Source organism: Triturus cristatus, chromosome 1_1, assembly GCF_964204655.1.
Source record: "Triturus cristatus chromosome 1_1, aTriCri1.1, whole genome shotgun sequence".
NCBI classification, from domain to species: Eukaryota; Metazoa; Chordata; class Amphibia; order Caudata; family Salamandridae; genus Triturus; species Triturus cristatus.
Window position 1 is genome coordinate 60965960 of NC_140579.1, and position 144179 is coordinate 61110138.

General features: G+C 47.9%; 1 protein-coding gene across 1 annotated transcript; it reads right to left on the reverse strand.

Moving 5' to 3' along the window:
• Window positions 1-9868: 9868 nt before the first annotated feature.
• Window positions 9869-87592, reverse strand: LOC146869402 (uncharacterized). The gene is made up of 4 exons (XM_085599740.1): window positions 86248-87592; window positions 55149-59675; window positions 12487-12572; window positions 9869-11605 (listed from the first exon to the last, which is right to left on the reverse strand). The coding sequence occupies exons 1-4, from the start codon at window positions 86336-86338 to the stop codon at window positions 11501-11503; spliced, it is 4809 nt and encodes a 1602-aa protein (XP_085455866.1). The 5' UTR covers window positions 86339-87592; the 3' UTR covers window positions 9869-11500.
• Between the last annotated feature and the right edge of the window lie 56587 nt (window positions 87593-144179).

The window sequence follows — 144179 nt, forward strand, 5'->3', positions numbered from 1 at the left end:
GGCGGAGCATCCACAAAGCTTCCACACTATAGTGTATACTGCATGCCTCGCAAAGCGATGGAAGCGCATTCGTGCTGCAACGCTAGGCGAGACCTAAAAATGAATAGGTCAGCATAGTGTGATGAAGATTCCCCTATCCTTGTCCAATCACATTTCGTATTTTACTAATATTTGCAACTATTGAGGGTGGGTCATGTTAAAATAAAGACTAACTGGGGAACTTGGAGAGACATGTAGAGTGTGCGAAGCAAGAGATTTTCAAAAGACGGCTGCTGGGTAGAGAGAGCGATTCGAGAGCAGAGAGAAGAGAACCGAGACAGCGCTGTTGCTGCTGGGTCGAGAGGGGGGAAAAAGAGAGCAGTCTGGGAAGATTCAGATCCTAATGACAGCCTGATTAGATTTGAAGATTGCGCAAGAACATCAAGGAGGGAGAGAGTGTAAGAGAGGGATGCGCACTGGTGCGTCAGGTTTGTAGAGAAGAATAGTAAGTATCTGCCCTGTTCTGATCCTGTCCTATAGTCTTTGTCTCCTGATTCTAACTCAGGGAAGCCCCACCAGTCCTTTGGCCAGAGGGTTGGTTTTCGCTATTTCTAATAGGTAAATAGTATTCTATTTCAAAGTTTGCATATTCTTTGCAAATGTATTTTTGATTTGTATCTTTTGTCTTTTCATCTATTCACTGTCCTTGCATTTGATTTGTTGAGTGAATTTGTGTCAATGAATTTATTTGCTAAATGAATTTTTTCTCTCCCATATGAAGAATGATGGCGTTTGCACTGTCAATCTGTATTAATGAGCGTTCAATTTATGACTGAAAATCTTAGAGAAAACTTTTGAATCTTACCCAGGGTCCGTGGTTATTTCACTGAGACCTATAAAATTAGTTAGATAGCATGTTAATATCACCATTAACTAACTCAACTAATGGTCCATCGACCAGAGGAAAGTGTGTTGATTTGTGAAAGATTAGTTAAGCATTTCATTCGTAATGGTCTGTGGTTACAGGGAATTAACTAATCTGAATTTAAGTGAATTACAAAATTTAACCCCCCCAGCGGATTGTCGAGGGAGTGTGTGTGAACATTTGGGTAAATGTGTATGTGTTTTGTGAAGTGCTCATCCCTGGGGTTCAGCTGAATCACTACCTTTTACCTACAATGCACCCTGCCATAGGGCTAGCTAGGGCCTTCCTTAGAGGTGACTGACATGCAGTAAAAGAGGGGTCACAGACGTGGCACTCACTTTGTGCCACGTCACAGCGGCAGTACACTACGTGCCCAGGCCCTTCAATGGCAGAGGCCTGAGACAGGTTTGAAAGGCTACTTTGGTGGGTGGCGCAATTGGCGCTGGAAGCCCACCAGTAGCATTTAATTTACTGGCCTTGGGTATCTGAGATACCACTTTACAAGGGACTGATGGGTAAATTAAATACGCCAAACAGATTTATACCAAACTTACCATGTTTACCACAGAGAGCACACACACTTTACACTGGACAGCAGTGCTAAAGTGCCCAGAGTCCTAAACCCACCAACACCAGGTCAGAAAGAATACCTGGAGGAAGGCAAAAAAAGTTCAGGGATGACCCTGCAAAACGGGCCAAGTCCAACAGGACTTATCTTCAGGGTAAAGTGACACTTAACGCTGCCATTATGTCTTAGATTTTTGGGTGTTCGATTTTATGCATAATATTGCAACACCATTATTCTTGAGTTAGGTTTTCGCACACACTCACCCACTGAAGGGAGCGGTTTTGCCATACTTTTGGGCTCTACAGTACAGCTTCATACGACAGAGTAATTGATGTAGGGACCCCTCACAACCTCGGACAACAGTACAGCCGCCTGCTTGCATTAAAATAGTTTTTTGAATAATGGACACTTTAGCAGCTTCTCTTTGTGCGTGTAACTAAAAAAATCAGATAGCTAAACGAGCGTGAAACAAAAACACACTACCTATAATGGGTCTAGCGTTGGCTGCTTCGCATTGCCCATCACGGAAAGAGAAAGAGGACCGAGTCAGAGAGGCAAAGAAAGAAAGGAGGAATCCGAGGGGAGGAGATGGAAAGAGCTGCCGACAACAATAACCGTTATTACCCTGAGTCGGACGTCGGGAACAGACACAGTTGAGCTACTTGCGCGAAGAAATCCAAGTACACTTGATTATCGTAAAGGCTCCAAGGAGGTTACTGACCACCCCTTTCGGATGGATGCCATTCTAACTCTACCCATCCCCAGAACAGGAGGCCTCACCGCCCACCACAATTTCATTTTTGTTCCAACATCATGTTAATGAGAGCCTAAAGGCCCTCCAATCCTTTATCTGCAGCCAGATTATTCTTGCTGCTAGCCATCAGTGCTTTTCCTCCCCCTAGTCCTAATCTTTTGTCCTGATGAAGACCAAAGGATAAGGATCTAATTACCTACATGACATATATTTTTATTTTATTTGAAAGGTTTTATATAGCGCTAGCTACACCCGAGGGTATCAGAGTGCTTTACAATGACAAATAAACTTGGACACAACAATAGCAATAGTTAAAGCAATTAAACACAATGTTCTATAAAAATAAAGGAAAAAATAATATTACATATTTGGTAGATTGCGTAAATTGTAAACAGAAAACGAAATGAGAGGACCAGAATGAAGTTATAAGTAGTGATATAACAGTATGCCAGGGGGGGGACTTATTGCACATAGTAAGGAGGGAGGGTATGGTGAGCGGAGATCAGGGGAGTGATTACCCCAATAATTTATTGAGAAGGTGAATTTTAAGGTTTCTTTTGCAGCTGTCGTAGGAGGGGTTGCAGCGGAGGTCTTTGGGAAGGGGGTTCCAAATGGTTGGGGCCTTGCCGGAGAAGGAGCGGGATTTCGAGGCTTTTTTTTTTTTTTTTTTTTTTAGAAGAGGGGGGTATGAGCAGAAGAGTGTTGGAGCTTCTCAGCGTACGGGCACTGCCAGCTCTTTTGAGTTTGGTTGAGAGGTATTCTGGTAGAGGGCTTTGTGCGCGACACATGCAATTTTGTAGGAGGATCTGCCTTCCATGGGGAGCCATTTGAAGGCCTTGAGGGCAGGGAAGATGCGGTCGAGGCGGTCACAGTTGGTTGTCAGTCTTATTGCAAGGTTGAGGACGGCTTTGATGGGGGCAAGGTGGATTTGGGGAGTACCGGAGAGAAGGGCATTCCCGTAATCAATTTTGGATAGGACCAGAGATTGGACAATTAGTTTGAAGTCATCAGCTGGTATGAAGGGTTTGATTTTTTTGAGATGTCGGAGTGTGAAAAGTGCACTTTTTGCTGAGTTCTTTATATGGGAGTGGAGTGTGAGTTTATTGGTGATGGTGATGCAGTGATTTGACAGATTCGGCAAGGGAGAAAGAACAGTTAAGGGCATTCAGGTCAGGGATCCATGTTTGGCTGGGGAGAGGGTTGTTTTTGAGGGAGAAGAGGATGATCTCAGTTTTGTTAGGATTTAGTTTAAGATGGTTATTATGGAACCAGGATTGGATCTTGGTAAGTGTAGTGTTAAGGTGAAGGATATCGGCATGGGACTTTATTTTATAGTACAGTTGTGTGTCGTCAGCGTATAGGTGATAGTTGATATTTGCTTGTTTGAGTATGATGGTCAGGGGTTCCATAAAGAGGTTGAAAAGGGCGGGGGAGAGGATGGATCCTTGAGGAACACCTAGGGAGACAGGGGTTGGCCTGGAGAGGCTGTTTTGAATTTTGATTTGTTGGGTTCTATGTTGGAAGTAGGATGTGAACCAGGAAAGGACCGTGCTATTAATGCCGAAATGTTCTTTGAGTGCATTGAGTAGGGTTGGGTGGTAGACTGTGTCAAATGCCGCGGTGAGGTCAAGGAGGATGAGTAGGTAGCTCTCGCCCTTGTCCAGGGCTAAGTGAATATCGTCAACTATGTTGAGCTGTGCTGTTTCAGTGCTGCAACCTTTGCGGAAGCCCGATTGAAAGGGGTCGAGGAGGTTAAATGTGTCAATGTGTTTGTTCAGTTGGTGGAGGGCGCACTTTGCGAGGGCTTTGGAGAGGAGGGGGGGAGGTTGTAGATGGGGCGGAGATTGGTAGGGTCATTGGGGTCAGCTTTGGGATTTTTGGGGATGGGGGTGATTTGTCCGAGTTGTAGGGAAATGGGGATATTTCCTGTAGAGAAGGACGTGTTAATGATGTTGGTCCAGTAGGGAACGATGACGTGTTTGAGATCTTGGACGAGTGCGGAGGGGAGAGGGTCTTTAGTGTGGGAGGAGGGTTTGAGTTTTGGTAGGATGTTGAAGACTTCCTGTTCAGAGACGGGGTGGAAGTTATGCCATGTGGCGTTATTTTTGAGCGGTAGGATATTGGGCAGGATTTCAGGAGGGATGTCCGATGAGATGAGGAGTGAGTGAGGGAGTCAATGGTGGGTTTAAGGGGAGAGGTGAATAGGGTATAGTATCCAGGGGGTGTTGAGGGGTGGGCGAGGGTTGGGGGTGGAGGAAAGCACAGTCAATTTTAGCGATTTTTTCGCTGAAAAAGTTCGCGATTTCTTCACATTTGTTAGTGGAGGCCATAGGGTTAGGGAGTGCAGGTGAGGTTTGACTTCTAATAATATTGAACAGTTTTCGAGGTCTGTTTTTGGCACGGGAGAGTTGACAACGAAAGAAAGATGCTTTTTCCGAAAAGATGTGTTTTTTGTAGGAGGATCTTGCATTTCTGAGGAGAGCAAGATGGGATGGGGAAGGGTGTTGTCTCCATGTTCTTTCAGATAGTCTCAGTGAGCGTCTTTCTTTATTAAGGTCAAGGGTGAACCATGATTTAGAGGGGAAATTTTTTGCGTTTTCGTTTTCAGGGTGGCAAGTTGGTCTAGAACCTCAGTGACAGTTTTGTTAAAGTGCTCAGTGAGTTCGTTAGCATTAGAGGAGGGGGCAGTGAGACCGAGTTGGGATTGGAGTTTAAATTCCAGAGTGCCGAGGGGTATTTGCCTAAGATTTCTGGTCACAGTTGTAGTCTTATTTTTTTGTATCGGGCCGGAGGGAAGATCTAGAACAAGATAAGATGGTGGTCAGACCAATCGATGGGGATGATGTTGGATAAGGGTGTCAGATCAGGGTTGGAGATGATGGCGTCAAACGTAGCTCCTTTGGCGTGGGTGGGGGAGTGGCAGAACTGTTTGAGGTCGCTGATCACAAGGAGGTTGTTGAGAAGGACAATTGCAGGGTCGTCGGGCTCATTCCAGTGGAGGTTAAGATCTCCAAGGAACAGACCATTGGAGTTGGAGAGTAGCGATTTAGTAAGAAGGTTGGATAGTTCTTCGGCAAATGGAAGGGATTCACCAGGAGGGTGGTATATGTTATGGAGTTGGATTGGGGGGGGGCAGGAGGGGGGGGTTTAATTTTAAGTTTGGCTCCTAGGTATTCAAAGGTTGTGTAGTCAGTGTTAGAAATAGAGGAGAGTTGAAGTTCTTCTTTATAAATAATTGCTAAAGCTCCCCCTATTTTTTCAGTTCTGCCTTTTCTGAGAATAGAGTAGCCAGGGAGGGCCAGGAGGTCAAGGATGGGTATGGAGTGGTCACTGAGCCAGGTTTCAGTAAAAAAGGCAATGTCAGCATCCTCGTTGAGGATGGTTTGAGATTTCAGACGCATGTCGGACAGCCGAGCGGGACTAGGGGCGCTCGGAGCCTCAGGGATTCTGCTAGTCCCCAGGATAACTGGGATCTTGGAGGGAGGGGTCAATAGGAGGGAGATGGATAAGGTAGGCATTGCAGAGGGCAGAGATGTCGTGGGCGGAGTAGGGATTCAAGGTTCGAAGGGGCCTGTCAGAGCGGGTGAGGAGAGGCGATGGTATCCAATGTTTAGGATATGGGTGTTTTCTGTGGCTAGTGTTATGGGCAGAGGGCCAAGAGGGGCGGGATATGGGTTTGTGGGAGTTGATCCCATTGAGATCCTTTCTGAGAAGGGTGAGTTCAGCAGTTAGGGTAGAGAGATTGTGGTTTAAATTACGAAGTGACTGACAGAGGTCGGGTAGGAAGGAAGTGGAGGTGACTGGGTTGGAGGAGGGGTTAGGGATGTGGTTAGGAGTAGGGAGGGGTTGTTGGCAGTTTGGAGCGGTCGTATTGCTAGGGGGCGATACAGCAGGTGGTTTCGTGCTAGGAGGGGGGTTGGGAAAGGTTAGGGGAAAGGAGGAGTGTATGTGCCGGTGTTGACATGGAGGGCTGGGAATTACATGTGATGTCTTGGCGGGGGTGGCGGGGGAGAGGGGGGGAGAGTATGGGGGCGAGAGGGGATGCAGTAGCGGTAAAAAGGGTGGAAGTGAAGTTTGTGCGGGAAGGGGTGATCTGAGGAGTTACGGTTGTCAAGGGAGTGGAAAGAGGGGTACAGGGGAGGTTGCAGGGTGTTAGAGTTGGTCGGTCATTGGGAGGCAAGGGGATTGGGGGAGTGTATTGTGGGGGTGAGAGGGGGTTGGATCCAGAGAGGAGGGTAGGATAGGAGTTAGTGTGAGGGCTGTGTTATTAAGGTTGGGAGTAGCATGGGGGTGGGGGGGGTTGGTCTCAGGGGGGGCGGAGGGGAGTTGAGTGGGGGTGTGGAAGGGGGTTGGTGAGGTGATGGGGGATCGGATAGTGACGGGGATGGTTCAAGAGAGGGTGACTGAATAGGAGTTGTTGAACAAGGACTGTCATTGGGGAGAGGGTTGTGAGTAGGGGCGGTTTGGGGGGTATGTAGTAACAGCTGGTCGGTAAGAGTGTTAAAGAGGAGTTCAAAAATTGCGAGGTGCTGTTCGGAGGCTTGAATCAGGATGTTTCCAGTTTTGTAGATGGAAATGGTTAGTTCACCAGGGAAAAGAGAGGTTGGGTAAGTGGTGAGTTTGTGACCATGGGGGATTTTAAATCGAGCTAGATACTGGGAGGTGTTGTACAAAGGTGCTCTTCCATTTGGAGGGACGTTTGGTGTAGAAAATATAGTTGGTTTTAATGGGGGAAGTGAGGCTGTGGTAGTTGTCTTCAATAAGGGTTTCAGGATTTCGGATTAGGAGTTTATGTTTGAGGTCCTTTTTGGCATTGTTTGATAGGTTGGTAGGGTATGGAATTGTCCAAGAGTTGGGGCCATGTTTGGAGAGTGCAGGGAGCTTGTCAGTTGGAGCTTGAGAAGGGCGTGGTGGAGAGGTTTGGCTAGGGGGGGGGGGGGGAAGTGGCGGTGGACAAAGAGAGGCAGGCAATGATGGGGGGAAGAATGGGGGAAGGGTATTTGTGTAAGAGCGATGAGGGTGTGGGAGGGGCGGGCGGGGGTTCGATTTTTTTTTGTGACCCTGCTGCCGATACGGGGGGGGGGGGGAGAAGATGTAGGTGGGTGGGGTTGATGGGGGGGTAATGAGGAAAAATTGTGCAAGTTAGCGGAGGGCAGGGGGGAGATTAAGATTAGGAAGGTTGCCAAAGAGGGCAGAAAGAGGTCTAGGTTGGTGACCGAGCAGGGGTTCAGTGCTCATAAGGTAGGGGGGTAGCAGATTGGGGTAAGGGTTGGGATGAGGTAAGCAGTAGGGTAGGGGAGAGGTAAGAATCTGAGTTCGGGCGGGCAGTGGTGATTCTCCTAGGGTGAGGAGGGGGAAGACTTTGTATAGCAGAGAGGGGAATAGAATGGATAGGGAGGTAAGTGGCAATACAGTAGAGAGAAACAACAGTAATGATGAATATAGGTATGAAATATGCAGTAAGTGGCACAAACAACAACGGTAATGACACATATAGTTTATGGAATAAGCAGTGAATGGTTCAACAACAACAGTAATGAAAAAGTAAATGATAAAGTAATGATAGTAATGACAGTGAGATGAGAGTATATTTTAAGTTACAGGATTAATACAATCAATTTAAAGTGCATGTTGATATTGATAAAATAAGTGATGGGGGTATAAGGAGGGTAGGGGCAGAAGAGGAGAAAAAGTTTAGAGCAGGTAGTCAGGGTGCGTGACAGATAGGAGGGGTGGAGGCTTAGAGTGAAAAAGAGAGATAAGAGGAAAAAGGAAGGGCAAGCGCGTAAAACAATGAGAAGTCGTCAAAGTATTGACAGGCCTGTCTGGTGGGGGAAGGTTAAAAGAAAGTTCCGGATTCTTGGGAGAAAGCGTATGGTTGATGGCCCAGGGATCAGGTCCAAGGAATAGGGCACGGTCTTCTGTCGTTGCGGGGGGTGAGGCAGGAGGAGTACTGGGCATGTCAGAGCATGGAGACGGTCTTCGGGTGATCGTCTGGACAGAGAAAGTAGGGGAGAATGTGGAATGTTAGCTCATGGGGAGCACCCCATGTAAGGATGCAGTTAAGTGAGAGTTGATGGAAAGGTTTTCTAGGACGGACCAATGACAAGGCAGCGTTGGGCTTTCATGTGCGGTTCAAAATGGTGGCAGCGAAACGCAATCAGACTCTAAAATGGTAGCAGTGAGCCAGAGTTTCATCAGAGGTTGCGAGTAAAAGAGCCACAAGGCAGATCAGGCTCAAAGAATCTCTGGGGCCGTCCTTACCGGGTACCTTTGTTCAGGTGTCGGTTGGGGGATTTTTCCTCCTTTTTTCTCCTAAAAACAAAGGCCCAGACCAAGTGAGCAACGGGGGGGGGGGGGGGGGGGGCAGCAACCCCAGCCAATTCACTTTAATGAAATTAAAGTAAGGTAAAGTAAAGGACCCCCCATAGAACACAGTGTGCTCACTTTAAGCGAAAGCGCGCCAAGACCGCAGTGCTCCGACACTGATTGGGGAATCACTCAGCTCCAGCGAATCACTCAGCTCCAGCGTTGGCTTCACAACGTCGGCTCCAATGAATCCAACGTGCTGTCCACACTCACGAAGAGCGTCCTCCGTCCATCTTGCGGTGGTTCAGTGTGCCTGCAAATGGCCCCTGGTGAGCAGCGGGAAGCTGGGGCCGAGCCGCAAGGTCTGATCGGGTGTTCGCATCAAGGGCAGGCTCCGGGCACCGTCCGTTAAGGCAAACAGCGTGTGCAAGTTAAGGCATCGGGACACTGGGTCTGTTCTTCTGACCGGGCAGAGGTCGGGTCAGGATTCGAGCAGCGGGCGCCCACAACGCAGGCCTACGACGAGGGGGGGGGGCTCTCGTGGATCGCAGTGGTCTAAATCCTCGGCGTCGGTTCCCAGGATACCACAGGGCAGTCACCTCCGAGGAACAGCAGCGATTCAGCCGGGGCCGCACCACAAGGTCTGATCGGGTGTTTGCATCAAGCGGCAGGCTCCGGGCGGCGTCCGTAAGGGCCAACAGCGAGTGCAGGTAACATCGGGTCTGCTCTTCTGACCGGGCAGAGGTCGGGTCAGGACCGGAGCAGCGGGCGCCCACAACGCAGGCCTCCAACGAGTGCCACGGAGGTCGGGCGATGAGTGGAACCGCTGGGGCAAACCAGAGAGCCAGGACGCTGCCCAGGGAGCGAAGAAGTCCGGGCAAGTCAGCGTTGAGTCCTGGGGTAAGACGATAATCTAATTTGCTTTCACTCCCTAAATTTCAATGGTAGCAGTTTCAATGGTAGAGATGCAGCATTCGGATTCAGGTAAACCGGGGATAAATACAGATTTCGTATTCCCCTACCCTGGAGCTCTGCGGAGGAGCTCCTATTCGGCGGCCATCTTCCTCCTCCTCAATCCTCCTCATATAGGGGTCGAAACAGTGACGGTCTTTCTCCCCACATTTCAAGCATTGACGACAGAGATCAATTCACTGAGCACACAATTTGCTATGTTTTGTTTGTATTACTTTGACATCTTTATGCTGGATAGGTTGTAGCTATATCTGATGTATAAATTGCACATAGCACAAACATCCTCTTGAGCACTTCTAAATGTACAGACAATCATGCTGCCTATAAATAATCATGTGATAATGAATAGAATAAAATCGCATTGATTTGCCAATATCATGGTGATGTTTGAATAACTTTATTATAATTTTTGTACCACACTGATGTGACTTCCACTGTGACCATTTCCTTCTGAACTGACAACAACAACAAGTACTCATCGGCTGCACTCCCAGGTCAGCACTGCACATAGATGCAGCGTGCACATTGCTGCTCGCTCCCACCACAATTCTCCATGGGAGTAAAATTTTTAGAAAAGGTGGGGCATGCACTCACCATTAGCCATTTGCAGGCTGCCATTTTGAAATGACAGTCACGAAAGCTAATCCAAAGCGTGGGAGGAGTCAGGCCCCACAAAGTACAGACAACAGATCGCCCAAGAGCGCAAGCGCTGTCTAGGCTAGACCTTACATGGCTTTGTAAATATGGGAAGGCACACTGTGCCACTGGTGCGTCCCAAAATGTTACACACGGGTGGCGCAATGGACTTGTAAATAAGCCCCTGAGACCATAGTGTCACCTACAAACAGGTCAGCCAGTCGGATCAGGAAGGATCTGAAGACCTGGCACACCCCACCCCTCCACCTCAGTTCAGGAAGGATCTGAAGACCTGGAACACCCCGCCCCTCCACCTCAGTTCAGGAAGGATCTGAAGACCTGGCACACCCTGCCCCTCCACCTCAGTTCAGGAAGGATCTGAAGACCTGGCACCCCCGCCCCTCCACCTCATTTAAGGAAGGATCTGAAGACCTGGAACGCCCCGCCCCTCCACCTCATTTAAGGAAGGATCTGAAGACCTGGAACGCCCCGCCCCTCCACCTCAGTTAAGGAAGGATCTGAAGACCTGGAACGCCCCGCCCTCTCCACCTCAGTTCAGGAAGGATCTGAAGACCTGGAACACCCCGCCCCTCCACCTCAGTGGGCCCTATTTAGGTTCAGGTGGTCAGGATCCATGCAGATTTCAAGCGATCCACTGACGTCACTAATGTCCTTCATTTAGATTCACTCCACGTACATTTATTTCTGTAGATATCCTGAAAATCTTGAATGGATCCGCATGGACCTATTACAAAATTGCATTTCCATTAAAGCCCATTTACATTTTTGTTAAATATGCTAAAATACTCTTAGAAAGTGTTCTCCTCTGCAGCTTTCATTTTATTCCCATAGCTCTTTCAAACATATCATTTTGTCCAAGTTCCTCTGAATCTGCATGAACCCTACCAGCATGGAGGCCAACCCTTGACTGCATGGAGGCCAACCCTTGACTGCATGGAGGCCAACCCTTGACTGCATGGAGGCCAACCCTTGACTGCATGGAGGCCAACCCTTGACTGCATGTCCTTCTGTCTTATAACACTAGTCATCTCCATTTTCGCGCAGAGAGTTTAACATGACCCACATTGAGGGAATGGATTGAACTTCGCACATCGTAGGACCAAATTCCTTCTTCAAGAAGAAATTTCGTTCACAGTGATCCGAACAATTAGAAAGGATATGGCAGGTTCGTGGCACCGGGTGGAGCATTGGTGGAGTTGTTATCTGGCCTGCTTGTATGATAGAAGTGATGATGGCTAGCGGTTTCATCTCCAAGCCGCACACGGCTGTGTTCAACGGTCATTGGGATGTCTTCAAGGACTCTCTAAGAGGCTGGTGGTACAATAGATCCCATGAGTTACGGGGACCCCACCACGGTCCTACAGTCCAGGCTGGCCCGAGATTGTTTCATGTACAACTGAACACCGGACGATGGAAACCTGTTCTCCAGAATGTTGCAGACCTGCAGAGGGAGAAAACAAACTTACTGCATCTAAAGCCAAGAAGGATTAAGTGACTACCTAAAACAAGCACGAAAATAAACCACATGAATTCTCTCTAAGAGAGGGCATACATTGGACATCATTTTGCGGTTGACTGGGGTCTCTATTGCGACTCCTGGCTTGCCCCTTGTGAACCATGGCATTACCAATGTGACCACTGCCCTCAGAGGTGGCAAAAGTAGTGCTAAGAACGGAAAGCAACCAGTGTCCTGATGAGCAATCAGTGTCTGCAACTCCCACTAAGAGGTTACATTTCTAGTTAAAAAGAAATGCATTTAGAAGTGCAAAGGTCACGTTCTAGAATACTGAATATATTTAAAGTGCTACGTTCTTAGTTCATTATATCCTTTATACCTGTCAAACTACTTCTGGGAGTCCCTGAAAGACTGGAACCCAGGACGTGGGGACTTGTGTGACTTGAGTGCTTGAAAGAGGGGGCGATCGCCATGGTAACAGGTCTGTTACCAGACATAAACCACACAGGCAGAGGTGTATCGTACCATCTGCTGGGGGGGGGGGGGGGCATTCAAGAGTCCATTTAAGATGCTTTAAGTACAAGGAAGGGGAAAGGAAAGAGGGGTTTAAAACATGCACTTTACAAATATAAGCAAAGCAGCTTGAGAGAGTGATGGCTGGTGAAAAAGTAATGTGTGCAGAGCACATCCCCCCCTCACGCCACCCATGCTGAGGATTGGTAAGAAGAGTAAGGCAGGAGTCTGTGTCTTCACACAGTCTTCCAGTCCATCTGCTGGGGGCCTAGATAGAGGTCTGTTGAGTAAGCCTTCACCCCCCCCCCCACCCCCCTGCTTGCTGCAGCTGTGGTGTAAAGCACTGCACGTACCTCCTGCAGCAGCGCCCGGCCATTCAGCTGGTTGTTGAGGTCGATGGGTCCGAAGCTCCGGAAAGTGACCCTCGCCATTGCCCTCCCTGTTGAGAGAAAGAGAGATACAGGGTGAGAGAGGGAGTGGGGGGGGAGGGGGAAGAGAGAAAGAGAAAATGCAGTGGGTTTGACCTTACACTGATGTTTACAATCCCTTGGGACACTGTGAACCCCCTGAGGTGGACCCTGCAGCGGGGCACTGGCACTGAAGTAAATAGATATGAGACAAAAATATGCAGACAATAGGTGGTCCCCACTTACCTGCCCTGCCTCAGCACTATGAGTCTCCCCCAAATTAGCGCATCCCTGACAATCTGTGTCCTACCCCACTTCACAAAGTGCTCTGGTCACACAGACTGCAGTGCTCCGGTCACACAGACTGCAGTGCCCGGTCACACAGACTGCAGTGCCCGGTCACACAGACTGCAGTGCCCCGGTCACACAGACTGCAGTGCCCCGGTCACACAGACTGCAGTGCTCCGGTCACACAGACTGCAGTGCTCCGGTCACACAGACTGCAGTGCTCCGGTCACACAGACTGCAGTGCTCCATTCTATCAGCCCTCACTTCCTTTGGCTGCAGAAGTGAGCCACGCAGCTTTACCTGAAAGCAGCACATGATGGCGCTCTAGGACTACTTACCCACCGAGGGTTCAGAACCAACATGAATCACATGGCCTATCACAAAGCCACTTTTCACATGACCTATCATCAAGGCACCTATCTTAGGATTCCGCACCTACACACCTTTCACAGGACTCCTCAGCAGCACACCTTTCACATGTCTCATCGACTAGACACATTTCATCCAAGGACTCCTCGCCAAGACCCCTTTCACATGACCTGTCAGAGAGACACCTCCGATAGGACTCCTCACCTGCACCCCTTTCACTATAGCACATGTAACACTTACAAGTACATGTCCAGCTTTTTAAATACACTGCACCCCGCCCTATGGGCTGTTCAGGGTCTACCCCAGGGGTGACATCAGTATTTAAAGGGACGATTTAGGCGTGGCAAAAGATGTATTTTGCCAGGTCGAAATGGCAGTCTAAAACTGCACCCCCAGGCTGCAATGGCAGGCCTGAGTCATATTTAAAGGGCTACTTAAGTGGGCGACACAATGAGTGCTGCAGGCCCAATAGTAGCATAACTAAGGCTTCTGGTTTTCCGTTTTTACAGATAAATACAGGCAGAAACCAATGCTTTTCCTATCTGCATTAATTTTTAAAAGTGAAAAAATACTGAAAATGATACTTCTGCTGAGAGACTCTCCATTCTGACTTCATAAGTTCCAGGCAACAGCTGAGCAGATAGACAGCGTGGCGAGTTAAAAAAACAGAATGAGATTATATTAAATACAGGCATATGTTAACATATATTTGTAGTATAATGATAATATATACTTGTGAGTGTAATGTTTTCTTACATGTGGCTGCTTAATTTGCTAAAACATGACAGGCCTTGATATACGAGTGCATGTCTAAGAGTTACATAGCCATATGCATTTACATCAGTATAGCCACTAGGCTGCACTTAGAATTTTGAGGTCTGATTGCAGCTAAGAGCTTGCCATACCTGTAGCCAAGCTCCTGGGAGCCATGTGGATACTTTGCGGAAAAAACACCCCCCCCTTAACTCACTGTGATTCTCGGATTTTATCTTGTTCATATTAAATTGTAGTGCAACAACTTTGTTGTTATTTTTAGTATTTAATCTTATTTATGCAGGCCGATAACTGAACCCATCATGGCACTTTTGGCGTTTTTTGTAACATTTGATTGGCTTACGTCAGACTGTACTGTACAGTATTGTTTTTTTTATTATACACTGTAGTACTTGCACTTTTGATAGCCCAGGAGGCCGAAATAAAGCTATTTGAATAGAATACAATAGCGTTAAATAAAAGAAATATACCATTTTACAGTTCCATTTATTCTCAACACACAAAACAAATATGGATGAATACAGACGGAAATGTAAAAACAAGTTGACCCCTGTAGCCAAAGTCACCGCACATTGACCGTGGACCGAAGAGTAAGCCCAGGAAAACACCCGTCAGCGGATAGGCAAGATAACTGTCTGGCCAAGTCTTTTTGGCCCCTGTGAATCGCCCCCTGCTGGAGTTGGTCACCCAGATTGGGCCCGAGTAGCCGTACTCAGCTTTACAAAGGTTTTCAAAGTAAACACGAACCGCGGTAATTACCAATGTTTCTTTGCAATTTGAATGAAAACCAGTGACTTATTATCTGCTTAGTAATTTAAATTTTCGGAACATTCAGGTGGATTTTGTTCATTTTAATGTTCAACTATTCATAAAAATAAGAGTTTTTTTTTTTTAATAAACTGGTGTTGCATTTCTTTCTTATTTAACTATATTGGTGCTTTTAAATGCTTTGCACTTGTTCCTTCCTCTGTTAAAGCCTGACTACCCGAAACCACAGCTGCCTACTGTTTGCATAAGAGCCTGACAGGACCCAAGATGGATTAGTGAGTGTATTACAAGGTGAGATTGCACGCCACCATATAGTACACCGCTTTACTCACAAGATGTGCTGGCCTACTATCAACACCCAGGAAACAGCCACCACCATGCATAGCACCTCTTGGGAGCCCCCTTGCATCCATGTCTCCATTTCATCATCCTCATAGGACTCAACCCAATCTGCCCCATCCACATGCCAATCCTCAATGACTCTTTCACGACCGTCACCTTCCTGGATGCATGGAAAACGCCTCCTAAACATATCATCTTACTCCTCCTAAACAAGACTTCAGCGGAGCCGAAGGCTTTGGTGATGTACAGCGCCATCTCCCTCATCCCCTACATGGAAAGAGTCTTTAAAGAAGTCAACAAGCTACTGGCTCACCACATCAATACCAACCACCTTCGGGGACCCTCGCAATCAGATTTCAGACAGAACCACAGCAACAAGACCACCCTCATTGCCTCCACGGATTACATCTGTCTCATCATAGACTAGGAGGACACAACGCCACTCATCATATTCGACCTCTCAGACTCTTTTGACAAGGCTTCCCATCCCATCTTCATCCAACGCCTCTACAACACCAGAATATGAGAACCCGCCATCCTCTGGATCAGCTTCTTATGGACAGATCACAACCAATCTGTAAACCGGACCCTATTCTCGTCCTCTGCCTTCAACCTGATCCATGGTGTCCCTCGAGGCTCCTTGCTCAGTCCAGTGTTCTTCAGTGTCTACAAGGCCCCACTCACCAGAATCATCTAATTCTACACTCAACAGCATTTCCTACACCAATGAAACCCAGCTCACCCTCTTCCTCCCCGACAACACCTCCAATACCAGATGAAGGTCACCAGCTGCATGACTGAGGTATCAACTGGATGTGGACTACTGTCTGAAGCTCAACTCCAACAAGGCGGTAGTGGTCCTCTTTAGGAAAGACTCCACAGCCTGGTGGACCTCCAAATTAGGACCGACACCCCCATACCCTTCAAGAAACCCAGGTATCGTGATTGACAATCATATCTCGATGTATCAGCAAGTCAGCATAGTTACCTCCATTTGCTTCCACCACCTCAAACTCCTCACGAAAGTCTATAGATGTCTCACACTAAGCACCTGGAGAACCACCACTCAAGCACTGATCACCAGATGACTGGATTATGATAACACCTTTTACGTTGGAATCACCTTGCAACGCACCCACAGACTCTAGGATATCCAGAACGCAGCAGCCAGACTCACTCTGAATCTGCCACTCCACACAAACATAGCTAGACACCTTCGTGACGCCACTGGTTCCTCATACACAAACTTGCCATCTCCTCACTTACAAATACAGAGCATTACATAAGCAAGGCCCCAAATACCTTAACACTTGCATCAAATGCCACACCCTGACCAGACACCTCCGCTCTGTTGGCCCCCTACTTGCCCAAATGCCCGCATTCTTCGAGCCAGAGCCTGATCTTGCGCATTTTCTTTTCTGCATCCCAAAGCAAATCTTTCCTAAAATTGGCTGGCTCTTACAATACATTTCTGGTCAGGGCAGCTCCCCTCCATAGCTAGCAGGATACCCTATGGGTGATATGCACACCCTACAAATCTTCTTAATATGACATATTTCTCTTTCTGCCACTTTCTCTCGCACTCTCACTGTCTTTTTATCTCCCATCTTTCTCGCCCTCATTTCTCGTGTCTCCATCTCTAACTGTATGCCCCACCTCCTCTATCCCTCTTCTCTCTCAACCTTCCGCCTCCCGGTCACTGTGGTTGTGTACGGTCTAAACTCCTTCTCACGCTCTCTCTCTCTCTCCTTCAGTACCACTCCACTCTCTTGCTCTCACATATTTTTGCTTTTCGTTCTGCTCACTGCCCTGTCATGTTCCTTTCTGCTCCTCCTTCATTGTGTCCTCTTTGTCTCTTCCTCCGCCCTGTCCCTCCGTCTCTTTCACCCCTTCTCCCTCTACCTCCCAGCTTTCTCTCTCTCTACATGGTGCCCTTTAACATGAACTTTCATGTAACTCCAAGGGGCAGATTACCAAGAAATGGCAATAACTATTGCTAACCTAGGTTAGCGCTAGTTTTCCTATCGCCGTCGATCCCTGCAAGTTATCGCCCTGTTAGCAACATTTTGCTAACAGGCGATAGCTTCAGAGATCAGCGGCAAAAACCCCCGCTAACATTAGTGCGATGGCGTTAATGAAACCGGTGATAGCGGGTGGAATCCAGCGATAAGCTCTTCAGGGATAGAAAAAGGCACGCTAAACCACAAGTTTGGACTATGCCTATCTATCCACCTCCAATATAAAAGATGCACACCAAAAAAGGAAAAATGCAGGGCATAGTGCAGCACACATCAACAACCCCTTCAAGCCACCCAACATCCTGGTTGACCAGGATGAGATCCTGGTTCCCACGGAGGACATGCGTCTGGTTCCTGGATCCCTCGCTGGACCGGCGTCTGGTTCCTGGATCCCTCGCTGGACCTGGGTATGGTTATTGGATCCCTCGCTGGACCTGCGCCTGGTTCCTGGATCCCTTGCTGGACCTGCGCCTGGTTCCTGGATCCCTTGCTGGACCTGCGCCTGGCACCCTCGCTGGACCTGCGCCTGGCTCCTGGAACCCTCACTGGACCTGCGTCTATGGACTGGAGTGGGATGTGGAGTAGGTGTGGAGTCGATGAGCAGTGGCGGGAGACATTGATGTGCGACGATTGCCCGTATTGGTTGGGAAAGTCTGGCAGGTCGCATTTAGACACATAGCTGACCTGTGTGAGAAGCCCGCCTTGCGCACCTTGGTGCAGTCAACGGTAGAGGTGATCCTGCGCACCGACGTGGTGAGGTCCGCTTCGTATACTATGATCCACCACTACACCGGGGTGCACGGAGGGGATTACTAACGGTGGGTGCCGTCTCCCTGCATCACAGGACGGATGATGTTGGGCTGGCTGGACGCTCTGGAGGGTGAGGCCCCTGTCCTATGCCGAACTTGTGTGGTCTGAGCGCTGCAACTACACGCCTAAGGGAGCCCTGCTGCATCAACTGTATTGGGTGGTCCACCAGCGGACTACGCGGTGACTGCTGTACCCAGCCCAGTGAAAGCACACCTGGCTCAGGCTCCTGCTGGCTGAGTCACAGATTTGGAGAGCGTGCAGTGGATTGCGCCACAGGGTCAATGTCCAGGTAAAGAGATGGTGGGACACGTAGCGCAGGAGGGCCGGGGGTAGAGTCGCTTGTGCCTATCACACGTAGATGATGCACCCCCAGTGGCGGCTCTACCTCTATGTTGGAAGAGCTTTGCCCCACCACCTCAAGCAGTGCAGAAGAGGAACAATCATTACATGATGATAACTCAATCAATCAATCACTCAGGGTAATTGTAAGCGTGCCACTCACCCGTGAGGGTCTCAAGGTACTGAGGGGTGGGGGGGCCGCAGGTCTGTTAGCCGAAGAGCTAGGTCTTGAGGGTCTTTCTGAAGGTGTTCAGGGAGGGGGCACCTCTGATGTCTGCCAGTAGCTCTTTCCAGGTTTTGGATGCAATGTGGGAGAAGAATCTTGCGCCTGCTCAGGCTCTGTGGATGCTCTGGGTTTTGGACAGTGCGAGGTTGGAAGATCGGATGTCTCATTTGTGTACGTGGAAGTGGATTCTGTGGTTGAGGTATTAGGTTACGTTGTTGTGTAGGCATTTGTAGACGTGAGTGATCATTTTTAAGGTGACTCTTTACACCACGGGGAGACAGTGGAGTCTACGTAGGTGTTGGCTGATGTGTTAGTGCTAGGGAATACCGAGGACGAGTCTGGTGGCGGTGTACTGTAATGTTGGTAGTTTGCGGAGTAGGGACTTGTAAATGGTGGCATAGAGTCCTTTACCATAGTCCAGTCTGCTGATGAGTGCATGGGTGACTGTCTTCCTTGACTCTGGGGGTATCCATTGGAAGGTCTTGCGGAGGATGCTAAGGGTGTTAAAACAGCTGGTGGTGACAGCGTAGACCTGTCTGTTCATGGAGAGGGAAGGGTCAAGTACGATGCCAAGGTTTCTGGCGTGGTCCAAGGGGGTAGGTGGGCTTCTGAGGGCGAAGGCCAACAGGTGTTGTCCCATGCTGAAGGTGCGGTTCCAGGGACAAGGACTTCTGTCTTCTCGGCATTGAGCTTCAGGCAGCTGTTGGTCATCCAGACTGTAAGGTCTTGCCTTCCTTTCCAGAAATTGAGTCTGGCGGTGGTGGGGTCTTTGGCGAGGATGAGCTGGGTGTCATCAGCGTAGGATACAATGTTGAGGCAGTGTTGTCGGACGATGGCGTTGAGGGTGCCATGTACATGTTGAAAAGGGTCAGGCTCAGAGATGAACCCTCTGGGACTCCGCAGGTGATTTACGTGGGATCAGAGAGGAAGGTTGGCAGTCTGATCCTTTGGCTTCTTCTGGGGAGGAATCGGATCCAGTTGATGGCTGTTCCTTGTATGTCGGCGTTGTGTAGTCTGGGGACTAGTGTGTGGTGGGAGACTGTGTCGAAGGCCGCTGAAAGGTGGAGGATGAGGAGGGCTGCGGTGTGGGCTTGGTCCAGGAGTGTGCGGATGTCATCTGTGGCAGCGAGTAGGACAACCTCGTTGCTGTGGTTGGTTCGTAATCCAGATTGGGACGGGTCAAGGACGGCGTTGTCATCAATGAATCGTGTCAGTTACCGGTTGACTGTTTACTCTGCAACTTTGGCCACGAAGGAGAAGAGCGAGATGGGCCAGTAGTTCTTGAGGTCGGTGGGGTCAGCTGTGGTCTTTTTGAGTAGGGGCCAGACTTTTGCACGCTTTGTCGTCTGGGTAGGTGTCTGTTTTGAAGGTGGTGTTGATGGTGCATTGCAGTTCGTGTGTGATGGCGGCCGTGGCACTGTGGTAGATGTGGGAGGGCATGGGTTGGTGGGGGCCCACGAGTAGATGCCTTTCATGGTTGAGGCGGTGTCTTCGGCTGTGACTGGCATCTAGGTGGAGATGGTAGGCTGGCTGGTGTAAACGGGGCCCGGGGTGTCTGTAGACAAGGGTTCCTCGGAGTGTGGAGTTGTGGCTGGTCTGGATCTGGAAGTGCAGGTTTACGGCAGAGGGGAAGGTTTCGCTGGAGGTGGTGAGGTGGAGGGTGCTCTTGTAGGCAATGGCGAGGCACCCTCCCGGGTGGTTGGTGCGGTCCTTCCTCTGGATCTGGTTTCCATCCGAAATGGCGGTGTTGATGTTGAAGGCAGAGGAGGCGTTGGTCCAGGTGTCCGTGAAGAAGGCAATGTCGGGGAGAGAGAGTCAAGTAGGTTCCAGATTTCCATGGCGTGTTTGTGCACAGAGCGCCCTTTGAGGATGCATCCTCGGGTGTCGCAGGTGCTAGCGTCGGCTGTGTTTAAGTCCAGGGTGGTGGTTAAGCTCTGGAGGCAAGAGAACTGGCCGTGGCTCGTGTTTGCCGAGGCCTGTTGTCAGTCTCTGACTTTCCCGGGGTTGAGTGCGTGGAGGGTGTCTGTGCTGTAGCAGTGAGTGGCCTGTGATCCAGGCTTCCTGGAGCTGGTCGCGGTTGGGTCGCAGATGTGCGCAGACGGGCTGGTCTTGGGCGTGCATTCTGCGTGCCAGCGTTGCATGTCCGCTGCACAATTGCGCAGCGTCTACCATCAAGTAGGGGAGGGTGGAGGAACGATCAGCTGGGAGGCGGGAATGTGCGAGGACGGGGGTGCGGGCCGCAGAGGTAGCAGCATCAGGAAGCGGGAAGTGCGGGCTCAGAGAAGCCAAAGAACAGTTAAAAAAGGAAAAAAACAGGGATAATTAACTGATGTGATCATGCTAGGTCTCCTCAGGGGGTGGGCGGGTGGGTAGGACTGCTCCAAACATGGAGCAGGGATGTGCGGATTGGCATGTACACTCAAGTGCACAATGACTGTTTGGTTGGCCCACTCAGGCCTCCCAATGCAGACATGCGCACTTCTCTGTTTGCTATGCAGGCTGCATTACAGTCTGCATGGAGAACATGCCCACCCCTCCAGCCCCTGGCTGCATGACTTGTCCCATTGCCAATTAACAATCTCACTGCCTCATCGCAGCGTTGTGATTGACTCAGGGGAGGGAGCCTGGCTGCCTACTTTCTTTTCATGGAAGCAGACGCAGGAGAGCAGGAGCTACGAAGATACAGGACACGGCTTAGAGGTAAGACTCTCAATACATTTTTAACACACGCTCACACACACATCCCCGCGTCCACGACCCATCCAGTTTTCTTTACGGGGTTTACAAAATCACAGCTGTCCAGACAACCCCCCGCACTCCTCAATGGTGGCCGCTATGTGCCCATGCACAGCGGACGTACTACTCGTGTGCCAAAGGCACATACGTAGTTGCGATGCATGCCATAACATCGCATTCCAATACATACTAATACTAGGCACATTGCAACAGTAGAATAGGTGTTGCATAGCGGAGACATAAAGATCAGTGTTCCCACTACAGTGAGTGCAACCCAAAAATAACCTTTGCACAACAAACCCAACGTGAACCCTGGAATTCCTTTCTGAATCCCCAAAAGATCACATTGGAGACAAATGCACCCCTACATTTTACTTTATTTTGGCACAAAACAAACCCAAGATTTCAAAATTTGACCCAAAAAATACACCCAAATATGGCAACATTTACCCCCAAAAACACCCCATTTTTCATATTTTACCCGAAAAAACACCCCATTTCTCACATTTTACCCCAATAAAAACCCTATTTTTCATATTTTAGCCCAAAAGACACCCCATTGTTCATATTTTACCCCAGAAAATAGACCATTTTTTATTTTTTCCATCCAAAACCCATACACACCTGAACCTCACAATTTGTTGTAGTCAAATGCAATGTAAAGGCACATGCGTTGCTGGAGTTGCGTAGTTAATGATGTACTGCCAGCGTTGTACTGGACGTCTCCCATGCCAAAGGCAAACCCTAGGCTAGCCAGTCTGCGTCCATCTGCCCCTGGACCACGCTCAGCACCAAGGAGCCTTCCTCTTGGACACTCCACCACTACGACACCAGCACCCTCCTTGCCATCAACCCTGGACGCCACCTCGCATGCCAGGACCAACCTCTGCTCCACTCTGGACGTCGCCATCAGTGATGGATGCAGTATCACCTGCAAGGAGCAGCCTCACCTTCGAGGACAAGGCATTGCCATCACCTACAGAGGCACACTCCGACTGACCACGCACTCTAATGACCCAACGGTGACCATGGACCACCTCAACTCCCAGATCCAGACCAAGCCCAAGCACATCCACTGCGGTACCCTCATGTGCAAGCCCCCCGGCCCTTGGCCCCCCATTGTCATTTACCATTGTTGACCTCATGGCACCCCAGGGTCTCCCATCCATCAGACGCAAGCCGCAATTCACCTCAACAGGCCACATAGCAGGACATACAGTCAAGCACGTCGCCTCCGCCAGTGGGAACTTTGACTTCAACCGCAACACCGGACTCTCCAGGACTGACCATCATTGGTAACATCACGTCTTCACCTTGCCCACCGGACACCGCCATCATTGCACCCCCTCGCAGCTGGATCAAGGCCACCGCAGAACATCTCGTCAACTCCCTCCGCACCAACACTCCACCAATGCTTCCAAACGATGACAACGCAGCACGCAACCACCACCGATGGATCTCCAACAGCGCCAACATTCGGGCACCACTCACGGACAGCACTGCGTCAGTACCTTCCGCCTGCCTGATGGAAGACGTAAGGGTGACGCAGTGCCACAGGGTTAGGCTGGCCCCATGCATTGCTGGAGTTGCGTCATGGTTGTGACACGACTGCAGCAATGTGTGACTCTAGCGCAGGCAAATACGTCAGGATTCCTTATGTATCGGTCATTACTTGCGTCATGGAGCGCTGTCCAGTGATTACAGAGCATCCATGCTGTCGCAAGAAGAGCGTAGTGAGAAGTGTTGCAACGCTGTCTTGTCGCAGCACAGCAACACTTTTCATGACTCTGGCACAGGAATGCGCACTATCTTGTGGATTGTGTGAATTCCTGCACTGTAGTTTTGTTGCAGGGCAGCGCTGCAACATTGTTTGCAGCCCCATTGTTCAGGCCAGCTATTTTCTGGTCTTAAGTTCCTGCAGCTACCGGGCCTTAGCGCGACTTTTTTTAATCCCTTTGCGGGTCCGGGCCATCCTTGCTAATCGTGCGAAGTGCGGTTAGTGGGAGTTTATGAAATTCAGAGAAGGAACGCCTACCTTGCAGGTCATTAGCGATAAATATTGCTGGCATGCACGGGGATAGAAAAACCGGCTGCTATCGCCGGAAAGCTTTTGCTAACACCGGTTAGCGACAGCTTGCTAATATGAAACATCGCCAATTTAGCGACAAAAAAGTGCAGCTAAAGTGGCGATCGGCCCTTGATAATATGCCCCAAGTATGTATTTTACTGCTAGACATGCAAAGTATTTTGTAACATGTGGAGTTAAAGAAACGTTTCTATTTCTGCATGAAATACTACTAGATTCTGTTGAAGTGTAAATTCCAGCTCCTTTGCCTGTATTTCATGGTAAACGTGTCTTTATCATCGCGTACTGTACATGCGACTCATAATAAAAACGTTCCAGTTGAATTGGTGTCGTTTTCTTGGGCTCTTGAGTTTTCCGTTCACGGAATGGAAACCCTGCTTTGATTAAAAAAAAGCATCTTTTCCGATTAGATGTTGATTTCATGTGGACTGTTACTAACTCGTTCAGTGCCACAATGCATGTGCCCTGTCCTGATAACATGAATTACATCAAATGGTTTACTTTTCCCGGAAGGCCATGTTAATTTAGAACATGAAAAGCGGCAGTAGGGTGGGCATGAAATGCTGCATGTGGGCTGCAGTTTGCATTTAATCCACTCAAATGTAGGACTGAGAAGGTATGGGTGGCCCCAGGTCCACTAATGTGGCCAGGCTGACTGAAATTTAAAATCTTGCAGTAACAAGTGGCAAAGCCAATGTCCTTGGCCGTGCAGACAAATCTGCTTTCATTCACTAGATAAGCCATCATGAGCTGGCCCTATAGCCATTGGTTTGGTTCTTAATGCATAAGTGGAATACACTAGATATTAAAGCGAAGTATGCCCTCACTGGGAACAGCTGGCAAATGTTGCATGTCAATGTATAGGTAAAGAACAGCCTTCATTGTTAATAAAAGTCTATTTTTAGAAGATTGGCCAAGAAAATGGTCTGAGCTTGGTACAAAATTAAATTCCTTTTAGTTTAAATGTTTACAAAACTATAGTTCCTTGGTTGAGGTACATTTTTAACCTCCATATTGAATGGTACATTTGAAATATTATTCTTTGTGCGGCCAGTGGCTGCAATAAACTAGTCCTGCTGGCTCCCAGCTCCCTCCAGAGGCAGTAATTACTGTCGTCTAGAGTTGAGAAAAGGTGAACTGCCAGGAAACAAGGTGAACTGCCAGGAAACAAGGTGAACTGCCAGGAAACAAGGTGAACTGCCAGGAAACAAGGTGAACTGCCAGGAAACAAGGTGAACTGCCAGGAAACAAGTTGAACTGCCAGGAAACAAGTTGAACTGCAAGGAAACAAGGTGAACTGCCAGGAAGCAATAAAACAAAACAACATCCAAAAACAGAAAGACTGACTGACTGAATGAAATCCCTCAGTGAACACTGATCTGGGATGAGTCATTTGGGAGTGGCCAGGAGCAGAGGCCTGGATTGTGAAATGCTGATGGAACAAGTAAGCTTGAGTGACAGGACACTTACATACGGGGGCTCCTCTACCATATTGGTTTGCTCTCAGCAGGAGAGAAACCTGTTCCCAGATCAGGAAGAAGAGTTTGTTTGTGAATTCCGTGGGCTGGCTCTGGAGGGGACGAATGCCTTCTCTGTGAAGGTTTACACAAAAAAAGTCAGGAAACGCCAAAATGAGAATGCATTTTAGTGGGAACTGTGCATAGACTGGGCCTATCGCACACAAAGTCGGAAAAATCCTCCTATCTGAGCCAACGAGACCAGGGCTGAGCAGAGTTTACTTACTGAGCTGTGTTGTACTTGTAACCCAATAAGATGCCCACTAGATTCATGTAAATATATGCATAAAATGTAGTTACATTTAGAAGCTAAACAAAATGTGCCAGATGCATTTGTAAAGGGTGATTTGGTGTTCCTGTTGGTGTATTCCAGCAGAAGAGCACAAAAATGCCCCCTTTTCACATCCTTAGGGAAGGAAGGTGACAATTTTGAGCAGTTTCCTGCACACGACCACTTCCTGGTTCATTTTCATGGCTGCCTGGGAGGTATAAACGCCCGGGGAGGCCACATTGAAAGCCAATGCAAGGTCACACCTGAGCCACTGTCTCAAGGTAAGGGGACAGCGTCCTTGCTCTAAATGTAGTGGCGAGACTCCGTTCCCACATCCACCCCGGCATGTGTTCTGCTAGTAAAGATCTGGCAGCGGGAGCCTCGGGGGCAGACTGCTCCGGCTGCTCACTAGTGCCCTGGTGTTCCTCAGACAGGGACTCAAGCACTTGACCCAATTTTACTTAGTGGAAAAATGCTGCTTGGTGAACTCAAGGGAAGGTCAGGCGGGGCTGCGGACCCTTTGTACGGTGGGTGCGGGGCATGGAATGGTTCTCCCGTCCTCCCACCGAGCCCCACTGCCCGAACGCCCTAACTGACCCCACCTGCTGCAGTTCTCTTCCGGTTTCCCAGATGGAAGCACGAAAGGACGCCTCATTCCACACGGAAGAGTGATCAGTGTGGGGATTTTACCATTGCCAAACCAGGCCCACTTGTTATTCCCCATTCCAGAGGGGACATCGACCGGAAACTTCAGTTCTGGCCACCTGGTATCCCCACACTTAAATCCGCGGAACTTGTTAACTGGGCCCAAGCTATGGAAAGAGCTGTGGTGACCCTGCCATGTGCATGACGTTTGCTTTCATGTTTTTAGCTGCTTGAATGAGTGATGCAATATATCTTTTTTAGGTCAAGATCGGGCTGGAACCGAACATAGGCTCGGGCACCTGCAAATACAGGGCACGTATGGGCAAAGCGTGAGGTTTTTGCATAACATTAGTTGGATAGTTTGTGAGGTGGAAGAACTGTGGGAGGGAAGTGAGTACTTAAGGAGGGTGCACATATGGGGCAGCATGACCCAAGATGCACAGCAGAGCCAAGTACACAGCACAACTGGGATGTGCAGTATAACAGCGACGGAATGAGAGTTTTTCCAGCTGGATATCATTACTCACAGCCATACCTGTGGCCTCTTGTAGCGTCCCAAGGGCTAGCAGTCACGTGACATGACAAGAAACCAGGACCAACCAGGAAGGAAGGTCGAGCAGAAGGAACCAGCCCTGAAGGTAGCACCACCCCAAGGACCAGGCCAAGCACAACTGCAAGAGGAGCCCGTCGCGGAACCAACTACACCGGAGCAACCACCGCCCTCCCCCACCCCCCCAAAGGAGGAGGAACAAACAACGGGAGCCCAGCACCCCAATGGAGACCACGAGGAAAGAGCACCAAAAGCCCAACAGATGGATAACCAGAGGGACCAGGACCCTGTGCCAGACGCTGGAGCCGAGGACTCAGGAGCTGCAACGAAAACGTGGGATGGCAGTAAGTCAGATCGCAGAGGCTGAGGCACAAAGGGACGAAGGAGGAAAAGAGACAGATCAGGTCCAGAGGGAAGACAGGGACCGCACCACCACCAGCGTACACCAAAGCCGACCCCGACAACAGCAAAGGAGGAAAGGGACTCCAGCTCCCCCTCTCCCCCCAAGACCTGCAGAAAGAGAGAAAGGATGACTTCTACACCCGGAAGAACATCATCACGGACAAGGAACACAGAGGACGACTACTTCACAGTGGACTCCAGGAAGGAGGACAGTGACATGGAGGAGGATGGAAACACCCCGGAGGACCCCGCAGAAGCTGTACGAGAGGACCTGCGGAGGTTGCACCAGATAGTCTGTAAAGCCCCAAAGATCGGAGCAGAAAAGAATGAGGAGGACAACATCGTGTGGCTAGAAGACGCAGAAGCCACAGTGGAGATCTCCACCGAGAACCAATAAGGGATAGCACGGGCAACAGAGGGCCTGCAGACGGTTCAGTACTCAGCGATATAACAGCCATCCCACAGAAAGGTTCCGAAACCAGAAACCGACTGCTAGAGCTGTTCACCGTAAACGTCAGGAGGGTGAATGATCAGGTTAGGCGGGTCGGCACGTTTCGCTTCCTGGCCGCTCAGAACCGAGATATCTGCTTTCTGCAGGAGTGCAGGATTCCGTACGCCCAGTCGTACAGCCAGCTCGATGTCTCCTTCCCTACTACCACGCGGGTTCTGGAAAACAGAAGAACATCTTTAAAACAGCCCAGGAGCCTCCAGCAGCCCTGGAGGTCACCTAGTGCATGTGTCCCTGGCATACATCACAGAGTCTGGGTGATGCATGAAGTAGGTATCCAGGCCATAAGCTCTGTGCCCAGGGCCTTCCGCAGGTCTTGTGCGTACGTGCACTCTCAGAAGAGATGGTATGTCGTCTCGTCCACGGTGCACCCACTCAGGCAGGAATGTAGGAATGTATCGGTTGAGTCCTCTTGCGTGCATGAACGCTCTCACGGGAAGTCCTCCTTGGATGGCCATCCAGGCGATGTCCTTGTGATGGTTCGTCAGGCGCTTGGATGCGATGTTTACCCACACATGATCACTGTGTAGTATAATACGGTGGTGTATTGCCTATCATTGTATAGTATAGTATGGTATGGTCTGTCATTGTAGGGAGCCCTAATGAAATACAATTATTAAACCAAAGAGGATCTTTGCAAAAGTGTGTGATTTGAGCACAGTGACGGGGTGCAGTTGCGATTACATGTTCATTGCTGGGCTTTCATTCATGTGCTGTGGCTGTTCAGATGAAGAACACTTCATCTGCAAGGAGACTGCCTAAACCCACGCAAGATCCCTTTGGAGAGAGTTGAGAGGTTAGAGAGAATTTTGGAATGATGCCCTGAAATAGCTTGGATTGAATAAGGCAAATTAAGGCCCAGGTGGGAATCTTGGCAACAGAAAAGACAAGCTGCTGGAAACTGGGAACTGAGAGGTGGCCACGTGGATGGCAGATGGGGACCTTGGATGGTGGCAGTCCCTATACGACAGTGCCTCGTGCCACTCATTTTCATCCCGATTCACGCAAATTTTGAGTGATATTTATGTACATTGCAAAGCCTGCTGTTCCTGTCCAAACAAGACATACTGCAATCAGCTTAGAACAGTAGCTGTGAAACCATGCGAGGCAAAGAGGGGAGAGCGGTGGGGCAGTGGGGAGGAGAAATATTACCTCAATCACGTCGGGAACAGCAGAAGGACATTGATTAAGTTTGATTATTCTGTGCTTGGTCCCTGCTCCATGGAGGCAAACGGAACAGACGTTTGGTCTGGGCTGGCCAGATAGGAGACAGCAAAGAAGACTGAAACTGGATTCTACAAATGGTAAGCAATGGGCGGGTACATTGACCATAAAAAGTAACCCAGCGCAAAGATGTCACTTATTTTTAGGACAAAATGAAGAGGCCTTGAATGATGTCTTTCACAGGTTCAAAATAGGTTAATATGTGGTCCGCCAGAATCAGTGGACTGATCTGATTTTTACAGGATGAGCATGTATTGTGACAGCAGCACACTTGAGATACCGTACACAGCCCCCAGCAGAGGGAAAAAGAATCACTGGCTACTCACACTAACCTCTGCAGCACACTGGATACCGTACACAGCCCCCGGCAGAGGGAAAAGAATCACTGGCTACTCACACTAACCTCTGCAGCACACTGGATACCGTACACAGCCCCCAGCAGAGGGAAAAAGAATCACTGGCTACTCACACTAACCTCTGAGGTGACTATGCTCTTCACTTTTTGTTAACTATAAACTTTTCTGTGATGTAATAGTTTTTTGCTAAAGTGCAATTAAGTGAAATTGTTTAACATTTTATTAATAAGGCACTAATGCTTTATATCAGAAGTACAAAAAAAACACCTGGGTTTCATTTCAGTACACAAAGACCCTTACTTGGAGCACGTCGGAAGAGTTGACAATTGTGAGAACACAGTCCTGGGCACACGTAATGAGGATATGACAATGGTATTAGTGTCTCGTATAGTTCAAAATTTCTGTGATCGACACCAGTGTATTGATCAAAAGTATTGCGTACAAAAGGACCTCTTGAAGGTACTCCCACGTCTTTGGTGTCACATGTAGATGCGTGGGTAGAGGCGAGGCAATAGGAGACTCCTTGGGGGAAGTGATCTTGTGTGTCCAGTGTCTGGAGGAGGCAGATAGGCAGGTATGCCGTACTACGGGGGGATGTCAGAATCCTTGGGGAACAGTAATTTTGTCCGTCCAGTATCTTGGAGGGAACGGGAGGGCAGGTACGCCGACCTACTTAAGTCAGTGTGGGGGAGAAAGGAAGACACTGGTTCAGTCTTGATTTCCGTAATTCCTTTTGTACGCAGGGCCACACCGCCCTTCTCACAACCCCTTCCACAGGGGCCCGCTACTTTGGGCCAGCCACCGAGCAAGAACCTCGACGTGGACCGTTTGGTCCTCTTTGACCTCCTGGCCGGGTTGGAATTATCACCGGCCTTGCGACACCCCCTGTTCTTTTCCAGCGCCACACAGCCCTGAAGAGTCACGGGATAGTTCCCTAATGTGAAAACACGTGTTGGCTGGTTGTTTCTTTGTTGTTGCATCATTAAGTACTTTTGATCAATACACTGGTGTCGACCACAGAAATGTTGAACTATACGAGACACTAATACCATTGACATATCCAGATTACGTGTGCCCAGGACTGTGTTCTCATTACTGGTGTGGGTTCTTTGACTCACACATTTACGGGGGTTACAGGGTATTTCCCCCGACCTGGCAGCACCGTGCACACTCCATGCATAGTAAACTTAACGCATACTAGCCTGAGCACCAAACTTCCGGTTACTAAAAACCCTACATCGAGTTAGAGTTGACAATTGTGTTAAATGCACGGTAAGTTAAAAAAAAAATAACTCAATTAAAGTAAAGGGATATAACTGCTTATCCAGTGCTCCAGTTTGCTCTTATGATTTTACTGCAAGGCAAAGCAGTGTTTGTCAGCACGGGAAAACAACATACTGGTGCTAAAATCGCTGCTCTAAATGCACTAAGCACTTTTTATGTTTTACTCCAATTAACTGAAAATAAGCCCATACATTGTGAGTATTGATTTTGGTAATGGAATTACCAATTCATATTATTACCAGGAAAAAGCCTGTCAACTGCAAAAATACCTTCAAGTCTTTTTATTTCATGGTATATGAAGTGACTCGGATTTCACTTACACTGTATACAGTGCTGGCTGGTGAAATTGTAAAGTGGCGGGGCACTTATTTCTAAGCACTGTAAATATTAGATGTTACCAATACCAAATAAAATTGTACACACCAGATGAGAGCAGTGAATTTTCAACTCACTGAGCCATCGGCGTTACATTTTTCTATCAAAATTAAATGCCTTTTCATACTATGACCAAAAAGATGCACTCCACATGTCAATAACACATATATCTGCTGTATAGCAAGTAGATCTGTAGCAACAATGTGGCTAACAATCATCTCTTCTGCCATCTGCCTCATTAAAATGTTTTTCCTGTAGTATTTCAAACCTATAATTCAAACTCACTGGCAGATGGCATGAGAGCTTCTACCAATAGCTAATGGCAGGATGCAAAGTTACAAGGTTTATTTTTTTAATATTGACATCTTCTTGCTGCTGTTTCTAAGAAAAAGCAAGTAAGTTTTATGCAGTGTCGGGGGACTCCCTTTAGTTAATGACAGGCACTATCTTCTGGAACACACTTTCAATTATTCTCATTTGGTGAACGATGCACCTGAGCAAGTTTCGTGTTTCTCAAGCACACTTCCCAGATGTCCTCATGTTATGTGACAACTTCAACCAGATTTGTATCGTCATCTAAGAGCATGTTGCATTCTGGGGTTTGTAGTTTCACTTTTGAACATTGTAAATATTGGGTTCAGAATTACAGCATGTAAAGTGACATACATGACATGGAGCTCCCGGTCCGCTGTGCGACTGTCTGAATGCATGGATCAGACAAAATGGCCCCTTTATAAAGGATACCATGTTGGGAGCAATGCAGCAACATGCGTCTCAAACTTGGAAAATGGGAAGCGGCAACAACACTAAGATGCTTCACAGATGCAATCGTTAATTCAAAGACCTAAGAAAGATCAGACCAAGATGCCTCTTGCAATGCCACTTTTATGAACCCCGCTTTCCCGCCGGAGCCTGCCGAAAGCCTAACCGACAACAGCACCGTCAGTGTACAACTACATACACCAATAGGGTTGAGATTTATCGAGCAGCCTCACTCGCATGAGGCCCGATATCTTCTCTTATGGTACAAGGCACTCAACTGCTGCAGCAGGTCACACGCAGTAACTGGTGGGCAGACGCCTGCTCGAAGAAAAGTGTCCCACTCTGAAAGGCTAGGCGCAGAGCTCGTGATGTGGGGTCTAACATGCAGGACTTCAACGTGCGACGCCCAAACAGGTTTAGATTTCATCAAACCCATTTACAAAAGAATCAGCACAATGGCCAGCAGCGGTTCCTCACTCTTCAGCGAGGGGAAAAGGAGATAGAGGGGGGGGGGGGGGGGGGAAGAAGAGGGTTAGGAGAAATAGTACCTCGATCATGTCGGGAGTAGCGGACAGGCATGGATTACGTTTGTTTAATCTGTGCTTGGTCCCTGCTCCACCGAAGCAAATGGAACTGACATTTGGGCTGCCCTGGCCAGTTAAGAGGCAGCAAAGAAGACTGAAGCTGGAACCAACAAATGGTAAGCAAGGGCGGGTTTGCAAGTCCTTTACTGAACACAATAGTGTCATAAGCGGGTGCTTGCACTTGCAGGCTCGACCCTAAAAAGGGTCAGTTTTCAGTGGAAAAAAGTGATGTGTTCATGTTGCATTTTTGGCCGTTTCCTGTCGCGGGCACTTAGCCTACCCACACAAGAGAGGTACCATTTTCATCGAGAGACTTCGCGCAAAACAGAATAGTAGAGCAAGTGTTATTACCAAATGTCTCTCTGCATTTGCACCTTCCAAATGTAAGAGTGTGTAAGAAAGACATTATTTTGAGAAATGCTCTATAATTCACATGCTGGTATGGGTGCCCACAAACTCAGATGTGCAAATAACTACTGGTTTTAAACTACACATCTTGCTCCCATTTCAAAGATACATAGGTTTCCTTGATACCCATTTTTCACTCTTTCTATTTTACCAAGTGAATTGCTGTACACCCGGCGCACAATGAAAAACCATCGCAAGGCGCAGCTCAGTTATTGGCTCTGGGCACCTCAGACTTTGGAGAACCTACAAGCCCCATTTATCCCCATAATCAGAAGGGTCAAGTGGACGTAACGATATATTGCTTTTGAAAACCTGCCATAGTTAGAAGAACTTTCAGATGCAAATAGAGACACAGATGGCTGTTTTTTAAAGCAATTTCAATTTTTTTTAAAATTTCAACTGTAACTTTATAGGAAAACCGAAGCATCTACACAAATGACCCCTTGCTGAATTTGAAATTTTGTCTACTTTTCAGAAACCTATAGATTTCCGGGATCCACCGTTGGTTTCACCTCCATTATTACTACTAACTGGAAGGAGGTTGAAAGCACAAAAACTAGGAAAAATGGTCTATGTCCCAGTAAAATGCCAAAACGGTGGTGAAAATGTTGATTTTCTGATTCAAGTCTGCCTGTTCCTGAAAGCTATGAAGATGATGATTTTAGCACCATAAACTCTTCATTGATGCCGTTTGAAGGGTAAAAAAAACAGACTTTCTTCTGCAGCACCTTTTTCCCATTTATTCCCAGAAATCCAAAATGCTGCTGTATTTTGGTCAATTTCTCGGACTGCTCTTGGGGAATCCACAAACCCTGGGTACATTTAAAATCCCCAGGATGTTGTGGAAAAGGGACGCAAATTTGTTGTGGATACCTTATGTGGACAAAAAGTATAGGGGCCTAAGCACGAACTACACCAAGTAGCAATAAAAGGCTTAGTACGGTGGTGGGGTGTGGGGAGGCCTAGCAGCGAAGGGGTTAAACTTGATTATCCTAGCTCCACCTCAATTCATCTCACTCACACTGCACACTCCTACACACCACTACATACACCCTCTCTGTAGGACTTAGTTGAATCCTTAGCCTGGAAAACGTGTGAGAGCTCAGGAGACATGTGAATCTGAGGGGGAGGAAAGGACCCGAGCCTGGACAAGCCGTTTATGAAGTCAGCCGTAGGAGAGTCCTTAGAATTAAGTCTGGGCAAATTGGTTTTTTTGCTTTCATTAAAAGATGGAACCAAGAATAGCCAAACCACTTTTTCCACATCTGTGAAATCTCACTACTTTTACGGCGTTTTGTGGTGGTTCTTGGTATTTCTCTGGTTCACATGGTGTAGGGAGGACAGAAAACTCTAAAAATTGCTTGAAAGGTGTGAACTGCTGTGAAAGTGCTTGAAATCCACCCTTTGGAAAACAAATTAGAAAAAAAGTGGTGAATGTTCACCATATACATAATGTGTCCCACTTCCAGATTGTGCATGTCCTGCATTTCACCGGAATGTTTCTCCCACAGCTACTCCGAGGCAGATTAGGATGTACATGAATATTTCAGGATGCATAATGCATTATATTTCTATTTATAATAATGGTGCTCCTATCTGTGACGTTGCACGTCTTACGCCTGAATTTTGAGTAACACTTTATATACAGGTAGAAACAGTAAGTGATGGTGTGAATCTGAGAGCACGCTAAAAATCACTGAGGGATGGGGCAAATCTAAATATACATTAGGGTGGTTGTCATACCCGGTTTGTGCTCCATGGATAAAGCGGGGGCTACTAGGCCTCAGATATCAGAAATCAATCAACAAATGAATAGGGAGAATGCTCAGCTCAATGCTTCTCTTTTCAAGAAAGAAAATACACTTTGGTACTCAATACTACATACCACTATGCCGAGTTGGTGATGCAGCGCGTGCAAGTTAAATTGTTTTATTTATTTATCTTACTCCATTCCACCGAATGTTGGAGTCCACTACCCCCACACCCTGCCCCGTGCAACACTCCCTCTGCGAGCCACCACGGACTTTAGCACTGGTGGCGCCCTGTGCGACAAGGTCTGTTGGTGCCCCCCTATGACCACCCCTGCCACGGATTCCCTCACTAGCACCCCGTAACAGTGCACCTCAAGTCTCCATAATCACGGTCTCTCAGATTCATTTAGTTTTATAGCACCACTCATACCTGTGTAAGGTGTCAGAGCACTTTGCACCACACAAATTGCACAGAGACAATCATATCTGTGTAAATCAATGTATAGGAAATGTTACATCATCCCGAAGTTTAACAGGTACACTCCCTTGTGATATTCATCATTACTGCCCATACAGGTTAACGATGATATGGCTAAAAATTGGGAAAGTTTGGGTGTAAGAACAATTGAGGATTTTTCTGGGGGAAATAGATTTCCAGTTTTCGGTGCTACAGAGTGCTTTTGAAATTCCTAATAGTCACTATTTTAAATTTATTCAGATCAAAAATATTCTTAGTTTAAAGACCCCCAGGATTACATTTGAAAGGCTTCCATTTCTGGATGCTATAGCGAGGAAATCGACAAGAATTGGGAATTTATACAGCTTGCTTCTTGATCAAACTCCTGACAATTTGGAACCAACAGAGTCATCTTGGGCATTGAAGCTTACTAACCCCATTGTTGACATTGATATGAGTGTTTTTAACATCGAAAATACTTCTAGCCCAATTATATAAGAATATTTTTAATTTATACTTTACCCCTGCTAAGTTGTTTACAGGGGGGAAAAGGATAGATGATTATTGTCCCAGATGCGGACTAGGGCCGGCTACCTTGACTCATATGTTTTAGGATTGTGATAAATTAACCTTACTAAAAAAGGAGCGGTCAAGGTTCTGGGAGGAAGTATTTGGGCATAGAGTAGCTGAATCATCTACACTGCTAATTCTTGGCTACGATAATACATTGGGGCTAAGTTTGGAGGAGGAATCGCGTCTTTTTAGGGACTGCGGTATATTGAATTCTACTGGCAGCTAGATGGAAAGATATGGAACCTCCGACCTTCCAGAAGTGGCTCACCAGGTTTCTGGGAGTTTATAATCAAGAAAAAGCTATCTATTCCACCAGGGGTAGACAGTCAAGAATCCGTGGTCATAAGATCTGGTCACCCATCGCTGCCTGGACTAGAAATGTAAGGGGGTCATAAGTAGACAATAATAATCAGATTACTGTTCAGCATTATTGGGGATAACTTAAGTTTTCCTTTTGTCAATAATCTCTAATGTACTATTGTACTTATGTATTCACTGCTTTATATTATTTATTATATGTATATTCTGGTATTGCTTAATAAAAAGATTTTTTTTTAAAAAGGAAAGGTTACATCAGACAGGACTACAAGGTGTAATGCAGGAGTGACATGTCATCGATACTGGTAGGCAATATAGTTTAAATTCTTATTCTGGAAAAGCACACATTCAGAATTTAAAACGTAACATCATTGTTAGGGGTTCTCTTTCATTATGAGAATTTTTGTCTACCCAAATGAACCCTTTTCACAAGATTAGGATGATGAAAGCCTGGGCAAAAAAACTCTAGCATATATCTTGCAGTTTGCATGCAGCTCTAGGATGACAGTTAATAGCTCAATGTTCTATATTAGGATTTTGACATAAACGACAAGTAACAAAAGGAGCTCTCTTACAGAATCAGTGACCCACTGACCTATTTACTTTAAATGCACTTTGTTATTTGCATGGTACATGTCCTTAGCAGCAGGCATTTTAACCCACAGCACTAACTTTGGATGAGTCCAAACTTCCACTAGACAAACCTCCAGTCTCTTTCCAGGAAGACTATTAATCACCGAAGTTAACCTGACATTTAATTGATGCCTTCAAAAATTCCTGAAGGCCAGGAACGCGGCAGCAGGTGCTTTAAAAAAAAAAAAATGTACATTTTCAAAAATGAACCCCCCACCCAAAGTCAACGCCCGGTGCCGTCGCACCGATCGCACAGCCCTAGAGCCGGCCCTGTTCACACCTTCATCAGTTGTAGCCCCATTGTTAGAAATTGGGTTCCTGGTGGACTTTGATAGATCACCACAATCCTACTGGGGGTAAGTTACAAAACACCCTAAATGTACCGGTGCTCGCCCTCTGGTAGCATGGCACAGAGCAGTTAGTCTTAACTTAACAGGCAATGTGTAAAGTATTTGTGCAACTCTTCAAACAATAAAAAAGTTAAAACATCTCACAAAAATATTCCATACCAAGTTAGAAAAATAGCTCTTAATTTCATAAATAAAACAATACCAAAATAACAAACATTTAAATAAATAGAACGCGAGTTATGTGTTATTAAAGATTAAACTATAAAAAAAATAGCGCTTAGAAGCATTAAATGCCTATTTGGGCTGTCTGGTTCCACCAGACCGGGACAAAGTAAAAATTTCAGGCCGATTGCAATAGAGCGTGGGCCAGATACAGGGACTCTGAAAGGCCGGTTGAACAATAGTACCTTGATCCTGGTTGCGACAATGAAGATGCGAGGTGCTATGAGGTGGACTCGATAGTGGTGATGCCCCAACTCTGAAGACGATGTGCCGTTTCCAAGATGCGATGGTTCAGAATCCATTGTGCTGGGTTTCTCTACGCAGTCGAGGGGATGCGTAGATCGCCTCCCAGCAGTGGCAGCGATGAGGTGGTTCCAATGGCGATGTGCTTTGCTGCAAGTGCGATGCGCCAGTCCGGTACCTGCAACATCGGTGATGGGTTGATTGTGCTCTCGCAGCAGAGGATGCGTCGGTTCTCGTGGAGCAAGCACCTTAGGCCCTCTTCCAATGGTCCAGGAGCAGGGGTGCAAGTCTTTTATGTCCCCGAGACTTCAGATCAGGAGGCTAGTCAGCTAGTCCTTGGAGTCACTCTGGGTTCAAATGATGGAAGTCTAGTCTTTACCCTATCAAAGAGCAGCAGGCAGCAGGGTAACACTGCAAGGCGGCAGTTCTTCCACAGAGGCAGTCTAGCAGAGTGGCAGTCCCTTAGCACAGCAGTTCTTCCTGGCAGAATGGTTTTAGGTCCAGAAGTGTATTGAGTTGGTGGTGTCGGACGTCCAGTACTCACAGCCAATTGTGCCTTTGAAGTGGGGGGGGGGGCTTCAAAGAAGGGTCTTTGAAGTGCACAGAGGTCCTCCTTTCCTGCCCTCGCTCCAGACTCACTACAGGGATGTATGCAGCCCTTTGTGTGTGGACAGGACACAGCCTATTCAGGATTAAGTGTGAAGCTGTGCCCAGCTCCTCCCTCCTAACCTTCCAAGAAGGCTCATCAAATCACACTGAAGTTCCTTTTGTGTGTGGCTAGAGGGAATACACAAAGTTCAGCTGTCACCTCAACCAGCCAGTGATCAGAGACAGGCTGCAGACACCAAATGGCTAAGCAGATCTACTTCCTTTCTATTAGAGATTACAACTTATTAAATGTAATGAGGAATTACCAATGTCATCCTTTGAGAAGGGTACGCGCCTCACAGTAGTGAAAAACAAGTTTGGTTCTTTTTTACCTACCAGGACTGTAAAACTTAAGAGTACATGTCCTGCCATTTGAATACATAGTATCCTGCCATGTAGGATACCGAGGGCCTACCTTAGGGGTGCTGTATATGTAATAAAAGGGGAGTTTAAGGCTTTGCAAGGGGTTTTAATTGCCAAGACAACATGTTTTGGAAATGGCCCTTTTTGCAGGGTTATCTCCAAACTTTTTGCTTCTTCCTCCTATTTTTTTCCTGACCTGCTGTTGTTGGTTTTAGGACTCTGGGCACTATCACTGCTGATCAGTGCTAAAGTGCATATGCTCTCTGTGTAAATTGTGTGATGGATTGGTGTTTCCATGATTGGTATATTTGATTTACTTGTCAGTCCGTAGTAAAGTGCACCGAGTGTGCCATGGCCTGTAAATCAAATGCTACTAGTGGAGAATGTTTGCATTGTCAGCATTCCGTCCATCATTTGGTTGCTGTAACACTTTTCGGCCTAAGTGGGACGGGTATGCCCAGACGTGGGTCCCTTGCTCACTGTTCCACTGGCTGAAGGGTGACATACCCTGAAACCGGTCCCAGGATGCTTGTTTCCGGTCCAGGGAGGATCTGGCCTGGCAGTTCGGTCTGGACTGTTCCCATGGGGCACAGGGTCCAGACCTATTTGCATATGGCTGGGTCCAAACTGGGGTGGCGTAGTGGGCAAAAGAACGATGGATTTAACACAGATCTCTTGACTGGGGGAGAATGTTTGCATTGTCAGCATTCCGTCCATCATTTGTTTGCTGTAACACTCGTGGGCCTGCAGCACTGATTGTGCCACCCATGTGAGTAGCCCTGAAAAGGTAACTCAGATCTGCCACTGCAGAATCTGCGCGCAGTTTGTAGCTGCCATATCGACTTTGCAAGTGCACCCACTTGCCAGGCCCTAACCTTCCCGTTTCTTCCATGTGAGTCACCCCTAAGGTAGGGCCAAGGTACCTCTGTGGATAGGGTGCAGTGTATGTGAAAGGTAGGACGTGCCCTGATGTGTGTGGCATGAACTGATAGTGAAATACTGCCAATTTCGTTTTTCACCATTGTAAGGCTATCTACCCCATTGGAAAGAATGAATTAATTTATAACATCTTTAACATCTTATAAATATAACTTCCCATTGGGACCAGGTAGGAAAATAAAGTTTACTATGCCTGAACTAAGAATCTAAAGATTCATCTTATAGTAAAGGTGATTTTTACATTTTGTGTTTGAAAATACCACTTTTAGGGCCTCATGTAGGTAAATAAAATTTACCGGTTCTTAAATACCGAGCCGTACCGAATCGGTAAATTAGAATCGGTAAGTTATATGTAGGTAAAAATTCGGTAACAGTTACCGATTCGGTAACATTCGGTAATCACGAATCGGAATTCACCGAATCGGTAAATACCGAGGTGGTATTTACCGAATCGAAAAATTCCGAGGTGGTATGTACCGAATCGTAAAATACCGAGGTGGTATTAACCGAATCGGAAAATACCGAATCGGTATGTACGGATTCGGTAAATAAAATCACATGACTTGACGAAACAGCTAATCCAGTGCAACGACAGCCCACCCAACCAGGAACTGCCCACACCCAGGCAGGTGTACATAATTAGCCGAAGTGGCCACACCCAGGCAGGTGTACATAATTAGCCGACCCTGGAGAGGATTGGAGTGCAGAGGAGAGGCAGGGAGCCGTTGCATGTGCGAGCGGGTAAACGAACAGCATGTCCAGCCAGAGAACACAGAAAGACGGAGGGGAAAGGAGGAGGAAGCTGAAATTTAGCCCCAAGGAACTCCAGGTGCTGGTGGAGGAGGTGGTGAAGCAGCACCAGAAGCTGTTCGGAAGGCAATCCCTGCAAGTGCCTGAGGTGGAAAAGCGCAACATATGGCTGGCCATCCAGGCGCAGGTCAATGCTGTGGGAGTGACCCACAGGGACATTGAGGTCCTCAAAAAGCGCTGGTATGACCTCAGGATTGTAACCAAGAGGAAGATGGGCGACATCCAGAAGGAGGCCAGCCAGACCGGAGGTGGAACCAACAGGGCACCTGCCCTCACCGAACTGGAGGAGCTGGTGGCGGCCACAATCGAGCAAGAGAGCGTCGTGGGTCTTGGGGATGCCGACAGCTCTGCCAGAGCCGCCACACAACAAGGTAAGACGAAAGCACAGCAATGTAGCCCCCCCTACCCCTATCCCACATCCCCCAATTGTGAAACGAGAATCACACTGCAGTCCACACGTGTCAGTGCAGACAGGCAATGCATTCCGGGAGATGTAGTCAGGGCAACACTAACCATGACGTAAATGTTACAGGGCAACAAGGCATGTCACGCACTCGAGGCACAAGGAGACAGGGGACATATTGGAATGTGAAATGATTTATTGTGACGCTTGCAATGCAGCCCTTCGGGGACACTGAGCCAATGTTGTATTTCTGTCCACAGATGTGACATCATGCAGGACAGGGCATGCTGCAGGAGAGACGGCACACCGGCCACATAAATCACCTCTAGCCAGCACAAGTTCAGACCAGGGAGCAGGCCCACTGGCAGCCGCACCACCAACACAGCCAGCCTCGCCGCACACAGAGCCAGCATCACCTCACCGAGAGCCAGCATCACCACCACCAGAGCCAGCATCGCCACTCATGTTCGATTCACCGGCCACATCTCCGCTTGCAGGCGTGAGAATGAGGAGGCGTCCAGCAGCCAGGCTACGAGCCTTAGACACCTCGTCAGACGACAGCATGGGCCCAGAAGACCGCACCGGGCCCCAGGAAGGGAGCCATGCCACTGTGCCCCACACCTCACAGGCAGCACAGACGGAAGCAAGAGGGCGCCGCAGGTCGCGTGTCCAGAGTCCACCAGCACCCACTGACGGCCATGGTGTCTTCTTGGGGCTCGAGGGCCAAATGTTGAAACAACAGCGCCTGCAATCAAAGGCAGTCATGTCAGTCCAGAGGCACATGCGGGTGATGAAGACAACATTAGTCAACATGGACACTAACATTAGCGGCATGGCTGCGGGCATTCGGGACATGTCCCAGTCTATCCAGCAGTTGTGCAGCAAATTAGATGCTGACATCGAAGCACGGCGCCGGGAACGCCAGAGAAGGGACACTACCAGCAGGGCACTCAACCGTCTGGCAACTGCCACTTCTCTACTGTGCCGGCGCTCTGTGACGATGCAGGAGGGCCTAACACAGTGCTGCAGCGACCTGTCTCGGGGGATGGTGCAGGTGACAAGTGCACTAGGGGTGCTATTGACTAGTCAGGCGTCGACAACTGCTGCAGGGGATGCTGCGGAGAGCATCGACACCAGCAGCAGCATCACACCCCCCGTCCCAGAAGCACGCAGGAGCAGCAGGCGGCTTGGGGTTGGCTCTAGTGAGGATGCACAGGCCGTGCAATCCACCACTGCAGCGCGTATGCGCAAACATTGATGTAGCCCTGCTTAGCCACTTCCCAATGGGTGACGTAACCCTGGACATACTATAGATGGTATATTGCCAGATTGGCCTGTTCATGTGTGCATGGCGTGGTGCCACATTAAAACTACGTCAGGACTTCTCACAACTCGCTGTGTCCCCTTACTTACTCAGAAATAGTTGGATGTGATCTCTGCCCGTCTCTCTCTCCCATCGATTGCAGTTGGCACTCTAGCTGCGTTGCCCTCTGGCTGGCCTGACTCATCCTCGTTGTCCTCAAAATATGTTAGTTCCACATCTGTACCTTTTTTCGTGGCAAGGTTGTGCAGCATTGCACAAGTGGCAATAATCTTGCAGCAGGTGATGGGTTTGTACTGGCGTGCGCCTCCGCTCTTGTGCAGGCAGCGGAACCTGCTCTTCAGTAGTCCAAACGTGCGCTCCACCACATTGCGTGTTGTTTTGTGTGCCACGTTGTATCGTCTCTCACTCTGGGTTGCTGGGTGTAGGTAGGGAGTGAGGATGAATGACAGGCATGCATATGCACTGTCGCCTGGATGAGTAAAAGGGAACCATCAGTAACATGCCTCATGACACTATGATTTGCAGGTTTCAAGGGGCGTCACTGTTACTTACCTAGCAGGTATCCCTCTCCGAATTCTCCGGCACTCAGTCGTGTGTATATCCCACTATTCTGGAAGATGTAAGTCGTGGGTGCTCCCAGGAAACTTTGCAACAATATCTGTGATGATGTTCCCTGCATCACAGATCACCTGCACATTGATGGAGTGGGTGGACTTCCTGTTCCTGTAGATGTGCTCTGTATCAGCTGGTGGACAGATTGGGATGTGCGTACCATCAATACAGCCGATGACATGGGGGAACTGTGCCATGTGATAAAAGTCAGTTTTTGTTTTCTGCAGTGCAGCCTGTGTGTTCGGGAAGCTGATGTAGTGGTGCATTCTCTGCATCATGGCATCCAGGAACTTCCTGAAGAAACGTGACAGGCAACTCTGGGATACCCCACCCACCGCAGCTATCACCACCTGATAACTGCCGGATGCCAACAGATGTAGGCTGCAGAGCACCTGCACATGTGGGGGTATGGCGTGCGCCCTTCTTATTGGATGGTCCAGGAGTGGGTGTAGGTCCCTGATTAAGTCCATGATGGTTTCGGGGTCTAGCCTGTACCTCTCATGTATCTCTGCATCAGTCAGCTGGAATAGTGTGATGCGCTGTCTGTAGATTTGTTCCTCCCGTCGCCACACCCTCAGTCCTGCTGCCTGTAGACGTAGGCGCCTTGCAATGACGTACATAGCGGCCATGTTGTCCACGCTGTTGCATTTTGGGTTTGCTTTTATCCATTGTTGATGGTTACCACCTGCTTTTAATCCGTGTTAATTACCGACTCTTATTTAACGATTTTACTGGATTTCTTAATTACCGAGTGCTCCTACATGTCATTTTAAATTTTACCACTTCATATTTACCACTTCATGTTTACCGAATCGTTAATTATGTATTCGGTAAATATGAATCGGTATTTTAGAATTCGGTAAATATGATTCGGTATTTACCGCCTCATTTACCGAAAAGTGGTTTTTGGACTCCTACATCTCACTTGTCTGAATACCGGTCGGTAACGGCATTTTTACCGAAAATCGGCCGTTACCGACCGGTATTTGGCTACCTACATGAGGCCCTTAGAAAGTAGGTATTTTCTTGCTTAGTCATCCTGTGTGTCTCTGCTAGGATGTGCATTGACTGTCTGGCTTTGGAGAGACAGGGGTTAGAAGAGGCATTCTCTCAGATGGCCACCAGGGGGCGGGGGTGATGGTTGTCCTGCTATTCCTGAATGAGTCGGGGCTGGGCTGAATAGCCCTGGCCTGCATTCAGAGCAGTGGGAGGAGTTTTCATTAGCACCTGAATAGGCCAAGTCTGTACTTAGAGTGGTGGGAGGATATTTCCTTGCACCTGAATGGGCCCTGTCTGCCTTGGACAATGCGGTCTCCATCCCCTGCTAGGAAGCTGGGCGAAGAGAGGACAGAACTGGTTTGGACTAGGCACAGACATTCTCCGACTGAGAGGACAAAGGATTTTGAGGTATAAATATTGGGGCCCAGACTCCAGAACTTTAAAACTCTTTTGGACCAAGAAGACTGCCAAGAAATAGAGCTAGAGAAGCTGCGAGGAGGAACTACCACTTTGCTAAGTGCTTTGCTGAGTTGTCTTGCAGTGGCTGCTTCGGTCTTGGGCAGTGAAAAGACTGGACTTGAACTTTCTGCAATCTATTTTTGTGAGTTTCTCCAAGAGCTTGCCCACTCTTCAAGAAGTCTCAGGTACAGCAAAGACTTCAAGTTCTGCCCTCAGCTCTGGTGACTGTTTTGTGTTGCAACAGAAGAAAAAGCAACCCAACACCGTCTAAGACGCCGCTGCCGACTTCGTGTCCTGAAGGCACTGCAGAGGGCACCGCCACAATGCTGCACCGCAACCCTGGTCTCACTGATGCCACCTGATGACGACGCCACCGAGCTGCTGCTTGCACCGAGACCTGTGAGTACCGCACTCCGCACCGCCTCGCTTACCACTGCCCTGGTATCCCCGACGATGCAGCTTCATGACAACAAACGCCACTGCTTGCACCGTGGTTCGAGGGCACCGCTTGTAAGTTACATGCCACACTGTCCTCATCCTGCACTCCAGCCTAGGCCTACCGACGCCAGCGCCATCGACTCCAGTTCGTCAGTCGACGACAGCGCTTCAGCAAAGACGACGCTGCTTGCACAGTGACCTGTCAGCCCCACGACGAGCACCGCATCACTTCGCAGTGCAGCCCTGGTCTCACCAATACCGCTGGACGACCATCACCTAGCCGCAGCCTGCACCGCGACCTAAGGGCACAGCATGCTGCACCGCTGCCCTTCAGACCGCAGGACCAGATGCCTGCCAATGCTCCAGACTTCAACCGCGAGGAGTTCGATCTGCAGCATGTGTGACTTCAAGGGCCAGACGACTCCTGCACCAACCTCCAGGACAGACGCCTGTGGACACCGTGCTTTCGGAGCTCAATGAGAGGCCGCTGACGCCCTGCATTTCTAAAGGTACGGTTTTGCGGGTCTTCCCGACACCAAAGCTGGCCCGCGACGCCACGGTCAGCCAGAACTATTTAGATTTGTTGTTCATGACGCCGTGATAGCCCCAGATGAAGCTATGGACTTCAAGGAACTGTTTTACACATTTATTTTGATAACTGAATATTTCTAAGTACTGTATTGTGGATTTTTATCATTTTTGGTCTGGTCTTAAGTATATAACAATATTGGATATTTTTCTAAACTGGTGTGGTGTCCTTTTGTGGTGCTTCCACTGTGTTACTGTTGGTCATGTGCAAATGTTTTACCCACTGCCTCCGAGATCAGCCTGCCTGCTCGTGCCAAGCTACCAAGGGGCTGAGCAGGGGTTATGTTAGGAGTGTAACTCCCTTATCCTGACTAGGAAGAAGGGTCCCTATTTGGACAAAGGTGCGAGCCCTTGCCAACTGGATACCCACATTTCTAACATGTCACTATAAACTGAACACTCAAGCTCTGTAATGGTGTTTAAAGGGTTACTTGAGTGGGTGGCACAATCAGTGCAGCAGACCCACTAGTAGCATTTAATTTACAGGCCCTGGGTACATGAAATGCACTAAAGTAGGAACTTCTAAGTAATTTAAATATTCCAGTTTGGGATACATCAATCAGACCATATTTAAAGGACTGAGCACAAGCACTTTATCACCAGTTAGCAGTGGTAAAGTGCACAGAGGCCTAAGGCCAACAAAATGAATTCAGCAAAAAAATATTTTGCCTGCTTCCCTCCATTTCTTCTGTACCCATGTTTGCTGGCTCTAGGACTCTGCGCACTTTAGCGCCGCTAATCAGTGCTAAATGCTTGAGCTCTCTCCCCTAAAACATGGTAACTTTATAGTGTACTCAATTGGCATATTTCATTTGCTTATAATTCCCTAGGAATGTGCACTACATGTGCCCAGGGCCTGTAAATTAATTGCTACTAGTGGGCCCACAGCACTGATTGTGTCACCCACGCAAGTAGCCCTCTGCCATGGCAGGGTCTGCACTTGCAGTTCCCTGCACTGTGACGTGGAAGGTAAAACTACTTGCCAAGCCCTGAACTCCCCCTTTTATGACATACAAGTCATTCGCAAGGATGGCCATTGGCCGCCCAGGCAACCGAAAGGAAGGAAATAAGATTTGCAGCTTTCCATATAATAGCACTAAATCTCTTACACAAAAAGAACTCTAGATTCACACAGCTCTAGGGCTCATCTTTTGAATGCAGGAATATAACACTCAACAGGAAAAGACTGAACAGTTCATTTTTCAAAATGTATAGAGCAGAGTTGGACTCCAAGTTTAGAATTTGTAGTAACTTTAGCTTATTTTGGAACTAGTACGTGTTTTGTTGAAATCTACGCATTATTCAGGAGTTGCTGGGTGACTGGACAGGTGGAGTAAACCCAGATTTATGCAGAAAATGGGAGAATCTCATAATTACAGCAGCCATGGATATAGGATAGGGAGAGACAAAAAGAAACGAGAGAGAAAGCGCAAGCAGAACTATGGAAGGGAGAAAGAGTTTAGCTAGAGACAAACATCAGAAAATTGGCAGAATGGGAAGGGAGAGACCGTAGATAAAATGGAGGGGCAGTACGAGAACGCAAGCAGAGACGACAGAGAAAGTGAAAGAGAGACATAGTGGCAGGTGAGGGAAGACAGCAGAGAAAAGGGGGACGCAGCAATGATGGCTGAAGCTGCAACAACAGGATTAAAGGAATCAGGAACAGAAAGCGGCAGGCGGGGGTGTGGGAGCACAAAAGGAGAGAGGCAGGAGCTGGAGGCCGCAGAATAGAAGATAAACAAGCATTGGCACAGCCAATAGGTCTCACCTTTGGGACCTTATACGTGTTTAGCCATGCAACAGTTGCATAACTAAATACTTATAAGGTCCCAAAAGCGAGACCTATTGACCATGCCAAGCGGCCGTCCGGCCGCAAAAGTGATCGCAATCAAACATCAAAGCGGCCCTGCGGCCGCGAAAGTGAAAGTAATCGCGGTAAAGCGCGGCGCGCGCGCCCGCGCACTCTAGCTCTAGGCTGGTCTGGTGGCACTTTTTGGAGCCCTCTCAATAAGTCTCACCAGACCAGCGCATGCACTGGGTCAGGCGAGACCTAACAAGGAAAAAAACAGGGGAGACAGGCAGCCGAGATCTCGAAGAGCGAGAAAGGCAGCATAGTCCAGGGAGAGACGAGAAAGTTGGAAGGAGAGTAGAGATAGGGGACCAGAGAACCTGGGCAGCACAGACGGGTGGCTGGGCACAACCGAGGCTGGGCGCAGACTCACAGTGAGGAGGGGTGTGCTACTACAACAGACATCTGAGAAAGAGGGTGACAAAGATTGGGGGGCTGAGACAACAGAAACTAAGTTCCCTGGGAAGAGCAGAGACAGGGGGCCTGAGGTAGAGAACTGGGAGCCGGGGCGGCAGTGACCGGGGCCTCTGGGGACAGCAGCGACCGGGGCCTCTGGGGACAGCAGCGACCGGGGCCTCTGGGGACAGCAGCGACCGGGGTAGAGGGGGGTGCAGGCACAGCATTTGCTGGAGATAGAGGGGAGAAAGGGGAAGCAGGGAAAGTAGAGATCGAACCTGGCTGGCCAGGTACAAGAGGAACAGGGAACGCTGGAGACAGCAGTGACCGGAGGGGGGGGGGGGGGGGGGGGAGACAGTGGACAGCAGTGGCCAGAGGGGAGAGGACAGCATTATCTGTGAGACTGGTGGACAGCAATGACCAGGAGGCCTAGGACGGCAGTGACCAGGGGGCCGGAGACGGCAGTGACCAGGGGGCCGGAGACGGCAGTGACCAGGGGGCCGGAGACGGCAGTGACCAGGGGCTGGGGTCCAAAGACAGAGGCCATGGACTGTAGGGATTGGGAAGGGGGCTGAAGAAATGGGAGACAGGGACTGCTGAGCTAGGGGCCGGAGTAGGGCCGTTTCTACCATTAGGCAAGGCTGGGCGGCAAAAGGGGGAGGGCGGCAAAAACCTAAACATGCATGCATGCGCATAACGCAGTCCCAGGGTACAGAAGGCCCCAACCCTTCAGGACTCAGTGCCACATTTTGTGGGGGGTCAATGAATATCTGTTGTTCGGCAGAGTCAGGGGCCCCTCATCACAATCTGCAGGGAGTAGGGGCTGGGCATCATTCAATGTCACTCCACTGAACGGAGGCCAGAAAGCGAGAACCATGCAGATTCCAGCCATGGGGACCCTTTCTGTTGAACCCGCCTGTGCCCCTGGGCAGTGTGGCTACAGCGGGACACGAGAAAAGTGCTGCATATGTTCTCGCATGCGTTCAGTATGTGCTGTACCATGAGCTGCAGTCTGGGGGTCGGGAAACTGATAATGGGATACACCGTCCCCCCCCCCCCCGTCCCACCGTCACTCACATTCAAAGGGCCTCACTTGGAGCACACATGCATTTTTCCAACCTAGAAGGAACGAGGGCCTAAAAACACCACTAGGCCGCAGCCTTACCGCGCCACAGGACTGCTAGACCAGGCCTGGCTCTTATAAGCCACGTCTCAAGTTTCATGGCACTATATTCCTGTTTCTATTCAGGCCTTCCTTTACAGTCCACTGTTGATGTATCGTGACGGCAGGTGTACCGTGAGTGCTGCCTGCTCTGTGCACCTTTACAGATGTTACACTGCCGGTAGTGCCTGCCACTGTGAGCCTGTATTACTATCTTCTGGCCTCCGTACTCTGATAATGTTCACTACAGCTGTGCTTCCCCCGTTACCGTCACCTGTCCCTGTGTTAACATTACTGTCGCCATGGGGGCCCAACAGCTCTTCGGGATATTTAATGCGGATTGAAAACCATGCAGCAGAAACGTGTACATAATATATTGGCACAAAACTCGAAAAGTGACGTCCCGGTCTGTTTAATTAAAAAAAAAACAGACATCACTTAAAACTACATATCTCACATGTGGGGGCCTTGTGGTGGTCTCCTGCTTGGAACAAGCTTTTGGAGATGGTTACAGAGCAAGAAAAACTGACAAGGAGTTTTTTTCCCATGCTAAGTAAAAATACATTGAGGAGGGTAAAAGGAAGCGCTTGTGTCGTTTGAACCGCACATTAGTATTCTGTCGCACTTTGAACAAGCATTTGCAATGCACGAGGTCTCGCATTTACGAGAGTTTGAGCTTTTGGCATTGTAAAAGACAATGCCTTTTATTTATGTTTTGGTTTTTAAAACCGAAATAAAAGGCATCGTCATTTACAATGCCAATAGCTTAAACTCGCGTAAATGCGAGACCTATTGCATTGCAAATGCTTGAGATCACATGGGGTCTTCCACCTGTTAAGTACCAAGAGTCCTGTGTGCCTGTGTTATTGTACAGCTGGTACCTGGCCCGCCCTGAAAAAGATTATCCTGGCATTGCTTGATATCTTGTCTACGATAAAGCTTGCTCCGTCTCTAGAATCTCGCCCCATAAAGCAGCATACTATGGGATGGTTTGATTCTGTGTGGGTCTGTGTATCTGCCCGTGTTGGGTGGGATTGGAGGTGGTAGAGGCCAGTAGCCCTACTGTTCTCCCAACTCAAGCCCATGATAGCATAACTGAGTTAATAACCCTCAGAACAGGGCAATAACTTACATAGCCGCAACAATTGACACAGATGACTTACTTTAATACGGATTTGACAGTCCAGACGAGATAGAAAGGCACCAAAGCAGGCCTCTATTCCCCAACACCTGGATGACAGGGGGAGAGAGTGATGGTAGTAAAAGGGAGGGGGCAGCATTTTTCAATTCTCTCCTCGGGCAGCAAAACACCTAGAAACGGCCCTGGGCCGGAGCAAAACCTAGACGACAGGAATGGTAGCCGGGCAGTAAACAGACAGGAAGCACAGAGTGAGGTGTACAAGGTGCTGGATACACATAGGTAGAGGAGACATGAGGAGAGAAGCTGAGGTCGTGGAGGTGAAGCAATCAGAGAGGTGGAGGTGGTCTGTGTATGTGTCGATAGAGAGTTCGGACAAAGTGTTGGGGCGGGACAGACACAAGAAGTGCGTGTTCCGTTCTGTTCACAGGAGCACATAGTTCCCTTATCTGCACGTGAGAGTGCACTCCTCAGAGGTCAGAGTGCACTCCTCAGAGGTCAGAGTGCACTTCTCAGGAGGTCAGAGTGCACTTCTCAGGAGGTCAGAGTGCACATCAGAGTGCACTTCTCAGAGGTCAGAGTGCACTTCTCAGGAGGTCAGAGTGCACTTCTCAGGAGGTCAGAGTGCACTTCTCAGGAGGTCAGAGTGCACTTCTCAGGAGGTCAGAGTGCACATCAGAGTGCACTTCTCAGAGGTCAGAGTGCACTCCTCAGAGGTCAGAGTGCACTTCTCAGGAGGTCAGAGTGCACTTCTCAGGAGGTCAGAGTGCACATCAGAGTGCACTTCTCAGAGGTCAGAGTGCACTTCTCAGGAGGTCAGAGTGCACTTCTCAGGAGGTCAGAGTGCACTTCTCAGGAGGTCAGAGTGCACTTCTCAGGAGGTCAGGGCAGGGGCACAAGAGTAAACAGCGCAGACGCCTTTGTGTTCTATTGTATTATAGCAGTTCTATAGCGCTTAATACCGCTATGTGGTATGACTTCAAGCAGGGGCATTTGTCTAAGGGGTCTAGGACACCTAAACAGGTCTATATTGAAAACCTAAAATCTACAAGCTATGCCCTTTGGAGCCCACAAGACAAAGAAAACAAGAACTAAAGAGATAAGTTAGATGCGACTTAAGGTTGTGAATCAAAGTAAGATTTTAAGTTATTCAGTGTACATATGGAGAAGGCTTCAATTAATTTCAGCCACTGGTTGGATCTCAGCCTGGACCGTCCTCTGGTTTGCACAGTGCCAGTCTGGAGTGGCACAGTGAGCATGAAAAGGATGGGAAGAATGTACACCACAGTAATTACCAGTGGATAGATATGCTGCTTGAGATTATGTTTTATGTCTAGCTTGATGCCATGCCACGCCTAACTCTTAAAACACATTTCCCTCCAGGCCCACCCCTGTCTTCCCAGATCCATCCTCTTCCCACCTGTGCCCAGCTAGCAGACAGCTGCTCTTAGGGGAACCTTCTCCTGGGATGGCGTCTGACATTCTAGAGAGGTGTGTAAAACCCTCCGCAGAGCATGGAATGTACCAAGCAGCCTCTGGGCAGGGAGGAGAGGCAGTAGGGGCGAGGGTTTCCAGCACCGACCTTGGGATGCTGTGGAGAGCCAGTTGGGTATGTGAAAGAAGGCAAAGGAAAACATCAGAGGTTTTATGATCCTAAAAGGGGTTTGGGGGCGTCCGCTTGCTTCTGCACTGACCCTGGGAAACTGTGAGACGCAGACTTGCTAAATGATGGCCCCCGCACCGCCTTATTTCTGCACCGGGCATAATGTCCGAGCAGGACATAGATTGTAAAGAGAAAGAGAGAGATTGAAAGCGTGAAGCATGGTGGCAGTAGCGGCTACTCCACTAAGGCGAAGGAGCGTCACCTCACTGCTATGAAGCAGCAAAAGAAAGGAAAAAATAAAATGATAATAAAGTAATGTTATTATCATCTTATTTTGTCCTCCTGCTGCAACAGCTAGCGTGAGGGGGCGGGGTGGGACAGCAGAGCAGGGGAGGAGGGCAATGACTGTTTGGTTGTCCCTCTTGTGCCGCCCAAAACAGTCATGCACACTTCCCCTTTTCTCCATGCAGGCTGCAATACAGCCGGCATGGAGAACATGCCACCCCTACAGCCCCTGGCTGAGCACTGTGTAACGGCGCTCAGACCAATCACAACGCTGCATTGCAGTGTTGTGTTTGGGAGCTGGGAGCATGGGAGCCCTGGTGCTTCCTGCTTTTAACAAGAAGCCAGGAAGAGGACAGCAGGGGACACAGGAGAGGCAGTAAGTGATTTTTGTTTTTACACCGATTTCCCCTCTGCCCCACCACTTTGCCCCCACCTGCCTCACTGCTGCTTCAAGGTAGCAGCCGTGACTTCTGGGTGGGTGGGCCTGCGGTGATCCAGAAGGCACAGCAAGGATTTGGCAAAGTCACACATCCTGTCTCCTCCTCACCAAGGGCCTGCCAACACCTCCTGACAAACCCTGCCCACAAAGGGGCATGCTAAACACAAGTGTGGTTTCGTTGCATAGATTCGGCATAGGGATAAATAAATGACTGCCAAATTAAATTCTCTGTAAATGGAGTATGAGAGGATGTGGCGTAACTGCCAGAGCTGCTGACTTTGGAGCTGGGGAACCAAGTCCGAGTCTCAGTACTGGCTCAACATACTGTGTTACTGGACAAATCACTTAATCTCCCCGTGCCTTCAACTAAATGAAGGTTGTTGATCCCAACGACCCGACTGCCCCGACAACCACCGACACCTCAGACCCCGCGGCCACCACCCACATCGATCCCCTGCTCACCTGGAGCAACATAAACGATGATGACACCATCAAAATCATGAACACCATCCACTCCGGCTCTCCATCAGATCCATGGCCACACCACATCTTCAACAAAGCTAGCGCCACCATCGCTCCCCATCTCCGCAAGACCATCAACATCTCCTTCGAGACCGTGACCTTCCCAGAGAGCTGGAAGCATGCCGAGATCAACGCCTTACTGAAGAAACCCAAGGCGGATCCGAGGGACCTCAAGAACTTCCGACCCATCTCCCTGCTCCTGGCGAAGGTCATCGAGAAGTCCGTCAACAGAGAGCTGACCCGCTACCTTGAGGAGAACATCATCGTGGACCCATCCCAGTTCAGGTTCCGCAGCAACCACAGAACCGAGACTGCCCTCATCGCCGCCACGATGACATCAGGGCCCTACTGGACAACGGCGAAACCGCGGCCCTCATCCTCCTGGACCGGTCAGCCGCCTTCAACACTGTCTGCCACTGCACCCTACGCACACGCCTCCACCTCCACAACGCAGGGATCCGAGACAAGGCTCTGGAATGGACCACCTCCTTCCCCTTTGGCAGAACCCAGAGCGTCCGACTCCCCCCCCCCCCCCTTCCATTCCGAAGCCTCAGAGATCACCTGCGGCATACCCCAAGGATCATCCCTCAGCCCGACATTGTTCAACATCCACATGGCACCGCTCGCCCACGTCGCCCGACGGCACAACTTCAACATCATCTCCTACGCCGACAACACCCAGCTGATCCTCTCCCTCGCCAAGGACCCCCTCCCTGCCAAAACCAACGTCCACGAGGGAATAAAAGCCGTCGCCGAGTGGATGAAGAACAGCCGTCTGAAGCTGAACTCTGACAAGACAGGGGTCCTCATGCTTGGCTCCACCCCCTCAGCCAGGGACGCTCCTAGGGGCCGTCCACACTGGAAGCAGCAACACCACCAACCGACCACGCACGCGACCACTGGCGGCAGATCATACTCCCACCTCGCCGCCAAGACCTGGAACACCCTCCCCATCCTCCTACGGCAGACCCAGGACCTGCTAACCTTCAGGAGGCTCCTCAAGACCTGGCTATTCGAGCAGTAGCAGCACCCCTCCCCCCCCTTAGCACCTTGAGACCCTCACGGGTGAGTAGTGCGCTTTACAAGTGTGTTGATTGATCACGTCAGCTTGAGTTTTGAGACAAATTGTGGCATCATTATCCAAAACCCCCTTTTCCGACCTGAAGAAAAGGTGATATTGTTCCAGCCACCTATAGCGGAAGAGGGTAACCCCTGAGAGATGGTGAGGTGGTAAGGATCTCAGCTGGGAATGCAGTTGGCTCAGGTGTACTTTTAGGGGACAGAATGTCATCTAGGCGCGTCTGCGTGATCATGTTTCATCAGCACGCCTGAGTGCTGGCTAACAGAAACGGGTGATGGCTGCCTGGATCTAAGGCCAGAAGCCCATTATCATTTCTGGTTGTGGTTCCCATGTGTATGTGATGGCATCCAACCAGGAAGGCAGAAGGCCCAACTAAATAACCTGTATGGTTGATTGCAGAGTGCCTTTTAGTCCATCTAGGTTAACTATGTGTTCATGAACCCAAGGCCGGCTTTGGCGCTGGTGTGACCCGGTGGGCCAATGTTTCTTGGTGTCCCCCAACGACCATCTCCGCCACGGATTCCCTCTCTACCACCCTTCAACAGTGCCCCTCAAGACCCCATAACCACACTCTCTCAGATTCATTTAATTCGTTTAATAGCACTGCCACTACTCATAGCAGTGTAGGGTGTCAGAGCTCTTACATCACACACACTGCAGAGACAATCAATCATAGGTGTGTGAATCAGTGTATAGGAAATGTTACACAGGACAGAGGACTACAAGGTGTAGGAGTCACGTCATCCATACTTGTAGGCAGTATGGTTTGAGAGTGCTTAGTCTGGAGAACCACAAACTCAGAATTTCAAACGTATCACCATGGCTGGGGTTGCTCTTCAATAATCAAAATTGATTTCTTTACAAAGGAACCCTTTTTCCAACATTACGATAACGAAAGACTGGGGGAAAAAAGTCATAATGCTTTAATCTATACCTTGCAGTTTGCATGCAGCTCTTTGATGACAGTTAATAGCTCACTGTTCTATGTTAGGATTTTAACTTATAAACGGCAAGTAACAAAGGATCTCTGACAAAAGCAGCAACGCACTGACCTATTTACATTATATGCACTTTGTGGTCTGCATGGTACACGTTCTTTACAGCAGGCATATTAACCCTCTGCGCTAATTTACGAGTCAAAACTTCCACTAGACAAACCCCAACTCTCCAGGAAGAACATTATTCAATGGAGTTAACTTGACATTTTTATGGTTGCCTAAAAATTGCTGAAGGCCAGGAAAGAACGCGGCAGCAGGTGCTTTTAAATGCATAATATACTTAAAACGCAAAGTCAGCGCCCGTGCGGCCGCCCCGGGCGCACCGCCCTAGAGCCAGCCCTGCATGAAGCCTGTGAGTAGCAGGCAGGAACTCGGAGGACAATGGTGTTCAAAGCACATTGTGCATTCCTGGGCTGGGAGTGTGGTATCTGTTCGGTGGGGAAGCCGCTGGGTGATTTAATACCAGTCTGGGAGTGGTCTGGGATGCTGCTTGCAGTTTGCAGCCGGTAGGATCTCTTTATCACATCCAAGGAGGCAGGTGTGGTCAGAGTGGTTTTAAGGCATGGGCTCTGGCCCAGGGCCCCCACCTTTCTAGGGGCCTCATCATTAAGCATTCTGGAACGTACCAGAGAGTGGCATAACCTATAAACGACGGGTCCCCCTGCACAATATGAAAAGGGGCTCCCAGGTCTCCAATATCCCATAAATATTCAAAGGATTTGCACTGAATGGAGGCCTGCTGAAGGACTGGGGACCCTTTAAAGGTTTAGGGGCCAACAAAGAGGGCTGTCATAGATCATAGTGAATGAGATGGAAAGAAATAATACATTGAGTTTATCCGAGCAGGGGGCCCCAAATGATGTTCGGCCTGGGTCCCCCGAAATCCTTAAAATGTCCCAGGGTGTGGCAGCAGCTCAATGTGGGATTAGAGGATGACCCCAGTCACCTAGCTTCAGCCTGCAGCTACCCAAAAAGGGATCACAGAAAGGGATTGAATTAAGAATAAGGGATCAAGGCGGGGTACAGGTGTAAGGGAGGGAGATTACGATAAAAAAGGGATTAAGGATTAAATCTTGAAGTGAGATTAGGGTCAGGGATTAAAACAGGGGTTAGAGATCAGGACAATGGAAGCGTCAGGGCTCTGGTAAAGGTAAAATCAGATTAAAAGTGGCCTTCATATACTCCGCGTATCCGAAATTATGACGGACTTCATGTAATGAAAGTTAAGAACACATCAAAACTCAGCTGTAATTCATTTCAGGCGCCGCATCAATTCGGACGAAATGACATCATTTGTAATGAAAGCAGTGCTGTTTTAACTTGTTCAAAGAATGTGCCACAAGGTTTGGGATATCAGTCTCACCTGTTGCCATAGGGGCGGATGTTGTGAAGGGTAATCCGGTTGCATTCGTAAGAAGAATGGGTGCCAAGGTGGTTTCATTCTGTATTGGTTCAGACGGTTTTGTGCTTATTGTTGTGTTACCTGTTGTGGATTTTTCTGTTGTGATCTGTGTTGTAGGGACTGATGACGTGTTATTCTCTGTGGTGTTTGGTGATGTCGTACCTACTTCAGTGCTTAGTGTGGCAGTCTCTCCTACACTGCTTAGTGTGGTAATCCCTGCTAAGGAGGTTCGGGCAGTAGTCCCGACTTCAGTGCTCGATGGGGTAGTCTCTGCTACAGTGCTTTGTGTGGTAGTCTCTGCTACGGTAGTTCCAGCGGTTGTCCCCACTACAGTGCTTGGTGGGGTAGTTTCTGCTACAGTGCTTTGTGTGGTAGTCCCTGCTACGGTGGTTTGGGCGGTAGTCACTACTTCAATGCTTGGCGGGGAAGTCTCTGCTACAGTGCCCTGTGTGGTGGTCCCTGCTACGGTGTTTCCAGCGGTTGTCCCTACTTCAGTGCTTGGTGGGGTAGTCTCTGCTACAGTGCTTTGTGTGGTAATCCCTGCTAAGGAGGTTCGGGCAGTAGACCCGACTCCAGTGCTCGATGGGGTAGTCTCTGCTACAGTGCTTTGTGTGGTAGTCTCTGCTACGGTAGTTCCAGCGGTTGTCCCCACTACAGTGCTTGGTGGGGTAGTTTCTGCTACGGTGGTTTGGGCGGTAGTCACTACTTCAATGCTTGGCGGGGAAGTCTCTGCTACAGTGATTTGTGTGGTAGTCCCTGTAACGGTGATTTGGGCGGTAGTCCCTACTTCAATGCTTGGTGGGGTAGTCTCTGCTACAATGCCCTGTGTGGTGGTCCCCGCTACGGTGTTTCCGGCGGTTGTCCCTACTTCAGTGCTTGGTGGGGTAGTCTCTGCTACAGTGCTTTGTGTGGTAGTCCCCGCTATGGTGGTTCGGGCGGTTGTCCCTACTTCAGTGCTTGGTGGGGTAGTCTCTGCTACAGTGCTGTGTGTGGTAGTCCCCGCTACGGTGGTTCCGGCGGTTGTTCCTACTTCAGTTCTTGGTGGGGTAGTCTCTGCTACAGTGTTTTGGGTGGTAGTCCCTGCTACACTGGTTCGGGTGGTTGTCCCTACTTCAGTGCTTGGTGGGGTAGTCTCTGCTACAGTGCTTTGTGTGGAAGTCCCTGCTACACTGGTTACGGCAGTTGTCCCTACTTCAGTGCTTGGTGGGGTAGTCTCTGCTACAGTGCTTTGTGTGGTAGTCCCTGCTGCACCGATTCCGGCGGTTGTCCCTACTTCAATGCTTGGTGGGGTAGTCTCTGCTACAGTGCCCTGTGTGGTAGTCCCTGCTACACTGGTTACAGCAGTTGTCCCTACTTCATTGCTTGGTTGGGTAGTCTCTGCTACAGTGCTTTGTGTGGTACTCCCTGCTACACTGGTTCTGGCGGTTGCCCCTACTTCAGTGATTGGTGGGGTAGGCTCTGCTACAGTGCCCTGTATGATAGTCCCTGCTATGGTGGTTCGGGCGATTATCCCCACTTCAGTGATTGGTGGGGTAGTCTCTGCTACAATGCCCTGTGTGGTAGTCCCTGCTACGGTGTTTCCGGCAGTTGTCCCTACTTCAGTGCTTGGTGGGGTAGTCTCTGCTACAGTGCTTTGTGTGGTAGTCCCTGCTATGGTGGTTCCGGCGGTTGTCCCTACTTCAGTGCTTGATGGGGTAGTCTCTGCTACAGTGCTTTGTGTGGTAGTCTCTGCTACGGTAGTTCCAGCGGTTGTCTCTACTTCAGTGCTTGGTGGGGTAGTCTCTGCTACAGTGCTTTGTGTGGTAGTCTCTGCTACGGTAGTTCCAGCGGTTGTCCCCACTACAGTGCTTTGTGTGGTAGTCCCTGCTACGGTGGTTCCGGCAGTTGTCCCTACTTCAGTGCTTGGTGGGGTAGTCTCTGCTACAGTGCTTTGTGTGGTAGTCTCTGCTACGGTAGTTCCAGCGGTTGTCCCCACTACAGTGCTTTGTGTGGTAGTCCCTGCTACGGTGGTTCCGGCGGTTGTCCCTACTTCAGTGCTTGGTGGGGTAGGCTCGGCTACAGTGCTTTGTGTGGTAGTCCCTGATGCACCGATTCCGGCGGTTGTCCCTACTTCAGTGCTTGGTGGGGTAGTCTCTGCTACAGTGATTTGTGTGGTAGTCCCTGCTGCACCGATTCCGGCAGTTGTCCCTACTTCAGTGCTTGGTGGGGTAGTCTCTGCTACAGTTCCCTGTGTGGTGGTCCCTGCTACGGTGTTTCCAGCGGTTGTCCCTACTTCAGTGCTTGGTGGGGTAGTCTTTGCTACAGTGCCCTGTGTGGTAGTCCCTGCTACGGTGGTTCCAGCGGTTGTCCCTACTTCAGTGCTTGGTGGGGTAGTCTCGGCTACAGTGCTTTGTGTGGTAGTCCCTGCTGCACCGATTCCGGCGGTTGTCCCTACTTCAGTGCTTGGTGGGGTAGTCTTTGCTACAGTGCCCTGTGTGGTAGTCCCTGCTACGGTGGTTCCAGCGGTTGTCCCTACTTCAGTGCTTGGTGGGGTAGTCTCGGCTACAGTGCTTTGTGTGGTAGTCCCTGATGCACCGATTCCGGCGGTTGTCCCTACTTCAGTGCCTGGTGGGGTAGTCTCTGCTACAGTGATTTGTGTGGTAGTCCCTGCTGCACCGATTCCGGCGGTTGTCCCTACTTCAGTGCTTGGTGGGGTAGTCTCTGCTACAGTGCCCTGTGTGGTGGTCCCTGCTACGGTGTTTCCAGCGGTTGTCCCTACTTCAGTGCTTGGTGGGGTAGTCTCTGCTACAGTTCCCTGTGTGGTAGTCCCTGCTACGGTGGTTCCGGCGGTTGTCCCTACTTCAGTGCTTGGTGGGGTAGTCTCGGCTACAGTGCTTTGTGTGGTAGTCCATGCTGCACCGATTCCGGCGGTAGTCCCTACTTTAGTGCTTTGTGTGGTAGTCCCTGCTACACTGGTTACGGCAGCTGTCTCTACTTCAGTGATTGGTGGGGTAGTCTCTGCTACAGTGCTTTGTGTGGTAGAGCCTGCTACGATGGTTACTTTGGTAGTCCCTGCTTCAGCGCTTGGGGAAGTAGTCACTACTCTGGTGCTTAGTGTGCTAGTCCCTGCTATGCTGGTGAAGGAGGGAGTCCCTTCTCTGGTGCTTTGTGTGGTAGTGCCTGCTACGGTGTTCCCGGCGGTTGTCCCTACTTCAGTGCTTGGTGGGGTAGTCTCTGCTACAGTGCCCTGTGTGGTAGTCCCTGCTATGGTGGTTCGGGCGATTGTCCCCACTTCAGTGCTTGGTGGGGTAGTCTCTGCTACAGTGTTTTGGGCGGTAGTCCCTGCTACACTGGTTACGGCAGTTGTCCCTACTTCAGTGATTGGTGGGGTAGTCTCTGCTACAGTGCTTTGTGTGGTAGTCCCTGCTGCACCGATTCCAGCAGTTGTCCCTACTTCAATGCTTGGTGGGGTAGTCTCTGCTACAGTGCCCTCAGTGGTAGTCCCTGCTACACTGGTTATGGCAGTTGTCGCAACTTCAGTGCTTGATGAGGTAGTCTCTGCTACAGTGCTTTGTGTGGTAGTGCCTGCTACGGCGTTTCCGGCGGTTGTCCCTACTTCAGTGCTTGGTGGGGTAGTCTCTGCTACAGTGCTGTGTGTGGTAGTCCCTGCTATGGTGGTTCGGGCTATTGTCCCCACTTCAGTTCTTGGTGGGGTAGTCTCTGCTACAGTGTTTTGGGCGGTAGTCCCTGCTACACTGGTTCGGGCGTTTGTCCCTACTTCAGTGCTTGGTGGGGTAGTCTCTGCTACAGTGCTTGGTGTGGTAGTCCCTGCTATGGTGGTTCGGGCAATTGTCCCCACTTCAGTGCTTGGTGGGGTAGTCTCTGCTACAGTGTTTTGGGTAGTAGTCCCTGCTACACTGGTTACGGCAGTTGTCCCTACTTCAGTGCTTGATGAGGTAGTCTCTGCTACAGTGCTTTGTGTGGTAGTGCCTGCTACGATGGTTACTTTGGTAGTCCCTGCTTCAGCGCTTGGGGAGGTAGTCACTACTCTGGTGCTTAGTGTGGTAGTGCCTGCTATGCTGGTGAGGGAGGGAGTTCCTACTCTGGTGCTTAGTGTGCTAGTCCCTGCTATGCTGGTGAGGGAGGAAGTTCCTACTCTGGTGCTTAGTGTGGTAGTCCCTGCTATGCTGGTGAGGGAGGGAGTTCCTACTCTGGTGCTTAGTGTGGTAGTCCCTGCTACGGTGGTTGGGGAGGGAGTCCCTTCTCTGGTGCTTGGTGTGGTAGTCCCTGCTATGATGCTTAGTGTAACATTCTCTGCTGTGGTCGCTCCTTTCAAGGTCTCTTCTGTGGTTCTTGTGGTTGTTCTTTCTGTATTTAGGGCTGTCGTCTCGGCTGTGGCACCATCAGTCTTCCACGCAGGTGATGTGCTGCTTGCTATCACAGTGGTTGCGAGTGAAGTCACAGAGGGTACATCCGCGGGATACTGCGATACCACCATTGACACTAAACCTGTGAGGTATTAAAAAAAAAAATAGGAATTCTTCTCAGAATATTTCTGGCATCATTTTACACCATTAATGCTTTTTTACAGATAGGTATTTCAACTAGAAGAAGAAAAGGACAACATTGTACATTGTGATAGAGAGTACCTGTTTGGGTCCTTCTCAGGAGCATAGCAGTCATGAACACCGCAGGGTCTGTGGCCCTGGGGGAAAGGGATCTGAGGGGCCCGCCACTATGGGTATCTTTTACAACCCAACCACAGAGCACTGGCACCATTTCACTTGCCACACAATGAGTTTAGAAGTTTCATTTATAAGAAGAGTCCCTTGGCTGGGCTAAACGGGATATCAAACAGCTGCTAGGGTTATTTCGAAACAGAACAAGTGTTTGAACATTCAAGAAGCCTGTGTAAAGTCAACTCAACACCAATGGAGTGAAAACAATCATTCCTTCAAGCAGTTTTGTTTTTTTGCCTTGAAGGAGTCTCATACGATCCATGGATCTTTCTCTGGTGGAATCATAGTAATTGTTAGAAACGGCGGTCTCTAGTTGGCAGAGGTATACACTTCTGACAAATAGGGACCTACCAACTCTAGTCAGGGCAAGGGGATTACATACTCAGATAACCCCTGCTACCCCCTTGGTAGCTTGGCAGAGCAGACAGGCTTATCTCAGAGGCAGTGTGTTAAGCATTTATGACCACATACAGTAATAAAGTGAATACACTACAAATGGACACAACACAGGAGTTATTATAAAAATAGTATTTTTATATAAGGCTTAGCACAAGACCAAATAACGACAAAAATATACCACAATCTTAATAAATACTCTTTGGAAGGAAAAATAATAGTTCAGGTAAAGTTTCTTCTTAGGAAATAGTTCTTTTACAACAAAAGTAAGTATTCTTCTGAAACACAGTTCTTGGCAACAATGTCACACGAGTCAGGAGTCACACGACATCGAGTTTACGATATTCCCAAGGTTCGGCGTCGACCGCGAGGAGCGCTACGTCGAGCCTGGAGTTGCAACAGCACCCACAAACACAGTACCTTTGGAAATGAAGAAAACGATGATCCACGGCGTCGAGATGTCGGCGTCTAGGTCGGCGTCGATCGTGCCTCGGATTCGGGTCGATCCGCAGCAGCGTCGAGAGGTGTCGGGCCGGAGCAGCGCTCACGGCGTCGAGAAGGGCGTCGAGTCGATGCGATCAGCAGCGGCGTCGAGACGGGGTCGCTTAGAGCTGGAGCCAATACTCACTACTCAGCGGCGTTGATACTGGCGTCAAGACGGGGTCACTTGGAACTGGAGCCGATACTCACTACTCCTGGCGTCGCTACTGGCGTCGATCGGGCCCGGCGGCCGGCGTCGAAGACTCGGAACACTGGAGCCGTTACTCACGATGTCGAGCTGGATTCGGCGGAGTCGGCGACGTCGAGACTGCAGATTTCCCCTGTGCACTGGAAATAACACTTTCCAGCCACCAGCAATTCAGCAGATGGTGAAGTCCTTTGGCCCTGTGACTTCAACAGGAGGCTGGCACTCTTCCAGCCCTTGGAGATTTTCTAGCAAGCTTTTGAGAGTACACACCAAGTTCCTCTCTCCTTGTTCCTTGGCAAAAATAAAGAAGCAGCTTCAGGTTCCCCCCAGCAAACAGCACACTGGCAGAAGGGGGAGGCCAGTCCTTAGATCAGCAGGCTTCTTGTCCTTGGTAGAGGTTTCCTGGTCAGAAGTGATCTGAGTTCTTGGTTCAGGGGTCCTTCTCTTATACCCCTTTTCTGCTTTGTTCCCTTTGTCCAAGCAGGGAAATACCCCCCATCCTGGGTTTGTTGTGGGTGTTGCCAGGCAGAGGCACCTGGCCTATTCACTGAGCAGGGCAGGGTCCTCAGCCGCCCAGCAGGAGGCGGAGCCAGTATTGGCACTGGCAGGAGCAGGGCTATCGGTCGCCCGTCAGGAGGAGGAGCCAGTATTGTGTCAGGCAGGGCAGGCTATCAGGGACTACTCTTCCCCCACTCTAAGTGTAGATGCCTCATTCACCCCACACTGACTCATTCAGACCTCTGGAGCCACCCAGCCCCTGACACACACACCAAACCAGCAGAGACCGGTGGATAGTTGGACAAGAAAATAGCCACTTTCTAAAAGAGCTATTTTCAAACACAGAATTTCAGAGTTCAGGGATACTAAACTCGATCTGCTACCATGCTCCCTGAGTCAGATAGATTATAATGGAGTTAATAAGCAGTCTGCCCAGTCTGGCCTATTGGAGGCAGGTAGCCCTTCAATAGTGAAAAACGAAAATGGCTGTAATTCACTATTAGGTCATGCCACACACATCAGGGCATGACCTACCTTTTACCCACAACGCACCCAGCCCTAGGGCCTACCATAGAGGTGTCTGAAATGTGGCAAAGTGAAGGTTTTAGAGACTGGCAAGTAGGTTTCCTTGCCAAGTCGACATGGCAGTCAGGGACTGCACACAGGCTCTGCGATGGCAGGCCTGAGACACATTTTACACGCTGCTTCTGTGGGTGGCACAACCAGTGCTGCAAGCCCACCAGCAGCAGTTAACTTACACGCCCTTGGCACACGCAGTGCACTAGACGAGGGTCTGAACAGTAAGTCAACCAAGTCAATCATGGTAACACCAATCAATGTAACAATAATAACATAGGGAGCACTTGCACTGTGGCACTGATCAGCAGTGGCACAGTGCCCAAAGCAATATTCCAGCAAAAACATCGTAAACAGAGGAGGCAAACGGAAAAAAATGGAGGAGAGACTCATGCCAATGATGCCAGGTCTAACACGTGTCCCCTCCAGCTGAAATGGGGGGAGAACTACCCTTCACCCAGGGAGTCCTCATCACTAAGGCGGAAACATCTGGACAGACCATCATTGGCGTGATCTGTACCAGGGCGGTGTTCCACCGTAAAGTCCATCCCCTGTAGGGAAATGGACCACCTCAACAGCTTTGGGTTTTCACCCCTCATCTGCATTAACCATCTGAGGGGCCTGTGGTCTGTCTGTACCCGGAAGTGAGTCCCAAAAAGGTAGGGTCTTAGCTTCTTCAGCGCCCAGACCACAGCAAATGCCTCACGCTCTATCGCACTCCACCTCTGTTCCCTGGGAAGTAACCTCCGGCTGATGAAGGCTACAGGTAAGTCTCGGCCCTCCTCATTCATCTGTGCTAGAACAGCCCCACACCATGCTCTGAAGCGTCTGTCTGGACAATGAACTCTTTGGAAAAGTCGGGTGCCTGGAGGACCGGTGCTGTACACATTGCAGTTTTCAGGGTGTCAAAGGCTTTCTGACAGGCGTCAGTCCAGATCACAAGTCTCGGCTGCTTCCTGGAAGTCAGCGAGGTCAAGGGGTGCACAATGTTGCCATACCCCTTGACAAACCTCCTGTAGTAACCCGTGAGACCCAAGAAGGCTCTCACCTGAGTCTGGGTTTTGGGCGGTTCCCAAGCCAGGATGGTATCTATCTTGGGTTGCAGGGGGGCCACCTTGCCGCTCCCTACTTGGTGCCCCAAGTACACCACTGAACCCTGCCCAATCTGGCACTTACTGGCCTGGATTGTGAGGCCTGCTCTGCGCAGGGCCAACAACACTTCCTGGAGGTGGCGCAAGTGTTCCTCCCGGCTGGCGCTGAACAATGCTATGTCGTCCAGGTAGGCGGCGCTGAAATCCTCCAGTCCAGCCAATACCTGGTTGACCAACCTCTGGAATGTGGCAGGGGCATTCTTCATCCCAAAGGGCATAACCCGGAACTGGTAGTGCCCATCTGGTGTGGAGAATGCAGACCTCTCTTTTGCCCCATCGGTCAAGGCGATCTGCCAGTACCCAGACGTTAGATCAAATGTACTAAGGTACCGGGCAGCCCCTAACCGATCTATGAGCTCATCAGCTCTGGGGATGGGGTGCGCGTCAGTCTTAATAACCGAATTGAGTCCTCGGTAATCCACACAGAACCGAAGTTCAGGTGAAGCACCAGGCGCTGCAGCCTTTGGGACCAAGACCACTGGGCTGGCCCAAGGACTGCTAGAGGACTCAACCACCCCTAAAGCAAACATCTTGGAGACCTCCTCCTTGATATATGCTCTGACCTTGTCAGTCACCCTGTAGGCCTTGTGCCTCACAGGAGTGCTGTCCCCGGTGTCCACATCGTGGACACACCACTGAGTGACACCAGGGATTAAGGAGAACAGATCAGGGAATTGTCCCAACAAATGGCGACAATCTTGCTGCTGCTCAAGGGTCAGTGTGTCAGAGAGGACAACACCATCCACTGACCATCTTGCTCTTTTGCACACAGGAGGTCAGGAAGAGGCTCACTCTCCTCCTCCATTCCAGCATCTGTGGCTAGGAGCATGCCCACTTCGGACCTTTCTAAGTGGGGCTTTAACCGGTTGACATGCAGGACCCGCAAGGGGTTCCTGGGAGACTTCAAGTCCACGAAGTAGGTGACATCGCTCTTTTTCTCCACAACCTCAAATGGTCCAGTCCACCTGTCCTTGAGCGCACAAGGTTCTACAGGGGCCATGACCCAAACTTTCTGACCAGGTTGAAGCTCAACCAGAGTGGCATTCTGGTCGTACCACCGCTTCATCTCTTCCTGGCTGGATCTCTGAAGCGCCGAGTCTGGTTCCTAAAGGCCAGCATGTAACTGTATACATCCTGGGGAGGTTTCCTGGGAGATTGCTCCCAGCCTTCTTTGACCAGACTCAAAGGCCCTCTTACCGGGTGTCCATACAAAAGCTCAAAGGGACTGAACCCAAGAGATTTTTGTGGCACCTCACGGTAAGCAAACAGCAGGCATGGTAAGAGGACGTCCCATTTACGCCTCATTGGTTCTTCAAGACCCATAATCATGCCTTTTAGGGTCCGGTTGAATCTCTCAACCAGCCCATTACCTGGAGGGTGGTAAGGAGTGGTAAACTTGTAGGTTACCCCACACTCCTTCCACAGAGACTTCATATAATTAGAAATGAAGTTGGTGCCCCGGTCTGACACCACCTCTCTGGGGAACCCCATGCGGGAGAAAACACCCATCAGTGCCCGTCCCACCACGGGGGACGTCACTGTGCGGAGGGGGATGGCTTCCGGGTACCGGGTGGCATGGTCCACCAAGACCAGGATAAACCTGTTGCCCATGGCTGTCCTGGGGTCCAGTGGCCCCACAATGTCAATCCCCACTCGCTCAAAGGGGGTACTGACCACGGGAAAAGGTTGGAGGGCAGCCTTCTGCTTCCGCCCACTTTTCCCACTTGCCTGGCAAGTTTGGCAGGTCCTACAATGGATGTCTGAATCCCTTCTCATCTGGGGCCAATAAAAATGGGTGACAAGCCTGTCATAGGTCTTGTCCTGCCCCAGATGTCCAGCTAACGGAACGTCATGAGCCAACCCCAGTAGGAAGGCTCTGAAGCGCTGGGGTACCACCAGCACACGGGCTGACCCAGGCTCAGCAGCCTTAGGCTCGCTATACAGGAGATCGTTCTCCCAGTAAATCCAATGTGACCCTGACTGATCACCTGTCGTTTGGGCTGAGGCCTGCTGCCTCATACCCACAAGAGAAGGGCACACTTTCTGTTCAGCACAAAATTCCTCCCTGGAGGGACCACCATCCTGCTGCCAATGGGTCAGCTCGGGAAGGTCTCCCAGTTCAGCCACTTGTTCCCCTGTAGGTTCCAGGGCATCCCCCTCAGGGTCTGCTCCCTACTGGACCGTGGGAACGATGGGGGATGGTTTCCCACGCCCCCTGCCTCTTCTCTTCATGGTTGGGTCCTGGGCCATACTTTCAGGCTCCGGGACCCCATCAACACCCTTACTAGCTGACATGGACCGCGTGGTCGCACACACCCACTCCGGCAGACCCAACATTTCCAGATGCGCTTTTCGCTCCACCTTAGCCCAAGGGGAGTCCTCCAAATCATTGCCCAGGAGAAAATCAACAGGCATGGCGGGCCTCACAGCAACCTGAAGAGTACCTGAGACCCCCCCCCCCACTCAAAAGGAACTTGAGCTACCTCACACTTACTCTGTGAGTTGTCAGCAGCTACAACGGGGTAGAATGCATGAGGGACCACCTACTCTCTGGACACCAAGTGACACTTGACAGCTGTCACACTTGCTCCGGTGTCTGAGAGCTTCCACCCTATGGCCATTAATGGTCACCCACTGCCTATATTTCTTAGTGTTACTAGGCAGAGGGGTTGGAGGGACCATTTCCACGTCTCCTAAAGAGACCAGGGACATTTCTGCGGGACCCCACCCACCGGGGGCACCCATCTCACTCCCTCCCAGGGCTACATTCACTACCTAACGGGGGGTGCACGCGGCGGTGCATTCGAATCCTTCATGGGACACTGGGGATCATAATAACGGTGTCCCACCTGCTTACAAACGTAGCAGGTCATTGGGCCCCTGGGAACAGGTTTACCTGTCGGGACCTCTGGCTTCTTTACAGGGGGAGGCTGGGAACCCTTCCCTTGGGGATTACTTTGGGGCCCTTTCTGAAACTCCCTCTGTTTACCCCTGTCCCCCCCACTCTTCTGCTGGGGACCCTGCCCACCTTTGGCTGAGTCTCCCACTGGACCCTTGTGGACCCTGGTACTGACCCAGCGGTCCGCCTCCTCAGCAAGTTTTCTAGGGTTAGATATCTTGCTATCAATAAGGTGCTGGCGTAGCTCTGGAAAACAGTTATTAGACAAGTGCTGCCATGCAAACAAATCATAAAGAGCATCATAACTATCCACCTTGCTACCCTTTACCCAACCATCCATGGCTCTGCAAAAGAAGGACACATATTCAACCCACGTAGTACCAGGCAACTTCTTACATTCTCTAAAGGCTTGTCGGTACTTTTCTGGGGTCAAGCCATATCTCAACATTAAAGCATCTTTCATACAAGTATAAGACATCCTATCCTCAGCAGGCATGTCCAACAAGGTATCTCTCCCTTCATTGACAAAGCGACCCCACAACCCCGCTCCCCAATCTTTCTCAGGGACCCAGTGGGCCAACAATACTAACTCATATGCTTTAAACTATTGACCAATATCCTAATTTCTACTGTAATCTTTCATCACATCTTTGGGAAAATAAAACCTACTTTCTGCAGGCACAGATGGAGTGCTGCCACCAGAGGGATTCAACTCTAAAAACTTAGTTTTAAGCTCCATCTCCCTCAACATCTTCTCACATTCAAACGCTAATTTCTCTCTTTCAAAATCTAATCTTTTCCTCTCCATTTCAGCTTCACTTTTGCTTCTTGCATTCTCTAATTCCAACTGCCCTCCTAATTTAAGTTTTGCCATCTCTAACTTGTATTCCCTCTCCTTCTCCCCGTCTTCCAACTCTTCAGGAGAAAGGCTCTTAGAGGACACACTGCTGCCGGGAGATGCCACGTGCCCATTCATGGGCTCTTCCTCTTCCGGTACCACCCCCGGATCAGAGGGATTTCTGGCCTCTAACCAGGCCTTCAGTGCTTTGAGGAAGTCGTCTCTCAATCTGAGACCTGTGGTAGGAACTTTAAACTGCTTGCAATATTGCTGTAGCTTCTTTAACTCGTACTTATTTATCAATTTCTTATCAAATTCCTCCACTACAATAAGAGAAGGGGTAGCAGCTCCGGCATCCTCCACGGTCAAAACTGGCAGTGTTTAAAAAAATAAGCTCCAGGAAAGCGGAGAACAAAAATAGAATATCCTACCAAAACAGATTGTGGCTGCGCTATGGTCTGCTTTCACTATGTAGCGTACACTAATCACTGCACATGAGTCATAAATGCAAAGTTCAATCCTCACCGCTGACCACCAATGTTAGAACCGGCGGTCTCTAGTTGGCAGAGGTATACACTTCTGACAAATAGGGACCTACCAACTCTAGTCAGGGCAAGGGGATTACACACTCAGATAACCCCTGCTACCCCCTTGGTAGCTTGGCAGAGCAGACAGGCTTATCTCAGAGGCAGTGTGTTAAGCATTTATGACCACATACAGTAATAAAGTGAACACACTACAAATGGACACAACACAGGAGTTATTATAAAAATAGTATTTTTATATAAGGCTTAGCACAAGACCAAATAACGACAAAAATATACCACAATCTTAATAAATACTCTTTGGAAGGAAAAATAATAGTTTAGGTAAAGTTTCTTCTTAGGAAATAGTTCTTTAGCAACAAAAGTAAGTATTCTTCTGAAACACAGTTCTTGGCAACAATGTGACCCCCACAGGAGTCACACGACGTCGAGTTTACGATATTCCCAAGGTTCGGCGTCGACCGCGAGGAGCGCTACGTCGAGCCTGGAGTTGCAACAGCACCCACAAACACAGTACCTTTGGAAATGAAGAAAACGATGATCCACGGCGTCGAGATGTCGGCGTCAAGAGGTGTCGGGCCGGAGCAGCGCTCACGGCGTCGAGAAGGGCGTTGAGTCGATGCGATCAGCAGCGGCATCGAGACGGGGTCGCTTAGAGCTGGAGCCGATACTCACTACTCCTGGCGTCGCTACTGGCGTCGATCGGGCCCGGCGGCCGGCGTCGAAGACTCGGAACACTGGAGCCGTTACTCACGATGTCGAGCTGGATTCGGCGGCGTCGGCGACGTCGAGACTGCAGATTTCCCCTGTGCACTGGAAATAACACTTTCCAGCAACCAGCAATTCAGCAGATGGTGAAGTCCTTTGGCCCTGTGACTTCTACAGGAGGCTGGCACTCTTCCAGCCCTTGGAGATTTTCTAGCAAGCTTTTGAGAGTACACACCAAGTTCCTCTCTCCTTGTTCCTTGGCAAAAATAAAGAAGCAGCTTCAGGTTCCCCCCAGCAAACAGCACACTGGCAGAAGGGGGAGGCCAGTCATTAGATCAGCAGGCTTCTTGTCCCTGGTAGAGGTTTCCTGGTCAGAAGTGATCTGAGTTCTTGGTTCAGGGGTCCTTCTCTTATACCCCTTTTCTGCTTTGTTCCCTTTGTCCAAGCAGGGAAATACCCCCCATCCTGGGTTTGTTGTGGGTGTTGCCAGGCAGAGGCACCTGGCCTATTCACTGAGCAGGGCAGGGTCCTCAGCCGCCCAGCAGGAGGCAGAGCCAGTATTATCACTGGCAGGAGCAGGGCTATCAGTCGCCCGGCAGTAGGTGGAGCCAGCATTGTGTCAGGCAGGGCAGGCTATCAGGGACTACTCTTCCCCCACTCTAAGTGTAGATGCCTCATTCACCCCACACTGACTCATTCAGACCTCTGGAGCCACCCAGCCCCTGACACACCAAACCAGCAGAGACCGGTGGATAGTTGGACAAGAAAATAGCCACTTTCTAAAAGGGCTATTTTCAAACACAGAATTTAAAAACCATCCATCCCAACGGGTGTGCTATTAAATTCTGAGTTCAGGGATACTAAACTCGATCTGCTACCATGCTCCCTGAGTCAGATAGATTATAATGGAGTTAATAATCAGTCTGGCCTATTGGAGGTAGGTAGCCCTTCAATAGTGAAAACCGAAAATGGCTGTAATTCACTATTAGGTCATGCCACACACATCAGGGCATGACCTACCTTTTACCCACAACGCACCCAGCCCTAGGGCCTACCATAGAGGTGTCTGAAATGTGGCAAAGTGAAGGTTTTAGAGACTGGCAAGTAGGTTTCCTTGCCAAGTCGACATGGCAGTCAGGGACTGCACACAGGCTCTGCGATGGCAGGCCTGAGACACATTTTACACGCTGCTTCTGTGGGTGGCACAACCAGTGCTGCAAGCCCACCAGCAGCAGTTAACTTACACGCCCTTGGCACACGCAGTGCACTAGACGAGGGTCTGAACAGTAAGTCAACCAAGCCAATCATGGTAACACCAATCAATGTAACAATTTAACATAGGGAGCACTTGCACTGTGGCACTGATCAGCAGTGGCACAGTGCCCAAAGCAATATTCCAGCAAAAACATCGTAAACAGAGGAGGCAAACGGAAAAAAATGGAGGAGAGACTCATGCCAATGATGCCAGGTCTAACAGTAATATACGAGTTTAACCTAACTCCCATCTCCACGAATTTGGCCTATGTTGGCTATCCTTAGATAGTTCGAGGACCAGGAAGAAGCTGGCAGATGGCAGCTACAAGGGACTCCCTTAGTGTTCAAATAATTCTTGATAGGTCTTTAATTAAACACGCAGCACAGGTCCCACATAAAGCCTTAAACTATAGGTTTATCACCAATATCCCTTTCTTATTCCAGACGAGGCCTCAAGCTGCAGAACCAACTTGGAAAAAACAACATCTGGGAAAGTGCCAATCTGGGTTGAAACCCAGCAGAAGCGCCGAAGCAGAACCAGTGCCAAGTTATTGGATAAAAGGGACCTGGCTTTTGATACTGCTGCATTTGCCTACAGCCTTTGACACCCTGAGCATCCTTCTGCTGCCAAGACTGCAGGCGGTGGTCCAGATTCTGAGTCATCTGGTGCGGGGGAATTTCCCTCTCGGACTGCTATGCCCGGGTAAGGCAATGTCACCAGCTTGTGTAGTGGCACCTAGGAGACTGAATGGCTTATGTTTGTCCACTCTTGCATATTAGGCCTCGCTAGAGGCAGCTTCAGCTGTATGCCTGGGTTTAATTCATCAACAAAAAATGAACTGATATACATAAAAGGGCTTGGACCATTTCCTCTTTGAAGGCTGCACTTCTATTTGATTGGGTATTAGATGTATTAATGCACCTACGAAGTCCTTCCAGTGCAATCACTCCAATGCCATTGCACCCGATTCAGTAATGAGATCGGCTGCCTTGCAGAGTGGCGGTCTTCTCTGCCCTTTATTGAAAAAAATGGGCTCCCATTTCGCCCCCTTCCCTGCTCTGTCATCTCTCTGAGGCCTAAGGTAAGGTAATGTGTCTCCTCGGCTTCAATTTTGCCTTCTTCTGGACCATTGGTGTCTGGCCCAAATCAACACTGAGCCATAACAAAAGCAAGAAAAGATAGTAAAAAAATACTAATTGGGGGTTTCATTGGCGCATCACACCCTGGGCCCCTGTAACACTGCATCTGCAGCACAAATGATACCTACTACTCAGCCCACTCTCTCCACTGGCCCATTACTCCTAGACATAAGGCCCAAAGCAGGTTGTCTGCCCCTTTTGTGTAAAGTAAAAAAAAAGAGAAAAAAAAAAAAAGAAAAAAAAAAAAAAAAAAAAGAGGAGTAGAGCCCTCATCTCGCCACCTGTTACTTTGGACCAGCTCCCTGTGGAGCAAGGGTAACCTGAGCACTAATGCCAACAAGGAAAAAGGGGTTCCCACCCACCATTTTGCTAGTAACAGTCTCAATTGGGGTGCACTACCTTAGTGCCACTGCACCTGCTGCACTAATGTTAGTAATGTAATGTAATGTAAAAGGAATTTATAAAGCGCAGCTAACACCAGACGGTTTCTTGGCGCTGGGGACGGAGAGAAAGAAAACCAAACAGTCCAGGGGGCTAAGGAGATTCTAATTATAAGCTATAAGGAACAAATGAGTTTTTAGGAGAGACCTAAAATGGATTAAGGGGGAAGCCAGTCTCAGACTTAATGGAAGGGCCTTCCAAAAGGATGGGGCAAGGAATGAAAACCTTAGTCCTCCATGTTTTTTACGTTTAAAAGTAGGGATTTGAAGTAGGGCGAGGTGAGAAGAACGGAGGTTGCGGGAAGGGACGTATGGGTGCAAAAGTGAAGAAATAAACAAGGGTCCTGTACCAACAAGGGACTTAAAAATAATGCAGCCCAGTTTAAATTTGCACCGCTCAGTGACGGGGAGCCAGTGGAGAGATTTTAGAAGGGGACGTGCGTGCTGGTGTTTGGGTTGGTGGTAAATGAGCCGTGCTGCCTGGTTCTGGACCAGTTGGAGCCTCTTTAATTGGTATACAGGTAGGCCAACAGAGAGAGTTGGCATAATCTAACCTGGAGATGACAAGCACCAGTAGTACCAAGGTGAGGGCCTCAGTGGTCAGGAAGCGGGCAATCTTACGGATTTTTCTCAGTTGAAAGAAGCTAGAGGACACCACCGCACTGATCTGCGATTGCATTGAGAGATCATTACTGATGATAATCCCGAGGCTCTTCACTGAGCTGACGGGATTAGGGGGGGTGCCCAGCCTGGAGGGCCAAAAGGTGGAATTCCAAGGGTTGACTATGCCCCCGACAAGCAGAAGTTCAGTCTTGTCGGGGTTAAGCTTCAGATGGTTCGCCCCCATCCAGTCACTGATATGACAGAGAATGGATTGAAAATTGTCGATGGACTGGCCCGTGGAATTAATGTCATCCGCATAATTAAACGCGGTGACACCACTGCCTTGTAGCGAGCGGATAAGGGGGGTGAGATATAGATTGAAAAGGAGAAGGGATAAGGAGGATCCCTGCAGGACACCACAGGTTAGCTTAACCTCATCCGCAGAGAACTGAGAAAGCCGGACCGCCTGATGGCGGTTGCTCAAGAAGGAGCGGATCCAGGCCAACGCAGGGCCCTGGATGCCGGCCTCCCCAACACGGCCGGCCAGAATGTCATGGTCGACCGTGTCGAAGGCAGCCGACAAATCCAGGAGCACCAGGACCTGACTGGTGTTAGAGTCCGCCCCTCTCCGTAGTTCCTCCATAACAAAGTAAAACAGATTCTGTGGAGTGGTTGGGTCTGAATCCAGCCTGTTGATGGTCGAGGAACTGAGAGTCCTCGATGAAAAGTACTCAGAGTGTTGGTCACATGGGCCTCAAGGACCTTGCTGAGGTAAGGGAGGAGGGAGATGGGACGAAAGTTGCTCATAATTGTAGGGTCTGCTGTGGGTTTTTTGAGAATAGGCGTGACCTCGGCTCGTTTAAATGATCCGGGAACAGTGCCAGAGGAGAGAGAGTTATTCAGCAGTGCCAAAGGGGGAGAAGGGCATGCTGTAAAGGCCTCACGGAGGACTGAGGGGGGGCAGCAGTCAGTAGGGGATCCTGACGCAACCTTCTTAAGGAGGGCTAGAAATTCTGTCTAGGAGATTAGAGGGATCGGAGTCAGCTGCCTGGGATTGAGAGAAGGCAAGGTGGACTCAGGCCCAAGATGGTAAGAGAGGGCTGAGGATAGAATACTGTTCTTAATGTTAGCTATCTTTTCAACAAAGAAAAGGTTTAGAGAGTCGCATAGTGCCTGGGATGGGAGGGGTTTAGGGGTAATCCTGTCTGGGTTTGACAATTCCTCGACAATAGAGAAGATGTCCTTGGTTTTAGTGGCGGGGCTGGCGATCTTATTTGAGAAATACATGGATTTAGTTTGCAGGACTGCTAGTTTATAATCTTTGAGCAGAGTGGCGAAATGTAGTTTCATGTCAGGGGCATAGCCTCGTCGCCACTGTCGCTCAGCCTGCCTAAGGCCCAATTTCAAGGCTTTAAGGTCATCCGTAAACCATTTTTGGGCATCGTGAGGGAGTCTAAGTTTTAATTGTCTGCGGGGAGCCACGATGTCGCTGGCTGACTCCAGCCAGTGTGTAAGAGCAGAGGCTTGGTTGTCAATAGATCCCAGATTGGAGGGAGTGGAGGTTTTAAGTAAGGTGGCAAAGTCATTGAGGTTAGCCCTGTTCCAATTCCGGGCTAAGAGGTTTCCTTCCTTGAGTCTACTAGGACTGGGAATGGCCGTGATAGAGAAGGAAATAATAAAATGGTCTGACCAGATGCAGGGAGAAATGAGGGGGTAGAGATGTCCAGGTTGGATGTCCAAACCTGATCCAATATATGGCCCTTGATGGGAGTAGCTGTCTTTGTGTGTGAAGTACAGTTCATACTAGACAGGAGCTCAGTAAATGATATGGAGCAGGTGTTCTCCTTAGCATGAGAGGGCCAGTAGTTAAAATCACCCAGAACCAAGATTCTGGAGTTGTTAATGATGAGTTGGGATAGCATATCGCCAAACAGCAGAGGAAAATTCTGCATGGGTTGGGGGGGGCGGTAGACTAACACACAGATAAGTGGAGTGGTAGGGGATTCCAGTCTAGCCGTAAGGAATTCAACTGAGGGGATGCCGATTAAGTTCAAAGCGGAGAACTGAATGGAGTTTTTAATAATTGCTGCTACCCCTCCTCCCGGCCTTCCAGAGGCTCTGTTTACATGGAGGATGTAGTAACCAGTAGGGATTGCAGCAAGTAAATCAGGAGCAGAGTCATCGTTCAGCCAAGTCTCTGTTAGCAGAAGTATATCCGGCTGCTCAGAGTCTAACAATGCGAAGATTTCCAGCTGATGCTTTACCAGTGATCGTGTTTTAAGGTAGATCACAGTCAGCTGAATGGGTGGAGTATGGTTATTAGATAGAAAAGAAGTGTTTGAAGGAGGAGTTGGGAGAGGACCTCTCATCTCGGGGAAAATTTCCCTGGTGCAAAGAAGTCCCAGTGACTCACAGTTCGACAGAATAGGGGGGGGGAGAACCTGTATGAATGAAGTTGAATCAAATCTGTGGAGGAGTATTTCCTCACGCCAGCAGGGGGACGTGCCCCGTGCCCCGACCGGCCGCGGACGGGCGCAGACGGGCTTGCCTTAGGCGTGCCTTAGGCACGCCTTTGGCGCGCAGACGGCGTGCCCGCTACGTTCGTCCGCTGCGCGTCCGGCCGAGGCACATCCTTTAATGGCAATTTGGGGGGGGGTGTGGCCTCGTAGTGGTGGGCGTGGCCTCGCTTCAGGCTATGGCTGCGAAGGCAAGGTTTTTCCCGCTACAGCGTAGATCAGCTGTGCGGTAGAATCTAGAACGAGTGTTCCAAAAAGGGAGAGTGCCCAGGGGAGAATACAGCAGTAAGTAGTGCCACAGAGTAAAAGAAAATAATTGTTTTAAAAAAGCGCTAAGCTATCTCCCGGCTTCCGCCTCAGGAGCAGTTTGTTTTAATCTCAAATAGTAATGGCCATTTAAATAAATCTCCACCTTCCTCAGGGAATCTCCCGGAGAGAGCTGTGTCTGTTCACTTGTAAAGAAATACATTTGCCCTCAACCAGCACCCCTTCCTCTGGGCCATCACCTTAAGGTTATTCATGAACAGAGAACTAAAGCATACAGAGGCCTTCTCACCAGAGCACCTACAAACTGAAATAAAGATAAAATGTTTGCTATTGGTTAATCACCAAATGTAAAGGCTGTTAGGAGCCATGTACAGGCTTTAATTTATGAAGTCACTATTCTTTTTGAAAGGTGCTCTGAGGGTGTCCCTAGTTGGAAGTAGTTTGCATCCTATGCAAGTAGGGACACACACTCTAGTCAGGGTAAGTGTAGTACACACTAAGTGTACCATTCTTACCCTCTGGTAGCTTGGCTCAGAGCAGTCAAGCTAAACTAAAGTCTGCGACGAATCTTCCCCCATTTGGGATTTCCACACAAGGTCCAAACTACTATCTCGCTTGTTCTGTCCAAACTCGATTGCGCCAACAGTCTACCACAGATGAGCTTTAACAACCATGAAAAGACGACAACGGATTCAGAACTCGGTTGCACATCAAACTGCGAGACCTGCCTTGAAAGCTCTGCATTGATTACCGGTTGCCAGAAGATCCACGTTCAAGCTGCTTTGCATCACCCACAAAGCCATACATGGAATGGGACCATCATCAGGAATAAAATCACCAAACGCATTCAGCAAAGGAACCTCTGCTCTAGAGTGACACCTCGCCTCAAAATCCCCAGATACAAAATAAAAACCACGGGTGGTACATCCTTCTCTGTTCAAGCAGCCAATCTATGGAACTCTATACCCCCAACATAAGATCCATAGACAACGACCTTATCTTCAGAAAACTACTCAAGCATTGGCTCTTCCCCCACATAAGCACCATACGCAAACAGAACTATACAGCATATCCCTCCGTACATAAGCATTTATTTGTACTATCGATATCTACCTATATATGTGTATTGCTTTGTATAAGCATGTAGAATAATTATGTTTAAAAGGTTTGTGTTTTTCAGTACAACACTTGAAAATTGGAATTCATCCAATGCTTCTTTAATCTACATATACTTACTCCCTTTACGCATCTATATACTTTCCATGTACTTATGGATCTATATATTTATTACTTTCTTCTAATTCAGCATATCCAATGGCCTATCCTATTTCTCACCCTAGGTCTCTCTCAATATATCTTCTACCTCAACAATTTGACTCATCCCAAACCTCTACTTCTCTTTCCAATATACTACACTATTTCTAAACCTATACCTCTATCAATATATCCTCTACATCCACTCGCTCATTCATTTCAAACCCCATACCACTACTATGATCCCCAAAAGAACCCTTTCTAGACTCTTCCCTACTCTACCCCTCCTTCCATCATCTGACACCCCTTTTACTATACCGATCCCTCAAAAGAAGCCTTTCTAAACTCTTCCCTCTGACTCTTCCACTCCACATCCCTTTTTACTCATCCCAAACCTCCTCCTACTGCTAGGACCTAAAACAAAAGTCTAAATTGTTCACTCTTCTATCCCTTCACTATCCTTTTCAATCGAAATAACAGACTAACAAGTCCACTTCTCATATTCCACTATACTAATTCAACACTAATCCTTTATGGTTTCCGGAGTAGCATGCCAATCGCCAAAAAAGCGCTCCAACACCCCATCAGGGGTAACAAGCGCTATATAAATGCAAAACTTTTCCCTCTTCCCTCTTCCATCCCTATGCTATCCTTCTCAATCCAAATAACGGACTAACATATCCACCACTCAAATTACTTTCATATTTCACTATAATAAATTCAACACTAATCCTTTATGGGTTCCGGAGTAGCGTGCTACTCGCCAAAAAGGCGCTTCAACACCTCAGCAGGGGTAGTAAGCGCTATATAAATGCAATACATAGAGTGCGAGGCTTCAATGCGCTGCAATGGAGGCTCGCTGTTTTAGGAGCAGCGGTTACCAGCGAGGACTTCACTACAAGACTGCTTCCCCCACTAGAAGCAAAGCATGATGCGTGACAAACAAGCGCTTACTTGGAGGATCATCTGTAGAAGTATGTAAAAGCACTATAATTCTGGTCAGATCTTTTCCAAAAAAGTAATTTCTTTTTTTTTATGCAAAGGAACACTGCATCAAAAATGCAAACACATACTTGTATTAAATAATAAAGGTCTAACAACAAGTATTATGCTAGGATCACAACTTTCGGACACACCCAAACCACGCTGTGCTGCCTCCACTGTCTGAGCTGTGTGCCTATTAGACCCACTTCCACCATTCTACCACTACACCCACTTGTAAATACCGTGCCTCTCTCTGTCTTTGATGCTAGTGGCAGGATATGCTCGTTTGTGATGTGTGTGTATCTGCCCAATCAGATTCAGACACTGGAGCCACTCTTCAAGGCCTTCCCTGCTACTTCCACCAACCATGGAACAACCTAACACAGTGGCATGAATACCTGTACGATATCCACTAGGCAGCGACATATAAATGCATTAAAGATGAAGTCCCGTTTACAACTACTATTCCCATTTTATCGTTAGTATTGAGGACTCAACGTACATATCATTTTGTGGCAATTTCATGCATTTCTACATTTTTATAAAAAAGGTCAAACTGCTGCTCCATAATTACTCTGAATAAAGCAAATATAATGCATTTTTCTTGTCAGTGGGATGGTTATGACAGTTAATGAGCATTGGTATGTAGGTCACCTCACATAAAAACTTTGTTCCAAGAACATTCTAGGATTAAGAGGACTTTTGTGGCTTCTTTTTATTCTTTGCAAACTTTAGAAAGAAAGCAGGCACTGTGCGTTTTGCATCGGTGTTTGTTTGGGCAGTTTGCACACGCCCCCTGCTCTCCAGGAGGCCATCAAGAGAGTCATTGAAGTTCAACTTAAGACTCCCTCATCCTGAAACAAGGCAAACAGGAAGGTGGATCTACTGAAAAATCAGCAAGAAGTGCTTAGTAAGTTATTCTCTGAACTACATAATTAAAACTCAGCTTTGATTGCCTCAGAACAGGCTAATACTTTGGGAAAAAAAACTTGAAAACCCTCATCTTTGTCCTTTATTTTCCTGAACTCTCTGCAGGCCCTACAGTGGGGCCCAAGTATACTTTCCACCCCTAGCTGGGGCACCACTGCCACCAGGAATGAGACTGGTTTGTATCAGTTCCTGGAGTCTGATGGAAGCACACACATTGACTACAGATCTCCTCCCCATAATTCTGGATCTGCTTTCTGTGCCTTAGGACGGAATTGAGGGGGCGTGGCCTGACACGTTAAGATGGCGGTCGCACTTTAAGAGTGCTCCGGACCCTCCCCAGGAACACCGGCCTGCCTTGACGATTTACTATCTCGTCCTCTTAGGGCCGCTGGGATTGAGCGCTGGGGGGGATCTCCAGGTTGGCTCACAGCTTCTCAGTTGGGAGGCAGTATCTGGTCTTACTGGGGGTACTCTTACTAGGTTTAAATATCATCAGTTATCCAGATGGTGGCTATCTAAGCCCTGGAATCTCAATAACCCTAATCCAAAATTTGATTTAATATATAGGAAAAATAAGTGGAAAAAACAAATTTCATACTGGTATACAGCTATGTTAGAAGCTGAGAACAGCTGCGAATCAGAGATACAAAAGCTATGGAATAATCTACTAGTATTGGAGAATGTGGATTTGGTGGATATTTGGGTTGACTCATTTACTATCTTGCAGGCTGTGGTAAAACCGGCAACATTAAAGCGGAACCATTTATATACCATGTATAGGGCATATATATCCCCAAAGAAACTTATGAAATTCGCCAATCTAGATTATCATTGCCCAAGATGCAGATTCCTGGCCGCAGATGATGTGCATATGTTGGCTGTATGTCAAGAAATAAAAAATTATTGGGATTCGGTACAGGGTTTCTTGGGGGAGGTTCTGCAGACACCAATAGTAATAACAATTAATACTATTCTTTCCGGACTAGGAGTTGCCTACAATATTGAGGATATTAACACAAGGTTCATTTTCTACGTCATACTCCTAGCCAGGCGTGAAATATGCAGAGCCTGGAAAGATCCATTACCTCCATCTTTTTCAAACTGTCTTAAACATGTTATTGTTACCAGTAAGTCAGATATGGCATGTGATCTCACAAGTTTTGATAAAATTTGGAAGCCCTTGGTGGCATGGCAAGATAGGTAAAGGTAAAGGTAATTTGGTGTTCCTATGATTTATCTTGGGCCCTGTCGGTTCCTAAATCTCCCCAGTAACGCAGGGAGTCAGTTTTGGCGTGAAAAGGAGTGGATTGGGAAAGCAGTGGCAACTTGAGGGATTAGGCATGGCTCTGTATGAACTTGGCCGCTTAACATCAGGGCCGGATAGGATCGACCTTTTCAAATTGAGTTGCCTAAGCTCCCTTTAAGAATTCCATAATGGTATATGAGGAAACCAAAAAAAAAAAAAAAAAAAAAAAAAAAGAGTGCTCCGGACCCCTCATCATTTGCGTCAATGAGTGACTGCTGGGGACTGAGCTATCCTGTGACCGGAGGATCGGCCGCTATATTGGGCGGTGGGGACCCCATGGTTCTGGTGACCCCTCCTCCCTCTCCCAATCTGGGCTTGGTTTCTGCCCAGCCCTCCGCCTACCATCTTGACAGGAGGGATCTGATCAATGTACCCTGGAGGCGGGATCGGAATTGGCTGCATTGGGGGGGCGAGAGAGCGGGACCTGCCTGAACCATCCCCCGAGGCTTCCCGGGCCTGGGTGCGTGGGGCCTCTCTGCGGCTGCTGTAGGGATCATCAACTCTGCGCTCCGGATCTCCACCCTTGCAGCCATAATACTGGGTCTGCTCATGGAGGGGATTTGCGCGGTTGTTGGCCGGTTTCCTGCCTCATGACCGGTGGTGGATCCCCAGCCGCTGTCCGGCGCTCCGGAGTGAAGGTGGTGCGTGCTGCATTTGTGGTGGGGGTGCGCAGGGGAATTCCTGGCCCGAGCCCCCTCTCCCCCTGGTCTGGGCCAGAGTTATCACACCCTGCCTCGCCGCCGGCCACTGTGAGGACCTCCCATTGAAGCCTGGCCCACCCTGGCCTGCTCTATCAATCCATCACGCATTGAATACCGCCTGGCCCTTCACACACCCAAGTTGCTCACTGGCCTGAACCAGCAGTCATATCACTCACCCCTCTGCGGTCACCCAGGACTCTTAGGATTTTCCCGTTCCAATTACTGGGGTCACATTGATGGCATGCTCTTGGGATATTACTGTGCACACACCTGGCTGACAAGGGCAAGACCTGAAGAACTGACTCTAAGGGGGTCTCCGTGGTCCCCCATGGTGAGGTGGGGCTGACTTTCCCTATCCGGCCAACGTCGGAACGACGCCCTGAGAACCCGGGTGTGTGCGGAAGGCGACGGCGCAGGCACTGGCGCTGAGCCTAGAGAGTCAGAACCAGGACCTAGGTGTCAACTACACTTTGCAGAGGTCCCACGGAGGGAGGAGGAACTGGCCGCATCCAAAAAGCGGCGAGGGGCCCCCTCCGCCATCCTCCCCTTGGCCTGCCTATTGGCACCCTCACCTGCCTGGGTGAGACATTGTTCTTCTTGGACCAGCCACGACTTCGAGCGGCGGGGAGGGGGTGGGGGGTGGGGAAGAGATGTCCGGACCTGCTTTAACCAGTACCTTGGCATTGGTGGGCTTGTGTGGGGGTGAGTTCAGTGCCCGGGCCTGGGCGCTGGGCCTCTCCCACCAGGGAACGTCTGCCCCATGAGCCTATAACCCCCAGCCAACCAGATATTCGGGTTCCTACACTCACGGCCGAGATGGTTAAAGACCGAGCCCCGAAGACACCCGCTCCACAGACTCAAACTAAAATGGACCAGTACACCACCGCTGAGCGGAACCCAGCGGAAGGGGCATCTGGCAGTTCCTCCCTTGCCGGAAGACCTTTCGACCATCCTGCAAGCTATCGGCACCTCCCAGGCCTCGGTGGAGAGCAAGATAGGCGAAGTCCGGGTGGGCATGGCCCTTAGCAATGCCACAGCGAGAATTTCGGAGGTGGAGTCGCGTCTCTCCACCTGAAGACGAACTTGGGACAGTTGAAAACCCAAGTGGCCCGCCTAGAGAATCAAACCTCGGAACTACACCGTCTGGCAGAAGATGCAGAAAAACACTTGCGGCGAAACAATTTACGCCCAATAGGTTTCCCCAAAGGGGTCGAGCAGGGACAGGCGGACACCTTTGTGGAGACTTGGGTGAAGTCATGGATACCTCTGCGGATCCAGTCTGATTCCCCTCTCACCTTGTCTGATCCTCCACAAACACACTCCTCTCCTCCCAAGCCACAGTGGTGACACACCCGGTCCCGCAGGAAGGGGGTGAAAAATTGGCTGGGGGGTTGAGGGGTAGACGCCGCGGTCGCCGGGCCTCGGGTCCCAGTTGTTTATCTCTTGTGAGGCTCCTCTGGCTCTCAACAACCACAGCAGGGCCAGTTCGCGGTATGATCTGAGCTGTGGTCCGGCCCATGTGGGGGAAGTACGTCCCGCCTTGTCAGACTCCAATCAGTCTAGAAGTCCAAGAGCTCCAAGGATCCGGTGAAGACACAGGAATCCGATTTGTAGAGGCCCACAAGGCTGAACTGAGGCTGAACTCTTGGGATATCTTACGTTAATAAGTAGCTGATGACACTGACATCTGTCACTATGGAGGGGTCCATTATAGCCACGAACTGCCCTGCTAAACGTTTTAGCTTAGCAATTTGTTATTGTTAACTTATTTATTTTTTTCAGTGCGACAGATCATTCAGATCTGGAAGTATAGGGTGGGGGGTTTGTAGGGGGAAGTTTAGGGGGTGGGGGGGGGGGGGGGGATAGGTCTGTTGTCTTCCGAATTGTTTTCACCCTGGCTCCGCTTGAGCCATTGCTTTACTTTTTTAACGACAGCTTGCTAGTTGTACACAACATCACCCTCGACAGACAGCATATCACCTTGCACATGCCACACCTTTCTATCCTAACCGCGATGCTCCGCTCCCCCTGGAACCCGGGTCCTTTGGTCCTCCCCGCCCACATCTCACATACTAGCCAGATGCCCACCCGCAGTAGATCTCTCCACGTTCGGTCACGGAACGTGTATGGCTTGCTGGATTTTAAAAGCTCCCACTGGGAGCGAGCACACGTACTTCCCTGCAAGCTCTCTAGCGGGCAGGGAAACATATCTGTTGCCACCCAAGGGGAGCATTTTAAAAGCTCCCACTGGGAGAGAACACACATGTGCTTCCCTGCTCACTCTCTCACGGGCAGGGAAACTGCTGTGTCCTGGATGTTGTCTCCCTGGAACACAGTGCTTCAGACAGCTCCAGGGGATTTGGCCCACGGGATCTTTCATGGCTGGGGGGGGGGGGGGGTTGGGGTTGAATACCCCCTTTAATTTAAGTTCTGCCCCAGGGATGGGGTCCCGGGCCTATTGAGATTCAGGGAGTGAGGCTGCTCACCCTCCCTCCTCACCTTTATTTTAAATCCGCCTTGGGAAAAGGTGTCCCAGTGGCCATTTCAGGCTTGGGGAGGGGAGCCATGCACCCCCCTTCCCTTTAATAGAATTTTGGTTTCCAGGGGATGGGGTTCCTGGATCCTAATTGAGGCTCAGAAGGCCGACACATGTCAAATATGTTTTGCCCTCTGGTCCCTCCACCCTCCCACAGGATCTGAAAACTTTCTGGGAAAAAAGAAGTCTATTCGAGCGGATGGGGTATCCCTTCACTTATTTGTTTTCCTTTTGTTTAGAACTCAGAAGGAGTCCTGCCTTAAGATGGCTGCTTCTACACAGTTGTTGATGTGGTAGCAGCCAATAGGATCTCAGCTTGAGATCTGTCGGGTCAGCAAATCCCCTGCAGGGTGAATTATAGTTTTTGAGCATTAATTGCTCAAAGACTAATGAATGGATTTATGCCAAATCGACACAACATGCTTTCTGGACCAAGACATAGCTTTCTGCCAAATTTGGTGTAAATCCGTTTAGTGGTTTTTGAGGTATCATTGTTCAATTTTCCTATGGAAAAATGAATGGGGGAAACACGTAATGGGACTGCAGCTTTTTCTCAGCCTGCTTGATGGAAACTTTCCAGGAAGAAACGGAGGCAAATGAGATTATTTTTTACGCAAAGCTTAGTACAGATTCATCAAAAGGAGCCAAAGTTATTAGGAAAACAAAAAATGCTTTTCCTATTGAAACGCAGATCTAACTATAACTACCCAGTGTCAAACCGCACTGATATATAGAGATAGATAGATATATACACACACACAACCTCTGGAGGTCACCCACATCACTCTCTTGCTGTCTCTGTCCGCCTCTCTCTCGCTCCATCTATTTTCCAGTAATTGTCATACTCCACCCTCTGCCTTGCATTCTTATTTTTGTCTCTCACCTCCTTCCTTGTTTTGCCTGTGTTTTAAACATGTTCGCACATGTTTACCTCTCCTTGCTCCAGCCACTCATCTCCAATGCCTCATGGCCGGGTTCACCGCACTCTTTCCCGTGACGGCTCTGTCGTGAGGCATTTCTTTTCTTCTAAAGGAAGTTACATCTCTCTCAGTTTACCTCTTTCATCTTCTTTGTTAAACTAGTTTATTGGCTGAAGTGCTCCCACCCAAGGAGCCTGACATACTTTAGGAACCATCCGTGACTGTTATGACGTTAGAAAAACAAGCATTGGCAAAGCCACTTGGTCTGGCTTTAATGTGGCAACACGTGTGAACACAGGCATGCGGAAATCAGCTCATTAAAAATAGAACTTTTGGGTTTGTCAATGCTGCTTCATATAAATTTGTCATCAACAACAATATATCCTCCCTAAATGTAAGAAAACCACACCAATGTTGTGGAGCAAGGTGAGCCTCAAAGTGTCAGCCATACTTAATGAGGGAGATGCAAAGATGGAGTTTGTTAGATTTTCCATTGGAGCGTTCCTTAAAGAGGGAAGGAAACCCTCCCCTTCTACCAGAGTGTTGCAAAGTCATCCTGTGCCCTGGGCACCCCCCAACTTTTTGCTGACTGGAACTGGTGGTAACTGACTCTGACTGACCCTGGGCTCTGCCTAACCAGGCCCAGGGCCAGTGCCAAGCTGAAAAGGAACACATTAGAATACAGTTAAAACACCCAACATACACTAGGGTACACTATGGTATGGTGGGGTATCCCTGTAATTGGTATGACCTACCCCATAAGCCTCTAGTATCTAATAGGGCAGGGGATTGAAACTACCTAGAAGTCCCCAGTACCCTGGGGTATGGCAGTTTAGAGGCCAGCAGCTTTTTCTGCACTAGCATGTGTGCAGTGCTGAAGCCTGAGGTCAGTTTAAAAGCAGCACTGGGTGCCAGGACTGCTTTGAAACAGTAAATTGCTGGTCAAATTCGACTTTGATACTAGAAACACAGTAAAAGGAGAATCTGCAATATTTCTACAGATTCAGAACCCCTAAAGTCTCCCCTAGTTGCACAGGGGGTGGGGAGTCCTTTAGAAATTAGGGAAATACTTATAAAATATGTTTTTATAAGCCCTGGTGCTAGAAGACTGGCCCAAGTCATTTTCCCCATTGCAAACCCCATGGCCCATAGGTTAACATGGTAGGAATTTAATGATTAATAAATATTGATAGGAGAGGACTAGCCGGACCATTCAAAGACTTCCCAGAATGGTAGTAGTAAATCCAACAATATTATATTGTTGAATTTCTCCTAACGTGTACATACAAGAAGTTATAAGACTTTCTTGTTTGTAGTCCAAATTCAGCCTTCCAGTGGTCTGCCCTGATTGGTCAGAGTTAAGTGGATTAGCCAGGCTGCTTTGAAGAGGTGATAAAGAACCACTCTGCTGGGAGGGCAGTGTGCTGGTCTATAGGAATGCCAGACCAGGAGGTGGAGTCGTAAACTATGCTCTTCAAAGGCAGAGGGGAGGGCTGGGTTTCAGTTTCACTTTGACACTCTTGACCCAGAGTCAGGGCTAGGCTTAAGGAAGGTATGTGCAGATGGTAGGGGGAAGAGTCCATGGAAATAAGCCATCCCAGGGGGTGTGTTTAGCCAGCTCTTACCTCCTTGCTGGAAAATCAGCCATTATGGATTTGGAAGAAAGATGCACTCTGGGACAACATAATGCCACACTCTACGGGATGTAGTCATCACTATGAGGAGTTACCCTTCTTTCATTGGTCAGAGGTGACCTGTGGCTTGACCCAGAGAATTTTGAAATAAGTATCTGAGAGGGGCAGAGCCCTCCAGATCTGCTGCTTGAAACTTACTGAAGCAAGAGGTGCCCTGCTGCGAAGTTCTGCTGTGCAAAGACTTCTAAGGCCTGACCTCTGAAAACTGCGCCATCTGAAAACTGCAGCCCTGTGGATTACCTTGCTACAAAAGGACTAAGAAGTAGACATCCTGCAAGCTACAGGTTAACAGAGCTCACCTGGACATCCCCACAAAGAATCCCCAGCCTGGAGTACCAGTGGATTTGAAAGGGTTTTGTTCAAGTGGATTGCGGAATTGAAGTTTCACACTTTCAAGGACCCTCTTGGAGATTCCAGAACCTTGGACTGTGTGTTGAATACTTTGGGACCCGCAAGCAGAACTTCAGGAAGGACTTCTAACTGGACCCGCCTGCTGGAGAAGGCTACACAGTGGTGAGACATTCTCCAGAACCGTTTCTAAAGGTGTGTCCCCGTCAGAGAAAACAAAATGACTAAAAGGGGCACTTTTGGTTTCTAAGCACTAGAAAGTGACTAATCTTTAAAAATTAATATCTCTGGTTCCCTACTGTGGATTTTTTTTGTTTTGGTGTCATTTAAAAGATAAAAATATTACATATTTTTATAAATTGGTGTTGGATTTTTATTTTGTGTCGTGTCTTAACTATTTACTGAAATTGTGTTTTTAAATGCTTTACATACCTGTCTTTGAAGTTAAGCCTGTCTGCTCGCAGCCACATTACCAAGGGTTGAGCATAGGAATCATTTTCTAAGACCTATGCTGGGTCCTATCGTGTGTTAGTGGCCTCATTGCCAGTGGCAGACCTACATTTGCCCCTACCAATAACCCACCTTCCAACACAGAGGCATGGTTCATCACGGGCTCCTCCTCGCTAAAACCAATCCCCAAGTCGGTGGTGGGATCCCCAAGAAGCTCTCAGAGAGGCATTTTTTTTTCCAATCATCAGCTTCTGAAACAAACTACTTACAGTCACTGAGTAGAGTTAGAGGAAGTGCATCGATTTACAGAGGAAAGGGGCCACACATGTAGAAATACTTAGTTATCTTCAAAAATGGAACCTCCCATTCTGTGGTGAACAACAAAAGATTCAGTTTGGTGTCTACAATGCACACCTTCTGATAATGATTGTCGACATGTTTCAGCCCACAATCAAACCCTTCCCGGGTCAGGAGCATTCAGCAGGACGAGTCCCATTGATTCAACCCTAGCCATGTTAGTAATCTACAGCCGCTTAGGAGAAATGGAAGAAAAAATTGAGAATTGTTGATGTTATGTGTCCCAACACTTGTTAATCATCACAGAAGAACCAAAATTGTTAGGAGGTAACAGCATCATGCACACGCTTCAGTGAGCACATTCTCCAGTAGCCCCTAAGTAGGAACACTTGACATCACTCACCGCATAGCAGCAGGTAGCCTGCTACGGTCATCTTGAGATGAAGGCCCGAGCAGCGTGCAGGCTTCTGTATTCCTGCTGATAAATGCAGCATCCTGGCTCCTCGGGTGGCTACAGTCTCCCCGACTCTGGTTGGGTACTGCCTTTCTTGGCTCCCTGGCCAGGTGCCACCTCCTCTAGGTCTCTGGTCAGCCCTCTAACTTCCTGATCGGGTGCATCCCTGGTTCACAGGGCAGGTGTAGCGACCCCTCAGCGCCCGTGGTTCTTAGGACAGGTGAATCCCCCAGCAGCGCCTCTGGCTCTTAGGACAGGTGCAGCCCCCAACAGCGCCGCTGGCTCTCAGGACAGGTGCAGCCCCCAACAGCGCCGCTGGCTCTCAGGACAGGTGCACCCCCAGCAGCGCCCTTTGCTCTCAGGACAGGTGCAGCCCCCAGCAGTGCCCCGACTCTCAGGACAGGTGAAGCCCCCAGCAGTGCCCCGACTCTCAGGACAGGTGAAGCCCCCAGCAGTGCCCCGACTCTCAGGACAGGTGAAGCCCCCAGCAGTGCCCCGACTCTCAGAACAGGTGGAACCCCCAACAGCGCCCTTTGCTCGCAGGACAGGTGTAGCCCCCAGCAGCGCCCTGGCTCTCAGGGCCTGGTGCACCCCAGCAGTGCCCCTAGCCCTCAGAACAGGTGCAGCCCCCAGCAGCGCCCCCGACTCTCAGGACAGGTGCATCCCCCAGCAGCACCCCTGGCACTCCGGACAGGTGGAGTCCCCAATAGCGCCTCTGGCTCTCAGGACAGGTGCAGCCCCAGCAGCACCCTTTGCTCTCGGGACAGGTGCAGCCCTCAGCAGTGCCCCGGGCTCTCAGGACAGGTGCAGCCCCAGCCGCGACCCCCGTTTCTTAGGTGAGGTGAAGCCTCCCCTACTCCCTAGTTCTCAGGACAGGTGCAGCTCCCAGCAGAGCCCCTGACTACAAGGACAGGTGCATCCCCCAGCAGACTCCGTGGACTCTCTCACTAAGTCACGCCGCCGCCTCCAGCTGTCCTCCCTGCACCGTTCAGGTAGAATTAATGTGCCCCTGCAGTCACCAGGGCGGGAGCTCTCAGCAGGCGGCCGCTCCCTCTCCTGAGCAGGCAGACTTTACAGTCTCCTCCGGGGAGTCCCGCACCAGAGCGCGGCGCTCCTCAGCAGCAGCTCACGGCCTCTCTGCTGGAAGATCTCCCAGCATGAAATGTGGGTATAAAATCACGTTCAAGAGAAATTGGCGTCTCGTACCTAAGTGCTTTAGCACATCCTCAGAGCAGAAAGCGCTACATACATGCTACTCAGGCGCGCAACGCCCATTGGGCGGAAAGAGATTTCAATTAAATGCACAACCAACGGCAGGCGACTTGGGGGGAGGTTGGGCTGTTAGTAATTAAATCATTTAATTACTAACAGTCCACTCCTCCCACGTCGCCTGCCATTGGCTGTGCAGCTTCCAGGACAGACGCGCCCATGGACCTGTCGTCTCACATCAAAGTCTTCCGCAGCCTCGCCGGTCCTCCGAAGGCCAATTTATTTACACGTCTGTGTGTTTCACGCCTTCCCGTGCCCTTCCCGCCCCGACTCCTGGACGGCTGGTGCTGCCACAGGGTGGAGTGTATCTCAGGGAAATACGCAAGCAGAGAGCCGTAGGCAAGTGTAATGGCTTGTTTCTAAGCGCCGTGACAGAAACCGAGCCCTCTGCTGGGATGTAAATCGACATGTAAAAATGTACTAAAGGCTTCAAAATTCAAAACGTCTAATGTGAAAGTGATTTACTTCAGAACACTGGAGTTAATATGCGCATTAAATTACATTTATCAGAAGTCTTAGGGTAGGGTGACCAGAATTTCAAAGCCAACAAGCATTTGCAATGCAATAGGTCTCGCAATGACATTATTTTGAGCTATTGGCATTGTAAATGGCATTGTTTTTTTCCCCCTTAATGAAACATTAAGCAGATGCTGTAATGCAAAATGTCAACAGCTCCCTTTTATGTAAGTGCGAAATCTATTGCATTGCATTTGTACTCGTGTGAGTTTTCGGACCGGAAACCCTTGTATGCTCCGCCCAAACCCAAAAATCTGAGTGAATACACGAAAGCCTAGACATTCCGCGAATGTGGAACACGATTCCTAGGGAACAGATTGCCAAGTAATTGTGCTTTTCCCTCACATCCAGGCTTAAGAAGTCTGCCCATGCTGTTTTTTTATATTCAGCTACCCCCCTTGCATATTGTAGGGTCTCGGCTTCTCGACGATGAGGGCGGGTGTTGCCATCTCCATGGAAGGTGTCTGCAGCATGTCATTTTGGAAAGTGCAGCACTAAAAATGTAACGATGGAATTAATTACGGGGCATAGAAATGAACTGTGTAACCATGACTGAACTGAAATATTGAAAATATTCAGGTGCAGAAAATAAAAGTCTTAATAATTACTTTAACAACATTTCCTGTGTTTTTGTATTATTTTAAAAAGTTAGACATTTAGGCTTTTGGGTTAAAGACTTCTGCAATCCGAATAAATGATTTATTGAAAAGCAGTAAAAAGTTAAATTCTATTGTACCTATAGATGTGTGTATTTTTTGCAGGTAAAAATGTTTGTCAATTATAACTGTCAATTATTATAAGGTATTGACTCTAATCGACTCTAACTCAAACAAGACTGTGGCATGGCTCCTTGGGGCCAGTTCACAAAAATATATCTGAGTGTAGGAAGTAGTACTACGGGAGAGTTCATGTCAATTGCCATACAATGTCCAAGTTCCTATTAATGACGGTGTAAAGAGGGCCCAGTCATTTCTATTTGTATTAACTGCATATGAAGATTCCTATTATTCCCATTTTAGATATTGTTCAGCACCTCACAGAGGCTGCAGGAGTGTGTAAATGAGTGCTACACAAGTACCCCTTTATGTATTTTAAAATTACTTTCTGAATATGCTGTTTGCATTGGGTGCGGTTCATCGCAGTTTAATATTTGCGTGGCCTTGTACTCAGCGCTTGAAAAGAAGTAACTCACTTTCAGTGCCAGAGTAAGTGTTTGCTGCTGAGAAGTGCCTGTACTCTCGCTAGTCCTGTGGCCCTCTCCCTTTGACTGGTAGAAGTGCAGGTAGTCAGGGCCTGGCAGGGCTATGCTTGGTTTATGCTCCTGAGATTAGCAAATGCCCCACAGCTGAATTTTCCAAATCGCGCTGTGAGAGGCGCACAGCCGCCATGTTTTGCGTATATCAAGTGGGTTCAAACCACCTTTTTATTCCACAGAGGGCTCGGGAAATGCCGTTCTTCGTAGCTCTGCGCGATGCCTGCATTCAGGCAAGTGAACATTGTAAGTGATAAAACCAGTGCTAACAACACGCGTGTGTCTTCTTCCTAGTGCGGAAACATGTTTGTCTTCTAGAATGCTATCGGTTCTGTCGCAGCTGTGATAATGTAAAACAATGGCATCCATTTTAAGTAAAGTTAATGAAAGAGTTTTTATTATCATCTTTTGAATTCTAATACACAAATCCTCGCTTATGACGTATCAATAATCACAAATCGTAAATGGGCGGCAACGGAATAATTGCCATTACTACATGAACTATAATGCTAAGAACCGCCCCTTCAGTTACACTGTGTGCGCGCAAGAATTGTCGGCGCTGTGCGCGCGCAAGAATTGTCGGCGCTGTGCGCGCGCAAGAATTGTCGGCGCTGTGCGCGCGCAAGAATTGTCGGCGCTGTGTGCGCGCAAGAATTGTCGGCACTGTGTGCGCGCAAGAATTGTCGGCGTGCACCACATAAAAATACTGTGATCCGCCGAAGGTGTACACCGGTGTTCGTGGGCCTGTGCGCATTCTCGTGTCCATATAAATATTTGCACCTACGCACATATATGTGTATTATATCTGAATGTGTAGGTATATCAATCTGCACCTATATTTATATACCTGTAAAGACGGCTTTCAATCCTGTACAGAGGTGTGCATAAGAACGTGGGTGCACGTGCAAGTGCCACAAGGCCTCCTATTTAATGTGCGTCCGTCGGTATGTCTGTTTTTATTAACGTGTGCCTTTGCATATTTATTTATATAGTGCTTGCTTATAGAAATGAACCTATAGATAAAAACACATATATATCTACTATTGTTGAAATAAAGGAATGAGACGAAACAGACGTGGTAAATCAACTGTAATATTAAATCACACTGCAGTAACACATCACAGTGGGAGATGAAATGAAAAGACAAAATGCCCGTGACTAACTAAAGTCCTCACACAAAAAATCTAATGGCGGGTCCGCGAGGAAGGAGGCAGGAATGAAGGCCTGGCCGCTCCTTGGGGCAGAGAGAGGGCTCGGGCAGAGTCCCACCTCGGACGCTGCTGTCGGGCATGGGTCGTTCTGAGGGGGCTCCTTGTGGAAATTTGGCAGTCCTCGGTGCATAAAGTATCTCAGTACTTTTCACGCCGTGCATTGCAAAGGTGTGAGAGGAACATGTTGTGGGCATGTATGATAAGGACAGAGAAGCGTGCCTGTGCTCGCGCACATGCGGTCTATGTGCGACCAGTGTAAGACTGAGAGAGGCGACGTGTGACTGTGTGCACTCGCACACTGCACCCGGTGTGTAGATACAGAGCACACAAAAGATGAAGCTCAACCCTCGCACCACACAGTACAAATAAGGTAGCAAATGGTACACAGAGCAATATGCCTATGGTCACTGCCAGTGCTTCTTTGTTACCACCCTTTCTCCTTTTGGGATGGCCCATCCGGACTGGATCCTTTGCTTCATGGCTTGTTTATATAACATGTCTCCTTTAGATAAGAAATTGCTTCACAACAGCCGTGAAGCAAACGATCCAGTCCGGATGGGCCGTCCCAAAAGGAGAAAGGGTAGTGACCAAGAAGCCTCATTCTCAATCGGAGGCCACTATTTATCATAAACGATGACGCCATCCAATAACAAGCATTTTCAATGCAATAGGTCTCGCATTTACAAGAGTTTGAGCTATTGGCATTGTAAATGACAATGCCTTTTATTTACTTGTTGATTTTTAACACATAAATAAAATGCATTGTTATTTACAATGCCAATAGCTCAAACTCTAGTAAATGCGAGACCTATTGCATTGAAAATGCTTGTTGTTGTAAGGCAGGGGAAAGGGGGCAAAAAAAGGACGTGAGTGGGGGTGGGAGGGACAACAACAATGAAGGAGTAGGGAAGGATAGGGAAAACAACAAGGATGAGAGAGGGGGTGGGAGGGATTAACAGAAGTAGCTGGAGCCTGCAAACACATACGCCCTTAAGGAGTGCCTGATTTAAAGAGAATAACAAGATGACGCAACATTACGCACAAAGCTGTCCACTTTGTAACTGGGGGACCAGGTTCTAGTCTCGGTGAAGGCGCTATATCCTGTGATTCTGGGTACATCACCTCATCTTCCTGTGCGTAAAAAAAATAGGGGGAAAATGTATGTGACCTTGTGTAATGTAACCAGCGCTCAAGTAAAGCATTCCAATACATTAGGGTCGAGCTTATGGTATTAAAAAAAATGCAAAAGAAGCAGGCGAAAAGACCCCTTGGGCGATGACAGCCATACCTACATTCAATCTAAAATGAAAGTTACATAATCACTGGTTATCCTGAAAATCTTGAATGGATTCAGAAACTAAGAACCCTTGTGATTATATTCAGTGGTGTTCCTTTCGTGCTCTCTGTGCACTGCGAGGTTGGTGCACGAGCTGGAAATTGAAAATGACTCCTCTGGCTCGCCCTCAGCCGAGTCTGAATAAACAGTGTGGGTGGTGACCATTCTGTGAGGCCCTGTTAAGGATGCAATTACTTTCTTACCCTGTGCAGAGCAGTAAATCATGCGATGCACGCCTGATTGCTGCGCGCGGAGCCCATCTGTAATGGCGGCTCGCGCTGCGCCGAAGAAATCCCTTTCTGGGCTTTCTCAAGAGAAATCATCCATTTACCCTGCCCCTGAGTGTTTAATTAATGTAGCAAGTTCGGTGACTCCCGGGGCTCTTGTCAGATGATCTTGGGAAGGCCTGTGAAAAGTATGCGAGGAATGTAGTGATGTGGGAAGAAAAGACGCGAGTTCACGCCACAAAAAGCTTTCAGCGGAGCACAATCACCGACTGTCGCAGAAAGCGCCAGAAAAAACACAAGCGGGATATTGACTACCAGATAATTTACAAAATGCGCATGGTTTGTAATTCAAACTGTTCATTTCTCATTGCTGCTGCCAGTAGAATGTAAACAGCCAAGCCAGCAGCACGCTTGGCAACATTATCCAGCCCAGCAGAAACAAAACGAAAGCATTTAGCCATTCCTCAAAAAGTAAAAAAACAAGCCCGGCGGAGCGTGACGCGCTTGCTTGGCGGGGGAGCGCATTCCAGGCGGGGGAGCGGACCCTTTGAAGTGCTCCCAAAAGCGGAGTGCATGGCGGCACGATGCGCGTGATTGTGCGTGTGCTAGCCATGCAAACCGCTTTTGGGAGCACTTTGAAAAGCCCTTTTACAATAGTCTCGCTTTGCGATCGCTTACGCGATAGCAAGGCGAGACCTAAAAATGAGGGTCGGGGCTTCGAGCCCCCTTCTGAAATCTCCTCTTTAACAATATGTCTCACCGAGCAAACAGCGTATGAGCGCTGCAACACTAGGTGAGACCTAAAAACCGGGACATTTCTCAAAAATAGAAGAAGGACTACAATTTCACTTCAACCCAGCGCACAGAATGACAGCGCTCCTTAGCAGAGATTTACAGAGGAGGCAGTAAGAACGTAAATAGAATGCAATTTTGAAAGCCAGTAGCATGCCTGTAAATTAAATTGCTTTCTTATAACAGCTGCTATCCCTGCTTTGCAAAATATAAAAAAATACCTCCCATCGTTTTCAGCCGACCCTCTCTAAAGCGTAAGTTTTTTAAATCTGCCTGGACAGCTGGTGGAAAAACAGGACTGTCCGGGCAAATCCGGGATGCCTGGTCACCCTATCATAGGGACTAATATTCTGGCCAGATTTGCTTCAAACTGACCTCAAATGTTTATTTGGATATTACTTTGCAGCTTTCAAAAGTTGCCTGAAAGTAACACAAGAATGCCAGATCAACTCTGTCTCGTCCTCCTGCTTCCACACCCTCCGCCTTCTACGTAAGACCTTCAAATGTATCCCCCTCGAACACAGAAAGACCGTCATTCACGCCCTGGTCACCAGCAGACTCGACTACGGCAACGCACTCTATGCCGGAATAAACAAAAACCTCACCCGCAATCTACAGAGCATCCAAAACGCCTCAAGACTGGTCCTCAACCTGCCAAGACACTGCCACATCTCCCAGCACCTGCGCACACACCTCTGTCTCCACCTCGAAGCTAGAGTCACCTTCAAGATGCTAACCCATGCTCACAAGGTCCTCCACGACACCAGACCAGCATACCTGAACAGCCGACTCAAATTCAACGCACCCCAAAGTACCCTACGATGAGCCCAGCTCTCCTATGCCATGGTCCCCCGCACCAGAAAGACCAGATCGGGAGGCCGCTCCTTCTTCTTCTGCGCAGCCAAAGGTTGGAACGACCTTCCGCTCCACCTCATACAGACAACACCGCTCCCCATCTTCGTAAGAAACCTCAAAACCTGGCTCTTCGACAGACCCCCTCCTTGATGGACTGGAACCTGCGACCATCCCACCCCCCAGCGCCTTGAGACCCTTATGGGTGAGTAGTCGCGCTTAACAAACAAACACCTGATTGACAAAGCAGCGCTTTGCGCTGCTGTGCTGTGCTGTGCTGTGCTCTGCGTCAAGGGGGCATTCCATGGGCAGTGCATGGGTGTTCCATGGTTTTTGATGCACAGCCCTATTTACTAACAATAAAGAGGGGTTTGCTCCAAAAAGTAACACCTCTTTGGGGCAGGTGTTAAAAAGGAAAAATATTTTTATTTCTCCACACTTTCCCAACTTCACATGTGGATTGCACTGTACAGCACACAGCCAATGTGGGAAAAAGTTTTAAAGTTTGTCTAAGCATGGTATTTTAAGTGACACTGCTGCTGCCCAGGTTTTTCTGCCTGGGTTTTCCCACTCACCATTCTTCCTGCCAACATAAGGACCGCCCACGCCAGAACCTACTTAATTCAGGCTACAGCGCAACCGCATTATTAGGCGCTCCTAGCTTGCCACTTGCCAGTGGCCTCCAGTTCCTACTTGTTCCAGCCTGATTCAGTTACCTCCTTTTGACCAAGGGACACCGCCGCTACCTGGGATTTCCCACCTGGGTTGTCTTTCTCACCGTTCTTCCCATCAACAGTTGCCCGCCCACCCCAGGACCTACTTAATGCAGGCTGCAGTGCGACTGCGCAGTACATGCAAACAGGGGACGTGGCCAGGGGGTGTGCCGATAGCGTGCTAAAGGAGCACCAAATGCAAGTCCGTCTATGCCTGTCCCCATCCAACACAACACCACAACCACAGCTAGCTGCGGACAGTGCACGTAGGAGCGATGGGGCGAGGTGGGGGGGTTTGAAAGACGACAATGAGGGAAGAGAAAATAAAAAAAGAAAACCACTTACCTTGCGCTCGCCACTTTGGCGATGCGGCGAGCGCAAGGTAAGTGGGTTTCTTTTTTAAATTTTAGCTTCCCTTGCCTGTTGACTCAAACACCCCCCCACACCACCCCACCGCTCTTACCTGCACTGGCCATGGCTGACCACAGCTGCAGCCACCACCGGAGCCAACTAATGCCGCCATTACTCCTCTGCTATTCTCCGTGACCTCATCAATGCACACCGGCAAACACATTACTGTTGTGCATTCCCCAGAACCACTGTAGGACTTTTCTACGGCACCCAGTGTCATTTCACCTGTCAGACACCGACACAACCACCTCCAAACAATCAACACACACCCCCACCTCCCCCCCACACCAACTGTCCGCTATGCTCCTCAAAGTCCATTCCCTCAGGAAACACTCCACCAAAATCTGAGACCTCTCCAACAGCAACACACCGACCTCCCCTTCCAGACCGAAACATGGGGCAACCCAGCCTCCAACCTAGACATTGCCACAGCCAGCCCGCCCGCCTACAAAATCATACACCAGGACCAAACCCACAAACCAGGCAGGGGACTTGCCATCCTCTACAAAAACACGATTGACTGCACCACCTCCATTGACTCAGACTCCAACCTCATGGAACACCTCCACTTCAAAATACAACCTTAAGGGCTCCCGTGCCAATCTCCCCGGGCCCCAAGTGGAATTCTGCAACCACATTGCAGACTTCATCACTCCCCTCGCCATCAGTTCACCCAAGTGCATCCTCCTTGGGGACCTAAATTTCCACCTAAAAGACACCAAACCCATGGTCTTCCTCGACAGCCTCAGCAACCTCGGACTCACCCAGCTCGTCCAAGCACCAACCCACACAGCCGGCCACACCCTCTACCCTATTTTCTCCTTCAGAGAAAGACACGCTAACCTCCTAAGGGTGTCTTCCAGAGGAGCAATAACCTAAATATGCTGTTCTAGACTTGTAACATTTTTAAAAATTACGTACTTGCATTGTCAACTCCTGCTGTGTTGCACTCAGGCAGCGCTTTGTGCTGACTGCTGCGCTGTGCTTGGGGAACGCTTTTCTTTTTAAAACTGCCTTTTAAAACTGTATACTTCACCGGCACTTACACATCCTCACTTCCTTTTAACCTAACGGCACTTCCGCTGCTGCTAAGCGGTCTAGTGCTCAGGGACACTCAGCTGCTGCACAGCAGGGCTGATTGGTGGGGGGGAGGAGCTGACCTAATATCTGCCACGCTGGAGCAAGCGCGCAGGCAGAGAAAGACGCGCTAACCTCCTAAGGCTGTCTGCCAGAGGCGCGGTAACCTAAATATGCTGTTCTAGACTTTTAACATTTTTAAAAATTACGTACTTGCATTGTGAACTCCTGCTGTTGCTCTCAGACAGTGCTTTGTGCTGACTGCCGCGCTGCGCTTGGGGAACGCTTTTCTTTTTAAAACTGCCTTTTAAAACTGTATACTTCACCGGCACTTACACATCCTCACTTCCTTTTACCCTAACGGCATTTCCGCTGCAGCTAAGCGGTCTAGTGCTCAGGGACACTTAGCTGCTGCACAGCAGGGCTCATTGGTGGCGGGGAGGAGCTGACCTAATATCGGCCACGCTGGAGCAAGCGCGCAGCGCACGTGCGCAGCTTCAGCGCGCCAAAGGCAAGCCCGTCTGCGCCCGTCCACGCCCAGCCGGAACCAGGGGCCAGAACCTCTGGCCCCCGCTGATCTACTCGGCAACAGATTTGCTGACCCTCAGCACAAGTGGCCACGTCCTAGATGCCAACTCCATAGCCAAGCTGCAGGCAGAAGACCTACTGAGGAGAAATAGAGCTAAAGTTATATCTAGGTCTCCACGCACACCCGCCCAGGAAACTACTCCTCTTCCCATAGCCCCAGGTCTGAAGGTAGCGGTTCTTAATACACGTTCCCTACAGAAGCACCACCTTGAGGTCTTCTCATTACTGCAAGATGGTGATACAGATATTCTGGCCCTCACGGAAACCTGGTTAGGGGACTCGTCAGCCCCAGACATCATTGCAGCCCTCCCAGTGGATTTTGATGCCCTCTGGCAAAATAGACCTGGGGACACTAGGGGAGGGGGGGTGGCCGTATTCTTCAAAAAAAGTTTAATGGTTACTAAAATAACGGCAGAAAATTGTGATAATGCAGATATTCTAGAGGTTAAAATCTCCTTTAAATCATCCTGCATCTTACTCTTGGTAGTCTATCGCCCCCCGTGGACCACCCCCAGCTTTAATGACCTCTTCCTGGAGCTCATTTCCGATCTATGCTCTAGATATAAACGTCTCCTAGTAGTCGGTGATTTTAACTATCACTGGGATGAAGCACAGAGAGAGCCATTGGCTGGCCAATTTGAGACCGCCATGCTCTCAATGGACCTTCACCAACTGGTCAATAGCCCCACTCATAAAAAGGGCCATACCCTTGACCTCATTTGGACATCACAGCCTTGGGCGGACATAACAGATATTTGCCCTTGTGCCTGGTCCGATCATTCGCTACTTAGATGTTGGGTCCCGAGTGACAGTCAGCTGCTGCAATCTCCACCCGTGTGGAGAAAGGTGAGAAATTGGAGAAATATCGTGGCAGATCATCTAGTAGCTACCCTGCACTCACTCCCGTCCCCAAGGACTAAGATAGTGAATATTGACCAGGAGAGTGAAGCATTGCTGGCTAATTTATGCAAAGCCATAGATGTAGTAGCCCCAGAACGGAAGGAGAAAGTCAGAGACAAACGAAAGGGGGCCCATGGTTTGATGAACCACTGAGGAAAAAAAAAAAAACCTCCGCCAAGCTGAGGGGCGGTGGCGCAAAAGCTATGACTCAGCGGAATTGAATGCCTATAAAGCCCTTCTCACCTCCTATAAATCAGCCATTATAACTAGGAAAGCGGAGTATTATGAGGGAAAGATTACTGAGGCAGCTAACATACAGAAAGAAACATTCGTAATTCTGAAAGAACTAAGCCAAAAGGCTGAGAAGAAATCCACAGTCGCATCTCTCAACTGTAATGTCTCTCCGGCATTCTTTCTTCATAAAGTCAAAGATATCATTTCAGAAATCGCTAATACCCCGACTAACCTCGGCTCCTCCCTCAAGACCCAGCCCCTGCTCTCCTCTGGTAGCCAACTCACAAACTTCCCAAAAATTGACTCAGCCACCATATCCATATTAATAAATCGCACCAAATCAGGCTCCCGGGCAGAACCCTGCCCTCCGAGGATTTTTCAAATGACCCTTCCAGGGCTGGAAAAACAAATCCTTGCGTTACTAAACAACTCCCTGGAAACTGGCTACTTACCGAACAACTTAAAAGAAGCCAGGGTCACCCCCCTGGTGAAGAAACCGGGTGCAGATGCCTCAACTTTAAAGAATTACAGACCCATCTCTCAGCTCCCCTTCCTGGCAAAAGTGTTAAAACAACATGTACTAAAGACACTCTCGAACTACTTGGAGGACCACCAGCTACTCCAAGCTAGACAGGCAGGCTTCAGAGCCCACCATAGTACTGAGCTAGTGATGCTGTCTGTTCTTGACGAGCTCAGAGTCATGGCTGACAACAAACAGCCGAGGGCCCTGATTTTATTAGATCTATCAGCGGCATTTGATACGAGTCAGCCATAAAAAGCTGCTGACTCGTCTCTCCGACCTGGGCATCAGCGGGCCAGCACATCAATGGCTAAAATCATTTCTGTCGGACCGGTCTCAGAGGGTTCAGTTGGGTGAGCATACATCGGATCTGGGCACTCTTGCCTGCGGTGTACCCCAGGGTTCCGCGCTATCCCCACTCCTTTTTAATATTTACTTGCAACCCCTAGTGAAGACCCTGGCTCACATGGATTGCTGTGTTTTCAATTACGCTGATGATACCCAACTCCTCATCCGGATTAGCAACTCTTGTCAGGCCCAGGCGTCAGCCAAAAAGTTGCTTAGATTTACAGTAAACTGGATGACGGCCAATTCTCTGAAAATAAACCCCGATAAGACCGAAGTGCTCGTAATTCCAGCAAATAATAGCCCTTGGTGTAACCTTTTCTGGCCACCGGAATTGGGTGCTGCCCCAGTACCAGTCCCGGCTGTAAAAAGGCTGGGTTTGAAAATTGACTCCGAGCTGTCCATGTCCAGCCAGAGCACTGCGGTGGTAGGAACCTGTATAGGACTGCTGAGGCAGTTACGGAAACGTGCTCCTCTTCTATCATCGTCCTCATTACAGACAATTGTCTCCGCCACTGTCATCTCTAGGTTAGACTATGGGAATGCCCTTTACATCGGCCTGCCCCAGAAACTTATCAAGAGATAGCAGGTGATACAGAATGATGCGGCCAGGCTCATTCTCAGACTTCCCAGAAAGACCCGCGCTACCCCTCTACTACACAAATTGCACTAGCTCCCCATCAAACAGAGAACTCAATTCAAAGGCTTATGTATTGCCCACAAGGCAATTTATGGCCAAGCACCAGTGTATATAAAAGAATGCCTAGAGAAATATGTTCCTGGCTGGACACTGCGATCATTTGAGTCCTGCAGTTTAGCTCTTCCCCGACATGTCACGAAATCCAATGGGGGTAGAGCATTCTCTGTCCTGCTTCCACAAATTTGAAATAACTTACCTGAGTACCTACGCAGGGAACCGGTTCTCCTTACTTTTAGGAAACAACTTAAAACGCTCCTATTTGGAGAGGTGCTAGCCACAGTGTAATTTCTGGTTTGCTGCTTATGTTTCCATCTGCCGTTAGTGACTTGGTCACTTTTCTCTACAAACGCGTAGAGACCTGAAGGTGATTTTGCGCTATATAAAAATGCATATAACATAACATTCAACAACAAGATCACCACGATCCACATGACCAGGCTCACATGGTCCGACCACTATATTGTACATTTCAAGATTCCCACCCCCAATAGACCCGACCAGAAAAACTCAAAGCACCTTCATGACACTGGGGCAAAATATGCAAAGAAAACTGGACAATGACCCTACACAAATGCCCACCCAACCACACCAGGAACCTTGATGTCGATACCAAGCTCTTCAATAAATTAGAAACAAGACCTACAAAACAAACAACGACCCAGCTGGTATACAAATGACCTCAGGGAGTCCAAGCGCCACTGTAAACAACTTGAGAGAAAATGGAGACTCAAAAAAAACACCACCTCAAGATCCATATACAAAGCCAACCTCAATCTCTAGCACCAACAACTATGAGACTCAAAGAAAAAGTCCCCAGCTCTCAGTCTCAAAGCCAGCTCCAACAATGGCAAAGAACTCTTCACCATCATCAAGGAGCTCTCGAGACCCTCAGCTGCCAACAACATCATCCCATCCCAAGCACTCTGCAAAAACATCTCAAACTTCTTCAAACAGAAGATTGCCAAGATCTACAACACATTCGTCCCACATCATACCAATACGAATTCCCCAGAACAGTCGGACACCTCCTTTATCAAGAAACAGCAACTAAGCAACTGTAAGCCTCTCTTGAATGAAGAAACCAATGCCCTGATAAATACAATACACGCAGGTACCCCTTGAGACCCTTGCACCCTCTATATATATATATATATATATATATATATATATATATATAACCTTGGAAGAACCATCATCTCCCCCACGCTCATTGCTATCCACAACACTTCCAAAACCATTGCCACCTTTCTGTCTTACTTGAAAAATACAGAAGTCAACACCCTTTTGAGGAAACCAACAGTGGACCCGGCAGCCTCAGCAGGTACAGACCCATTTGCTCCTGCCTTTTCCAGCTAAAGTACCATCAATACCCAACTCGCAGACCACCTAGAACTCCGTCAACTCCTAGACAGCACTCAATCAGTTTTTCAGACCAACCACAGCACAGAGACAGCCCCCGTTATGCCACAGATAACATGATTGATAGGCTTTATTTCGATACATAAAATATCTTAAAAGCGGTTCAACAGTTAAGAAAAACAACAAATAAAACACATTCCCAGAAGAAAAAGAAGGTAAAAAACAATAACTTAATAAATACAATTAATACAGTTAAAACCAGGATTAAATTGATATGGAAAGCCTTTTTGCACGTATCAACCAAGTCCACTTTAAGAATTTAGACACACCACAAGCCACCAAAGTGGATGTGTCGGACAATAAAATACGTAGGGCCACAGTGTGATAGCGAGTTCCCAACTGTCTGCAAAGTGGTGTGAGCCAGCGCCTCCTGGGAGAGCAATAGTCAGGGCATTCAAAAAGAATATGTGCCACCGTCTCGACCCGCGTGGAACAGAGGGCACAAAAGGGGGAGGACTGGGGGGACAATTTCCACCGGGATATCAGGTCACCAACAGGTAGAATCCCTACTCTAAATTTAATATATAAAGCCCTATCAAAAGGAATGGAAATCATGTCGAGATAGGGTTCGTAAGCTACCACGTCTTTAATCCTCAAAAAGGCTACAGTTGACTTACATAGGCGTGGATCGACAGTGAGTTTAAACGAAACCCAATCCCAATACAATTTCTTTAAAGTGGCTTTAGGAGGGGCAGATCGAGTAACCCAAGCTTCACCTAAGCCCAGCTCCCCCAAAAGATGTTTAACGTCCCTCAACCATTTAATCCTATGCCAGCCCCCCATTGACATCACCTCGGACCGTCCCTCCGCATAGGAGGCTAATTCGGGCATCCTCCACAAGCGGGCCCACAGGAGCAAGGGACGAAGTCGAGCTTGGTCCGCAATTGATCTGCAGCCTAGATCCACCTGCACTGGAACTGTGGGTGTGCTCAAAGGGAGAGCCATCAGATCTTTCAAAAATTCGCTCTCCGATTTTGCAAGTTCATCGAGATTGCCTGTACCCCACAGCTCCGCCCCATACAAGGCAGCACTAACCCCTCTAGCTTTATAAATCTCCACAACTGAGGCAATAAATTGTTTTGTGGAAGAACGATGTTCCCTAAGCAACACACCACCCACCCTTTTGTGGTTAAGGAGCATCTTGTGGATGTGCGGAGTCCAACTCATAGAGTCGCTAAGGCGGATTCCCAGGTAGTCAAACTCTGACACCCTCTCCAGGTGAGCAGAGTTCAAGACCGGGGGGCGCCCCAGTTTCCCAGGAGGATTCATGATCAAATATTTGGTCTTGTCAACATTGATCACCAATCCCCTAAGGGAACAAAACTCCTGGAAGCGGTTAAGAAGTTTTTGGAGGCCTTGGGGGGTCTTTGCAATGAGGAGGGTATCATCTGCAAAGAGCAGTGTGGGGATCCGAGTGCCCGCCAGGGAGGGTGCATCAGCAGGTTTTTGTAGCAGATACTCAACCACACCATTCACATAGAGAGAGAATAGGGTGGGAGCTAACACACATCCCTGGCGGACACCCCTACTCACTGGAATTCTGTCGGTTTTCTCCCCATTCTTACCCCACCGCACCTGCGCATAATTGCCTGTGTGTAGTTTTATCAGGAGTGATAGGATATAAGAAGGCACCCCCAAACCCTGCAAGACCCTCCACAGTTCCTCTCTAGGTACCAGGTCAAAGGCAGTCTTGAGGTCGATAAAGGCCAGATAAAGACTGCCCTTGCCCAGCACCACCACCTTCCAATGCAGGAGCGCCAGTCTGAAGGCTTGCTCTATGGTCCCGGTTCCAGAGCGAAAACCAGCCTGGAAATCTGACAGAATCTTATTATCATCCACCCATTGGAGGATCCTCCCCAGAATTACCTTCCCTGCCACCTTTTGGGATGAATCAATAAGGCTTATGGGCCTATAGTTAGCGGGGTTGTCCCGACATCCCTTCTTGAATATGGGGACAACCTCCGCCCCTTTCCAGGATTCAGGTACAGATGCTCCCCCCATAATAGCATTCAATAGAGTGGAAACCAACTTCCCCCATTGCTTGGGATTGGTACGTAACAAGTCGCCTGGTATCCCGTCAGGCCCAGCAGCTTTTAGGGGGACCAGGGACTTGATTACGACCTCCACTTCTCTGTCAGTAAAGGCATCGACCTCAGTGTCCCTTGCCTCGACCAGCAGAGCAAAGGAGTCATTAAGGACCCCCTAGGCAGGGGTATAAAGGGACAAGAAGTGGCTAAACCAATTCTGAGCTGGGATATTACATGTCAGCAATGTGCCAACAGGCCTTTCCCTGGATCTTACCAAACTCCAAAATCCCCTAGCGTTCCTGTCCAAGCTTGCTGCCAAGAGGTCCGCCCAGAACTTCTCCTCCCCCTCTCTTTTTGCTGCCTTTAAAGTCTGGGAGTAATCTTTCCTTGCGAGCCTAATTGCAACCTGGGATTTAGATTTGACAGCCCCTACCAGCGCTTTTTTCTTGACTCTGCATTTTTTTGTAAACCAACCCTGCGTTTTGGGCAGCAACTTCCTGTTGTTAGCACGAGGAGCCATGCTAGGGAGAATAAATAGGTTGCTCAGCGCCCTAGTTAAGTCGCAGAAGGTCAGCGTGATCTCCTCAGGCGATCGGGTCAGCGACTCCAATTTGCACTGTGCTGCAGCCAGAAGTGCCCCTATATCTGCCACTTTCTCTTCGGACATGATAAGCTTAGCCCACTTCAGCCGTCTACCACAATTGGATGGGAAAACTTCGTGGGGGTTTGGAGCTATATAAGATGATAATCCCCCCTTATCAGTTAACCACTGGGGAAAGAGAGCGAGTGAGAGGAGATTATGATCACTCTCAGTTGTCGGTATGATCTCCATATCCTTCAGGATGCTCCATAGAGTTACGTCAAGAAGAATATAATCTATTCTAGACGTATGATTCGGCCTATTATAAGTATGAGCACCCACTAGGTCAGACTTGGACCTCCCATTAACAGCCCTAAGGTCAAATTCCATGGTGAGGGAATTAATCTGTACCGCCTCTTGGGTCCACCTCTTGATGGGAGGCAGCGCTAGGGCAGGAATCCCCCTCCTGGAGTCCTCCTCACCACTTCCCAATGTATCGTCCAGGCCCAAAGGCTCGAACGTACAATTCAGGTCTCCTGCCACCAAGATGCGAGATTTAATGGGGCGCTGCCTGAGCAGACCTTCTAATAGGGATATTGTGGCCGATGGTATACCACCCTTTGTGCCTCTGGCGTAGATATTAAAGATGTCCAGGAGGAGGCCACCCCGTGCACCCTTTACAGTAATATTGAGGAGATCGGGAGAGTTGGTGGGGTGCTGAACCACCTGGCAATCGAGAGCGACATCGACCCATATGAGGAGACCGCCCGAAGGGCGTCCCTTCCCTGAAACAGGGGGGACAGCGGGAACAAAATATGTCGAATATCCTACCTTGTGGCAGGGCTCCCTGCACCATGTTTCTTGAAAAATGCAAATGGAGTAACCCTCCACAAGCACGTTCCAGTCTGGTAGTCCCAGCTTCCTTGAGACACCCGCGACGTGCCAGCTAAAAATCTTAAAGTCTGGATCCGCCACAACCGGCTCCCTGCGGGGCTCGGTGTTAGGTGCCCCCTCCGTCAGATCTATAAGACTTAATCTACTGCCCCCACTTAGTCTTCCTGCAAGCGAGTTAATGTCCTGAGGTAGGGTAGTGGCTTCGTCTAACTGAGAGGGAAGAAAGACATTGCCATCACCCGACTCGTTTGGCACAGGAACTTCACCTGGGCTTTGGTCCCTGAAGGCCACCCTATGGCAAGTGTCGGTTCAATATCCCGACGGCCCCCATAAGACCCGGGCCAGACTGCCGGTTGGAATAATTGAGGGATAACAGGATTCTCAGGATAAATAGGGTTATTGCTCCAACCCCCGCCAGAATGTAAACCATTATTATTTGCTGCAGTCCTAGGGTAAAAATAGGTTAAATCTACTACACCAATGCTTGCCCCCCCAATTACATACTTTTGATTGCAAATAGTTTGAGCAACCCTATTGTCTTTGAAGTTTACCACCACACAATCTCCTTCTAGGTGCTTACGACCATATCCTACCCACCCTACCCTTCTCACTCCTAGGATCAGCCCATCTAGACCCCTAGGAAGAGGGCTATTGATCTTTAACCAGTGCATGGTTTTATTTTTTAAAGCCTGGTGGGATTCATAATGATCATCCTTCAAAGTGGGTACGTTAGTAAGTATGGCGACATACGGGTGGCACTCGGGGGGCAAATTCACCGGTGGAATAGTTGGAGCCGCTTTGGGGGAAGATTCTTCTGGCTGGGTTTCTCTGGGGAGGTTAGTACAAGTTCTGGTCGAGTGGGCTTGATCGGGACCATTGCCTTTGGCAATCCCATTCGAGGTTCCCTTATATTTAAGAGCTCCCTTCCTACCCTGCAGCTCAGCCCGGATAGGCTTCTTTACCGGGACTTTAAGAGGCTTAGGTGCACTCGGTTGTGCTAGGCCTGAATGACTAGTACTGCCTGAGGTATCCGCAACCTGTGCAGCAGGTACATTAGCCACAGCCAACATATTTACAGTGTTTGCTGTATTAGAGGCGGTAGGTGTGGCCTGTGTGGTTGCAGAGAACATCCGGGTGCCACTATCCCCTCCCTGTCCGTCCTCCCAGATCTTCGAGTGCAGTTTTATAAGGGTTTTCAGAGAGAAGAAATTATCCAAGGTTGCCTGTTCAAATCTATCCAACCTCTCTGCCAACCCTTTTACTCTCTCTACAATCGGGGACAATAATGTTGTCATCAGGTCTTCAAATTGTGTAATTGTTACAGAGTCATTAGGTGGAGCTAAATGACAGACTGATGTTGGATCTACACATGCTTCCTCAATCATATGACCTGAATGATCACCCCCCTTTTCCATCCCGGGGTTTTTCGCGCCCAACCCCTCACCCGCTTTAGTTCCTATTCCCCTGGCACCATACTTCCTTGGTCTCTTATAAAGTTTTGGGAAGCTGCCTTTACGTGGGCTTGCAATCCTTTTCCTTTTGGTATAAGTTACATTCTTGGATACCGTCAGTGGTAAGGCAGGTGGCTGAGGGATATTAACTTGGATAGTAGGAATGATAGGACGAGTTGTAAGGACAGGGAATTCACTGGAGCATGGGTCAAAACTACTACTATCAACGGGAGGGGGAATAGATATGGCTGCCAAGCTCTCCAACCTATCTATACTGGCCCTCAGAGATGCAACCCGAAGAAGCTCCAGTGGAGGGGATGTAATTGAGAGGGGATCTGAACTACGTACAGGCGAGGTAACAAGCGCCAGGGAACCCAATGAGGACCGTTTCGACGGAGGAAGTTCTTGGGAGAGACGCCGCTCTGTCATTACAATCTCCTTCTCTATGACAGCAGCTACCCGTGTAATGAACTGATCCATAGTGCCTATAATACAGCTGGCTCCACCCTCTCCTCCTCTCCTGAGGCTCTTCCCTGAACGGGTGGACATTAACACAGGCTATAGTGGTGACCAGATATTAATAATAATAATAAACCCCTATGTGTCTAAAGATACCAGTGATGTTGTCAGGGGGGTGGCCCGACCCAGCCCTGGACAGCCCCGGACTTCCACAGACTGCCCGCCCTTTGCCCGGGCTTCGCTCCGAGCTTCGACCGGCGCGCGACCCGCGTTCGCGGACGTGAGCGTGATTATGTACGTATACGCTGGGGTCGTGGCTTGCAGGGAGAGCGGGCCAGGTGTGAGCTATTGGCCAGGCAGGGACTCCTGGGAGATGGAGTCCCTGCAGTAATGCTCGCAGCCCTGCTGTACTGCCACAGACCTCCCCAGCTGCCGTAGAAACTACAAGTTCTCCGCTGATTTTTCCCGTGAAGCGGGACCCGCGAAGCGGGTCCGGCGAACAGTGATGGCAGATACAACAATTAGGTCCAGGCACAAGATTCCTTGGGATGAGGGTCCACTTGCCCAGGGTCCGAGTAAAAGCACACAGAGTCCCACCAGCACCAGGGAAAGAAGGTGTTCTAAAATGTAGCCGGTACGCTGGGGGCATGGCTTGCAGGGAGAGCGGGCCAGGTGTGAGCTATTGCCCAGGCAGGGACTCCTGGGAGATGGAGTCCCTGCAGTAATGCTCGCAGCCCTGCTGTACTGCCACAGACCTCCCCAGCTGCCGTAGAAACTACAAGTTCTCCGCTGGTTTTTCCCGTGAAGCGGGACCGGCGAACAGTGATGGCAGATACAACAATTAGGTCGAGGCACAAGATTCCTTGGGATGAGGGTCCACTTGCCCAGGGTCCGAGTAAAAGCACACAGAGTCCCACCAGCACCAGGGAAAGAAGGTGTTCTTAAATGTAGCCGGTGTGCTGGGGGCGTGGCTTGCACGGAGAGCGGGCCAGGTGTGAGCTATTGGCCAGGCAGGGACTCCTGGGAGATGGAGTCCCTGCAGTAATGCTCGCAGCCCTGCTGTACTGCCACAGACCTCCCCAGCTGCCGTAGAAACTACAAGTTCTCCGCTGATTTTTTCCGTGAAGCGGGACCCGCGAAGCGGGTCCGGCGAACAGTGATGGCAGATACAACAATTAGGTCCAGGCACAAGATTCCTTGGGATGAGGGTCCACTTGCCCAGGGTCCGAGTAAAAGCACACAGATAACATAAGAAGCATCCTCAACCGAGGAAAAATGGGCGCACTCAACCTCTCCGCAGCCTTCTATGTTATCTCCCACGATTCACTCATCAGAAAGCTTCAGAACTTGGGCATCTGTGGACTGGCTCTCAAGTGAATATCTTCCTTCCTCATGGACAGAACTCAATGAGTTAAACTTCCCCTCTACACCTCAGAATCCTAAAAAGAAGCTCATGCTAAGAATCTCTCAAGGATCTTCGCTCAGCCCAACACGCTTCAACATCTATATAACGCCCCTCGCAGACATCGTTTGAGCCCATGTGTAGGAGGCTGGCTTAGTATATGGTGCACACTTATCTAAGTGAAGCACCCTGCACTAATCCAGACAACCCTTATGGTGATTTTAGTGGTCTTAGACAAGCACACAAAGCTGTGGTAGCTGTAGAGAGCAGCCTTCAGGTTTAGTCCAGAAGTGTAAAGCAGCTTGTTTTACCAGTGCTAATCATATAGTGTAGGTTAAGTGAAAAAGAACCACACAGTGTAGTTATAAAAATATGTACTTATTATAAACACTCACTAACGCATTGCAATATCTCCTCTCCAGAGATATAATCACAATACACGTAATACTTCGGTAATAGAACAGGTATGCGACCCATGACCGAAGTTGAGACTGGACCCAGAAGACGTAGAAGTGTTGGGGACCCAAGGAACCACCCAAGGTAAGTACCCAGGACCCCCACGGAGGTCGTGTGCAGAGTGGGAACACAACCATTCGATCAACACAAGTCAATCGGGAAGTCGCGGTTGCAGTTTTTAAGAAGTAGGACCCTTTCCAGAGGACCCTGAGGAAACCCTGTGAAAGATTGGAGAATCACCCCACCCCAGAACCAGAATACCTGCAGCAGAGAAGCCGGGTGCATAGGTGCTAATTGACATCGGAAACCTCCGTAGAGCACAATGGAGGACTATAGTAAAGATGTGGCTGGCGAAGAAGGTGGAAGAGTCCAGTGGAATCAAAGTGTGAGTCCAGGATGAGAGGTACTGCAAGCAGAGCGGACAGAGTCCATGCCTCTTAGGAGTGACCAGGAGGCATTGAGAACGAATGCCCACAGATGTCGAAAGATGCAGGAGAGTCGACAGCGACCTTGGCACTGTAGCTGTGCGGACCAGGCGACGCTGTGGAAGACCAGGAGCCAGTCATGAGCTGTCCCACGTCAGATGTAGAGAGCCAGGGAGTCGGTGTCCGACGGGAGCACCAACAAGCCTTGGCAATGGCAACAAATGTAGCAGATGAAAAAGGTGCAGTGTCAGGACCAGCAAGGTCCAAGGGACTCACCACAAGTAGGTAAGTCAGAGAAGGCCCTGTTCAAACAGGGGAGTCCACAAAGAAGACTCTCGAGAGGACCCACAGGCCCAAAGCACAGGAGTCGCAACAGGACCTCAAGCAGCTCACCAATGATGAAGGCCCACGGTGCAAAGGAGGTGGAGAGGACAAAGATCTTGGTAGCAAGAGATGCTGGATCTTCTTAGAGACCAAAGATCTCTGGTGAAGAGAGTCAACAAGCCATGGCAATGGCAAATCGACGTGGCACACTGGGGTACTGCTCCAGTGGTTCCAACGAGGGATAGTGACTTTAAATTGGCTGTGAAGACAGTGCAGGCCTCGAGTAAATTGCAGAACTACCACCTGTGTTGCTGAACCTTTCAAAGACAGCGGGAGCTCAGGATCAACAGACTGGTAAGCGTCATTGCGGTGCCTGCAGATGCAGGGGAGTGACTCCTTCACTCCAAGGAAGATTCTTTTGGGTGTCTTGGATGTTCACTGGCCTGTAGAAGAACCTGTATGGAGCAAAGTCCCAGAGCCAACGGCTCCCTGAAGTGGTTCCAACTGGAGCATGCAAGAAGGGCACCAAATGTGCCCTTCAAAGCAGGCTAGTGGTGCTGGCAGCTGCTCCCACCCCAGCCCAGTACACTAAATCCTGTCTGAGAGGTGTTCACACCTGCCTGTGACAAGAAACCTATTGTCTGACCTTCCCCTTCTTGAGCTTGGCTCAGCAGCAGGAAGGCAGAATTGTGTCTGTGATCGGCAGAAGCCATAGCTTGCTGACAGACTCTGGAGGACTGGTACCGGGAACACCGAGGGCCCACAGTGCATGGAATCAAACACCCAACACCATTTACGGTGTTAGGGTATGAGTCCAACATGTTTGATACCAAACACGCCAGGGTTCAATACAGCCAGTTTAGAGTTAGCCATTGCATAATGACGCATGGCTACTCTATGTATCGTAATGGCTGATGCAGTTACAACGATGGAGAATGAACTCCTGGGATTCTAAGGGTGTCATGCAGGGGCACCCTCACACTTCTAACAATCACCCTGCCTTCAGGACTGAAAGGCCTGCCTTAGAGTTGACTTATAGGTTTTAAATGCAGTGATCTCAGTATATATAAGAAAACGTATATGTGTCATAAGTGGTGCTAGCACAGGCTTACACAGGCTGCAATGGCAGGCCTGGAGTCACAATTTGAGTGAGTGGTATCCCATGGGTGGCAAAACACATGCTTCAGCCCAGGGGGGACCCCTGGGGTACCTATCCCCTGGGTACCTTAGTACCATATGCTAGGGACTTACAAGGGTACACCAGTGCCAATCTGGGGGTACCTATGTACTCACCATGGTTCAATTTAGGGAGGACGTACAGAGATTGGGATCCTGTAAAAGTAGGGTTGACCATTAAAGCAGATGCTCCTTTTCTACATCGTGGTATAAACATAGTATCCTCGGCAGACAACACACAGCTCATCCTCTCCCTTACCAACTCAGATAGCACCGTCAAAGCAAACTTTGCCGACTGCAAGAGCAACGTCGCTGCTTGGATATAAAACAACTGCCTCGAGCTCAACACCGACAAAACCGAAGTTTTAATCTTCGCAAACAACCACTTACTCTGGGACGCAGCTAGGTGGCCCTCCCAACTTGCCCACCCCCCCACCTACCACTGGGGACCAATCCATGAACCTCGGGATCATCTTGGACACCAACCTCTCCATGAGCAGACAGATCGACACCGTCTCTTTGTCCTGCTTCTACATCCTGCAAATGCTTAGCAAGATTTTCAAGTGGATCCCACTGAACACCCGACGAACAAACAACCAAACTCTTATCACAAGTAGATTTGATTACGGAACTGCCCTCTGCATCGGAATCGCAGCCCATGTCCTATGCTGACTCCAAGCTACCCAGAATGCTGCTGCCAGACTCATCCTGTACATCCCGCGAAATAACTCATCTCTCCACACCTCAACAATCTCCACTGGCTCCCTGCCCAGGAAAGATGTAAGTTCAAGCTACAAAGTTCTCCACAACACTGGTCCAGTTTACCTCAACCACCGCCTCAACTACTACTAACCCACCAGCAGTGCTTTAAATGGCCGCTTCTCACCGGTACGGAGTACCATCACTTCCAGTTTTTCTAGCCGTCAGTACCGGTGCTGGAGCAGGGTTTTCTATTTAAACTCAAACTTCAGTTTATATTTTTATATGTCATAATTAAAATTACTAAGAATTAATTATTAAGTATTAATTTGTGTCAAGTGTTCTAATTAATCAACCTTACTAATGAAAGAATTACACGTGGGAATGCAATTGCATGGCTTAATTAATAAGTGAACTAAGTTGGTGAGCAAATTAATTAAATAAGTGTGGCTAAAGTGCTATTTGTTATGTGTTTGCGCTTTTAAATAATATGCTTTAATGCTTTTTTATGTTGCAAATGGCTAGATAATTACCTACACATAAGGGTATTAGTGGGAATTAACACTGTATAATCAATACGATGTAGTAACGTTGTTTTGTGTTTCTTTTTAATTAAGTTGTCCATTCTGGCCTATTGAGAAATGGCCGACATCTACAGCCTGCATTTGAGTAGATGAAATATGAAAGAGGCCTCGCTGAATATGGTTGAAAACATGACCTTGGCCTCTGTCTGAGCTAAAAGTTACGAAAGGACAGCAGCTGTGGGCCTGTCGCCAGATATCCTTGGAGGAGAACAATTGTCACAATGAACATTTTGATAAACTTGCGGTGGCTTCACTATAATTCCGGAGAAGAGCATCTATGAATGTTGCGGGTTTAGTTTGTGCTTCCTTTTTCCGTGTTTTTATTTTTGAGATATTCGAGAGCGGAGGTTTTTTCTAAATGTTGCAAGCCAACATCCTTTCCTGCTCGCTCTGCTCAACGGACGTTTAGAGCTTGTTTGTAACTTTTAATGTGTAAGTTTTAGTATAAATATTGTTAGACTAGAGAGGGTCTAGGCCACTTCTTCCCGAACTTGTGCTCGAGAGGATCGATGCTGATTGAGAGGACGGCGACTCGGGAGACTTTACTGAGAGACCTGTCCTGACCTAAAATACGACATTTAGCTAGAATAGGTAACTATGAGAATAATGATTTTGCTATTGAATAACTTTCCATTTGAATTAATTTAGATAAAGTATCTTCTTGTTTGAATTCCAGTGTCGGGTGATTATTTCTTTGTCATTTTATTGAGATCACAAATGTGTTTGAACTGTTTAAATCATGACTCGAGACAAATCAATTAGGTTGCATTGACCTCAGATTAGATGCAGATTGATTTAGGAGTTCTCTCGTATATTCAGTGTGGATAGAGTAATAGAATGAATGTTGGTGTGATGGGCCCAGCGTATGGTGAGTGTATGTGCGTATGACCGTGAAATTACTCTGTCCGTGGAAGTAGGGAGAATTTATAAGCTCTGATCTGCAGCAGTTTTCTGGTAGCAGTATGATGGTTTTGATTATTGTCTTGATCTGATAGATTGCTTGTACATAGGCTTTCGGATTTATTGGTTTATTGATTGATGTTGATACATGGACTAATACTAAATGTTGACGTCGTCGTATTGAGTTATATGTAGTGTGTACGGCTTCTGGAATGTAGGGAGCTGGTGACGGTTCTGTAGTAGGGCAGAGGGAAGTGAGTGCTGCTCTCGGGAAAGACGGGATTGTTGGCCCTGTGCAGGGAAAAGCGTGTGACAATTGAAGTTGCACGTCGCATTGTCTGGGTTCGGAATCAGTGACATCACCGTGTGTTACTACTAGGGATATATTCTTTTGTATATAAGGAGTGTGTATGGTAGCAAAGGTTATCTATGAAACTCTGGTCTTAAGTCCCAGGGATCCGTAAGGTTTGCCGTTAAAGCTTACCGCTGGAGGAGTAATAGGTATTGTAGTGACCTAGAGAGAGGGCACTAGGACCCTGCAGCGAGACACTCGGGGACCTGAGGGCAACCGGACACCACATCCGGTCAAGGGTGTGGGGAGGGGCAGAAAGGACACGAGAGGGAACGAGGGTGGACACAGGCACGAGGAGCTCGTGGGCACATAAGAATAAAACATTGATATCACCCTTACCTGATTCCTGTGTCGTTATTGGGAAAACGACAACTGGCGACGACAGGTGGGATCCACAGAAACAAAGAACGTCGTTTTCCCCGGAAAGAAGCAAGCGTAACGAACCAGGAGCCCACCCTGGTCCGCAGGACGACGAGAGAAGAATCGCGATTGTCGCGATCATCGCGCTGACCGCACAAGAAGAAAGCCAGGAGCCCACCCTGGTCTGAGGAGCAGTGAAACGAAGCTGAAACGGCGCGGGAGCCCACCCCGGCCGTGGAACAAGCAACGCGGTAAGCGACTGCAAGGGAAGCGAGATTTAAACAAATAAAGCGCTCGCCGTACAGGGAGAAGCGCCTGCACCGTAGCGTGCAAGAATAGGACTGAAGGAGAGAGCGTGCGCGCTCTTCAAACGAACTCTTGCGAGAGCGGCGGCCATCTTTGAATCAGGCGTAAAGAGCCAATTAGAGCCAGGAATAGCGCGGCGGCCATTTTGGAAGGTCAGGCTGACTGAGAGACTACAGAAGTATCGCGAGATCACGGCGGCCATTGTGAAGTCAGGCAAATTGGGCCAATGAGAGCAAAGAACAGTGTGGCGGCCATTTTGAGGTCAGGCAGCCATTGAAATCAATAGGAAGAGTAAAAAAGAGAGAAAAAGGAGGCGAAAGAAGACAAAAGAAGACTGAAACAAAGCAGGAAACAGCAGGAAGAAGAAGGAAAGTAAGAGGAAAAAGAAATAAATAGAAATAAAGAAATAAAGAACAAAATAAAAGTAAAATAGGCGATAATGAGGAGAAGACGAGCACGCAAGCCATATTCCGCAGGCCTCTACCATTCAGCCTGTCGGAGCCACAGGTGGGCATCCGGTGGGAGAGATGGATAAGGAAATTTGAGCGCTACATGAGCACCACGGATGTCCCGGACAACAAACAGCTGCACCTACTTCTGAATTTTGCAGGGGATGAAATAAAAGATCTGCTGCTAACATTCCCCACCGATGAGACGGGGGACTACAAAGGAGTGATAAAATGTCTCACTCAGAAGTTTGACCCTCAGCGGAATGTGGACTTCGAGAGGTATACATTCAACGCTGCATGCCAACAAGGTGAAGAGAGTATAGATGACTTTGCAACAAGGTTAAGAAAATTGGTCACATATTGCGAGTTTGACAAATTTGACAATGAGCAAGCGATAAGACTGCGCATCATCGAAGGCTGTCAATCGATGGAATTCAGAGCACGCGTCTTGAAGGAACCGACGACGCTGGAAAAGATATTGACTATGGCTCGCGCAGAAGCAAGAGCGACAGAGCACGCCAAGCAAATGGAGCTAGGAAAAGAGAAGAGGGCAGCGGTGGCACACCGCGTCACTGGAAGCTTCAAAAAGAAAGATTTCCAGGCGCAGACTGTACCAAAGAAGGGCGAACAGACATGCTACCGGTGCGGCCTCGAATTTCCACACGTCGGTGCCTGCCCTGCCATGGGTCAAAGGTGCAGGAAGTGCAACAGGGAAAATCACTTTTCAAGCACGTGCATGACAAGACAATTCAGAAATGAAAGGGGCAGAACAATGAGGCCAAGGATGACAAGTAACAGGTACGCACGACACATGGAAACGGCAAATCGTAGCTCCTCTGATGAAGCAGAAGAAACGGCAGATCCTGTGTCGGAAGCGAGATTGTACCTCATGTCAGATGCAGAGAAGAAAAAGAGACTGAACACATTCATCTGGTGGAAAAAGAGCAAATAAAGAAGACAGCGACGGTGGACATTGGCGTAGGGAGCCACCAAGCGAAGTTCGTACTTGACAGTGGAGCAACATGCAACATCATGTGCATGTCCGAATATCAGAAAATGAGAGTGAAACCACAGCTAGCACCGTCAACAGTCGATGTGTTCACTTGGGGCTCCAAAAGACCAGTAGAAAACATGGGAAAATTCACGGAGATCTTGACATACAAAGACAGATGCTACCAAGAAGAAATACATGTGCTCAAAGGAGACATCCCAGCACCATGCCTGCTCAGCAATGTAACGGCACAAATGATGGGGCTACTAGCCATGACATACCACATGTCAGAAACAAAAAACATTCTACAAGAATACCCTGCCATACTAAAAGGTCTTGGTAAGCTGAAAGGGAAACAAATAACACTGCACATCAATGAAGCGATAAAGCCAGTAGCTCAGCATCATAGACGAGTACCAATACATCTCCAACCACAAGTTGAAGACGAAATAACAAGCTTACTGGCGCAAGACATCATTGAACCAGCGGAAGGACCAACGCCATGGGTGTCTCCGATCGTGGCGGTTCCTAAGAAAAATACCTCAAAGATCCGCATCTGCGTGGACATGAGGATACCAAATACAGCGATCGCAAGGGAACGTCACCCGGGGCCACACCTAAACGACATGATAAGCTGCCTCACTGGAGCGTGCAGGTTCTCAAAGCTGGACTTGTGCAAGGGGTATCATCAGCTAGAACTAGATCACCAGTCCAGATATATCACAACATTCTCCACACATCTGGGCCTATTTAGATACAAGCGGCTAAGCTTCGGAATATCATCTGCAGCGGAGATATTCCAAGAAACAATACAGCAGGTGATAAGGCCAGTGCGAAACAGCCTCAACTACAGTGATGACATTCTGGTATTTGGAAAGACAGACAAAGAGCATGACGCAGCGTTGCGTCAGGTGTGCACACAACTAGAGCAAGCAGGTCTAACATTAAATGGAGAAAAATGTGAGCTGGGGAGAGGTGAACTAGTGTTCTTTGGACATATCTTCTCCAAACTAGGAATGAGGCCAGATCCCAGCAAGGTTGAAACGCTGAAGAACGCAACTGCTCCAATAGATGTTGGAGAAGTAAGATCATTCCTGGGCCTCGCCAGCTACTGTGCGCGATACATACAGGATTTCGCCACAGTGAGTACACCACTAAGAGAACTGACGAGACAAGGACAGAAGTTCATCTGGTCCCAAGAATGTCACAAAGCATTCGAAGAAATAAGGAAAGCAGTGATGACGGTGGAACACCTGGCCTACTTCGACCCGCTACTGTGCACTGAACTGACGGTCGATGCCAGCCCAGTAGGACTAGGAGCAATTCTGGTGCAGCACCTGCCGGGGAGAGACACACAGAGAAAAATTGTTGTGTATGCGAGCAAAAGCCTAACAGACGTCGAACGAGCATACTCCCAACCAGAGAAGGAGAGCCTAGCAGTGGTATGGGCATGTGAACATTACCACATGTTCATTTATGGCAAATCATTCACAATAATAACTGACCATCAGGTGCTAGTGACGATCTACGGAAGCCCATCAGCGAAAATGCCACCCAGGATTGAACGCTGGGGCATAAGACTGATGGACTACGACTTCAAGATCGTGCACAAGCCAGGGAAGGAGCACAATCCGGCAGACTACATGTCGAGACACCCGTTGCCACAAGTACATGAGACGACATCAATGGCGGAAGAGTACCTCAATTTCATACTAAAGCAGAACACTCCAGCGCCGATAACACTACCAGAACTAGCAAAGGAGAGCAAAGGTGATGCCACGCTGCAAGCAGCGATGGACATAACAAGAAAACAGAGATGGAAGAACGTCAACAACAACTGCACCTGGGGAGCAGGAGTATGCAAAGAGGAAGTGCTAGCTTTCAAGAAGATACACGAGGAACTGTCAGAAACAGACACAGGGATAATGATGAGGGGGACGAGAATTGTGATACCAAGCGCACTCCGAAGACAAATGGTCAATGTGGCTCATGAGTCACACAGAGGCGTGGTGGCGACAAAGAAACTACTAAGAGAGAAAGTGTGGTTCCCGGGCCTGGACCGCATGGTAGAAGAGACAATAGCGACATGCCACCTCTGTCAAGTGACAGGACCCCCAGCCAAACATGAGCCACTACAAATGTCGGATCTTCCAAGAGCGGTATGGACGACACTAGCAGCTGACTTCTTTGGACCGCTAGACACAGGCAACTATCTGCTGGTGGAGCTTGTTTGAAGGACTGGGCAGAGGTAAGCGCTACTTGGTTAACGTGTGTTATAATTCTGTAGCAGGACAGATTGTTTGCTGTTCTCGGTAAAGGCAGGATTCTGTGTAAATGTGTTACATTTTCTGGTGTGAAAGTGCGTGAATGTATGAGCATTTAGTTGATTGTGAAACTCTTAAGAGCATTCTGGGAGGAAACAGTTAATGGATGCATGTTAGAAGGGCAGAGTAGAGGGATGTGCTACTGTGTCAACGAAAGTAATAATTCCGTAGTGGAGCAGAGGTAAGCGCTGTTCTAGAGAGAAGCGGGATTCTTGTGGGAAAGGTCTTTACTATTCTGTGGTTAGCGGAGCAGACAATGGAGATGTTTATATGTTGTAACTAATAGATTTGTAGAATCTGAAACAGAGTCTACCAAGAAGGCTTTGTAAAGGAGGGGTAGACGAGTGACAAGAGACAGGAGTAGAAGCGACTGCAGCGACTACTGACGTCAGAAAGACCGCGCTGTGATTGAACAGTGGGTTAGAACAGCGAAAGTGCTGTGATTGGTGCGTTGGTGTGAGCCGCGCAGGGATTGGAAAAAGTACAGGGTGACGTAGACGCTCCGGGATTGGTGCGTTGGTGTGAGTCGTGCTGTTATTGGACAAAAGATCGTACAGTTGCGGAAAGGACTAGAGAGTTGTGGTAAAAGCAAAAATGTATTACCAAACGGAGGAAAAGAAGAAGAAATCCTTGTTCGGTAAAATTAAGAAGTGGTTCGACAAGGATAAGAACATAATAACTAGAGAAGGTGAATTGCTACCTCCGACAAGAATCCCTGCATCCTTCATGGTTGCGAAATATGGGTATCATACCTGTATCTGGTTAGACAATTGGGCTAAGTACACTAAAGAAGATGGTGTTCTAGCATTTCCGGAACATGGTTCATTTAATCTGCCCGTGTTGAGAAATTTACGGGAAAAGATGATGTGTCTGGAGCCTAGACCAAGACCGACACAGTTCGAGGCGTTGGTAGAATGGGAAGATGAGGTGCATGAGCGAGAAAAGCAGAGGAGTGGAGGTAATTATAGGTATATTTTTGGGAGGAAATATGATCGTGAAACTCATCCTGATCGAATGAGGAGATGGCGAGATGCTAGTATGTCAAAGGAACTGTATCCTATGAGAACTGTTGAAGAGATGGAAGGGAGGAAAGGTACGGAAAAGGTACAGGATGCAGAATTGAGGAAGTATGGGGCTAATGACTATCAGGATGAAGTCATGGATGACATGATCTATAAGAGACCACCTCCATATAGACCAGAACCAGAAGAGAGAACACCAGTTGCTACTCCCATAAGAGATACTTTGCGAATCGTTAAAACAGAAATTGCGACACCAGATCTGAAAAGTGGTAGCTCTTTCACGGAGAGGGAGAGAGAGCGAGGGAAAGAGAGAGAGAATCAAATCGGGAATGAGAAAACAAGAGAATTAGCAAGAACCACATCTGAGTTGACAGAGAAAATTAGAGAATTAACAAAAGAATCTAGAAGCAGTTACAGTTCCTGTAACTATAGGTCCGGTTATGCCTATTTTTGATAAGCAAAGAATGGGTGAAAGTGGTTTGACAGTTCCATATGTAGGAAATGGTCTGGTTAGTTCTCCGGGAGGGTCAGGAATGAGGACGGAAGAGAATCATTTGAGACAGATGAGACATGACACATGTGGTAGAGAGTTAAATGTTCAGCCTAATTCAAGATTGAATACTGGTTGTTTGGGAGGATCAATTTTGGAACCACAGAGGATGGCAGAACAAGCTGGTACAGTGAAAAGGTCTACAGAAATAACGGCTGATGATTTGAATGATTGGTTAAAGGTTCTTCAAAAGAAGGATAAAGATTCGCAGGCAATTGATGTAGCCAGGTTGCGCATAGAACTGGAGGAACTTATAGCAGGAACAATTCCTACAGAAATGTTGAAAAATCATCATGATGGAGAGTTGTTATTCATGTGCAAGAGTATCACCTGGAGGGCTAAGAGTACACATGATAGGTTAAAGGGTATAGCGAGTGAAATGGGAGTTGACATGGATAAGGTGAAAGCTTTGCAGAAGCCTTACCGAGTGGATTTTTCTGATAAAGATATCGAGAATCTAAATGATGTTGGCAGAACAGGGCAGATTAAGGAAATGATTTCCTTATTGCGAAAATGGGGTGATGTGGAAAAGTGGAAGGATAGGTGGTACAAGAAAAGAGAAGATTCAGTGGACAGGACTTACTCAGCATTTCCCATGAGAGAAAAGGAAAAAACAGTGGATGCCTATCCTATGAGGGAGATTCCTGGAGGAGGATATGTACATGTCCCATGGACTAGACAGGATATTTTGTCATTTACGAATGATTTCCCTCGACTGAGAGAAAAGCGCGTCGAGTGGTATAGGCAGGTAGATAGATTTGTGAAATTGTCAAAAGTGCTGTGGATTGACCTGAATAGTCTGTTTGATATAATTGTTCCAGCAGACTTGTGGGCAGAGTGTAAAATAGTTGTAGATTGGCCTGCTAAGGAATACCCGAGAGATCAGAAAACAGGATCTCCAGACCCGGAGGTTATGAAAAAGTATGAACAGGTTATTGTGTTCCTGAAAAATAAGGTACCCCCTAAAGAGACAGATTGGGTTAAGATAGATCGAACACATCAGGAAGCAAACGAATCAGTTCATGCTTTCTATGAAAGGCTGATACTGGCTTTTAAACAGTTCAGTGGAGATGAACACCTGGGTGATAAGGATTTGAGTCATTTCGTATATAGATTTGTATATGGCTTGAGACCTGAAATCAGTGAAATGATTCGTGAGCACACAGTTGATTGGCAGAGTAAGAAGATTGACGAGATCTTGAGACATGCGAAATACTTCAGTGATGAAATTGAGGCGAAGCAAAGAAAGTTGAAGGAGAAAGCAATGTGGGCACAAGTGAAGGTTGCAGAAAGACAAGAAGCACAGCTGGTGGAACAAGCAAATAATCCAGGAAATAGACCTAGATATGGTACAGGAAAAGGAAAGGGTAATTTAGAAGAGGCCAAGAAGAAATTCCCATGTCACAACTGTGGACAATTGGGGCATTGGAGATCTGAGTGTACGAATCCACCATTAGTGAGTAATGAGAATAAATCCTTGAATCAACAGGTGCAGAACGAGGGGTGTAATCATCAGCAGCAACAACAGAAGGTTGTCAAGCAGCAGAATCAAGAGCCAAAACCGCCCTTGCCACAGAATAGAGGGTCCCAGAAATATAACCAGGACTCCGGATTCTACAATGATGAGCAGGTAAACAAACCGAGACGTACTAACCCAGTACAGCAATACTGGTTAAAGAATGAGGGGAGTGAGTCTGAAGGGGACTACTGACTGTGCCGAAGAGAGGAGGAAGAGTGCATACTTGGAGCAACTCTAGAAATAGACCAGGCAGGACCATTTGTAGATGGGAAAATAAATGGGGAAAGTGTTACTTTTTTAGTAGACACAGGAGCGACGAGATCAACTGTCAGGTCAGCAGATATAAGAAATCTTCCTCTCTCGGATGAAGCAATCCAAGTGGTTGGTGTAGCTAATACACAGATTAAGACTCGTCTTACTGAACCAGTAAGGGTAAGGATAGGGAAATTTTCAGATATGCACCGATTTGTGGTGTGCGACACTAGTCCAGTGAACTTGTTAGGTAGGGACTTATTGTGTAAGATGAATTGCACAATTTTTTGTACTCCGGATGGAATAGCTTTTGAGACACCAGATGAGGATGTTTTGTACAGGATGACTCTAGATAATAGAGAAAGTGAGATTGTTGGAACATATGCTGTGTTTAATCCAGATGATTTGCCTCAAGAGTTGAGAAACACAGTAAAAGCAGCAGTTTGGGATTTTACTGGAGAAGATGTGGGATTGATGAATAATGTAGATCCAGTAAAAATCACAGTGAAAGAGGGAATCACTTATCCTAATATCCCACAATACAGATTGACACCAGAAATAATTGAAGGAATAACACCTATAATTGATAAGATGATTCAGCAGGGTGTTTTGAGAGAGTTACTGAGTAGCCCATGTAATTCACCGATAATGGGGCTGAAGAAACCTAATGGGAAGTTCAGAATAGTGCAAGATTTGAGAAAAGTTAACAAGATTGTGGTATCATGTTGTCCCATTGTGCCAAATCCGTCAGTGATTTTGTATCAGATTCCTCATGATGCTGAATGGTACACAGTAATTGATTTGTGTCATGCTTTCTTTTCAATTCCATTGCATCATGATAGCCAGCCGATTTTTGCATTTCGGTTTGGACAGCTTATTTTGGCATGGTGCCGTATCCCACAGGGGTATACAGAGAGTCCTTCAATATTCAATCAGTTGCTAAAAAAGTCTTTGGAGAGTCTGATCATGCCTGAAAGCTCAGTACTAGTACAGTATATTGATGACCTACTTGTGGCATCGAAGACACGTGAAGCTTGTGAAGTAGATACCATAGCTTTACTGAATCATCTGGCAGATGGAGGGTTAAAAGTATCACCAGCCAAATTGCAATTTTGCAAGAAAGAGGTACATTATCTTGGACACAATATTGAAAAAGGTCTGAGGAAAGTGACCAATGATAGGATTAAAATTATCAGAGGTATGAGAGCCCCAATGACCCAGAGAGAAGTAAGAATGTTTCTGGGAATGGTGGGTTATTGTCGTCAGTGGATAAGTAACTTTTCCCTGATAGCAAAACCACTGATTAAGTTGACCAAAAGTGAAGTGAAAGATCCCTTGGAACTGAATGCAGAACAAATGGCAGCATTCGAAGAATTGAAGAGCAGATTATGTGAAGCTCCTGCTCTAGGGATGCCAGACTATGAGAAGGAGTTCGAACTGTACTGTAGTGAGAGGAATGGATGTGCACTTTCAGTGTTAATCCAGAAACATGGACGTCTGAGAAGGCCAATTGCATACTTCTCATCAACACTTGACCCAGTAGCTGTGGGTTTACCAGGTTGCCTGAAAGCAGTAGCTGCTACATGCAGAAGCTTGGAACAGAGTGAGGGTATAATAATGGGATATCCTGTACGGGTATTCGTACCTCATGATGTGGTAATTCTTTTGACAAGAAGCAGAACTCAATATATGTCACATAGTCGGTTGACTAAATATGAGAAAATCATTCTGGGAGCATCAAATGTGACTCTTGAGAGATGTGTGAATGTGAATCCAGCGACACTGTTGCCAGATGCTGAAAATGTAAGTGTGAGAGATGATGTTGATCATGATTGTTTGGATGTGCTTGATTACTGTACAAAACCGAGACCAGACATAAGAGATCTGCCACTGCCTGAGAGTGATCATGTGCTGTTTGTGGATGGATCATGTTTGAGAACAGAAGAAGGTGTGCTGAGTGCAGCATATGCGGTGTGTAAGGTCTCAGAAGTTATGGAAGCTTCATCTTTGAAAGGAGTAAAATCTGCTTAAGTAGCTGAATTGGTGGCATTGACAAAAGCTTGCAAGATTGGGAAAAATATGAGAGTGACTGTGATGACTGATAGTCAATACGGATTTGGAGTTGTTCACGACTTTGGCCAGCTTTGGCTACAGAGAGGTTTCCTGACCTCGAGTGGAACTCCTATAAAGAATGCTGAAGTGATTGGGAAATTGCTTGAGGCGATACAGCTGCCTAAAGAATTAGCAGTAGTAAAATGTCATGGACAGGGAAATGATTTTGTTACTCTTGGTAATCGGTTCGCAAATGACATAGCACAGTATTGTGCAAAGAACAATAATTCGATTAACAAGGGAAGAGAGAAGGAAATGTCTTTTTGTTCTGTGATGTTTACTAATGTCCTGGAAACATGGGATGAGGTGAAGCAGTTGCAGGATGAAGCAGGAGATGAGGAAATGGGAGATTGGATCAAAGCAGGTTGTGCACCAAGAGAGAAAGATCATGTTTGGATCTATAGGCATGGAAGACCAGTCATGCCAAATTCCATGTTGTCAACAATGGCAAGAATGTATCATGGCCAGGGACACCTGGGGAGGGATGCTATGATTAGGTCCTTTAAACAGACCTGGTACAATGCAAAGTTCAGGCTGATTGCAGAGAGCATCTGTCAAAGATGTTTGATTTGTCAGCAGTTCAATACTGGGAAGAAAACAGTGGTGAGCCTAGGAACAATAGGCAGAGAAGGAGGTCCTTTTACTAGAATGCAGATTGATTTCATTGAAATGCCCCAAGTCAATAGATTGAGGTATGTTCTAGTGGTAGTCTGTTTGTTCTCAAGGTGGGTGGAAGCTTATCCGACTAGGAGAAATGATGGAATAACAGTGGCCAAGTTGCTGTTAAGAGAGTTGATTCCTAGGTACGGGTTCCCAGTGACAATTGAGTCAGACAGAGGGGGACACTTCTACAATGAGATCATGAGTTTGATTTGTGAAGCATTGAGCATACAGCAGAAGCTACATTGTGCATACAGGCCAGAAGCTTCTGGCGTTGTTGAACAGATGAACGGTACAATCAAAAACAGAATTGGCAAGATGTGCTTAGCCACTGGAATGAAATGGCCTGATGTCTTGCCTCTAGTGCTAATGACTATTAGATCTACTCCAGACAGGACTACAGGGTTGAGTCCACATGAAATATTGATGGGACGTGCAATGAGGCATTCATTCGTGCCTGTCAACAAGTTAATGACAATAAGTGATGACATGATTTTGGATTACTGTAAAGGCCTGGCTGACGCAGTTCATTCTGTGTTTCACCAGGTTGGAGAAGACGCCACTACACTTGAAAAGAAGCAAGCCCATGATCTGAGTCCAGGGGACTGGGTGAGAATAAAAGTACACAGAAGAAGGAATTGCTTGGTTCCAAGGTGGGGAAGGCCAAGACAAGTCATTCTGACTACGAAGACTGCTGTGAAGTGTGCTGGAGTGAAAAACTGGGTTCATGCAAGTCATACTCTGAGAGTTCCAAATCCAAAGGATGGGACTGGGAAAGAGTACTTTGAAGAGTCAGATTCCAGTGATGATGCAGACACTGAAACAGTGAGAAGAAAAAAGAATCCTGAAAGGGGGGAAAGAGAGTCAGAAAGAGAGTCAGGTGATTCTTTTTTCTTACCAAGAGAGGCTTCAGGAGGAACATTGAGAACCTCGGAGGAGAGTTCAGATTCTGGGAAAGTGCCTGAAGTTCCAACGAGCAGAGAAAAAGAAAAAGAGAAAGAAAGAAGAGAAAAGAATAATTCCGCAGAGACTACACCCGAGTCAGATGAAGAGTTTGAGGATCCACCTGAGATTACTTCTGAAGAAGTAGGGTCAGAGGAAGATAGAGAGGGACAGATTGCGGAGGACCCCCGAGGAGGTGTAGGGAACATCCATGATAAGCTAGGTGAAGGGACAAGTAGACAGCAAGAAGATTGCGTGTCGGAGACCCGAGGAGGGACAGTAGTAGGGAAATCTCAATCGGTGGAAAAGAAGACTGTGGGAAAAGAGAAAATCGTTGATGAACAAGAGGCAAATGAGACAGAATCGGATGAGAGTGAGGATGAGATACCAGCGGGTCGAGTTCTGAGAAAGAGAACTTGGATTGGAGAAAGAAATAACAGAGAAGTGAAACAGAAAAGAAGTGTAAAAGGAGATCTTTGGCCTAACAAGATAAAGAGGCTGAAGTATCGACTGACACGAGTGAATTCATCGAAAGCTGAACAGGTGAACGAAGTGTCAAGTCAGAATCAAGCAAAAGAGGAAGAACAAAAGAAATCAAAGGAACCAGAGGAGATCAAGAGAATCAGAAAGCCCAACCAGAAGTATAGGTCACCGGAATGGACGTATGTGGCGCTGTCTGAAGGAGAAGAAGAGGCAGAAAGTCAAGGGAATCCAGAGGGGACCTTACGGCGAGTGGTTGAGGAGGAGAAAACTGTTGGAATCCTGAAAGTTATCTTGACTGACATTGGAGAAGAGTCAGATGCTCAGGATGTTCAGGATCTGATACAATTTGATGTTGCTGAAGAAGAAGTGAAAAGTGATGAAAATCCAAATTGAGTGAACTGAAGGAGTCACTTGGAGAAGAGTGAAAAAGAAGAAATCTAAAATTAACTGATTGAAATAATCTAGTGTTCTAGAGATTCAGTAGTGGAGTAGTAGAGGCTAAGTCAAAAGATACAGCCAAAGTAGTAAAATGGCTAACACAGAGAATAATAAAAGTAGATGTACCTTTCTGAAAAGATGGTGTAGAATGTGCTGCTGCTGTACAGGATTATTAATGCTACTATGGAGTGTACTTGCTTTATTAGTTACTTTTAGATTTACAATAGACACTTTTGGAATACATACTGAGAATATGACTAACGTAGAAAAGAGTTCACAAAAAGTAGTGCCAACTAGAATTAGTAATATATACATACATAAGGATAGATCAATTAATGATTTTTCTAGCAATGTTTTTTCTAAACTGTTGTATGAATACGTAAAGACAATGGAAGTAAGGGATTGCTACGTCTGTATGCAATTGCCTGCATCCGTTTCAGAGGGAGTTACTTATCATCATCTTCCAGCTACGTATGGGATTTCATGTAGTGTGTTAAGTAGTATTTTTTATTTGTTAGGGAAAATAGATTATGAGATGTCTAATAAGGATAACATTTTTGGGCAATTGCCTATGAATAAGAAATTGAATCCTGCTAAAGAAGCTAACATTTTTGGTGAGATTTTTATTGAAACAGAGGAATTAACATTAGATTACATTTTTAGAAATAATTTAACTTGCAGTTTGAAAGAAGAAGAAAAAGCTTTCCTAGACATGGTAGAGAAAAGGAGAGTGAGCATGCATGAAAAGGCAGGAGGATATAAAATGAATGAGACAGTGTGGGACATTGAGATGGGAAAAGAGTTGAAAAATGGGGCCAGTCCAACTTTGGCTTTAGATGCACCACAGAAGGGTAAACTATGCATTACCAGACGGAAATCCCAATATGATAGTCATTTTGTTGGGATTAGTCAGTGTCATGATACATACTTTATTGCAACAGGATGGGGATTTAAAGGAGGAGAAGATCCAGTCTTCCCGGGAGCGTATTATATTTGTGGGAATAAGGCTTATTACAGGTTGCCTGACCATTGGTATGGCACATGTTATGTTGGCCTGGTCTTTCCAAAGATTTTCCATATGGATAGAATAGAAGATGCAGAACAGATTAATCTACTAACACGCTTTAAAAGAGAAACTTGGTCAGAAATTGTAGGAGATATTTTTGGAGCTTTGATTCCAGCAGTGGGAATTTCATTAAATGCATATGGAATTCGGAAGCTGTCAACAGTGGTGGACGTTTATCGACAAGCACAGCTGGAGGGTTTCTATTGGTAAATACGGAGATGGTTGCTTTACGCGCCATGTCTATGCAAAATCGACTTGCCCTTGATATTCTATTGGCAAAGGCGGGTGGAGTCTGTGGAATGCTGAAAGTTCAACATTGTTGCACTTACATTCCTGATGAAAGCAAAGATCTAAAGGTCTATATCAAAAATATTACTGATTTGCATGAAGAATTAGTACCACTGGAAGCTGAAAGTATCTGGACTAAAATGGCTAATAAGATGATTGCTGTTAAGAATTTTATTGCTCAGATAGGTAGTACCATTTTTGGTAAAATATTATTCCCTTTAACTTGTGTGATTGTTGCTTTATTGGTTCTTAGATTAGGGTGTTTATGTTGTAGATACAGGAAGAGTAAAAAGGAAATAATGAGAGAAAATACTGAAAAGAGACAAAAGAGGTCAAAAAGAGACCCACAAGAAATTGAATTAGAAGAATTTAGTTAGAGCATGTATTTAGTAACTAAAAGGGATGATGAGAAAGAAACTGGTGTGTAATATAAATGCAAAAAGACATTTGAACTTCTCCTAAGAAAAGGGGACAACATTTTTGGGTTGGATTTTTGTGGTGATGATATATCACCAAAGGGGGGATTGCTGGAGCAGGGTTTTCTATTTAAACTCAAACTTCAGTTTATGTTTTATATGTCATAATTAAAATTACTAAGAACTAATTATTAAATATTGATTTTTGTCGGGTGTTTTTGACTAATCAATCTTATTAATGAAAGGACTATACGTGGGAATGCAATTGCATGGCTTAATTAATATGTGAACTAAGTTGGTGAGCAAATTAATTAATTACGTGTGACTAAAGTGCTATCTGTTATGTGTTTGCGCTTTAAAATAATATGTTTTAATGCTTCTTTATGTCGCAAATGGCTAGATAATTACATACACATAAGGGTATTAGTGGGAATTAACACTGTATAATCAATACGATGTAGTAACGTTGTTTTGTGTTTCTTTTAATTAAGATTGTCCATTTTGGCCTATTGAAAATGGCCGACATTTACAGCCTGCATTTGAGTAGATGAAATACGAAGAGAGTCCTCGCTGAATATGGTTGAAAACATGACCTCGGCCTCTGTCTGAAGCTAAAAGTTATGAAAGGACAGCAGCTCTGGGCTCATCGCCAGATATCCTTGGAAGAGAACAATTGTCACAATGAACATTTTGATAAACTTGCGGTGGCTTCACTATAATTCCGGAGAAGAGCATCTATGAATGTTGCGGGTTTAGTTTGTGCTTCCTTTTTCCGTGTTTTTATTTTTGAGATATTCGAGAGCGGAGGTTTTTTCTAAATGTTGCGAGCCAACATCCTTTCCTGCTCGCTCTGCTCAACGGACGTTTAGAGCTTGTTTGTAACTTTTAATGTGTAAGTTTTAGTATAAATATTGTTAGACTAGAGAGGGTCTAGGCCACTTCTTCCCGAACTTGTGCTCGAGAGGATCGATGCTGATTGAGAGGACGGCGACTCGGGAGACTTTACTGAGAGACCTGTCCTGACCTAAAATACGACATTTAGCTAGAATAGGTAACAATGAGAATAATGATTTTGCTATTGAATAACTTTCCATTTGAATTAATTTAGATAAAGTATCTTCTTGTTTGAATTCCAGTGTCGGGTGATTATTTCTTTGTCATTTTATTGAGATCACAAATGTGTTTGAACTGTTTAAATCATGACTCGAGACAAATCAATTAGGTTGCATTGACCTCAGATTAGATGCAGATTGATTTAGGAGTTCTCTCGTATATTCAGTGTGGATAGAGTAATAGAATGAATGTTGGTGTGATGGGCCCAGCGTATGGTGAGTGTATGTGCGTATGACTGTGAAATTACTCTGTCCGTGGAAGTAGGGAGAATTTATAAGCTCTGATCTGCAGCACCGGCACTTTTCTTTAATCAGGGAGACCACCGGTACCCTGATTGATGGCATGGCAGGCTAAGGTTTGGTATCGCCTCTATAGCAGGACAAATGCCGCTCTGCTTCTGGATCTCGCAGTCGCACTGAGCCCCTGAAGTAGCCTTTTGCAGAGACGCTGCTAACGTGCAGTAGCGCCCATTAGAATTTTCCCACACTGCAGGGGTTGGGGAGGGCTTGCTTAGCGCTGTGATTAACAGGACAGGGGCTAGGCAGACCCTGCACTGTTGGTTAGGCGTTCAACAACCATTCTGCTGAAAGTGCTTTAGCCCCCTTGCTCATTGTCTGCTAGTGCTGGTGAGCACCAGGCTGACCGAGAAGAAGCTGTCTCTGACAGCAAAGGCGCTTCTGTAGTCCTTAGCTCAGCCGCTTTTGTGTATATGTCTGCTTGTTTCTTTGTGTGTATGCACGCTTGAGGATAAATAGCATTGTGCCAAACAACAACAAATAACGGTATGACATTAAGAAGTTGCAAATATTACAAAACAAAGGACATTTTTTTTACATAATATCCTGTTTGGCTTTCATTTTGTGTAGTGATTTAACCTGTTTTGTTAACATAAATGCATTTCTGTTGTGTTTTGATATGTGATGCAACTGGTACAGAAGTCATTTTGTATCATCATATCTCGGCCTTAGCCCCGCCCATAGCCCTGCCCACTTGCCACACTTCTAGCTCATTTTAATGAGTATCTACACTTATTTTTCCCATTTAAAGCACTGCCCACCAGACACCTTTGATCTGCGTCCCAGGCAAGAGCACACCTCCCTAGCATCAAGAAGACCAGAAGCGGAGGACACTCCTTCTCATACCTCGCAGCTATGTCCAGGAACAACCTCCTGAAACACCTCAGAACCTCCCCTCTCTCATGGACTGATGAAGGAATCTCAAGATATTGTTCTTCTAGACGAAACATGCATGATCTCCTTCCCTGCTCGGTGCCTAGATACCCTCACGGGTGATTAGCAGCTCTCTACAAATTCACATAACATAACATACTGGAATGGCACCCTTCCGGTACAAAACCTATGCTAGACATGTTGCTAACACCGTGCGTGGCGCTCGTCAGTCTGAATGTGCACCAGTGCTGGGAAAAGAGCAGGAAAGCACCGGCAGTGTCCCGCTTTCTCCCTCTCACGCAACGCAGCACCGCCCCTTCAGTTGGTGTGCTTCTTTCCATGAGTTTATAGTAAATCTGTTCCATAGTTTCTAATCCTAAACCTAGAGACATTCATGTCTCACATGAGGATGTATTAATAAACCAAGGTACAAGTAAGCTATCATGTGAACACTGCTAGGGTTTTAATAAAATATGTAGGAACATTTGCGGTTTTTGTAGCGCACACATCCTAAACTGAAATATTTAAAGGTACTCAGATATGATGATAAAAGAAAGGAGGCACAGTCAAATAAGGTCTAAGGTTGCACCATTTTGTCAAGCAGGCAAACTGGTTGATCCCAGGCATCCTGTTTTCACATTGCACAATTTAGCCACTAGATGAAGGTACAGGGGGCTTAGTGATTTACAAAGGGGTGGGTTTTAGCAACCATATGAAGACATGGCGCGTTTTTTGTCTGAGGTTCCAGGAATACATCTTTCTGAGTGAGAGCTCAGAATTTGACTCTGGCCTTCCTTGGCACCCCCACCTCTAGAAAAGCAACTTTAGGCATGTCCAAAAAGCTGACATTTTGATGCAGGGTCAGCTGATAATGTATTTGCTCCACCCGACGTCTCCGGTTAACATCACAATAATCCTAGTTTGAATTATATCCACAACCCCATTTACTAAGCGTGAATGGCAGGGTAAACTCCCTAAAGTGTTTAGGGATACCTCATCCTGCATTCACAAAGCTCACTCTTCACCCTACACTCACACAGGTGTCCCAATCACCCTGCACTCACACAGGAATCCCCGCAACCATTGCATAGCTCACTCTTCACTCACATGGACACACTGGTTGCCCAGCTTTCACATGGGCATCCCACTCACACTGCACTAACATGGGCATACCTTTCACTCAGCATGTACACAGCTAACCCTGGACTCACACCACTCATCATGCAGCACTTACACAGGCACACCTCTCACATAGCACACGTTAAATTACCCAACACTCGTGAACATGCACATACGTCTATAAATGCACCCACAGAATATCTGCTCTTCTTGTAGTGCTAGATGCCTATTCAGTTTCATTTGCAACTAGGCTGATGCAAGGGGAAGAGGGTGCTGAGGTTGTAAAATAGTACAGGAAGTGAGTGTGGGCTGAGGCTGTGGGGGCTGGTGTGGTGTGGGAGGTGAGATCAGTCTAAGGCTGTGGGGGTTGGTGTGGTGTGGGAGGTGAGATCAGTCCAAGGCTGTGGGTGTGAGCTGGGAGTGAGGGGGGATGTGGTACCAGAGGAGAAAGCAGGTGAAGGCTGCAGGAGGGAGAGCAAGCAAAACAGACTAAGGCTGAAGCACTGCATCTGAGGCTGTGGGATGATAAGAGAACTGGGTGGGTGCCACTGCCTAAGGGTGCGGTGTGGGTGGGCACAAACTATAGATGTATGTGAGGGCCCTGTGCCTGATTCCTATTGACCGTGGGAACAGCTGCTGTGAAGGAATTGGGAGCTGGGCCATCTGTGGCCAGACCTGCTTTGGCCACTCCTGGAGCCATAATGTAGACCAGCCTTTGTACCCCAGTAGACTTCATAGCACAGGTGCACTGCAGGAGCTGCCACTGGGGAAGAGAGCAAGCTGAGGCTGCTGGGGCTGGTGCGAGAGAGGGGAGCTGGGCCATCTGTGGCCACACCTGCTTTGGCCACTTCTGGAGCCATAATGTAGACCAGCCTTTGTACCCCAGTAGACTTCATAGCACAGGGGCACTGCAGGAGCTGCCACTGGGGAAGAGAGCAAGCTGAGGCTGCTGGGGCTGGTGCGAGAGAGGGGAGCTGGTGTGGAGGAGCCGGTGCAGTTGGGGAGAGTGCACTGAGGCTGTGGGTTGGTGCACAGGGGGTGGGTGGCAAGAGGCTTTTGGGCCATAGGCCATGACTGCAGCAACCAATACATCTATTGGAGTGCTAGAAAGGGCGAGAGTGTCTTTTGCACGTCACAAATGCAAATGAAAAAACATAAAGTGGCTTACACACCACTGCGTCACCAAAATGGACCCAGCAACTATTTTGAAGAAGGGAAAAGCCTTTACTGGCAATCTTTTTTCACCAGTTATTCTACCAGTCATACTGCTGCTGGCTAATGGAGCAATAGTCTTAGCCAATACAATCGCAGCATGATTGAGGGGTCTTTCTCTTGCACATTGCCAGGTCATTACATTTCAATGGGGCAGCCTAGCTTTGTGTATAAAGATAATGAGCCACAAGACCTGGTGTCTGCCTTGGTTCAGGGAGACCTGCCCCATGTCCTAGAGAGCTGAGCCGCAGCCTGGAGAGCCAATAGTGGCCAGGAGCCCTCAAGACAAGAAATCTGAATATGGAGAGACCGTGAGGGGCCTGTAGACCTGACGAGGGGCATCAAGGTCACAAACAACGTCCCCACTAGAAAAGTTAAAAGGGAAAAGGCTCAGCCAACCATAATACCTGAAGTGGGAGTACATTAGGACATCTTGGTTCCTTGGCACGACAGCAAAAAAGGCCCCCACTACTGACTCTTGCTGTTTGGAAGCGCACCTGAATTACTTGCCACCAACCAGTTTCAGCACCCCTCCTTGCCTTTACACTGCTCAACCACAATTCCAGTAGCACAGCTCAATTCACCAGATAACAAAAAAGGAAACAACTGCAGTTCACCACCTTAAAACTCTTGACCACAGAAGACTTTATCAACGCTGCAGACACTTGTAGGCCAGCAGAACAGCAGACCAATGTTCTCTTGAATAGCTCTGTAGCCAATCCACACAGAATTGTCCACAACTCATTGAATATAGGTCTCTTTTCAAAGGAATGTCTTACATAAAATCCACCCTGAAACAAACATGCCTTGAAACGAGAGACGCGTCTAATGTCTGTCCAATAACAGACTGGTTTAGTGAAAAAGATAGAAACATTTAAAAGTTCTGCTTTAAGACAAATATCTACATTGGAGTACAAGCGTGCATATATTATTAACTCCCTTGCCCTTGAAACTGTTCATCATTCCAAGCTTCACCAGAGACTTGACCACATCAGACTGCAGGGAGCGAACTGGAGCAGATTGCATCTTTTCTATCAGACAGATCATCATCTCACTTTATCCCTTCAGGCCTCTCCCTTCAATTCACAACTAATCTACCGAACAGTTCCACAGACCTTCTCTCCTAATTCAACCTCAACTGTTACTGTTGTGCAGATAATACACCAGTCATCTTTAAGTATGAAAGACCATCTGACTTTGATTCTGACTTAAATGGACATTGCCTCAAGCAGTCAAATGAAGGACGTCTCTAACCACAGCAAACAAAACACGTCACAAATTGAAATATTCAGTTGTGGCAAATGGACCAAACAGCACCCATCAACAATATGGCCCCAGCAGCCAGGCCCATCACCAAGCAACTCAGCCCAAGTGAGCAATCTAGGGATAAACATGGACACCAAGCACCTCAGCCCAAGTGAGCAACCTAGGGATAACAAACATGGACACCAAGCAACTCAACCCAAGTGAGCAATCTAGGGATAAACAGGGACACCAAGCAACTCAACCCAAGTGAGCAATCTAGGGATAAACATGGACACCAAGCAACTCAACCCAAGTGAGCAATCTAGGGATAAACAGGGACACCAAGCAACTCAGCCCAAGTGAGCAAGCTAGGGATAAACATGGACACCAAGCAACTCAACCCAAGTGAGCAATCTAGGGATAAACATGGACACCAAGAAACTCAGCCCAAGTGAGCAATCTAGGGATAAACATGGACACCAAGCAACTCAACCCAAGTGAGCAATCTAGGGATAAACATGGACACCAAGCAACTCAGCCCAAGTGAGCAATCTAGGGATAAACATGGACACCAAGCAATTCAACCCAAGTGAGCAATCTAGGGATAAACAGGGACACCAAGCAACCAAGCAACTCAACCCAAGTGAGCAATCTAGGGATAAACATGGACACCAAGCAACTCAACCCAAGTGAGCAATCTAGGGATAAACATGGACACCAAGCAACTCAACCCAAGTGAGCAATCTAGAGATAAACATGGACACCAAGCTTTTAATAATAATCGGATTGGGATTGTCCTATATGTGTCACCTGCATAGTTTGTCACTTCTTTCCTTCATATTGTCTATAAAGATAGCTCTGTCCCCATTGCTTGAAATGGTTCACTTGCACCACTTGCTGAAAGTGTTAGCCCCTCGAAGAGCCAGTCTAGTTGTGCCACTAATACTACTACATGCACTTGAGAAGTGGTACTGAAGGAACCTTTTCACGGGGACCTGTGCTTCCGGCTGTGCCCTGTGTCCTTCAGGCTGTGCTCTGTGTCCTTCAGGCTCTCTAGAACACACAGTGGAGTAGAGCTCAAGAGATGTAGAACCAGGCTCCGGCATAAGTTTGACAGACATTTTAGTGCCTCATCGAAATGGCTGCCTTCAAACAAGGGAAGAGGGCTGACCTGACCGGTCCAAGTGGGAGCCGCTCAACTGGGCAGTGATGGTAAGGGGCAGTGCATAGATTGTCCTCCACTGTCTGTAGTCTACAGCCTAGGGGTCAATGCGTGGGTGGATTGATGGTGTGGCAGCCAGCAGGGATGTAGCTTGTTTCCCATCTGAAGATGGAGGACATGTATCAGCCCACTAACTTAAGGCAGCATAACTTCAGTGTTGCCATTGCAGACTTCATTTACCATGATTGGGACAAGGCCTGCAAGCAGAAAAGAAGGGTAACTGCTAAAGCTGATGGCCCAGGTGGATGATGAGAAGAAGATTGCCACCACCTGGTACTCAAATCTTTGACCACAACAGCCTTTTGTGAGACATAAGTCCCTATAGTCTGCAAACTTCCTCGAAGGCCATTCAATTGGTGCCATGTGGCATTGCAACCCTTCCTCCCAGAATTTGACTTAGTCTCCTTTGAAACCCAACTTGTCTGACTCACAAGGTCCAGTAACCAGAAATTTCAACCATTGGGGCCAGATGCCCTATTTCCCCTTGCCAACAAGCCACCCTTTTTGTGGTTTTAGATTCCCCATTACACATTTGGGTTGTGACTTCCTAGGTCTGGGTTTAACCAAGAACTTTTGGTTAAATTATTATATAATCAAAAATACTGTCAGGACCTTTTATTTAGCCCCCTTCATCCATTGGTCTGTTATTGTGTCATTCATATTTGTCTCGTGCAAGCTACAATATACATCATAGGGAAGTGGGTTGGCCCAATTCAGCCACTGGCTAACTTCACTGTGAGTGACAGCATTCCCCTCTTATAAAATGAGTGCATCCACATACAAAATAGTTTCCTAAGTGCCATGGACTACTGTGGCAATGAGTGCTTTTGAATCCCAAAAATATGTTTGCGTTTAGACAGTTTTTTATAGATTAACGAGCGGCTGGCAGTTTTCCAAAAAGAAAGTTTTAAACCATAAAAAATAATCATTGACAAAGCCAAAAGGCTGCCAGACAGACGTCCTGACTTTGCCAGTGCTTTTTGAGTTTGGCATTGGCTTTGCAGTTTAGCTCATACTCACTAAGCAGTTACTCATTAACCCCACTGCAGAGAAAGTAATATACAGGGCACATAAGATCTTTTGGGACGCCCTGTAGTGTGAAGCACCAGGTTGGTACACATGCAATGCATGTATTCATGACATCATGATTTCTGATTGGAATATGCCTTGAGTGGTCTTTCTTACCATCAAAGAAGACGAGTTGTATCACGTTCATTTTTAGGTCTCGCGAGCCAAAGGCTCGAAGAGACATTTTATATGTGGGATTTTCAAAGTGCTACCCACAGTCTTTTGGCTGGCCTAAACCTTGAGTGCACGAGATCACATGCACGTGCACAGCTGCTCCTCTGCTCATTGCATTCCCCCTCCCTTCTCACCCAGCCCTTTGATGCTCTGCTTGATTACTTTCACTTTCGCCCGCTTTGACCCTTGCATTCCCCCTCCCTTCTCACCCAGCCCTTTGATGCTCTGCTAGCATCTCCCTCCTCCCTGGGCGTGAAGGGAGACAGAGTCATCATGCTTGATTAATGGCTTTTTTATTTTACTGCTTCAACAGAACCAGCAGGCCACCAGTCACCCACTTCAGCTCTGTCAGTGCCCCACGGACTTTCGGTTTATGCTGCTGAAAGAGCATACAGTGAAAAGACTATGTGCCAGCTGATACGTTAAGAGCGTCTCACTCTGGGGCTCTGTTCAGTAATGATGTAGCTTTAAATTAATGTCTGCCTCAATGAGTACTTAATAATGATGAAATACAAGTCAGATAAAAAAACTTCCGCATTTCGGTAGCAACATTATCTAAGAACACAGAAGATCGTATGGCCTGTGGAACAAAGAGTTGTTTTTGTGCGACTTCCTTGTTTAAAGCACATAGTCATGGGCTCTCAATCACATGCATGATCAAACAGGGACATGCAGCTGAAATGTGATAAAAAGTTCCACACAAATTTCACAAAAGAAAACCACAAGGCTTGCGTGCAGATCAAAGACAGTTTATATGCAGCCAAAAAGGATAGTGCTGATCTCAAGGCATATGACTAACTAATTGACTCACTCTCACTGACTCACTCTCTCTCTCATGACTCACTCTCACTGACTCACTCTCACTAATTGACTCACTCTCACAGACTCACTAATTGACTCACTCTCACTGACTCACTCTCTCTCTCTCACTAATTGACTCACTCTCACTGGCTCACTTGCTCACAAATTGACTCACTCTCACTGAGTCACTCTCTCACTAATTGACTCACTCTCACTGACTCTCTCTCTCATGACTCACTCTCACTGACTCAATCTCACTAATTAACTCGCTCTCACTGACTCACTCACTAATTGACTCACTCTCAATGACTCACTAATTGACTCACTCTCACTGACTCACTCACTCTCTCTCTAATTGACTCACTCACTGGCTCACTCTCACTGACTTACTCTCACGGACTCACTAATTGACTCACTGAGTCACTCTCTCACTAATTGACTCACTCTCTCACTAATTGACTCACTCTCTCACTAACTGACTCACTCTCACTGACTTAATCTCACGGACTCACTAATTGACTCACTCTCACTGACACACTCACTAATTGACTCACTCTCAAAGACTCACTAATTGACTCACTCTCACTGACACTCTCACTAATTGACTCACTCACTCTCACTGACTCACTCACTAATTGACTCACTCTCACTGACTCACTCTCTCTCACTAATTAACTCACTCTCACTGGCTCACTAATTTACTCACTCTCACTGAGTCACTCTCTCACTAATTGACTCACTCTCACTGACTCACTCACTAATTGACTCACTCACTGAGTCACTCTCTCACTAATTGACTCACTCTCTCACTAATTTCCACACTCTCACAGACTCACTCTCACTCACTCATTGGCTCACTCTCACTGGCTCACTCTCACTGGCTCACTAATTGACTCACTCACACTGACTCACTCTCTCTCATGACTCACTCTCACTGACTCACTATCACTAATTGACTCACTCTCACTGACTCACTATCACTAATTGACTCACTCTCACTGACTCACTCACTAATTGACTCACTCACTGAGTCACTCTCACTAATTGACTCACTCTCTCACTAATTTCCTCACTCTCACAGACTCACTCTCACAGACTCACTCTCACAGACTCACTCTCACAGACTCACTCTCACTCACTCATTGGCTCACTCTCACTGGCTCACTCTCACTGGCTCACTAATTGACTCACTCTCACTGGCTCACTCTCACTAATTGACTCAGTCTCACTGACTCACTCACTAATTGACTCACTCAATGACTCACTAATTGACTCACTGTCACTGAGTCACTCTCTCTCTTATGACTCGCTCTCACTGACTCACTCTCACTAATTGACTTAGTCTCACTGACTCACTCACTAATTGACTCACTGTCAATGACTCACTAATTGACTCACTCACTGAGTCACTCTCTCTCACTAATTGACTCACTCACTGGCTCACTTGCTCACTAATTAACTCACTCTCACTGAGTCACTCTCTCACTAATTGACTCACTCTCACTGACTCACTCTCACTAATTGACTCACTCTCACTGAGTCACTCTCTCACTAATTGACTCACTCTCACTGACTCACTCTCTCTCTCTCATAACTCACTAACTGACTCACTCTCACTAATTAACTCACTCTCACTGAGTCACTCTCTCACTAACTGACTCACTCTCACTGACTCACTCTCACTAATTGACTCACTCTCACTGAGACTCTCTCACTAATTGACTCACTCTCACTGACTCACTCACTAATTGACTCACTCTTACTGATTGACTCACTCACTAATTGACTCACTCTCACTGACTCACTCTCTCACTCATTGACTCACTCTCAGTGACTCACTCTCACTCACTCATTGACTCACTCTCACTGGCTCACCATACCACAGGAACGTTCCACAGGCAAATATAAACTTTCTTTACAGTATTCTTGTTGCATCCTTTTGTAGTGTGATCGAAGTATACTACAGTTACACATATAAAGGAATCAAGGCCGAAAGCAAGTACATTAAAATGAAGTAAATATTGCCTACTTGACACTAGAGATGTGGGAAATAGTAACTGTGGTTAATTTATATAATCTATTCACATTAAGTGGCGATTAATGGTTACTTTAGTTACTCTTTTCCCTTGCTCCGTGCCATAAGCAGTGACTTGAAAAAAAGACCACTTATGCCATAGGTTGACTCACTCACACTGACTCACTATCACTGACTCACTATCACTAATTGACTCACTCACTGACTCACTCACTAATTGACTCACTCAGTCACTCTCTCACTAATTGACTCACTCTCTCACTAATTGACTCACTCACTAATTGACTCACTCACTAATTGACTCACTCACAGACTCAATAATTGACTCACTCACTAATTGACTCACTCACTAATTGACTCGCTCACTAATTGACTCACTCTCAATGACTCACTAATTGCCTCACTCTCACTGAACTCACTAATTGACTCACTCTCACTGAACTCACTAATTGACTCACTCTCACTGACTAACTCACTAATTGACTCACTAATTGACTCACTCTCACTGACTGACTCACTCTCTCTGACTCACTCACTAATTGACTCACTCTCACTGACTCACTCTCACTGACTCAATCTCACTGACTCACTCTCACTGACTCACTCTCACTGACTCACTCTCACTGACTCACTCACTAATTGACTCACTAATTGACTCTCACTGACTCACTCTCACTAATTGACTCACTCTCACTAATTGACTCACTCTCACTGACTCACTCTCTCTCTCATAACTCACTCTCACTGACTCACTCTCACTGACTCACTCGCTGATTGACTCACTCACTGAGTCACTCTCTCACTAATTGACTCACTCACACTGACTCACTCTCTCTCTCATGACTCACTCTCACTGACTCACTCACTAATTGACTCACTCACTGAGTCACTCTCTCACTAATTGACTCACTCTCTCACTAATTTCCACACTCTCACAGACACACTCTCACTCACTCATTGGCTCACTCTCACTGGCTCACTCTCACTGGCTCACCAATTGACTCACTCACACTGACTCACTCTCTCTCTCATGACTCACTCACTGACTCACTATCACTAATTGACTCACTCTCACTGACTCACTCACTGAGTCACTCTCTCACTAATTGACTCACTCTATCACTAATTTCCACACTCTCACAGACTCACTCTCACAGACTCACTCTCACTAATTGACTCACTCTCACTGACTCTCTCTCTCATAACTCACTCTCACTGACTCACTCTCACTGACTCACTCGCTGATTGACTCACTCACTGAGTCACTCTCTCACTAATTGACTCACTCACACTGACTCACTCTCTCTCTCATGACTCACTCTCACTGACTCACTCACTAATTGACTCACTCACTGAGTCACTCTCTCACTAATTGACTCACTCTCTCACTAATTTCCACACTCTCACAGACACACTCTCACTCACTCATTGGCTCACTCTCACTGGCTCACTCTCACTGGCTCACCAATTGACTCACTCACACTGACTCACTCTCTCTCTCATGACTCACTCACTGACTCACTATCACTAATTGACTCACTCTCACTGACTCACTCACTGAGTCACTCTCTCACTAATTGACTCACTCTCTCACTAATTTCCACACTCTCACAGACTCACTCTCACAGACTCACTCTCACTCACTAATTGACTCACTCTCACTGACTGACTCACTCTCTCTGACTCACTCACTAATTGACTCACTCTCACTGACTCACTCTCACTGACTCAATCTCACTGACTCACTCTCACTGACTCACTCTCACTGACTCACTCTCACTGACTCACTCACTAATTGACTCACTAATTGACTCTCACTGACTCACTCTCACTAATTGACTCACTCTCACTAATTGACTCACTCTCACTGACTCACTCTCTCTCTCATAACTCACTCTCACTGACTCACTCTCACTGACTCACTCGCTGATTGACTCACTCACTGAGTCACTCTCTCACTAATTGACTCACTCACACTGACTCACTCTCTCTCTCATGACTCACTCTCACTGACTCACTCACTAATTGACTCACTCACTGAGTCACTCTCTCACTAATTGACTCACTCTCTCACTAATTTCCACACTCTCACAGACACACTCTCACTCACTCATTGGCTCACTCTCACTGGCTCACTCTCACTGGCTCACCAATTGACTCACTCACACTGACTCACTCTCTCTCTCATGACTCACTCACTGACTCACTATCACTAATTGACTCACTCTCACTGACTCACTCACTGAGTCACTCTCTCACTAATTGACTCACTCTCTCACTAATTTCCACACTCTCACAGACTCACTCTCACAGACTCACTCTCACTCACTCATTGGCTCACTCTCACTGGCTCACTCTCACTGGCTCACTAATTGACTCACTCTCACTGGCTCACTCTCACTAATTGACTCAGTCTCACTGACTCACTCACTAATTGACTCACTCTCAATGACTCACTAATTGACTCACTGTCACTGAGTCACTCTCTCTCTTATGACTCACTCTCACAGACTCACTCTCACAGACTCACTCACTAATTGACTCACTCTCACAGACTCACTCTCACAGACTCACTCTCACAGGCTCACTCTCACAGGCTCACTCTCACAGACTCACTCTCACAGACTCACTCTCACAGACTCACTCTCACAGGCTCACTCTCACAGGCTCACTCTCACAGACTCACTCTCACTGACTCACTAATTGACTCACTCTCACTGACTCACTCTCACTAATTGACTCACTCTCAATGACTCACTAATTGACTCACTCTCAATGACTCACTAATTGACTCACTCTGTCTCACTCTCTCTCATGACTCACTCTCACTGACTCTCTCACTAATTGACTCACTCACACAGACTCACTTACTAATTGACTCACTCTCAATGACTCACTAATTGACTCACTCTCACTGACTCCCTCTCTCCCTCTCACTAATTGACTCACTCTCTCACTAATTTCCACACTCTCACAGACTCACTCTCACTCCCTGACTCATTGGCTCACTCTCACTGGCACACTCTCACTGGCTTACTCTCACTGACTCACTAATTGACTCACTCTCACTGGCTCACTCTCACTAATTGACTCAGTCTCACTGACTCACTCACTAATTGACTCACTAATTGACTCACTAATTGACTCACTGTCACTGAGTCACTCTCTCTCTTATGACTCTCTCACTGACTCACTCTCACTAATTGACTCACTCTCACAGACTCACTTACTAATTGACTCACTCTCAATGACTCACTCTCACTAATTGACTCACTCACTGACTCACTCACTAATTGACTCACTCTCACTGACTCACTCTCTCCCTCTCACTAATTGACTCACTCTCACTGGCTCACTTGCTCACAAATTTACTCACTCTCACTGAGTCACTCTCTCACTAATTGACTCACTCTCACTGGCTCACTTGCTCACTAACTAACTCACTCTCACTGACTCACTCTCACTAATTGACTCACTCACTGACTCACTCACTAATTGACTCACTCTCACTGACTCACTCTCTCCCTCTCACTAATTGACTCACTCTCACTGGCTCACTTGCTCACAAATTTACTCACTCTCACTGAGTCACTCTCTCACTAATTGACTCACTCTCACTGACACTCTCTCTCTCATGACTCAATTTCACTAATTAACTCGCTCTCACTGACTCACTCACTAATTGACTCACTCTCAATGACTCAAAAATGGACTTACTCTCACTGACACACACTCTCTCACTAATTGACTCACTCACTAGCTCACTGACTTACTCTCACGGACTCACTAATTGACTCACTCTCACCGACACACTCACTCAGTGACTCACTCTCACTGACACACTCACTAAGTGACTCACTCTCAATGACTCACTAATTGACTCACTCTCACTGACTCACTCTCTCTCATGACTCACTTTCACTGACTCACTATCACTAATTGACTCACTCTCACTGACTCACTCACTAATTGACTCACTGAGTCACTCTCTCACTAATTGACTCACTCTCTCCCTAATTGCCACTCTCACTGACACACTCTCACTGACACACTCTCACTGACACACTCTCACTGACACACTCTCACTGACACACTCTCACTAATTGACTCACTGTCACTAATTGACTCACTCTCACTGACTCACTAATTGACTCACTCACTGACTCACTCACTGACTCTCTCTCTCAATCTCACTAATTGACTCGCTCTCACTGACTCACTCACTAATTGACTCACTCTCAATGACTCACTCTCTCATGACTCACTCACTAATTGACTCAGTCTCACTGACTCACACTAATTGACTCACTCTCAATGACTCACTAATTGACTCACTCTCACTGACTCACTCTCTCTCACTAATTGACTCACTCTCACTGGCTCACTAATTTACTCACTCTCACTGAGTCACTCTCTTACTAATTGACTCACTCACACTGACTCACTCTCTCTCTCTCATAACTCACTAACTGACGCACTTTCACTAATTGACTCACTCTCACTGACTCACTCGCTGATTGACTCACTCACTGAGTCACTCTCTCACTAATTGACTCACTCACACTGACTCACTCTCTCTCTCATGACTCACTCACTGACTCACTATCACTAATTGACTCACTCTCACTGACACACTCACTAATTGACTCTCTCACTGAGTCACTCTCTCACTAATTGACTCACTCTCTCACTAATTTCCACACTCACAGACTCACTCTCACAAACTCACTCTCACTCCCTGACTCATTGGCTCACTCTCACTGGCACACTCTCACTGGCTTACTCTCACTGACTCACTAATTGACTCACTCTCACTGGCTCACTCTCACTAATTGACTCAGTCTCACTGACTCACTCACTAATTGACTCACTCAATGACTCACTAATTGACTCACTGTCACTGAGTCACTCTCTCTCTTATGACACACTCTCACTGACTCACTCTCACTAATTGACTTAGTCTCACTGACTCACTCACTAATTGACTCACTGTCAATGACTCACTAATTGACTCACTAAATGACTCACTGTCACTGAGTCACTCTCTCTCTTATGACTCACTCTCACTGACTCACTCTCACTAATTGACTCACTCTCACAGACTCACTTACTAATTGACTCACTCTCAATGACTCACTAATTGACTCACACTCTCTCTCACTAATTGACTCACTCTCACTGGCTCACTTGCTCATTAATTAACTCACTCTCACTGAGTCACTCTCACTAATTGACTCACTCTCACTGACTCACTCTCACTATTTGACTCACTCTCACTAATTGACTCACTCTCACTGATTGACTCACTCTCACTGATTGACTCACTCTCACTGATTGACTCACTCACTAATTGACTCACTCACTAATTGACTCACTCTCACTGACTCACTCTCACTGACTCATTGACTCACTCTCACTGGCTCACCATACCACAGGAATGTTCCACAGGCAAATATAAACTTTCTTTATAGTATCCTTGTTGCATCCTTTTGTAGTGTGATCGAAGTATACCACAGTTACACATATAAAGGAATCAAGGCCGAAAGCAAGTACATTAAAATGAAGTAAATATTGCCTTCTTGACACTAGAGATATGGGAAATAGTAACTGTGGTTCAAGCATGCAGACAGCGGGCTTCTTTGCAATTACATTAGAAATGCTAAATTAACAAGTGTCAGCAGGGAACAGACCAGAGGCGCCACTAGGGCAGAAGCCAGACAGAACCATCCTCCTTGATTGCGGTTTCCCCTCAGAGGTGTCCGTGCTGCATATACTTAAGGAGCCTGCGAGGTTAATAAGGTCACATTTAAAATTCTGCTTTGGCTTACAGCGCTTCATATTTCACTGCTCCCACACGCAGGGGGCCAGAAGCAACGGATATGGTGTGATACATAGAAGTAAGAGGGAACAACTGTCAAAATTGAAATGACAAAAAAAGGAGTTTTAATAAAGGCGCGTTGTTAGAAACCTGCATGCCACTGTACAACATAAACGTTACACAAATATACTAAGAAATATACAATTTTCTTTGTACAATATTTCTATAGTGGATTAAAAACTTTAAAGTTTGGTGAATGGGAGCCCCACCATAAATCAGTGTGACTCTGGCCACACCTAACACATGGCTACCCTGCCTCGTCTAACATATAGGAAAACATCTACAAAAAATGCTTTCATTTATTCCAAATTATAAACACTTAATTCTGATAACAGAAATCTACACATTTTTTTCATACGGTACCATACGAAAATGCACCTCCTTATAAACCTTCCGTTTTCCTTCTGCCTACATGGAATGGTCTTTTCCCTGCTCCTATGGGACAGAACAGCAACTTCTCAAGGAGATAGCAATCTTAAGTGCCAGGCCACATGTCTTTTATTATGCTGCCACAGTCTAAACAATTGGAACTTTTGACACCACGCCAGACTTCTTGGGGCAGGGAGGAAATGATAG

Excerpts from the sequence above, each read along its gene's own strand:
- LOC146869402 (XM_085599740.1), bottom strand. The coding sequence starts at position 86,338 with ATGCTGCATTTATCAGCAGGAATACAGAAGCCTGCACGCTGCTCGGGC. Across the intron at positions 12,573-55,148 it reads ATCCGCCCCTATGGCAACAG|GGAGGGCAATGGCGAGGGTC; the intron begins GTGAGACTGATA and ends TTCTCTCAACAG. Across the intron at positions 11,606-12,486 it reads GCCGGGCGCTGCTGCAGGAG|GTCTGCAACATTCTGGAGAA; the intron begins GTACGTGCAGTG and ends CTCCCTCTGCAG.